The following is a 144,179-nucleotide window of genomic DNA, read 5'->3' as shown; positions in this document are numbered from 1 at the left end:
CCATATGAACCATGGACTATGAGTCCATTTAACCAGACTTTGAAAGTTGCTGTACAAATGTGGATTGTTCTGTGTTGGGAGCATATAAGCTGTCTATCAGTATACGATTACCATTTAACCCCATCTCAAGTAAAACATATCTCCTGTCTGTATCTAATCCTCGGGACAGGACCTCAAGAGGAGTACCAGCACACACCCAAACCAGTGCCCCTCTTGCAAAGGCAAAGAAATTAGTGGTGTAAACTTGGCCTCTCCATCTTTTCCAGAGCTTGACCCCTTCCATCTGTGTAATATGTGATTCGTGGAATAGAGCGACCTGTACCCCTTTCCGTTTGAGGAATGTGGATGCCATGGCTTTTGGCCGGGGTGTGGATCTCATAAACCTTCCAGGATCATATATTAAACGTCCGAATCCTCATGGAGCCAGGGTATGACATCTTATCCCCCTTTCTCATAATGAGTCCCATGTAGTGAGGGTATTGAGGCTGGAGGAAGCATGTGGGGGAGTCCCATCAACACAAGTATAGTATAACAATGTGACCAGTAAGAGCCTAGAAAAGAAAATTAAAATAGACTGTAACCATCAAAGAACAAGAATACTGTGGTCACCCTGGCAAAGGTCTGTAGCCTAAACTGGGTAGCCAAATCATCCTATAAGAGGGGTGTAGCTGGAATGTGGTTGTCCAAGGGCCAGGCTCATGAAAGATGGACTAATGGAAGAAGTGGCTCCCGCGCAGTTCAAGAGAGTGTCCCCACTGCAGCATGGTTAAGATCAATGTATGAGAGCTGACATGCAGTAAGATGGCTATGTGTGGTGGATGCCCCCCAGACTTTACAATGTCATTAGCGGTTTGGGGAATCACGTGGGAGCAAACAAGGCTCTTGCAAGGAGATGACCAAGGAACTTCACAATTCTGAGATGGCTGAGAATGAGTCCAACTACTCTTTGTGTGAGTCTTGAAGTGTCACCACCTTCCCCAAGGCTAAAAGGCTACTGTCCTGGATGTACTCAGGAGAAGGCATTCCAAAAACTGGGAACCGTCTGTGTTGATTGCGCCCAGAGTGGTGACTGCATCTGGCCTGTTTGGATGGCTCTTGTTCAGTAATCGGAGCACTAGGGTTGGGCATTGTTGCCTCTAGCCAGTCCTAGGCCTCTTATGGTTCTGGGAAAAATGACTTGTTGTCTTGGATGACTTTTAGTTTTTCAGAGGAAGAGAAATGCATACTTAAGGACCTATTCCCTCAATTTAATTTTGACCCCCAAGAAAAAAGGCCAGTTGGTGTTGGATTGTCAGGGAATAATCTGGAAAGAAAAGGATGCGCTGGTTAACTGAGGACCGGATGAGACTGGCAAGTTACTTTAGAATTGTGCCTCAGTCCTTGAAGTGAAGGAGTGTGGGGACCCGGTGGGCACTTTCAATGTAGAAGAATGGGGTAAAGTCCTCTACTAGCACCAGGTCTTTAATCCACTGCTCCAAGAAGGTCACCATATTGTGCCCTTTGCTGCCCTGTGGTAGGCTGATAATAGGTACATTGCTGCATCTGGCTCTTCCCACCACATCTTCTGCTCATGTCTCTAAGAATTGTACCCGTTCCTTCTTGTCTCATAATTGCTTTAGGAAGTCTGACACCTCGATCTAGAGGTCAGCCACGAAGTGCACCATGAGAGTGATTTGTTTTGCTTTCTGTGGTCCTGCCAGAGAAGACTGACTTCCACGGTTACCACATCCACTTTCCTTTCAAGGCGAACCCATGATGTTTTAAGTGCTGTCAAGATAGCATCCAGTTTATCTGGGCACTGGGGTAGTTTGTCAGTGACACTGGTTCCTGGTCAGGAGTCTATGAAGAACGCAGCAGCGTTTTGAACAGCTTTGAGCACTCCATGGTGCTGTTTTGGGGTTGTAACGAATCCCCACTTTGGTGTGCTTGCCTCGCTGTTGCTGCTGGGTGGGAAGTGGATGTAACACGAGCAGCCTGGCGAGGTATAGGACCAACTTGCACTGCCAACAGCACTCCCCAGCAGGGTGGAGCAGCTCCAGCAGCCCCTATAGGATTTTGGATGATGTGCCTGCGAGCGCAAGGTTCAGTATGTGGGTGCCGCCTCATCCCCAGTTGTCCCTTTTGGAAGTAAGGGGCGATTGGCGTGCAGGTACCACCTGACTCGGGGGTCTGGCCCTCTGAGGTCCTCAGCAGTTGCACAAGCAAAAGACCTGGTAGAAAAGAAGAAGAGGTCCCTCCTTTTCACAGGGTTCGCTGGCCTTGCCTGGTGCTTTGTCGCTGGATGAGGTAGCCCACACTAACCAGTATGGCCTGGCAGGCCAAAGAAGGCGCCCTCCCCTGTTGCAGATGAGCCTCACTGATAAGGGTGCGCCCCTCGTGCCTCCAGTCCTCTGGTCGCCAACCTCTCTATGTGGCTGCCATGTTGAGCATCCTGGCCATGCCCACCACACCTATCCCAGTTTATGTTACATTGTCCATGGAGAAGAATGCTTTTTTACATTCTCAGGCCTCAACTTATATATCAATAGCCAGGCGTCTGCACTACCATGGCTAACATACAGTGTGTCAGCCACATCCTTTTGTATCTTTCATTGTCAGCTGCCAAGCCTTTCAAAATGTGGCACGCCGAATATACATTCCAGAGCTTCACTGAAAGGCAAAATATGCACTTGTTTCTGAAGCCTGTTCAGGAACTGTCAGAGACCGCATAGACATAGAAAACATCAACAATCCGGCTGTCCAAAGCGAGAACAAAACATACAAATCATGGTAGATTTCACACACCCAGAGGTTCATAAACATCTTCATTTTACCACTGACCCTTCGTAGATGAGCATCGCAAAAAAGAAAAGGACAGTGGCCCGCTAAACGTAATACTATAGTATTACTGTAGCACTCTTTTACATACTATTAAACAGCTTTGTGAATTGACCCAAAAAATCTAAAATAGAAATACTAAGGAACTATTCATACGAGTTAAGAAAAGAATGAAATACAAAGAGATCTCACCACCACATACATCAGTAGAGAGCCTTGTAGAACTATATATAATTAAATAGCAGTACAGGCCCCAGCTGCAAGGACACAAAGGCCTAGATTTATACTTGCTTTGCGCTGAATTTGCAATCTTTTTTTTAATGCAAATTTGGCACAAACCTAACTCCAAATTTATAGTTTGGCGCTAGACCCATATAGCGCCAAAGTTTTGGAGTTAAAGTCATTTTTTACTAGTGGGAAACTACATTGCGTCATTGAGATGCAAGATAGGCGTTCCCAGGCAAAAAATGACGATTTGGCCTTAGCGCCATATTTATCCCCCCATGCTAAAATCAAGGATGGGGGAAGGTGGCCTTAAATAATGGCACTAAGCTTGCTTACACCCATTATTTAACGCCTGGGTCAGGGCAGGCGTTAGGGGACCTGTGAGCCTATTTCCATGGTCAGAGACACACACAGGTGCCCTTCTCCAGCCCCAGGGACACCCCCACCTACACCAGAGGGACGCCAGAGGATGGGGGGGGGGGGGGGGAAGACCCCATCCCAGGTAAGTATTGTTTTTTTTTATTTATAGTGCCATGGGGTGGGGGGGCTAACTTGGGCCTCCCTACATGGCACTGGGCCCAATGGCCATGCCCAGGGGACATATGTTCCTTGGGCATGGCCATTGGGGTGGGGGGGATATGAGTCCTGTCTTTACTAAGATAGTAGTCATGTCCATGGGGGTTTTACGTCAAAAAATTATGCTAGTCTGGTTAAAGGCATTTTTATGCCTCTGCCCATACTAGCATCATTCTTTGATGCATAACCTCCTGTTCCCCCTTCGCCTCCCCCACCCGGCTAGCGTCCTTTTTGATGATGCTAACTAGGTCTTACCGTTGGCTACCATCATTCCATAAATATGACGCCCGGCCGGAGTCTTGGAATGGCGCAAGCCGGCAGTATACTTTTTCAAGCAAAACTGCGTTAGCGCAGTTTTGCGTGGAAAAGTATAAATATGCACCCCAGTAGGTAAAAGTTCACTAGAAAGCAGAACATAAACTCAGTACGTTTCAGTTAAATGGCAAAACATGTTCAACAAGCCTTAAGAGTTTATGTTCACATCGCACAAGTACGTATTTCATTCTCATTGTCAAAGAGATGTAACTTAGAAGATATTGGTCAAAGGTAACTTCAGTCAAGAGTATACAGATTCAGATAATAAGTTTTGGGAACAGAGCAATAAACGCTTACACCCTCGGGGAAGGAAGGATAATGTTTTATCAAAGCTCTGTTAGGATTATAAAAAGGGGAACCTAGAGAATAGGCCTGAGTTTAAGGATGCAGGTGATGTGGTGATTATGTGAAAATATATTATCAACTTTTTATTCTGTGACTTGTTATTGGTTTTTAAGATACTATGTATGAAGTCAGCATTTTTGTGACTATGTAAAGGGCTGCTCGCAAGCAGTCATTTGAGATCAGCTTTTCAGCTTTACCGAAGTAATTGGTCTCCTGGCTGTTGTGATTAAACCTACTTTTGCCTTGCCAGAAAAGTAGTCGCTCTTTTTTCCAGTTTTCCCGCAACATTTGCAATGAATATAAACAGAAAGCACTATGCCCTCCTTGCACTTTTCCTATTAGGTATTGTACATTTTGTGGCTGATTCACAAAGGAATGTAAGAGTAAGTAAAAGACTACTTGTGTAGTACCGCTTTCCGTACTCCTAAATGCTTTTGTAAATTGTCCCCACTGAATTTACCAGTTCCACATGTGTCAATGTTGGCAGCATACAAACGTGACTAACTAGAACATGTAACTAGACCTAGAACATGTAATTAGCCCAAACGCCTATAATAGGATGGGTTGAGAGCCACGCAGAAAAGGACCGATGATATTGTGCAATCGGAGACCTTAATATCATGAGGGATTTTTAGTTGAGGCACCCCTCATCAGGGAGAACAATGAAAAGAGAAGAAATAACAAGATAAAGGATGCACACTCAGGTAAGCCAGAGTTGCAGATTTTGCTGTATTTTATGCAAATGGTGTTGTTGAAGTGTTTTATCATTTAAAACTAAGTGAGAATGAAATGCAATTTTAATTCAAAGGGAAAATGACACATCATTTCTGTACTGTATGATTTTAACTAAGATGTGTTTTCTTCTTCTAGTCTATTCGTTACTTATAGGTTATACTCTCGGAAAAACACTAAACTCAAAAAGACAAATCACAAACAAAGGTTTTAATTATTTTACATAAAATGTAATTATCAAAATTCGTCATTCACATCAGCACTATCATATATGATGTAATCAGTGTTGTCATTATCGATGTCATTTAACATGCCATGAGTGATGAATATGTGAATCATAAGCATTGCATAGCAAGGATCCAAGTTATGGTTTGTTTACTGAAGTAGCACATATCAGAGTTTTTTAGGTTGTTATTTTGCAACCATAACTGGACTTTAATTGTGTTTTTCTTTTTAAACATACAACTGATCATAACTTCACATTATCCATTATTTTTGTGATAATATTACACAAAGAACTGTTTCTTGGACCAACCCCAACCTCTGTTTATGTCTAATCATCACAGCACATAGACTTTGACAGTGCATATTAGGGACTGGCTTCAGGTACTGTACACAACCTATTGTGAACAGCTTACTCCTATAGGAGAGTCCCTTAGCCATGTGGAAGAGTTTGCCTGTAGAGCATGACCAATCGAAAGACCCTGAACCCTACCTGCGCCAGTGATTGCTGAGCCAGATTCTGTTCCCAAACCACTGCTGACCGCCAACCCTCAACCCCCACCGGATGCTCTGGTTTACTTGGAAAGGTGATACCACCTTTGGTAGGGAATGTGGGTTTGGTTTCAGGACAACCTTTCAGTTGTGGATTTGAAGTTATGGCTCTAGGATTGTCAGTGCTTGCTGCTCACTGACACTGCAGAGTGATGGGATGACTATTATGAACACCGTTTTTAGGGTTAGAAACTTCAGTCCTATCTTGTCCATTGGTTCAAATGGTTCTGCCATGAGTTGCATGAGCTCTGTATTCAGGTTCCACATGGGCGCTGGTGCTGCTTTCAGTGGAGCCACTTTCTCAGATCCTCCCAGGAGTCTTTTCATTACTGATAGTGTGAAAAAGCTGTTCCCTGTTGTGCCCCTGGTGTAAGCGACTATGGCGGCCAGGTAGACCTTTAGTGATGCATAGGTTAGGCAGCAGACTAGTAGGTGTGTAAGGTGTCTTTAGTCTTTCTTGGTCTCTGAACCAATGGATGTATCTGGTCCACTTGGCTGTGTAGCACTTTCTGGTTCTCGGTTTTCTTGCCTTCCTCAGGATTTCCATTGTCCTGGGGGCAGCTGGAAATGTCCAAACTCTAGATATTCAGGAGCCACACCGCTAGGTTGAGTGTGGCTGGCTCTGGGTGACACACTTCCCTGTTATACATGGTTAACAGGTCCTGAGTTGCCATGATGGGTATGATTTGTCATTTGGACATCTCTAGTGGATTTGTGTACCATGCCTGTCTGGCCCATTGTGGGATAATTAGTATGAGTGATGATCTTGGTTGTCTGGCCTAGTCCACAACTCTTGGGGTCAGGGGAATTGGTGGAAAGGCATAGGGAAATCTCCCTGACCAATTTATTGACAGGGCATTCCCCACAGACTTGTGGTGTGGAAACCTGAATGTGAAGTTTAGCCATTTTGTGTTTTTATGGGGTTGCAAACAGATCTATGTTTGGCGTTCCCCACTGTCCAGCACATCCAGCTTTATCTCCCATCCATGTGAGGTGTTCTCTTGCTTGCTCAGTCTGTCCGCTTCTGTGTTCTGCTTTCTGGGGAAGTGCTACCGGGATTGTGTTCTATTGGATTGCCCACTCACATATTTCCTGCACTACTTTTGACAGTGGGATCGATTTTGTTCTCCCATCCTTGTTGATGTAGAACATAGTTGTGTTGTCCATCTGAATAAACACAGTCTGTCCCTTCACATGCACTTAAAATGCTTTCAGCACAAGGAAAACTGTATTTAGTTCTGGATAGTATTGATGTTTCACAGCCTCCACAGGGCTCCAGAGACCTCTGATACTCAGATACTCCATGTGCGCTCACCAGTCCTTGAGGGACACATCTATTTTGTATGGTCACTGTGGGAGTTGGTAACTTGAAAGGTCTCCCTACAATCACATTTGTCTGGCTCCACCATTCTGTCTCCTTCCTAATCCAGGATGTGAACCATCAGATCCTCCCAGCTCTCTGTGGTATGAACGGAATGCATGAAGCCATCATGCCCATGAGCCTCATGGCATTCCTCACTGTCAGAGACCGACCCTTCTATAGAGGAGAGTTTGCTTTGCTATTGCTGATGCTCTCCTGGGGACTCGATATGCTTGCGCTGTCCTTGAGTCCAGTGTTGTCCACAGGAACAACTTCACTCTCTCCGGGAGTGGTGACCACTCTTCGTGGTTTATGGTAAACTCAAGATTTTGGAGTGTTCAGATGACTGTTTGCATGTCTCTGTGGCATTTTTGTTTTGAGTTTGCCTTTACCAACCAGTCGTTCATGTATAGGTATACATGTATACCCTGTATTTCCAAGGGGGAAAACAGCCATTTGTGGCAGGCATTTTGTGAACAGCCTTGGTGGGGACTTTAACCCGAAGGGTAGCATTCTGAATTGGGAGTTTACTATGTCCACGAGGGATCTGAGGTATTTCCTGTGCCTGTGGTTTGTCGGTAGATGTCTTTTAGGTCTAATTTTGCCATATGTTCACCACTTCGTAGGTGCAAGATCACTTCTTGTAATGTTGTCATCTTGAAATGTTTCATTCGTATGAACTTGTTTAGGTACTGAGGTCTAGGATCAGTCTCAGTGTTAAGTCTTGTCTTAGTATTAGGAAGTATGCTGAGTAGATGCCAATGCCTGTTTCCCTCTGAGGAACTTTCTTGATGGCTCAGTTTTTAATGGTTTCTTGACTTCTTCTCGCAACTGTGGGAGTTAGTTTCCTTTAATGTTCTTGTCTTTTGGGTGATATGAAGCATTGGCTTGTTAAGTTCTATGCAAAAGCTGTGTTTTATAATGTTTAAGTTCCAACTGTCTGAGGTGTTTGACCTCCACTCCTGAAGGAATACTTCTGTTCTTTCCCTCACTGGTGTTACATGGAGTGCAGGTTGGTGGTCTGAGTCACCTGGTAGTTCCTTCTCTTGCGGGTTTTACCCCTGCCTCTGAGCTTTCTGCAAAAGTGCTGTCTCACCGAGGGCTGCCTCTGCTGGTGAGCTGTTGTTTGAACCTTTGCTGCTGGTTTTGTTGCTGGGTTGTTGAGAAGCCTGCTGTGACTGACAGTCTTCTGTTAGGGGCACCTCCACTCCTGAAGGATCCTCTGAACGGTAAGGCCCCCCCCAGCCTTAGCCGTTTCTTGGTCCTTCTTGATTTGCTGGAGTACTTAGTCCACAGCAGTCGTAAAGAGAACACCACCGTAAACATAACTGAAGACAGTACCTTGGCCTTGAATACGGAAATCCTGAGCCATGCATGTCTCCTCAGTGTGGTGCCCATACACATCTGTCTGTTTACGGTGCCCACTGTGAGTAGCGCAGACTGGGTGGGAATTGGCAATGTTCTTGCCTTTCTAGATGACAGCTTTTCCTCTTTTTTTGGAACTTCCCTGGGAGTATTGAATCAGACCTTCCATTTCTTCCCAATGCTGGTGTCCATAACTATTGAGAACAGCGCTGGAATTTCCAGTGCTCCATTGCTTTGCTGCCTCCGTTTCCATCTTCTTATCCACCAGGTCCATCTTCTTGCTTTCTTTCTCTGGAGGTGGACCAGTTTATGTGGGGGCCTAATCCCTCTTTCTGACTGTGGCCACTATGAGTCTGCCAGTATGTTCCCCTTGATATACTAGGGGACTTGAGTAGAATTGTTATATTTCTTCTCCACTCGAGGAATATTAGCCGTAGCTGTGACTGGTTTCTTAAAGGCTTCCTTGCCCTGGTCTATAATGCTGCTTAACGTGGGCAGGTATAGGTTCGCCTTCTGAGATGGCATCAAGGTTTCAAGGAGGAAGGAGGATTCCTTTCTCTACCTCCTGCTGGACCTCATATGTATCTGCCGCCCTCTTGAAAAGTCCATTGTACATGGACAGGTCATCTGGGGGTTAGGGTCTCGAAAGGTAGCTGTCGACTCCTTCCTTGGTTTATTTGGTGTAGAGATCCTGGCACTCATCATTGAAACGACTTTACTTTTCTTCCTCGGTGGACTCTTCGGCCTCATAATCAGAGAGGTCATCCTGTTCTTCCTCATGTGGTTCCAACGCCTTGATGTCCAGCAAATCCTATTCTCGATTCCTCAGCTCCAAGGGTTTTGTTGGGATACAAAAGGTCTTAAGGTAATGACATTCTTTCTTTTGCTGCAGGCACACCGCTATTCCACCCACAAGTCTGTATCTTTTCCTTTCGACCTCAAGTGAGCGTTCAGTGTTGATCGTTGAGAAGGGATTCCTATTCAAGGCAATCGGATCAATGTCCTTTACCCTTTCCTTTGGCACCTTCTTTGCTCCTACTGGCGTTGAGGCTTGTTTCGAAGGCTTGCCTCAATTTTTATCCTTTGGTTGGGACCCATGTGGCTCTTTCTGCTTCTGTCGATCTTTGGTTGCTGACTTTATTGACTTCAAGGTGGCCTTTGGGATCTTTAAGGCTTTCAAAACCTTCCTCTTTTCGGCATCTCTTGCAGCCTTCCTCACAACTTCTGTTTTTTTTACGTAAACAACGATCCCTTTGATGTCAGACTCTCCTCCCTGTGCTGGCTCAGCTTTAAAAAAAAATTTTTTAACATGTTTTATTGGTTTTCAATAAAGCACAAGGCCCGGCTGGGCTCATTGTTACATCATTCATTTCACTTTTAAGATTAGGTAGCAGTAACAGGAGTATACATTTCGTACCTGGCATACATGATCATATAAATGCATCCACTACCAGTGATGCTCTCCGCCAGCCTTCAGCAACCAACAGCAACAAGAATCCCCCCAATTACCCCCTCCCTCTCCGCTCGATTGCATCTAATGTATGGTATTTAAAGAGTCCTCATATGGATGGGTCTCAGGCTGTGCTGTGTGTTCGGTATTCAGGCCACATTCAATGAGTTCCATTAGTAGTCAGCTAGGATTAGGAGTACAAACTCTCCTCCCGCAGGGGTCACCCCATATTGGCATAAGCCACTGCCAGGCAAAAATATTCACACGGTGAGGCGGCTGCATCTACTGTGGCTGCCTGAAAGTCAGCTACTATGGTCTCCTATGCACTTGTGCTCTCCAGGCACCCAATCTCCTTTTTTGCCCCCCTTAATAATACTGCACCCTCTTTTGCTGCCTATTTTTCCAGTTCTTCACGCCATTGTAATAGTCGCCACCCGCCCCACAATCACTGTTTTCCAATTATGCATTAGTTCACACTTCACCAGTAGGAAAGCCAAATCCTGAAACCTACCGGTCACTCGGTTTTCTGAAGTGTGAGAAAACCAGATCAGCAGACAGTACCACGGCATGCAGGGGATGGTTCCATCTAATACAGAGGTCAACTGCTTCGTGACCCCCTCCCAGTATTGGTGAATTGAGGGCAGTTCCATAACATGTGGAGCAGCCCTGTCCCATTCTCCCCATATCTAGGGCAACCTGCCTCACACACTCAAAAGTACCGTTGTATATGCTCTGGATCAAGTACGCTCTCTGCAGCACTTAAAAATTTATCAGTTTAAAACTAGCTTTTCGTGAGACCTTGGGCATTCTATTGAATATGGTGCCCCAGGCTGCCGCCGATATTGGGGTACTCAAATCTTCCTCCCACTCAGCCTTCAGCTTTTTAGGTGGCTGACGGCAATCTTCCCCTATAGCCTTGTACAGATTAGAAACCATTTTAACAGTACCTGAGGGGAGGGTCATATTATCCACAGCTGCCCATCAACAGCCACTGAACAGTACCATTTCTCCAATGGTGATGTATCGCCATAGTAGTCGCTTTGTACAAGAGAAAGTGACCCCTAGGGATATCACAGTCCAATCTAAAATCTTCAAACGAGAGCAATTCTCCATAGCTATAGATGTCCCCCAGAGTGTAAACCCCGCCTCTACCCAGACTACAAGGTTTCTCCAATCCCTGCCATGAGGAAGGGCTTCCAGCATTGTTACCGGCAGGGCAGGTGAGTAGGGCACGCTAACCCAGGCTCGTTGTAGGCACCTACCGCAGCACCTCGTGATCACTCAGAGTTCCTCAGTGTCAGTCGCAGAAGTGAGCTTGACACCCATTAGTGACCCCCTCCCAGTATTGGTGAATTGAGGGCAGTTCCATAACATGTGGAGCAGCCCTGTCCCATTCTCCCCATATCTAGGGCAACCTGCCTCACACACTCAAAAGTACCGTTGTATATGCTCTGGATCAAGTACGCTCTCTGCAGCACTTAAAAATTAATCAGTTTAAAACTAGCTTTTCGTGAGACCTTGGGCATTCTATTGAATATGGTGCCCCAGGCTGCCGCCGATATTGGGGTACCCAAATCTTCCTCCCACTCAGCCTTCAGCTTTTTAGGTGGCTGACGGCAATCTTCCCCTATAGCCTTGTACAGATTAGAAACCATTTTAACAGTACCTGAGGGGAGGGTCATATTATCCACAGCTGCCCATCAACAGCCACTGAACAGTACCATTTCTCCAATGGTGATGTATCGCCATAGTAGTCGCTTTGTACAAGAGAAAATGACCCCTAGGGATATCACAGTCCAATCTAAAATCTTCAAACGAGAGCAATTCTCCATAGCTATAGATGTCCCCCAGAGTGTAAACCCCGCCTCTACCCAGACTACAAGGTTTCTCCAATCCCTGCCATGAGGAAGGGCTTCCAGCATCGTTACCGGCAGGGCAGGTGAGTAGGGCACGCTAACCCAGGCTCGTTGTAGGCACCTACCGCAGCACCTCGTGATCACTCAGAGTTCCTCAGTGTCAGTCGCAGAAGTGAGCTTGACACCCATTAGTGTTCGTGCTAAGTCAGTCAACCCTGGTACAAACAGGCTCCCTCCCCTCTGATCGCTGTCTCCCTGCCAACCATTCGATAAACCACTGCAACTGGGCCGCCAGATAATATCCCTCAAAATCCGTTCGCACACGTGCTGTTGGGTTTGTATACAGCAACTTTGTCCAGGCCACAAAGCCGCTCCCTAGCTCCATTTGTGCTGTCATTGCATACAGATAGTCCCACTCTAGGCTATCAAACACCTTTTCTATATTCACAGCACTGATCACCGCCCCAGTGCAGTCCATGCTCCCCTGGTCCAAAAAGGAGAGTAAGCCTCTAATGTCAAGGAACGTGCTACACCCAGGAATGAACCCAGCCAGGTCCGGGTGCACCAGCCGTGGCATATGGGAAAGTATTTTACTGAGAATTTTATAATCAACATTTAACATCGACAGGGCCGTTAGGCATTATAGTCCCAGGGAGGTTTGCTAGGTTTCAATAATGGCATTATCAATGCCTCCTGAGTAGTGTCAGGCAGTCAGCCCAATGTTCTGGTTTTGTTGTAAAGTTTCTCAAGTTTGGGTGCCAATTGGTTTGCATATGTCATGTACAATTCCACTGGAAATCCATCTGTCTCTGGGGTTTTCACCCTTGACATGCCTTTTATGGCTGCTTTGATCTCCTGTTGTGTGATATCCGCCCCCAATTCCTCAGACTCCTCGGGTGCAAGCTGCAACAGATCCACTCAGTCTAGATACACCCCTCCTCCTTCTACCTCTGAGGTGCTTGCGCTCCGGTATAACTGAGTATAGTATCTAAGGAAACAATCATTGATCTACTGTTGCCTAAATTCTCAGTCCCCTTCTTCGATTTCTAATTCTAGGATTGGGGTCCCTCTCTTCGCAGGATTGGCCAACAAGGCCAACAAGGTGCCTGATTTATCACCCTCCGCATACACGTGTGCCATGTATCCCTTATAGTAAAAACATATGAGTCTCTCTACTTTAGTGGCTACCTCCTCCTTCTAATCTCGCAAAGGCTGCTGCATGTCCAGGTGCTCAGGCCTCTGTCTCTCAATCTGGTGCAGTTCCTCCTCAGCAACCTGTACTTCCTCCACCAAGGTCTTCCTCACTCCCATCCCTGTCGCTAAACATTGACCCCTAAAAGTAATTTTAAATGCCTCCCATTCTATCTGCATGCTCGACGCCATCCCTTCATTCTCTTTAAAATAATCACTTATACCTTGTTTCAACTCCTCCTTGACCACTTGATCCTCAAGCATTACAGGCTTGAGTCTCCAGGTGGGTACCTGAGGTCAGGACTGGTGCCAGTCGCAGCTCAGTATTATGGGATTTTGGTCCGAGATTGTACGGACCTAGTATTCCACACCGTGCCATGCACATCAGAGGAGCACAGAAATGTATAAAGTTGTACATGCAAGTTATATAAAATAGAAAAATAAGTGTAATAATCCCGGCCTGGGGGATGGGTCGCTCACCGTATGCCCACCAAACCCCATTCCACCTGCAATCCGAGAAGTTCCATGCTAGTCTCCTCAACGGTGCATCTCTCAGTGGATGGTGTGACCTGTCTATCTCTACATCCTCCACACAGTTGAAGTCTCCCCAAATCAGTATAGTATGGGTCAATAAAGTGTCCAACTGCCCTGCAGGTTCGTTATGAATGAGCTCTGATCCATATTTGGAGCATAGAACCTAGCTATTGTCATGTCCCTACCCTCAAGTCTTCTGCTCACTACTACTTGTGTTGTACATTGGAAAGGCAGCCCGCTCTCACCCATATGAGAACTCCCCTAGCAAATGCAGAGTATCTAGAATAGTATGCCAGTCCTCGCCACCTACTTTACAACGCCGGCCCCTCCTGGGCTATCAGATGAATCTCTTGTAGCAATGCTATATGTATGGCCCATCTACTTAAGTATGAGATGTCCTTATACCTTTTAGAAATGGTATGCATGCCCCTGACATTCCGGGACATCAATTTATAGTCCGCTTGCGGAGCCATAATAACCATACGTTGTACGAATGCTCTGCAGGTCTGCACCCAATCCCAGCACGTCCACCCAAACACATCAAACTGTTCAATGTATCTATGCAATCTCTGCAACCTCAAACAAGTAACCTCCCAACATTTCAACATCCATCCCCTCCCCAGGACAAATCAGGCAAAGCCCCCTGTCCAAACATCAACCAAACAATGTGGGTTGAGACACATAACAGCATGGGGAAATCTCAGGCCAGAACCTGCAGACAAGGGCCCCAATCAGGAATATATAATAAATCATCAACAATTTAATGCATCCTTGTTTAGTAACCTCCTCCACCTCTTGAGGATCAGATCATGCCCACTATATCTCTCAGTTGCTGTTAGGGAATAGGCAACCCTTGTTCGATCTCTATATAATGTCATCTGCAGTTCCAGAAGTTACTTGAGGGACTAATATGGTGGAAGTATTTGAGCTGCTGGAGGCCAACTCTGATTCGGAGTCTTCGCGCAGCTATTCTCTATCACTGGGGGGGACCTACTGCCCGAGTCACTCATGACTGCTTTCCTCTTTTCACTGTGCGATTCTGCCTCAGTCGGGAGACCTCCCCCTCGTGGGTAGGTCCTTCTTCTAGTGCTCGATGGGCGTCGCTCCCATCACACTCTCAGGGTCTAGGTTGTGGATGATTGTCGATCCAGTTCCAGACTTCCTGTGGGATAGGGAAAAAGAGTGCCCCCTCAGTCTTCACCACCCTAAGATGTGCTGGGAACAGCATGGTATCGGTCACCCCCATTTTGGTAGAGGCATCTTTGGGCTTCATTGAAGGTAGCGCTTAATTTCTGTACTTCACAGGAAAAGTAAGGGTATACCTGTACTCTGTTGTTGCCCACCACCAGTGCTTCCTTCCGTCGGGTAGTTCCACTGTGTAGTCTCGGTCTTTATAAGACAGTAGCTTTGTCACCTCCGACCATGGTGAAGCCCCTGGCAGGGGCGGCCTATTCGGCACCCTATGAGCTCGTTCAAGAAGAAAAATGGCGACCGGCCTTCCTGAGGAAACTGGGTCCTAATAAATTCCTCTAGATATGTGATTATGCTGTTCCCATCTAATCATTTTGGCAACCCTACTAGTTAGCTATTGTTGCGGCGGGATCTATTCTCCGCATCCTCAGCTCACATCTCTAAGGTCTTCAATTTTGTCTCAATGGTTGTCAAGGGGGTTGTTAGCTCCGTGACCGATGGGTGCAGGCCCGCCACCTCTCTCTCTCTCTCTGTCATGGTGATGTGCTCCGCCAGTCGGCGGTGATCATCTCTCAGCAAACTTATATCCGCCCCTAGCGTACCAATTTTAGTTTCTAATAGCTCTCTCACTGTTACGGCTTGGATCACATCTCACAGCATCGGGCCCTGCTGCACAGTCCCATCTGGTGCCTCGTTGAGCGGGGGGACAATGTCTTTCTTCCTCACAGCTTTCCCCACGATTACTAGATCAGTAGTATGGCACTCCGTGGTTGTACCGTAAGGTCTAGCTCTGCTGTCGCTTAAGACCAGGTGAGTTGAAACCAATCCGTTTTCCCTTTCACATCACCTCCTTGTGACGCAGTTAGTAGTCATTAACTGTGGCAGTCTGAGGCTTTAGTGCCTCCCTCAGCATTCCCTCTTTTGCAGCGACTCGGTTTATTGGCCCCATCCATCACTAGGTACAAGTGGCATCACTAGGCCACCCCAAACAGACCCATCTCAGCTCCCCTGATCATCCATGACCCGGGGGTACAGCTCTATCATTAGACCACTTGTCCACACCGTGGGGAGGAAAGTGTGGGGGAGTCCCCAGCCCCACTGCACTTTCTTTTTTTGTTCTTTTTTTTTTTTTAGAGGCACATCAGCCCAGTCTACCCTTCAAGTGTCGCCCCAATAGTCATTTCTGAATCTCCCCCTCCTAAGAATTCCTGCAGAACAATGCAACTTCAGTTCGTCTGTCTCCACACCAGCGCAATTTTGCTCATTTCACACGTCAATAATCTTTTCCGGGCACCGACTGTTCTCCCAGGCCACCCTGTCAGGGCACAAAATCCTTCATCAGCGGTTTCCCACATGTGGGGGTCATGTCGTCCCTTCTCGGTGCAGGGGTGGCCCGCATTGTCTCGCTATTGTAGCGCTCCCCACAACACTCTGCGCTTCTCTCCTCTCGATTACTCGTCAGCCACTGATTGCGTTAACTGCTACCTCCCCTTTGTAGGGCCTATGCAGCGTCCACTGTATTCTCCACCTTAGCGGCCGCGGACCCCCAGCGCCATCACCGCCGGCCAGCTGGTTCTCTCTCACCTCACAGTTTGTGTCATCTTCCGGGGCCCGCAGGGTGGGGCTCTGTTTCCCACATCCTCGTCCTCCCCCCCCGGAAACCCCTGCCTCTCAGTCGACACCAACTCTATGGAAGGTAGCTCCAGTCCTTCTTAGTCGGACCTGGGCACCATGTCAGCTCCCGTGGCCGCCATCTTGTGCTCCTCCATCTACCCCCTCGCTTTCTGGCTCCTCACCACTCAGGCCGCCTCTGCACCCTTTTCTGGTGCAAAAAGGTGCTTCTTGTTTTCTCAGCGGGTCCTCACTACCTAGTCGAGTCTTTAAACATGGATGCACGCCAGAATATGGGAATATTGGGACCCTTGGCACGCAAGCTCTTCAAGCTTCTGCCGTTGCCATTGGCCTCAGGCTACGCCCCTGCTGGCTCAGCTTCTTCAACTATTTCTTCAACATAGCTGGAGCGATCCATCTCCCTCAGGGATTCTTTTGGTTTCCTGCTGCCAGCCATGACATGATATGTGAGTCTCTGATGTAGTTTGGCCTTTTGCAGTCCTTGCAGACTTTAGCATAGTGATTTGTTGGAAGACACAAATTACAGGACTTGTGTGCATCCCTCTGCATGAACTTGTGGCTGCAGTTTGAACAAACTTTAAAGGGGGTGTTCTCCATATGTCTTATTTGTCCCTCTCCTCCGCATTCTGCGGCTACATGTCCTCCAGCAATGGGAGTCCCGATCCTTGAGGGGTGCTCTCCTCCGGGGCTTTGATGTTCCTCAAGGCCTCCAGTGATTTTCAGTGCTTTTTTGCATCCTTTTTTCTTCTCTTCTTTGCAGATCTTTGAAGGTTTTTCGGAGTTCCTCCGTATGCTTCCTGGTTCAATGGCAGAAGAGATGGCTGCAACTTAAAGAAACTTCTGGGGCATTGTTTGACATCATACAGGGGATGGACTTACCATTAACCTGTTCTGTGCCCAGGACGTAATGGTTACTTCCTGAGGCACAGTGCTGCTGTGCCTAGGACGTAACCATTACGTCCTGGTCACAGAGCCCAGAGGGAGCGCTAGCGCTCCCTCTATGGGGTTCCTCCCCACCCCCCCAAGTCAGGGATGGAAGGGGAAGCCCTTCCCCTTCCCCTTCCACCCCGACCCCACCAAACCCCCCTGTGACGTCAGCGCGTGAGCGCGCGCTGATTAGTCACAGGGTCTCTCCCATTGCGCTGGAAGCTCTGCTTCCAGCGCGATTGAAAGAGAAATGCAAAGCATTTCTCTTTCAATCCCATGGGGGAGGCCCGGAGGGGCTTCAAAGAGAAGGAAATGTATTTCCTTCCCTTTGAAGTCTCTCCCAGGGTTTCAAAAGCCGGATTGCTTGCAATCCGGCTTTTGAAACCCCACTAGACACCAGGGATTTTTGTTGTTGTCTGAAACTGACAAAAGGGAGCGACCCCTTGGGAAAGGGTTGCTCCCAGGGGGGGCATTTTTTTGGGAAGGCCTTTCTGCCCCCCCCCCCCCCGGGGGCAGAAACCTCTAGGCATTTTTTTATTTTATTTTTTCTTTTTGTTATGTTTTCTTTTTTTTTAGGTGGGGAGCGACCCCTTAGGCAAGGGTCGCTCCCCTAGGGGGCAAATTATATTTAGGCCATTTCTGATCTCCTTGGGGGCAGATTGGCCTGTTTTGATGAGGCCAATCTGCCCCCAAGGGAGGCAAAAACCATTAGACACCAGGGAGTTTTTTTTTTTTGCATGAATTTCACGCAAGGGGAGCGACCCCTTGGGCAAGGGTCGCTCCCAGGGGGGGGGGGGGGGGGGGGGCTTTTTTTCTTTTTGTTATGTTTTCTTTTTTTTTTAGGTGGGGAGAGACCCCTTGGGCAAGGGTCGCTCCCTGGGGGGGGGGGGAATTATTTTAGGCCATTTCTGCCCCCCTGGGGGGTAGATCAGCCTATTTTGATTAGGCTGATCTGCCCCCAAGGGGGGCAGAAACCACTAGGCACCAGGGATTTTTTATTTTTTTTTGTTTTACAGATGGGGAGCGACCCCTTGGACAAGGGTTGCTCCCCTGGAGGGGCAAATTGTATTTAGGCCATTTCTGCCCGCTTTGGGGGCAGATCGGCCGATTTTAGGTCAATCTGCCCAAGGGGGGCAGAAACCACTAGGCACCAGGGATCTTTTTTTTGCACCATCACGCAAGGGGAGCGACCTTGTAGGCAAGGGTCGCTCCCTGGGGGGGGGGGGGGGGGAGTGGGGGGCAAATTTATTTTAGGCAGAAACCTCTAGGCACCAGGGCAAATAGTTTTGTGGTTTTTTATTTTGTTTGTTTGTTTTTTTAGAGATGGGGAGCGACCCATTAGGCAAGGGTCGCTCCCCTGGGGGGCAAATTATATTTAGACCATTTCTGCCCCCCTTGGGAGCAGATTGGCCGATTGCAGGTCAATCTGCCCCCGGGGGGGCAGAAACCTCTAGGCGCCAGGGCAAATAGTTTTTTTGTGTTTTTTTTTTTTTTTAGAGATGGGGAGCGACCCATCAGGCAAGGGTCGCTCCACTGTGGGGCAAATTGTATTTAGACCATTTCTGCCCCGCTTGGGGGCAGATTGGCCGATTGTAGGTCAATATGCCCCCAAGGGGGGCAGAAACCACTAGGCACCAGGGATCTTTTTTTTGCGCCATCACGCAAGGGGAGCGACCTTGTAGGCAAGGGTCGCTTCCCGGGGGGGTAAGGAGCAAATTTATTTTAGGCCATTTCTGCCCCCCCTGGGGGCAGATCGGCCTATTGGTATTAGGCCGATCTGCCCCCAGGGGGGGCAGAAACCTCTAGGCGCCAGGGCAAATTGTTTTTTCGTGTTTTTTTTTGTTTGTTTTTTTAGAGATGGGGAGCGACCCATCAGGCAAGGGTCGCTCCCCTGGGGGGCAAATTGTATTTAGACCATTTCTGCCCCGCTTGGGGGCAGAAACCACTGGGCACCAGGGATCTTTTTTTTGCGCTGTCACGCAAGGGGAGCGACCTTGTAGGCAAGGGTCGCTTCCCGGGGGGGTAAGGAGCAAATTTATTTTAGGCCATTTCTGCCCCCCCGGGGGCAGAAACCTCTAGGCGCCAGGTCAAATTGTTTTTTTGTGTTTTTTTTTTTTTTTTAGAGATGGGGAGCGACCCATTAGGCAAGGGTCGCTCCCCTGGAGGGCAAATTGTATTTAGACAATTTCTGCCCCCCTTGGGGGCAAATTGGCCGATTGTAGGTCAATCTGCCCCCAAGGGCGGCAGAAACCACTAGGCACCAGGGATCTTTTTTTTGTGCCGTCATGCAAGGGGAGCGACCCTGTAGGCAAGGGTCACTCCCTGGGGGGGGGGGGAGGGGCAAATTTATTTTATGCCTTTTCTGCCCCCCCTGGGGCCGGCTGAGCTAGAGGCCAAAATCCACAGGTAGGCACTGTTTTCTATGAAAAAATGTGATGTGTCCAAGTTGTGTTTTGGGCCATTTCCTGTCGCGGGCGCCAGGCCTACCCACACAAGTGTGGTACCATTTTTATTGGGGGAACGCTAGGTGGAAGGAAATTTGTGGCTCCTCTCAGATTCCAGAACTTTCTGTCACCGAAATGTGAGGAAAATGTGTTTTCTTAGCCATACTTTGAGATTTGCAAAGGATTCTGGGTAACAGAACCTGGTCAGAGCCCCACAAGTCACCCCATCTTGGATTCCCCTAGTTCTCTAGTTTTCAGAAATGCACAGGTTTGGTAGGTTTCCCTAGGTGCCGGCTGAGCTAGAGGCCAAAATCTAAAGGTAGGCACTTTGCAAAAAAACAGCTCTGTTTTCTGTGATGTGTCCACGTTGTGTTTTGGGGCATATCCTGTTGCGGGCGCTAGGCCTACCCACACAAGTGAGGTACCATTTTTATCGGGAGACTTGGGGGAACGCTGGGTGGAAGGAAATTTGTGGCTCCTCTCAGATTCCAGAACTGTCTGTCACCGAAATGTGAGGAAAATATGTTTTCTTAGCCAAATTTTGAGGTTTACAAAGGATTCTGGGTAACAGAACCTGGTCAGAGCCCCACAAGTCACCCCATCTTGGATTTCCCTAGGTCTCTAGTTTTCAAAAATGTACAGGTTTGGTAGGTTTCCCTAGGTGCCGGCTGAGCTAGAGACCAAAATCTACAGGTAGGCACTTTGCAAAAAAACAGCTCTGTTTTCTGTCAAAAAATGGGATGTGCCCACTTTGTGTCTTGGGACATTTCCTGTTGCGGGCGCTAGGACTACCCACACAAGTGAGGTTTCATTTTTATCCGGAGACTTGGGGGAACGCTGGGTGAAAGGAAATTTGTGGCTCCTCTAAGATTCCAGAACTTTCTGTCACCGAAATGTGAGGAAAATGTATTTTTTTAGCCAAAGTTTGAGGTTTGCAAAGGATTCTGGGTAACAGAACCTGGTCAGAGCCCCACAAGTCACCCCATCTTGGATTCCCCTAGGTCTCAAAAATGCACAGGTTTGGTAGGTTTCCCTAGGTGCCGGCTGAGCTAGAGACCAAAATCTACAGGTAGGCACTTTGCAAAAAAACAGCTCTGTTTTCTGTGATGTGTCCACGTTGTGTTTTGGGGCATATCCTGTCGCGGGCGCTAGGTCTACCCACACAAGTGAGGTATCATTTTTATCAGGAGACTTGGGGGAACATAGAATAGCAAAACAAGTGTTATTGCCCCTTGTCTTTCTCTACATTTTTTCCTTCCAAATGTAAGACAGTGTGCAAAAAAGACGTCTAATTGAGAAATGCCCTGTAATTCACATGCTAGTATGGGCACCCCGGAATTTCAGAGATGTGCAAATAACCACTGCTTCTCAACACCTTATCTTGTGCCCATTTTGGAAATACAAAGGTTTTCTTGATAGCTATTTTTCACTCTTTATATTTCAGCAAATGAATTGCTGTATACCCGGTATAGATTGAAAACCCACTGAGGGTGCAGGTCATTTATTGGCTCTGGGTACCTAGAGTTCTTGATGAACCTACAAGCCCTATATATCCCTGCAACCAGAAGAGTCCAGCAGACGTAACAGTATATTGCTTTCGAAAATATGACATTGCAGGAAAAAGTTACAGAGTAAAACGTAGAGATAAATTGATGTTTTTTTCACCTCAATTTCAATATTTTTCTTTTTCAGTTGTTATTTTCTGTAGGAAACCCTTGTAGGATCTACACAAATGACCCCTTGGTGAATTCAGAATGTTGTCTACTTTTCAGAAATGTTGCAGTGTCTGTGATCCAGCGTTGGTTTCATGCCCATTTCTGTCACTGACTGGAAGGAGGCTGAAAGCACAAAAAATCGTAAAAATGGGGTATGTCCCAGTAAAATGCCAAAATTGTGTTGAAAAATTGGGTTTTCTGATTCAAGTCTGCCTGTTCCTGAAAGCTGGGTTGATGCCCTTTGCAGGGAAAAAAACCACAAGCCTTCTTCTGCAGCCCCTTTTTCCCATTTTTTTGAAAAAAAACTAAATTTTCACTGTATTTTGGCTAATTTCTTGGCCTCCTTCTGGGGAACCCACAAAGTCTGGGTACCTCTAGAATCCCTAGGATGTTGGAAAAAAAGGATGCAAATTTGGCTTGGCTAGCGTATGTGGACAAAAAGTTATGAGGGCCTAAGCGCAAACTGCCCCAAATAGCCAAAAAAAAGGCTCGCCACAGGAGGGGGAAAAGGCCTGGCAGCGAAGGGGTTAAATGAAGGTCAACGATGCCCACACAAATACAAAACAGAAAGAGAAAAACAGGACAAAACACAATTCCGGACCCAACCACTAGATGGTGGAATAGGTGCAGACTAGGTGAATCCAGAAAAGTATTCATGCTGCAAAACTCCTTTTTAGGGTTGAGCCTCTGACAGAATGTGCTAGTATATGCATATTTCTTTAAAGATGCAGTTGTATACACTAAAGGGATTAGAGTCTGCCAGCTGCTCACAATTTGTTGGCTTGTGTGGCACTCTTCTTTACAGCCTCGTAAGTGGTCATTGCAGGCCTAACATTATTTACTGTCCTCTCTGTGGAGCAGAGACCATGCCCTGATTGACTCAATTCAATCACTGCCTGCCTGCTGCTCCCGATGTTATTGAGGTACTATTTTGTTCTTTTTTTTTTAACTTCAAGTGCTCTGGAAACAAAAGGCGTGTGACTGACAAAAACGAGCCCAGAAGGACAAACACAACTGTGAAGATTTATTTTCTATAGTTAGCTTTCTGTTATTTTCCCAATTCTTCTTTTCTCACTTTGCACTCATGTTTTCTTTTGTTTTTGCTCTTGGGCTCTGTTTTCAAAAGACGACTGCCTGGTTTTATTTTGCTTGCTCCGTCGTTGCTCGTTTACGGGTTTTACTCTTTCCGATTCGCTGGAGCTGGCCTGTCAACAACGCCTACACACAGAAAACACTGTGCTACTCACTTAACAAAGATTAAGAGCGTGTGTCTCTCTGTACAGGACATATCATGTTTCCAACATTCTTTCCATCAGGATAAAGGCGGTCATTCTGACTTTGGCGGGCAGCGGAGGCCGCCCGCCAAAGTTCCGCCGTCAGAATACCGCTGCGCGGTCAGAAGACCGCCGTGGTAATTCTGAGTTACCCGCTGGGCTGGCAGGCGACCGCCAGAAGGCCGCCCGCCAGCCCAGCGGTAAAAACCCCCTTCCATGAGGATGCCGGCTCCGAATGGAGCCGGCGGAGTGGAAGGGGTGCGACGGGTGCAGTTGCACCCGTCGCGATTTTCCGTGTCTGCTTGGCAGACACTGAAAATCTTGGTGGGGCCCTGTTAGGGGGCCCCTGCTGTGCCCATGCCATTGGCATGGGCACTTCAGGGGCCCCCAGGGGCCCCACGACACCCGTTACCGCCAGAACCAGGCTGGCGGTAAGGGGGTCGGAATCCCCATGGCGGCACTGCCTGCAGCGCCGCCATGGAGGATTCCCTTGGGCAGCGGGTTTCCCGTTTCTGACCGCGGCTGTACCGCCGCGGTCAGAATGCCCATGGATGCACCGCCAGCCTGTTGGCGGTGCATCCGCGGTCCCCGGCCCTGGCGGTAGTCAACCGCCAGGGTCGGAATGACCCCCAAAGTGTTTTACAAACAAGCTGAAAACTCCTTTTAGGGTTAGTGTGTTGCAGGATTGTAAGCTACTCGATGAATGGCACCCTCATGTTAACATGTTTGAGGCGCAGACAGTAACACGTTCATCAGCCCCTCTCCTAGGGGAGACCTGTGGGAAAATAACATGCGTATGCACTGATTAAAAATAAAAACCGACAAGAGAAAATGCTTATGTTACAAAAAAAAGTACAGTAGGGGTGAAATAAAACTTGAACTCATGGCACGAGAGCGACTCTGTGTTGCAAGTCAGACCTGGCTTTTCAATCATTATCACTGTGCCTTCTGTAGTTTGGTTTCCCATTACACATATTGCCTTAAACTGTCATGTCAACTAATAAATCGGGATTGGCTGAGCATGTCAAACGTTATAGGGCCATTTGGGAGCTTTAAGGATGAATGATTGAATGAATCATGCACAGAAGCCTGCGTTACTCTTCACTTCACTTTTATATGCTTAAATACAATAATTGATCCATTTAAACCTGCTAGGCAATGAAGACAATTTAAGGAACGACGAAAAGCATTAAGAAACTATGCATTCTTATGTTATCATGCGAGGATTATATTACAAAATACGTTTTGCCCTTATATTATGTCAGTATAGTACTCTGAAGCAGCATGCTGGTTCGCTCTATTGAAGTATCAAACACAATAAATGGTACTACACTAAAAACTGCACAAAAAAAACGCATGCCTACTGTAAATCATTGTATATGATTCAAATGTAAAAAGATTGTGTTTCGATTCAAAGAGGAAATACTGCAGAACAAACAAGGAATTAGCATACTTTGCATGTTTACCACTGACACTCAATGAAAAGTAATGTTTGAACATTTTACAGATGTAATGGTTTGGTGTTATTTACTGCTCATATATGTGCAAGGCCAGTTAAAAACTTCAATTCAGAGTTCACAGTATCAATATTATTATGCTGCAATCTTCATAACCCATCATCTGCTGTATTTGTTGCAGATTTTAACAAATACTATTTTTGTCTTTTAAGGATGACAAGTTAGTAAAATTACTATAAACAGTGTGCAAAACTGCGCCATCTAGACACTTTGTGAAAGTTAACTGGTGACCTTCAGGCATTGATTGATGTACTTAACAGTTAGAGGCGACAGTGGTGCAAAGCTAAACGACAAGCCCCTTTAGCTGTACTGGGGTTAAGGCTTTTGTCTCGAGCAAGGAGTAAAAACCTTGACATAAATGCCATAGGCAGCCACATCAGCAAACTTTAGCCATGCTGCACAGCATCCCAGATGTTATACAGGGTGGCTAAAAGCCATTGGCAAAGCCAATAGTTCACAAAGCAGAGACCCATTGGCTTTGCCAATGCTTGTTCTTCTTCTTGCTCATTACTCTAGCACTTCATCTGTACAGGAGAAAACTATGTTGGGTTAAAGCACATAAATATCCTAAGTGATTATAAACCAGGGTGTGCTTTCTGCAGCAGTTAGTAACGTTTTGTGTACGTCACCATTCATGCATTCCCTTTATTTTCTCATCTTGGATGGATAAAGAACTTCCACACTTGATACTCCACCTGGGTTTAATGCAGTTTATGAAGCTGCTGGAACTGTAACATCTTCTTCTTCATCCAACGGCGGAGGTTCTGTACTGCATTTTGCTCCCTTTTCAATTTTGGTGCTCACTCCCTTAAACATCTTCCTTTTAAGACAACGGATACATATATTCCAAAAATGTTCTGCACTGCACTGCTCTGCAGTGTGGATGTGAAAATAGCATCTTACGACGGTGGGTTTCTTGTTTCTAGAGACTGTGGGCTTACTTTTTAGATACTGTGGATTGTTTAACCAATCAAATGGCTCCTTTCATTTCTTTTAGTAGTTTTAGTGGATCTGTGGATCCTCTTTGGCTTCAACAGAAACAAGCATTTGCAACGCAGTGGGTCTCGCATTTGCTCGAGTTAGAGCAATTAGCGTTGTAATCTCCTAAACGGACTTTTCTTGCCAATTGAAATTGAAAAGTAAAACAGTTTCACATAAGCAAGCCGATTCAAAGCACCATAGCCGCCGTGAAGAGACACACAAAAGGAAAAAGAAGCTTGCTTGTAGTCAAACTTATTGACAAAAGTGCAATTAGCCATGTAACGAGGGCGATGGCCAAGGCAGTAACAAAACCTACCCAAGGATGGACAAACGTAAACCATTTATCAATGTTATCAAAGGATTTTTGAAGGGCAAGCCCACTAAGGAGTGGTAGCGATGGGTGAGAGGTGGGTGTGGTTAAAAGCCCAGATACATAACAACACGTCACCTAAAAAATTACTTAGTGCCATGACTCTTCCTTGACACAGAACTGTGAACTTCCTATCCAGGCGTTGCCACTACAAAACAGGAACCACATATCACTTTTTTTTTTAAGTTGAGTTTCATAAGAAAACAAAGTAAGTTTATTGCTTAGGATTATGGGTTTAATATAAGCAACTCAATTGTAATGTTACATTTCAAAATTTTCATTTTGTAAGGATTTTGGAAGCCCCAATTCCTGGATGTGACCTTTTTTGGGGAATCTTTTAAACCATCGGTTCGATTTTATTGGCTTCTGTGCCTGTACAATTCCACATTCAAGTCGTTCTTTACCTTTTTGCGGATAACCTTATATCCCTTGGTAATGCTCTGCATCAAAAGAGGCCAGGATTTTTTTTTCCTCATTGGTCATGCCTTTTGTGGGTATGAAAACATTTTTTACACTTCAGCAATGGCAGGTGGACAGGATCGGCATCAGTGGAGAAGTCCAGAGGACCATGCCTAGAGGAACAAACACCTGGAAGATCCCCCACATGATCACCCTGTAGAGGATTCCTAATGACTAACATAACAGAGTCCATCCTCTGTGTCAGTTCTTCTTAATCCCTCCAGGAAAAATAACGTTTCCTACAAATATGTGACATACATTGTGCCACACAAAAAATATAGCTTTAAGACATCATTATGCTCAGCGTGAACGCCAGTTTAATGCAGCAAAAAAAAGGAGTCTGAAGAGTCATCTAAATCTGTCTCCACCCTACATCACGCCATCTCTCCTGCTGAGAAATGTCCTTCAACATGAGCAGAATGAGAGTAATCCATGCTTTGCTAGTATATGGTTGCACGTGTGGTCTGTGGAACCTCCATTGAAGGACAGTGATGAGCATGTAAAAATCAATTCCTTCTACACCAGCAGACATGCAAGAAGTAACTTTTTTTTTAAATCTAAGAACCTCTTTCACTGTTGCACTTGTTTTCTTTCACAAAAATTAAAATTGTAAAAAGTTATAAAATGCTTCTTTTCCAAACCACGTTTTATTTTTATTTTTTTACTATACGCTTGTTTCATATGTGAGTGAGCCTGAATGAGTCCGTGCAAGTGATGTACGTGGTGTCCACAGAGCCCGGTCTCAAGCCAAGCTGTGCAGACAACCAAGGTGGGTTGACCATCTGTGCTGTGCACAACCTTTGTCTGTGAACACCGGAAGATGCGTAATTAGGCCCCGCCTCGGACCAGCTTCATGAAGACAACTACCACTGCACACAACCACAGGCTGTGCACAGCATGGGTTGGGCGCAGTCTGGATGTTCCCAGACTGCTGCTGTGCAGAGTGCGGGTGGGCTGGAGGACCTGCCTCTAGGACAGACCCTGCATCTCATCCTATGGGGGTGGCCTACGCTCACTCGGTGCAGCCTATAGCCTTGCACAGCAGAATTAGGTTGCAGGAACTGGCTGTGCGCTGCTGCACATATCCTCCAGCCATGCACAGTGGGGGTGGCCAGTAGGGCCTGGCCTTTGGTGAAGTCTACATTTTATGCAAAGATTTTGCTAAATACGCTACTGTCTTGGGTTTCCAAAAGCTATTCCTATTTCTCAAATGGGACTTTTGTTTTTTGACCCACTTGTGGGGTATTGACTACATTATGCTGTTAGCTAATGGGAACCATCAATATACTAAAATTTGAAATAATCCCTTTGTATGCCCCTTATATGGATCATCGCCCTGCTTTTGACAATGTGGAACATGGGGGGGAAAAAGGTAAGAAGTGAAGCACACAGGCAATGCAATTATTATAATATATATTGTTACAAGTTAAGTTTGGGTCTCAACTTTGTTTCTAGATATGTACAGACCTATGAAGGTTTGAGACAAGACAGTGTACCAGCCCTGCCACTTTACCTTCTATGTATGGCTGACTTTAGAAAGTATATTGAAATAAAAATAACAGCCACCTTTTGGGCCATTTTCAATCATATTCCTTCAGCATACAGATAACACCATTTTAAATGGCCTCACTTAGTTTGTTTGGCAGAATGTATGAAATGCTCTTGATAAATGTAGCCATGGGTACTAATTAGGGGTTAACCACATTAATTTAAATTGGTTGTGTTTGGTGGTAAATAGTGCAAGAAAAAAAGCTGGCACATAAAAATCCTTTTCTCTACCATAACGCAGGATTGTGCGCAGGCAGAACACAAATCAATGTCCTGGAACGTGAATGGTTTGAATAATAAAATTAAACATGGAAGAAACCTACAAGAACTTGAAAAATTATCCCAAAATGTACTTCTCCTGCAGTAGATACAGAAGTTACGCACCAAGGTTGGCTTCCTGGGCCAGTATGGCTACAACAGTGTTTACCACTTTCGTTTTACCAGAGAATCCAAAGGGGGCTGCAATCCTGCTGCACACCTCCTTTCCACTTTTGGTGGTAGCAGTGAATAACAACATTTTGTGGCAATCTATCATGACCTAGGGGACTGTGGCGGGCAGCCATGGTGAGTGATTAATACTTATGTGCCGCCTCCACACTGATAGAAGGTACCCTACAGGCATTAGCTTGCCTACTAATGGCAGCTCCCGCAGTAATGACAAATGTTGTGGGTGACTTCAATACAATAATGGATCAGCAAAGAGACACCGATGCACTTCTAGGCTATGCTTCCTAAGTGGATAACTAACTTGGGGTGGATAATCTACATGGTAATCAATGTCAGTGGGTTGGGAACACAGAAGACGTGGATTTCACGTTCTACTCTAACTCACGTTTCTCATACACTAGATTGTCCTCATTTTCGTTTCAGCAGAACTGACTGGCATAATTGGGCCTCACATTCTACCTAGATGCCTTTCAGATCAATCCCCAGTAGAAATGTTCCTTAGCTGCCCTCAAAGAAAGGCCGACAATCAATGGCGACTAAGTGGTTATTGGATGATAATTTCTCAGACTTTCTAAGGGATGGGCCTGACTTACTTCTAGAGTTCAATGGGAAGTCAGTATCCTCGGTGACCTCTTTGTTGAAAGGGCTCAAAGCAGTAGTTTGTGGGAAGGCAGTTTCCTACTTAGGAGGAAGGAAAACAGTGAAAATGCCTCCGTAAAGAGTCTGATCTATTCCTTTGAAACAATATTTGTCATTTCTGGATGAGGAAATGCTTTGTCAGTTGGAGATTGCTAAAACCTTCCTTATAAAATGACTGACTTACTAAAGATCGCACGTGTAGTGTCGCAATATAGGATCTATGATGCTGGATATAAAACAAGTAATTGAATCTACTAGCTAGTTAAAAGATAACCAGAATAATAGCTACAATTCACTTCGCAATGACAGGGCAAGTACCAGACTAGCGACATAGCAAACACATTTACTAATTACTGCAAGAAACTAAACACAAGGGTAGATAGTCAACTGTATACTGTTTCAGCTCCCTGAAAGTAAGATAACGTAAAATGGCTCTAAATCTTCCAGTTATAGAGGATGAGATGCTAGAGGCATTCATACAAATGCCATCCTGTCAAGAGCTGGGCCTGATGGGTTACTCCTGGAACTTGTCAAATAATGCTTCCCACTCACTGCCACAGTTACTGGCCATGTTTGAGGTAGCTTTACAGTCTGTTGGCCTTGCCATGACCATTTGAAGTGCCACTATTTCAATCACCCCATGTTAGACAAACTCCCTATTGAAAGTGCCTTGTGTAAGCCTAACTAATGAGTACTGAAGTACAATTCCTGGCCAAGGTACTCACAAATAGGTTAGTCTAGGTGAAAAGGAGTTAGATCAATTGGGATCCGTTCAACATTTCTTAAAGGAAAAAAAGGCATAGAAAGGAAAAGAGGACTTACAGTTGCATATGAAGGTGGAAGTCTAGACAACGGTGACAACTTTATTTGTATTAATTTATTATTTTAGTGAGCATCTGTATAGCTAAAGTAAACAAATTGCATATATATATATATATATATATATATATATATATATTATTATTATTATTTTTTTTTTTAAAAGATGCAATCAATTTTATCACCACCTACATTCTTAGAGGGTCCTGGAAATCCGATTATGCAATGGAAGGATTGGCGTGAAGCATCTGAAACATATTTAGAGGCAGTGGATGGGTGTGCTTTCACTGCTAGAAGGAAGTTGGCCATCTTGAAACATAATTTGGGAGTTGAAGGTAGAAAGGTTTTGAAAATGTTACCAGGTATTAGTAATACAGAACAAGTGAACATTGATAATTCTGATATGGAAAAGGAATTGTTTGATGAATACGATAAGGCGATAGGAGCACTGGAAGAACATTTTGGTAGGAAAGTAAGTGTAGTGGCAGAGAGACACAAATTATTTTCTCGTACACAAGGTGTGGATGAATCCATTGATCAATATGTGGCTGTGTTACGTAATTTAGCCATCACATGTAAATTTAAAGGTTTACAAGATGAGATTATTCGAGATCAGTTAATTAATAGACCGAGTAATGTAAAAATTCAAGAAAAGTTACTAGGGATGAAAGAACCAACATTAGAAAAAGGCATTGTTCTGGCTAAAAGAGTGGAAAATACATTTAAGTATGTAAATGAATTAAAAAATCGTGACAGTGTTTGCAAAATGAAAGAGATGGGTTCTAAAAATAAATTTAAGGAAGAAGAAAAAAGAAACTTATCAATGAATGAGAATTATAAGAAAGTGTGTTATCGTTGTGGGAGCGTAAAACATTTAGCATCAGCCAGTAATTGTCCTGCAATGAAAGTGAAGTGTTACAAGTGTAAAAGAATAGGTCATTTTGCTAGAATTTGTAGGAGTGAAGGGAGTATTACCAAAGTGAATTGCGTAACTGACCAGGGATGTATCAATAAAAATTGTGTGGAAGGAAAGTCAGACTCGGAAGATGAAGTAGAAGTGTTGATGGTGCAGGACGTGGAGAATGTAATAAAAGTGGAATCATATGATACAGAATTTTGCCCTCCAAAATGTTTTGTAAATATATGTGGAAAAGAAATATGTATGTGGGCGGATTATTGTTCTCCTTATACACTAGTCAGTAAGGATGTATGGTATGAGTTGGGGGGCATGGAACTACAAGAGGCACACATTCAACCTGCAGGTTATGGTGCAGGTAAAATACCGATTATTGGGTGTTTTGAAACCAATATGTAATTTAAGGACAGAAGTGCTAGATGTACGATTTTTGTCGTAGATAAAGGGAAGTTATTGTTGGGATAGAGAGATCAACGTGCTTTAGGTACTACATTAGATCCAAATAGGGAAGATCAAGTATTGGTGACAGATTCTGATGATATAATTATGTGGGTACAGAAATGTCCTACATTGTTTAGTACAAAGTTAGGTTGTTTAAAGAAATTTGTTCATAAAATTATATTGAAAGAAAATACTACTCCAGTAGTTCACAAAGTAAGAAGTGTACCTTTGGTATTGAGGGGTCCCCTGAGGAGGAATTAGAAAAATTGTGTAAACTTAATATAATTGAACCAATTGAGGCGTCGGATTGGTTAAGTTCAATTGTTTTATTGAGGAAACCAAATGGAAAAATAAGAATGTGTGTGGACTTGAGGGACTTAAACAAGTGTATATGGATTGATCACCATCCTTTACCTAATATGGCAGAATTGTTGTCAGGTTTGTCTGAAGGAAGATATTTTTCAACAATTGATCTATCAAATGCTTACCATTAAATTATGTTACATGAAGATTCTCGTCATTTGACATCATTTGTTACACCGGTAGGAGCATTTTGTTTTAAAAGAATGCTGTTTGGGTTGGCATCTGCCTCCGCTATTTTCCAGCGAATGATGCAAAAGTTGTTGGGAAGTGTCAAACAAGTAAGATTTTTTCAGGATGATGTGTTAATTTGGGGTGTTGACAAACAAGACCATGACAGAATTTTATATGAAGTGTTGTGCATATTGGATGAAGCTGGTGTGACTGGTGAATTGAATAAATGCAAATTTGCTGTTCGAGAAGTGGAATATTTAGGTAATACATTGTCAGAACAAGGTATAAAACCCAAGCGTAAATTAATGGAAGCTACTGAAATGGTTCCAAATCCATTGGATAAGGATCAGCTACGATCATTTTTAGGTCTGGCTGAATTTTATTTGAAGTTTGTGGATCATTTTGGGGATAAAGTCAGACCTTTGAGAGAATTAATGAAAAAAGGTTGTAAGTTTGCATGGTCAACAGAATGTGAAAAAACTTTTATTGATATAAAGGATTGTATTATAAATGCAGTAGCCTTAGCACCATATAAACCAGGTGATAAATCCATTATAGCAACTGATGCAAGTATGTATGGGTTAGGTGCTGTTATTATGCAGAGGAATAGACATGGACATGAAAGGATAATTGCATTTGCGTCGAGGACGTTAAGAGGCGCAGAATTAAATTATTCTACTATCGAGAAGGAAACTATGGCGTGTTGGTGGGGTATTCAACACTTTAGAAATTTTGTATGGGGTGTCGATTTTGAACTTTGGACTGACCATAAGCCATTAATTGATGCATTTACAACGAAAGGTGCAGGAAAAGCTACTCCACGCATTGCAAAATGGCTATTTAGATTACAGGAATATACATTCACAACGAAATATATTCCTGGAATAAAAAATATCAATGCTGACTTTTTATCACGGTGTCCATTAGAAAAAGTATGTCATGAGGAGGAGGATGACATTTTAGTGGCAGATATAGAAAGTGAAAGTTTCAAAGCAATTTCTGAACAAGAATGGAGACTTGCAATAGAGAAAGATGAAGTTTGTCAGAAGATAATAAACATGTTGCCAAAGCGTTGGAAATGGGAATGGAACAAATTGGATGAAATCTCCAATTATAAATTTGTATGGGCAGAACTATCATACATTAATGGAATTTTAAGACATGGTGATCGATTATTAGTGCCAAAAGCTTTGCGATGTAAGGTATTAACTGCACTTCATTAGGTACATGGTGGGATGTCTGCTATGAAACCTAAAATTCAATTGGATATTTGGTGGCCAGGTTTAGATCTCGATGTGGAAAGATTTGTAAGAGAATGTATTGCATGTGCGTGTAGTGACAAGTCTCACAGTCCAGTTAGTGCGCCAGTAACAGCTATAGATTATCCTGAATGTGCTTGGCAGAGATTAGGAATAGATGTGTGTGGACCTTTTGATATATTAGGAATTGAAAAAAGGTATGCTGTGGTGCTGATGGATTATTATTCTAAGTGGCCAGAAATTACTTTTGTTAGAGAGGTAAAAACGAAAGTAATTATAGAGTTTTGTAAAGAAGTATTCAGGAGAGAAGGATATCCAGAAATTCTAGTTTCGGATAATGGTCTGCAATTTGTAGCAAAATAATTTGAGGAATTCTTAAAACAGAGTGGAATTACACATAGGAAGACTGCTGTATATCATCCTTGTGAAAATGGTCTTGTTGAGAGGTTTAGTAGAGTTGTGGGGGAAAACATACAATTAGCTGTGAAAGTAAATTGGATTGGAAGGAGGAAATTAAGAAAATGGTGTGGAATTATCGTATCACTCCACATTCCTTAACCAGGGAAACTCAGTTTGTTTTGTTTAGAGGTAGGAAAGCTTGTACTATAGCTGTTCCAGCTTGGATGAATAAAGATAAAGTAGTAAGAGTGGATAAAGAAAACATGAGGAAGTCTGTTGAAATAAAACAACAAAAGTGTTGTTCAAAGGAAGAAGTTCATACAAAAAATAAGAATTTACTTTTGAGTATAGGTGATGTAGTAAAAGTAAGAAGATTCCAGGAATATAAGAAAGGTGAATCAAAATGGTCTGATCCTAAGAAGGTTCAGAAAGTAATGAAATATTCAGTGATCTTGGATGATGGAAAGAGATGGAATTTAAGGAACATTGTGAAATGTAGCGATATTGAAACAAATACGTTTGAAAAGGACAATCGTGAATTAATGATAAAACAAACAAATTTAAACAAAAATGTTAAGAAGTATGAAAAAAAGTCATGAAGGTGTAAATTTACAGAGGAGCAATCGTCAAAGAAGAATTCCAGTGAGATTTAGAGAATGAATTTGAATATGGTGATAATATGTTATGTACATAGTTTATGTACTATGTTCGATATTGTTATGTTTTATTTTGTTGATAAGGGAGATATTTTGTATATTTCATATTGTCAAGGTATGTTGTTATATGAAAGTTACCATGGCAATTAGAATGGGGGGAATGGAATGGAGAGGAGCGAAGGGACAGTTGCTGTGAACTGATCTGAGCCGGCTATATTTACATCGTACTAAATAAAAGAACAACGTTTGGACAAGAATTCATTATTTATTGAAGAAAAAGAAGTTGTTATATGGATGATATTGTGCTCTATATTCAGAAGCCCTAACTTTCTATCGCATGATTGATGCACATACATTCTTGGTATCGCAAAGCCACCGGCCTCAAAGTTAATTGGAAAAGTCTACGTTCGTCCTGCTTCTGGAAGGGGTGCAATCAGGACTCCCATGCGTTTCAGCACTCAAACTTACTTTAAGCACTTAGCCATTCAGGTTGGGACAAGCCAATATAAACAACTTTATTACGGAGGCACCCAGTGGCTCCTGATCAAGAGATGGCTTTTTGCAGCACGTATGGAACCAACTAAGAGTTTGTAAACATGTACCCATGAATAACATGGCCTGGTGACCCAGAAGTATGTGGGAAAAATAACACAATCATTAAAATACCATTGGAATGTTGGTAACAGACACTGAAATCAATCAGTGGGGAAGGGGCGTTGAAAATTGAAAGGTCACCATGATGTGGTACTTGGATGGCCCTGCTGGAGGGTTTGATCACGCAATAAGATTTTAAAGTTTGCAGATGTCACAATTCATTTGTTATTTACAACTGGGGCATGCACTAGAGGGGTAAAAGATAGACTGAATCCCATCCCTGAATTGAATCTGCTGGAGCTTAAAACGGCATTAGAAGCAGTAATTTGTATATCAATCAATACAAATCGTAAAGCAGCTTTACCTGGCATATTGCTCAAATGGGATTGTCATAGAGGTTCCAGAATGGTGCTGGCCATTATTTTTACTGTGGCAAAAAGAGACATTACCCACCACTGGCAGACTACCACAGCTTATTCTCAGACTAAATAGCACAGAGCAAGAGACTATTGCACCCCTGCAGTGGAAACAAATTATAAGGTAAAGATCTGCTTTCAAAATCATAAACAAATTGGAGATCATGGTGGTATCACCTTCATAACGTGTGACCTGTTTCATGAATATAACTAGTTTAATGGACTGGATAAAGAACACCAATATATTCGGAATTACTATAATACTGTGCAGATGCAAAACACAGATGTACAGAATATGTAACAAACACAGTGTGCGTGCTGGTAGTAGAATATTTTGTTGTTTAATAGATATTAGGGAATTTCAATTGACAAAATCAGCTACTGTATATGTCATTTAGCATACTGAAAGTTAGGGAACATAGCCTAATTTTTCCCTTGTGAAGAACGTTTAGGAAGTTAGAAAGTGCAACTCTCTCACAACTAATCTTAGGTTGACGCAAAACTTCTTCCGGCATTGACCAATGCCCATGTGTGTTTGGGTGCAGTGGCCACATGGGTTAATAAGGTCCGAATTGAGTTATTCATGTCCTTCTTTGTGGTCCTGATTTTTTTTTTTTTTTAAAAATAAGCCCACATTTGCGTATCAATGGCTTACTGGAATATTAACTTGTTAAGAAAGCAAACATTGGGAAACGGCTTCACATAGCGAGAAATACTTAACACAACTTAATTAAGAACATTATTCGGTCATATTTTTTTTCCCCCATCATGGTGTTTGTAATAGAAATTGGTGGGTGAATTTTTGGTGGTCGTTGTCCGAACTGGGTTGAACATCTTTTGGGATGTGCAGATCACAAATGTGGTCTATAAGCTTAGTGTTAGAAACAACTCCAAGACCTTTCTTATTGGCAAGATTTTTCATATTTTTAAAGTCTTTGAATGCTGATTATGTTTATCTTTCTTATTCAGCCTTTTGGCCTTCAGAAATAGGTTTTACCTTAATATGTTCTGTTGCTTTAAAATTGATAAAATTGAGGTTCTTGAAAGTGGACTCTATTAAATTCAGACCATCTCATGTCTAAGTCTGTCATCCCCGAATTTCAATTCCAGTTAGCTGTCTTCCAAACTTTCTACCTCTTTCCTTCTTAAGGTCCCTCTAGCACTCTCTTGCTTTTTATTACTTTTTATTTTTCTTAGCTCCCTACCGTTTAATCAAAAGTTTAAGTGCAGCTATCCAAAAAGCGTTGTTGTCCTTTCTCATGAAAATCTTTGTGGAGATCATGCCATTGGACGTGCACCTTTACCACTCCTTCCAGCTTTTCTCTTCCTTTCCTCCCTGTCAGCACCATACTCTTAGTGCTTTAAGGTTTCCTTGTTATGGCTTAAAAGAGCTGTACAGAGAAGCAAATCAACATCTTAGAGCACAAATTTCTTGTACTTTAAACTGCTTCAGGTTTCTTTGTGTGTATGGATATGGTTGTGTGTGTATGTATATACACACACACACACATATATATATATATATTTATTTTTATTTTATTTATTATTATGTGTATCCTGAGAGTTAGGTTACTCTATTCTCTCGCAGTGTACTTTGCGGATTTGTATGGTGTAATTTAATCAATTAGATCTAGGAATCATGTTTGCCAGTACCCAAGATAAGGAATGTATATTACAGAAGCAGATTATAATTTACATGCCTTAGTATGGACTGTTTATATATTCAAAGATGGCTACCACAAAAAGGGAATGGGAAAAGTCCTTTGTTTATGTCTAACGTTGTTTTGTGTTTAAAATGGGGAGGCAACATGGTGGAATTTATGTGATCAAGCCTGCGGGTCGGACGCAACGTGTCATGTTTGTGTAGCAGTAAACTATGAGCACCACCTTCTTGAGTGAGCATAGTATTACTTTAATTGAACAGTAAACGTTTCAAGACAGCGTGCTCCACTGGCAAGGAAGCTACACCCCCATGGGTACCGGTTCCAGTAGGAGCTCCCGTGTTGGTGATAGATAGATATATTTATATTCTGAACAAAATGGTCTAATATGCGGAGCGCTCTTGACGCCGGTGCAAGCGTAGGGTGAGACCATAACCCTTGCAACTTATTTCAAACAAAAACGCTGCACTCCCAGAGACTTTATTTCGCAGATTACATTCATTCACAGAACAGCTTTTCACCAGACACCACAACACGTCTCAACTCTTCGTCTTTTTCAAGTGGTTTCAGGCTGTGAGCACACGTTATTCTCATTAACATGCCTTATGTTAACACAGGGGCATTCTGGGATTGATACTTCAATACGCCTTCCTTCAGAGTCCCTATAATGCTGTAGCTTAATTAATATTATCTCCAAAAGCCCAACTCCTGCTGGTTTCGCTATCATTGTAACTTTTATGGGTAATTCAATTAGCTTGATTATTTTTGCTCAGTGCAATAAGTTCGTACTTCTTCTGATAAAGTTCACACTCTCAAAGTTCCCATCCAGCAGGCCATGTATTTATAAATTTCATACAGCAAGCTTTACTCGACTATCACAGTTCAGATTTTAACTTCCCAGTCCTCATTAAATCGGTTTGTTTAACAATGAAAGATTTACTGTGTTGGCCCTTTTCTTGCTGAATAAATATCCAGTTTAGGGCTGCATCGGTGATGTGACCATGCACTTTCAGAACATCTACTCACCAACATTCCTGATAATGTTAATTAACAGGGGTCTTGCGGCCAAACCCCTATAACCAACCAACCCTGCGCCACAGCCTTGCCTTTGGCCATGTGCGGCAGAGAAGGCAACAGGGCTTGATGCAGCCTGGCCCAGCAGCGAAACCTCCCCCCTCCCCTCCCCCCCCCCCCCCCCCAACCACCCAACCCAGTGACATGCACAGCCTTTGGCCAGCGCCCAACCCCGCCCCCCTATAGCCACACCAACCCTGTCCCACGCATGGGCTTTGGCCGTGTGCAGCAGGGTTGCCTACAGGGCCTGGCCTGGGGGCCAGGCACTGCGGTCAACCCCCTTTAATCTCAAAACCCCATGCCATACACGGCCAAAGAGGTTTGGAGCTTAAAGGGGGCACATTAAATATATTTAGGGGGGTATCACGGGCGGCAGGTACCACCACCTTCCCAAGGCTACCTCAAAACAATTGTTGTGAGCAGGGGCCATGTGGACCCCCCTTTGGGCCCCAGGGACCACCACCTCCCCAGGGCTACATTTTAAAACAATATGTAGGGTGGGGCTGCATAAACCCCCACCACCCCCGGGGAACCCCACCTTCCAAGGGCTATTTTTTAAATTATTTATTGGGTGGGGGCGCAAGGACCTAACCGGGTCCTGCGGATCACCACCTCCCTGGGCTATTTTAAAATTATTTTTAGAGGGGCCCGCAAGGACACCCAGGACCACCACCTCCCAGAGTCCAAATACTTATTTCCCACTTAATTTGCTTTAGCCCCTGGGAGATGGTGGTCCCTGGGACAGGGGAGGGGGTGGGGTTGGGGGGGGGTGAGGGAGGGGTGGAGGTTCTGTGACGCCCAAACCATGCCTAGGTTTGTTGCCCTGGGGAGGTGTTGGTGCCCATGGTCAAGTGGGGTGGTGGGGTGGGGTGTCCGCACTGCCCTTACCAGTCTATTTTAACATTATAGCCCAGGGTAGTGGTGGTTCCTGGGAAAGTCAGCGCAGCCCCCACACAATATTATTATAAGCCCTGGGGAGGTGGTGGCCTTGGGGCAGTATTATGCCCTTGGAGGGTGGCTCCATGGACCTCTCCATTTTTACATTTTTTACCTATGTCCTCATGCCCATAGTGCCTGGCCAACCTGAGGGCTACATTTAAAATAAGTGTTGGAGCCCACATTTTTTATTTTTTTATTCACTGCAATATTTGCAAATTTCACAGTGAATTAAAAACATGATTCTTTTGCCCTGGCAGGGCCTCCGGGGGGAACCCTGGACCAAGGCTATAGGGTTAGGGTAACTGTATCCTGCTCTCTTTTTTTTTTTTATGAAGCAGAGCCCAAAAATGGAGGCTAACATTACCTGGTTAAAGTGTTGACAGCCAATCAGATCTCAGCACAGGACTGGGAGTATTCGTGACCCTAGCTATACAAATTTGATTTTCCTTTAATATCTCTTAAACTACTGAGCGGATTCGCGCCAAATAACAAAAAGGGTGATCAGCGGACCAAAAGCTACTGTTCTGCCAAAGTTGGTGTGATTCCATCAGGTAATTGTGGCTGTAGTCATGTCTAAAGAGTCTATGGGAATTAACATGGGAGAATCGCTGTTGTTTTGTTGTTTTTTTTTAAATCCCCCCCCCCCCCCACACTTTTTTTCCTCACCTTGCTTGACAGTTCGTCCTGAAACTTTCCATGCACAACAAGACCCAACTTGACACTTTTTTGGAAAATCTAATTTGCCACGTGTTGGCCAGTGCACAGCAGCAGAATTTAAAACATTAAGAGCCACTCTGAAAATTTGGACAGAAATAGGCATATCCTATCATCCTCTGCCAAACTGTCCTTCCTGATAGTTTCTATCACACAAAACTTCCCCACTGCCTTTTTTGGAAAACTGGTTGGAAGACAGTTTTCCCTTCTTTGTGGACAATTTGTAGATTGTTGAGTCAGATAAAAGTTTAGTCCTTTGGTGTTTGGATATCTTGTGCTGGAATACAGTGATTTTCATTGTTATCTTTGTTGACCTAATGGATCTTCTTTTGAAGGATTGGTTGCTTAAACATCTGGAAGGGAATGAGTCTGTGGAAGGCTTCTCAGAGCTAATTGTACATTTTCTTCCACTTCCTGGGTCAGGAGGTGAGATTTGGTTCCTGTGTGTGTAGGTGACCTTCTTGGTCACTGCTGCAGTAGCACATGATCACATGGAGAGGAAGACAATGAAGGAGATGATGTGCTCACTCCAAATGATGGTGGTTTTCGGTTATTGTGAACCACCCAGGTGCTGCCAGCTATACCTGTAGTATCAACTACTGATTTCAAGCCTTTAGATAAACAGTGATATTAGCTGACCCAAAGTTAGAGTAGTATAAATGTTACCACAATTCAGTAAGCAGAGGTTGTTGTGGCTTAGAGTTATGTCCAAGATGGTATCCAGGAAGTAGTATCCAAATTCTCTTGTTCAGCAGGGGTCAGAAAATCGGCAGGAATAAGTAATAAAACATTGTTGAGGGTAAGTAGATGACTGGGAGTGATTTTCATTCAGCTGCGAGAAAGACTCGAAAGCTTGAGGCTCCAGAAGTAGCTGAAGATGAGTACTATTTGAATCTGTGACCAGGGCGGGGGAGGCTAGGTGAGGGGGTGAGAGGAGGCAGGGGGAACTTACTCGTGTTGGAAGGAGGGGTAAGCAGACTATTAACCAGATTTTGATAATGAACAGTTGAGTTCAAATCTGAGATTAGAGCATCCATCTTTAGACATTTACTATTCCTTGATCATGGATAATGAAAAACATCAGTTGAGAGTGTGGGGTGGAATGATTTGGGTGGGGATGGTGTTTAAGGAGTGAAGGGTGATGAGAAGGGGGAGCAAGAAATGGAGGGTGTCACTTACCCAGTGTACATCTGTTCGTGGCATTAGTCGCTGCAGATTCACATGCTGTGCACATCCCGCCATCTGGTGTTGGGCTCGGAGTGTTACAAGTTGTTTTTCTTCGAAGAAGTCTTTTCGAGTCACGAGATCGAGGGACTCCTCCCATTTCGACTCCATTGCGCATGGGCGTCGACTCCATCTTAGATTGTTTTCCCCGCAGAGGGTGAGGTAGGAGTTGTGTACGCTAGTAATAGTGCCCATGCAATGGAGTGAATGCGTATGTACATAATGAAGTTTTATGTAATATAATTACAAAGGTTTAAGATCTACTTCTAAACGGCTACAGGCTCCCGGGGAGGCGGGTGGGCGCATGTGAATCTGCAGGGACTAATGCCACGAACAGATGTACACTGGGTAAGTGACACCCTCCGTTCGATGGCATGTGTAGCTGCAGATACACATGTTGTGCATAGACTAATAAGCAGTTATCTCCCCAAAAAGCGGTGGTTCAGCCTGTAGGAGTTGAAGTAGTTTGAAATAATGTTCTTAGTACAACTCGACGTGCTGTTGCCTGTTGTGCAGTTAACACATCTACACAGTAGTGCTTGGTAAATGTATGAGGCGTAGACCATGTTGCTGCCTTACATATTTCGTTCATTGGAATATTTCCTAGAAAGGCCATGGTAGCACCTTTCTTTCTGGTTGAGTGTGCCTTTGGTGTAATAGGCAGTTTTCTTTTAGTCTTAAGATAGCAGGTCTGAATGCACTTAACTATCCATCTAGCAATGCCTTGTTTTGAAATAGGATTTCCTGTATGAGGTTTTTGAAAGGGGACAAATCGTTGTTTTGTCTTTCGAATTAGTTTTGTTCTGTCAATGTAGTACATTATTGCTCTTTTGATGTCTAATGTATGTAGTGCTCTTTCAGCTACCGAATCTGGCTGTGGGAAGAACACTGGTAATTCTACCGTTTGATTCAAGTGGAACGGTGAGATTACTTTTGGTAAAAATTTAGGATTGGTCCGTAGAACAACTTTATTTTTGTGTATTTGAATAAATGGTTCTTGAATGGTAAATGCTTGAATCTCACTCACTCTTCTTAGAGATGTGATGGCAATTAAAAATGCAACTTTCCACGTTAAGTATTGCATTTCACAAGAGTGCATGGGCTCAAAAGGTGGACCCATGAGTCGTGTTAAGACAATGTTGAGGTTCCATGAAGGAACTGGTGGTGTTCTTGGTGGTATAATTCTCTTTAGGCCTTCCATAAATGCTTTTATGACTGGTATCCTAAATAATGAAGTTGAGTGCGTAATTTGCAGGTAAGCTGAAATTGCCGTAAGATGTATTTTAATGGAAGAGAAAGCTAGTTTAGATTTATGCAAATGTAGTAAGTATCCTACTATCTCTTTTGCAGATGCGTGTAAAGGTTGAATTTGATTATTATGGCAGTAATAAACAAATCTTTTCCACTTATTTGCATAACAGTGTCTAGTGGTAGGTTTTCTAGCCTGTTTTATGACCTCCATACATTCCTGTGTGAGGTCTAAGTGCCCGATTTCTAGGATTTCAGGAGCCAAATTGCTAGATTCAGCGATGCTGGATTTGGATGTCTGATCTGTTGTTTGTGTTGTGTTAACAGATCTGGTCTGTTTGGCAGTTTGATATGAGGTACTACTGAAAGGTCTAGTAGTGTTGTGTACCACGGTTGCCTTGCCCATGTTGGTGCTATTAGTATGAGTTTGAGGTTGTTTTGACTCAACTTGTTTACTAGATATGGAAGAAGTGGGAGAGGGGGAAAAGCGTATGCAAATATCCCTGACCAGTTCATCCATAGTGCATTGCCCTGAGACTGATGTTGTGGGTACCTGGATGCGAAGTTTTGGCATTTTGAGTTTTCTTTTGTTGCAAATAGATCTATTTGTGGCGTTCCCCACATTTTGAAGTAAGTGTTCAGTATTTGGGGGTGAATTTCCCATTTGTGGATCTGTTGGTGATCCCGAGAGAGATTGTCTGCTAACTGATTCTGAATCCCTGGAATAAATTGTGCAATTAGGCGAATGTGGTTGTGAATCGCCCAATGCCATATTTTTTGTGTTAGGAGACACAACTGTGTCGAGTGTGTTCCTCCTTATTTGTTTAGGTAATACATTGTTGTCATGTTGTCTGTTTTGACAAGAGTGTATTTGTGGGTTAATATGGGTTGAAATGCTTTCAGAGCTAGAAACACCGCTAACAGTTCTAAGTGGTTTATATGAAACTGTTTTTGATGAATGTTCCATTGTCCTTGGATGCTGTGCTGATTGAGGTGTGCTCCCCACCCTGTCATGGATGCATCTGTCGTTATTACGCATTGTGGCACTGGGTCTTGAAAAGGCCGCCCTTGGTTTAAATTTATACTGTTCCACCATTGAAGCGAGATGTATGTTTGGCGGTCTATCAACACCAGATCTAGAAGTTGACCCTGTGCTTGTGGCCACTGTGATGCTAGGCACTGTTGTAAGGGCCGCATGTGCAACCTTGCGTTTGGGACAATGGCTATGCATGAGGACATCATGCCTAGGAGTTTCATTACTAATTTGACCTGTATCATCTGGTTTGGATACATGGCTTGTAATACATTTTGGAATGTTTGGACTCTTTGTGGACTTGGAGTGGCAATCCCTTTTACTGTGTTGATTGTTGCTCCTAGGTATTGCTGTGTTTGACACGGCAGAAGGTGTGACTTTGAGTAATTGATTGAGAAACCTAGTTTGTGTAGGGTTTCTATGACGTAATTTGTGTGTTGTGAACACTGTTTTTGCGTGTTGGTTTTGATTAACCAATCGTCTAGGTACGGGAACACATGTATTTGCTGCCTTCTGATATGTGCAGCTACTACTGCTAGACATTTTGTAAAAACTCATGGTGCAGTTGTTATTCCGAATGGCAACACTTTGAATTGGTAATGTATCCCTTGGAATACAAACCTTAGGTACTTTCTGTGTGAAGGATGTATTGGTATATGGAAATATGCATCCTTTAGATCCAGTGTTTTCATGTAGTCTTGTTGTTTGAGCAGTGGGATTACTTCTTGTAATGTAACCATGTGAAAGTGGTCCGATTTGATGTATGTATTTAATATTCTGAGATCTAGTATAGGTCTTAGAGTTTTGTCTTTTTTGGGCATTAGAAAGTACAGTGAGTAAACTCCTGTGTTTAGTTCTTGTTTTGGTACTAATTCTATTGCGTCTTTTTGGAGCAATGCTTGAACTTCTAATCCTAGAAGCTTTATATGTTGTTTCGACATACTGTGTGTTTTCGGTGGGACTGTTGGAGGGAATTCTCGAAATTGTATGCAATAACCATACTGGATAATTGCTAGTACCCAAGTATCTGTTGTTATCTCCTCCCAATGTTTGTAAAATTGGCTTAATCTTCCCCCCACAGGTGTTATGTGATGGGGATGGGTGACTTGTGAGTCACTGCTTATTTTGAGGACTTTTGGGGCTTTGGAATTTTCTTCTACCTCTTTGGAATTGTCCCCCTCTATATTGCCCCCGAAAACTTCCCTGCTGATATTGGCTTTGGTAAGTGGGCCTTGTTTGTGATGTTGTGGTTTCTGTAGGTTGTCCTCGAAACCCTCCCCTAAAAGGTGTTTTGCGAAAGGTGCCTCTGTTCTGCGGGGAGTAGAGTGCGCCCATGGCTTTAGCCGTATCAGTGTCCTTCTTGAGTTTCTCAATAGCAGTGTCGACCTCCGGCCCAAACAACTGCTGTTCATTAAATGGCATATTTAGCACAGCTTGTTGAATTTCTGGCTTGAAACCTGACGTGCGGAGCCATGCGTGCCTTCTTATTGTTATTGCAGTATTTACTGTCCTTGGAGCTGTATCTGCTGCATCCATTGAAGACCGTATCTGATTATTAGAGATACTTTGTCCTTCTTCCACCACTTGTTGTGCTCTTTTTTGGAACTCCTTGGGTAAGTGTTCTATCAAATGTTGCATCTCATCCCAGTGCGCTCTGTCATATCTTGCCAAAAGCGCTTGTGAATTGGCAATGCGCCATTGGTTTGCTGCTTGTGCTGCAACCCTTTTGCCTGCAGCATCAAATTTGCGACTCTCTTTGTCTGGAGGTGGTGCGTCTCCCGAGGTATGAGAGTTTTCTCTCTTACGAGCTGCCCCGACAACTACTGAGTCTGGAGTTAACTGCGTTGTAATATAAACAGGATCTGTTGGCGGTGGCTTGTATTTTTTCTCCACTCATGGAGTTATGGCTCGGCCTTTAACAGGATCTTGAAAGATTTGTTTTGAATGTTTTAGCATTCCTGGGAGCATAGGTAGTCTTTGGTACTGGCTATGAGTGGAGGTTAGCGTGTTAATCAAGAAGTCATCCTCAATTGGTACTGAATGCAAGGTGACGTTATGGAAAGCAGCTGCCCTTGCGATCACCTGTGTGTAAGATGTACTGTCCTCAGGAGGGGACGGCCTGGTAGGGTACGAGTCTGGGCTGTTGTCCGATACTGGAGCATCGTAAAGGTCCCATGCATCGGGATCATCTTGACTCATGGCAGTATGAGTCGGGGAGTGCATCAGTGGAGGAGTTGCTACTGGTGATGTGTGCACTGACGGTGGTGGAGAAGGTGGTGGAGTTGTTTTCTTTGCCACCTTTGCGTGTGGCTCCTTGTCCTTTTCGTGAAAGGCAAGTTTTCTTTTTATCTTAATTGGAGGAAGAGTGGTTATCTTCCCTGTGTCTTGATGAATGTGGAGCCTCCTTTGAGTATAGTCTGGCTCTACAGCTTGAAGTTCCTCTCCAAATCTATGTTTTTTCATTTGGGAGGCCAATCCTTGTTCCTCTGTATAGGAACCTGTTTTCGGCTCCGAGGCTGGATGTTTCGGAACCAAAACTTTTTCGGAGGTCTTTTTAGGCTCCGAAGAAACCTTTGTAATTTTCGGCGTGGTGGTGTCTCGATGCCAAATTTGTTCGGTGCCGCTGTGACGGTGCCGAAATTTCTCGGAGCCGATGTCTCGGGTCCGAGATTGCTGTGTGGCGGTATCTCGACCGGAGTCGGATGACTTCGACACCAGCGTGCCCTTTTTCGGTGCCTTGGCTCGGTCCCCTGGGCTTTTGTTGACTTCTCGTGAGTCTTATGTTTCGACGTCTTACTCACGGTTTTCGGCGTTTCTTCGGCCTCGAGCTCTTCCGAGTCCGACTCTTGGATAGAGAAAGCTTCCTCTTCTTCCTCGAAACGCTCTTGTTCTGTCGGCGTCGACGCCATCTGCAGTCTTCTGGCTCTTCGGTCTCTTAACGTCTTTCTGGACCGAAACGCTCGACAGGCCTCACAAGTATCTTCGTTGTGCTCTGGGGACAAGCACAAGTTACAGACCAGATGCTGATCCGTATACGGATACTTGTTATGGCATTTTGGACAGAAGCGGAATGGGGTCCGTTCCATCAGCCTTGAATTCACACGTGGCCGGGCCGACCAGGCCCCGACGGGGGATCGAAAAAACCCCGAAGGGGCACCGGAACTCTTCTAAATTCGGTGTCGATCTGTTGTAACTAACCCGATACTGAACGCAAACAATACCGACATCTTTTCCGAGATTCTAACTAACTTTCCGACCCGAAACACGGAGCGAAAAGGAACACGTCTGAACCCGATGGCGGAAAAAAAACAATCTAAGATGGAGTCGACGCCCATGCGCAATGGAGTCGAAATGGGAGGAGTCCCTCGATCTCGTGACTCGAAAAGACTTCTTCGAAGAAAAACAACTTGTAACACTCCGAGCCCAACACCAGATGGCGGGATGTGCACAGCATCGAACATATAGATACAAGAATTGAAACATGGAGAAATGGTAGATATACTGGGGGGAGGGGGAATGACAATCTTCCTTCTCCTGGAAATGGAAAAGGGGAATTCACAGGTTTAGAAGGTCCGGTGAGGCAGCTGAAGGAGAAGCAAGAGGTAGCAAAGCGTGGAATGCATCAGGTATGCAATTCTCAAAGCAGTGGGGGGAGAGGGAGAGAGAGAGAGAGAGATTTGAGTCCAGAGGCTGGTGAAGGGTTGGGATGGGTAGAGATGGAGCAGCACAGCCACCCGTGTTTGTTATGTTCAGTAAATAAGCATAGGGTATGTGTTGGGAAGGGAGTTGATGCAAGCGGAAATGCCTAAAAAGAGGCATGCACACTACATGTGAAAATAGTGGTGGTTAGTTAAGAGGGGGAGAAAGGGAAGTTGGTTTGGCTCCCCTGCCCCAGCAAATAGTGCTAGGGTGCAAGGAGAAGCTTGCTTAAGTGGTAGCCCAGATGTGCGAAAAGTAGTACAAGGAGAGAGCTGTTAACGGTGGAAGAGGTTTCTGGAGCTATTATGTGTGAAGAGAAAATAGAGTAGCTGGGAAGGAGGAGATGATATGGCAGCATGGGACACTGGAGTAATGTGAACAGTAAATTTATGGGAGAAGGAGCGGGAAGTGCAGTTGCAAGGTATCGTGGGTGTAGAAAGAAGTGGAAGTTTATGGGTGAAGGTAGAGTGGGGAGAAAGTAACGAAGACAGGCTGATTAACTGGATCTGGGAGAAAAGTCCCTGAAGCGGTTGGGGGCATAGAAGAAGCAGTACACTCTCAAAAGTAAAAGGTGGAAAGGTTTTACCAACGATGTAGTGACTCCGGATGTAAGGCTGTCAGAATAAAGATAGCACATTGGTATAGAGGTGTGTAACCTGAAAGCTCACAGATCTGTATTTTTGTGGGTCTGCTTATACCCTCATTCTTTGCATACTGATAAAATAAGTAGCAATGTGTTGGGCAAAAAAGCCTTTTTTTGAGTTATTTCGATGATTCAGTTTGTAAAATGTGTGTTCTATCAGCAATATTATAACATAGGCCTCATTTATTAAACTGCTAATAGAGTAAAGTGAAAAGTAGGTGTGTTAAGATGTAACAACACTTTGGGTGCCATCTAGAAAAATAAATAGGAAAATCGAGGAAAAAAAAAAAGCACACAGCAAGTAAATAAAAACTTAAAATCAGGCGAGACATCCTCGTCAGCGAACACATACAGCTTTAAGAATGGCACACTAGATTTTTTTTTTTAAATCTCCCTGGAAAACCGTCCTTGGCCTTGATTTGCTGCATGCTGCAGGAAGACAAAGAGGCTCACTCAGTCTTAATTGATGCAAGTAGGATATAGCAAATTCCTTCCGGAAGACACAGCATTACAATTGTGGTTCAATGGGACATTTTTATAATGGAGGCATTTTACAATTTTACAGCCATGTCATGCTTTAAGTGAAACCAAGAAATGAACAAAACATCTATTTAAAAAGTCTTAACCAAGGATTGATTTATTAAATATACAGACGCCTGGAGAAAGAGCAGTTCAATAATCCCAGCGTAAAATGCAAGACACTAGTTCTGTAAATTGTGTTCTCAATGATCTTTGTGTTTGTTTTTGCCTAAATGGTTTTGAAGTTCTGTGTTACAATGCACAAAATCATGAGGCCAGCCCTAGAAGGAGGAGGGTGGTGTCAGAGGATGAGCACTGGAAGTGGGCACAGCTTGCCTGCAGATTACCTCTCTGACAGACCCAGCCTCAGAGAGGCACTATACAAGCTCTGTAGTAAACAACTATAGCTCCAGGCCAGACGATTGTGTGTGTGCCGGGGAGAGGTTGCTGTGCACAGTCAGTGCATAACAACCTCAATGCAGGGAAAGGTGAGCTTTGGCAGAACAATTCACCCAGTGGGCCCTGCAGATCAACTCAGAATTGCCTAAATGAGCACTGGCTGGCAATCTTTCACCTTGGCACTGTCTTTTAAAACATATTAGAATAAATAAGATTAATTAAATCTTTAGGCAGGCCAGTTTTCAACCCTCGGGCAAGAGGATAAAAAGAAAAAAGAAACACAGAGTGATCACACTGCTCTACACATACAAGGACCGATTTTCTGCCATCCACAAGAGTACTAGATTCTCAACAAATGATAACAAAAAAAAGCTACCTGGATAGCCTGTAGGGTAATCATTTCTAGACAGTGACTGCCATCCTCCCACCCTTGCATCTAGGGTGCATTTGTGGGTTTTGGAGCAATGGCTTCAACTGGAGCTCAGTCCTAGACAAATCAGAAAAGGCCATGTGCAGAGCTTGGTAATAGTAGGTTTGGTAAACAAACTAGGAAAGGAACCTTGTGGAGCACTGAAGAAGCTAATTAGACGGAGATAGGTCTCAAATCTTCATTATCGCAGACACGGCAAGAAGGACTGATCAAACTTGTGGAGAGACCCATCAAGACATTAATCTAGCCAACCAGAAGATATGGTGAGTAATTTTTACAAAATTATGTTCTTCCCTGTATGACAACCCACCACCTCAGAAAAAAAAAACAATTCTTCTTACCACACAGCTTTTCTACATTACTGTCTAGTGTATTAACATACTACGTGCCTTCAGGGCAGTTATTGGGTTTATGGTTTATTCATTTCTAAAATTGTCCATGTTGAATGGGCCATATGTAACCTGACGTTACAAAGGAGGGCACAAAATAATCTTCAGAAGTCTCAATACACATGGGCTAGTGCTACTGATCCCTTTGATGATAGGACACGGCAGGGTTTTCTCATGTTTAGATGAATCATTATTAGGAAATAGCACAATGGGTGAACTGTGAATCTAGCAGTACAGGTGTGTATCCGCACCATGATTTAACTGGCAAGCAAAGATTTGAGTCACAGTATCAGCAGCACAAAGGGAAATCTGAGATCTCACTCCAAAATGTTATGCTTTATTTTTGCACGCCAACCTGGATGGATTTAATGTTGCAATGGCTCAATCCCATCTTCTGCAGGGCGCATGACTTTTGGCATTGATGCTAGATTCATTTGTAAATAATATGTGGTAAGGTAACTGAACCCTAAGCAGTTGTAGGCACCTCCACAGATCGTTGTCACTCTCCCCAGTCTCCAACCAGTCTCCCTTCTCCAGGCTATGCCAGTCTTCATTTTTCCTTGTGTTCGATGAGTCCCTTGGCGATCAGGTCTGGAATTTCAACTGCCAACCAGGGGCCCAACTAGAAAAGAGCAGGAACGTTTGACAAGTTGATTCATGCATACAACTATCATATGAACTTACTTTACTTTCCAAAAGGACAGCCGAAGTGTCTTTACATTGCCAGCAACCAGGGGTAATGGGAGCCAAGGTACAACAAACGGGCAGTTTCACACTTTTGGAACATGGACAAGTAAGTACCATTTGCATTCAACCTACTTCAGGGCACTACTAAAAATGCACAACCCATGCCTCCTAAATGTTGCCCTCTTGCTTCTACCCATGCAGCGAGTTGCAGAATGCAACATTAGTAACTGAAATATATGTTGAAGCATCGAAGATCACTTCCGCTACCTCCTAAAGGTCCGCCTTGAATACATTTAAGTCTTGCAGGCAGAAGATATTTAGGACAACAGATTAGAAGGTGGTACTTGCTAAACCTTAAGGAAAACAGTGGATTCAAGGAATATGTTCCTACACAGTGCAAAAGGTACCTACAAAAGAATCTCCCATACCGAGAAATCAACTCATTAAGCCCAAAGGATTTTTAATGTGGGTCCTGGTAAGCAATAGCTAAATCCACTCACGGAGGATAACAGCATGATTCTGAAGCCCAACCATCAAACATCTTCTAGATTCTGGGAACCATCACTGCATTGGTTTAAACTCTAGAACTCTCACAGAACACAACAAAAAAAGTACTCACCCCTAAAGCCATGAGATGCGCAAGGCCAAATTTCGGAACATTCCTTGCCCACAAGGGTTTGAAGTGATCAGTCAGACAGATCTTTCCACCTCTGTGAACAATAAAACCCAGGGACAAAAATAATAAAAATGAGCTTTTCGTGCAACTCAGACAAGGGAGAAGCCAGATAGCAAGAGATGAATCAGCCATGACAGATGCAAGAGTCTGACAGAGGATGGAGTGTTCGTAGTTCATGGCCTGCTACCACAGAAGAGCAAAAACATGCTGCCTGTCCTACTGGTCTCATATCTAATTCTCTGCTCCTTAAAGGTTAAATACTTACACATAGCCTGCATGAGGAACATCGGAGAGGCAGCAACTACAGGTTTTGGCAATAGCCGGATGTCCGGACTAGCAGCATGGAGGACTTGACTATCAGTTCATACAGCCCACTGGACTACCAAATAACGTTACCTACATTGTCGTTTGCTCTAAATAAACTATGGCCGCTATTGATGAAAATTAAAGGGCATACATTGTGTCAGAGAAGAAAAAAAAATCTTAGGGATGACATACTGTAGCATTAAAAAAAAACACGCTAGACAATGTAATTTAACCAAATTACGAGTGTCCTTGCATTCTGTTGCTTTTAGCTTGGCAATCACTAAATAACAGAAGGGACCCCTAAATAAATCTTAATGACTGTTTAAAAATGATACATTCTTTAGTTATTGTGCAGACAGAAAAGTATTTTGCCTGCATTATGGAATAGATACTACCTTACTGCGACAGTTATGGTTATCGATCCATAGTATGCCATAATATGGCAATAAGCCACCCCATTACACAAGAGCAGAAGATGATGTCAACTAATTAAGAGCCTTACCAGCAGCAGAGCACTCTTGCAGGCTTGCGTACGATTGGCAGAGGTCATTCGTACAGAGGCAAACCCCATGAAACTGACCTCCACTCTCCTTCCAATAGCGGAATACCTTTTAGAATCATACTACTGTCGAAGGAAGGCATGACACCAACTAGTAAGTGATCGTTTTTTTTGTTTTTTTTTTTGTTTAAGTCTTATCTGGCTAGTGCTATGGAAGTTCTATGAGGGTTAAAGGTGGAGGGCTTACATGATAACATTTGGGAACTTAAAGAAGAAGGAGAGTATACAGAACAGTGGTCTCTACAGTGGATATGCATGGGGGAATGCCCATATGCTTCTGCACTGAGCACAATCCATTTATTCAGAGGCGCAAAGCTTCAACACCTGTGTGAACTGCATCTCCATTAAAACAAAGCTAACAGAGTACCTGATCATATTTATCTGAAGAAAATAGGTCCCACGCAACAAATCTTTGTAATGGCATGGGGAACACATGACCCGAGTCACTGATGATTTATCAGTCATACAGTGTGCAGTGATTGGTTCTACCAAAGCATTCCTTCGGGATAGTTGCTCATCTCATCTACCAGCACCATCCACGAAAAAGTCAGATGACTTACTGGCCTGGTGAAAAGTGCTGAAACATTCCAGAAGTCTGTGGGTCAGCCAATCACAAAGCTGGTAGTCCACGTGGCACGCTTCAGTCTCTCCTTTTTATCTTACCTTGCCAAAGAAGTGTGAAGTTAATAAATCCCATGAGCACAATCACTTCAACCAAACCAATAAGTGATGTGTGCTTAGGTTACCATGCAAAAATTTATTTTAGTCAAAATTATTGCAATGGTTTGTCAGGGGATTATTTTAAAAGTTCTGCTAGGTGGAGAGCTAGAGGAAAAAAATTACTGCTTTGGTCATTGTAAATCTAGTATTTGTACTTTTGGATCGAGAACGTAAGTTTGACATTTTATTCAGAATGTTTTGTCAGTTTCCAGGTTTTTACTCTGTGCTAGGTGGTTATTCAAACATTAACATGCACATTATTATTATATGTATTGTGCTTGCCGATCATGTGGCCTAGGATATAACACAAGCTGCTGCTCCACCACGAATCTCCAGACGGCTTTAGTGCCCCCCAATTATCCTGCAAAATGTCATTTGAAAGTGGAACTTGACAGCTCTCCATGGTATACAACTTGATATTTGGCACTGCTGGGAAGGAGACGCCCATAATAACTTTCAGAGAGGTGGAAGCGCAGCATACTAATGCATCCACTCCAGGACTCTATGTTGGCCTCATGTCACAGGTTCAAATCTTGGCAAGTTCACCTGCATTTCATCCTTCGGAAATTGATAAATGAGGACATTTAAGTTGGTCAACAATAAACACTTATTATTCAGCGCCATGATGCCACAGGGGGTGAACCTGAATTTTACAAATACACTTTGTTATACCCTAAATCCCAAACGAACTGTTTGAGAATTAACTGTTAGGCCACCTACCCACCAAATGGGAACACAAGCAATCTTGTAACTTGAGTCCCAATTTCACAGAAAGCAATTTCCAACTACTCATGAAACCTTCTGTGGTACAATGCAAAGCTTTGTTTTCAAAACGTATTGAAATTAGGCTACTTTAGGTTTTGTAGAATAAAAACGTGCAAGGAAAAAAAATAACTACCCACTGACATGTGTAGAGCTCCTACTTTCAGGCGTGTGCTCCAGGCTACGTTACTGCCCACAGTTTGCCACAGATGTACCTAAACTCGTAGACTGTATTGTTATCATGCCTCGTGAAGCTTCTCTCCCTCTCCATTATGAGGAACCTTTGAAATTCTATCATTTTCACTCGGTGTGGATCTTTAGTGGTAATTAGTTTGAAGAGATTGTAAGATGTTGTTGTTAGTCACTGCAAGTAATGTTGAAACCAGGTGTGCATTATAGATAGACAGGCAGGACTCCGGTTAACAAGAAAACTGGAACCTACACTGTTGCCCAGACTTCAAAAGCCTTGTGGGAAAAGACACATGGTAGAATAACCTATAAAAAAAAATGTTCATAACATAAAATAGACTTGTAACACGTCAATGGTTAGTTTTGGTTGCCCAAGGCTGCAAAACGTCAAGGCCGTCAGCACCAGCATTCCATCCACCAATAAGTGTTTGGTGAGGATACACAGAGGTATTCCATGAAACAAACTCTCCAATAAAACAGGTTTGGATTAGCTGTGATATGCTTGCACCTGTGTCCTCTTTAACCTAAATGAACATACAGTGTTCACCAATCACCATAGTCCGTTTTTTCGGTTCAGCATAAGGGTATGGCCTCTGTATACTTTCAGTATACTTCTGTGGGCTTAAAGTAATTTGATGTGTTCGTTTCAGTCTCATTTAAAAATCCATGCTTGCTGGTGGGCAGTCATGCCTCTGTCCCTCCTTTTCAGGTTGAGTGTAGCAGCTCGCAAGCGTTGCTTTCTGACGTGTTGTAATCTTTTCTGTGGTCTTTAACCAGGCCCAGCTCGCGCCCATCACTTACATTTGTTCCGTGGGCTTGCCTTACGAAAATCTCTGGATGTTGCTGGTGAATGCTTTACGTTTGTTACGCCCTGGGGCAGTTTTATCACCGCCTTGGGGACCAACCCTACTACATGAATATATACACGATTGCCAATATGTTTTACTGTGTGTAGCTACTTTTTTCTTGTGTCTCTCTCCTTCGCACTTATGGTGGCCATGGCACTTTGAATCGGCTCACACTGCCGTCCCCAAGAGAAAGAGTATTAGAAGGTTTGGGGCACATAGGGGGGATCAAACTGGATTCGGGCACGGAATGCATTTTACTAAAAACTCCATTGGAGTGCACATTACAGAACCTCAGTGGCTCCACTTATCCTTTCATCTTTCTGAGGTCGATAACTTGTATGGCATACAATTGAGTTTAAACATTTGTTTAAGTTTATAGCACCAAGAGGCTACTCTGAACATGCTCTTCAGCCAGTCTGGTATGTTAACTGTGATGTGTGCACCAGAATTTGGGCACTAGCGAAAGGATGTACCAGATGAGGGGAACACTCATCCATCAGACTGCGCTGCACATCGCCAGCCATGATCTGGTCCTAGGGGCTGAGCCTAGAGACACCCATGCATTCGGCTGTGACAGGGTGTCACCGTAGCGGGTTGCAGACATTCTTGGTCCTACTGCCTGGCACTTCCGGCAAGCAGAAGGGGCCTCAAGAGAGGGGCAGTAAGCGTAGTTCTCTCTCCCGTAGGGCTGTTTCTCTTCTACAAGCTTCTCTCATCAAACAGTGCCCTCTCCCGCCTTCAGTACTGGGACCCCTTCGTGCAGCGCATTCTCTCTCACAGTGTTTCCCGTCTCATGCACTGCTGGGATATTCGCAACACTCATGTGTCTTTCCTGAAGATTTCTTTCCCCATATAGTGCTGAGTTCTCTCTTCTGCAGTATCGCCTCTCACCTGCAGCGCGCTGTCACGTGCAGTACTGGGGTTGCCAAGTCCCCCATGGAGTGCTATTTCTCTTTCAGTGTAGTTCTGTTTTGCAGGGCTATGGCCTCCCTCTCTCTTTTGCACTGCTGTTTATTCCTCCTCCAGCACTCTTACTCTCTTCTGCAAATTTAGGTGTTAACTGTTAACCATGTGCCCTACCACAAAACCTGTATATGCAATAAATAAATGCTATCTCAGGCTTGCGTACAATTTTAATGTGACACTACGCCATACCTCCATTACTGAACATAAACTATTTTCATATTCAGACCATTTTGTGGTCCAGATTTTACTATACACATACTCTATAATATAATACTCTAACTCAAACAAATGTGAGACATATTGCATTGCAAATGCTTGTTCTCTTTTGGAGCAAGCACGAACTACTGTACAATTACGCTTTGTCATGCTTATCTGTTCTTTGGGGGACTTTTTTTTTTCTTGGTTTCCTGATCAGGCTCGGCTAAGCTTCCCTTTTCATTTCCACAGCATTCTTGCACTCCGCTAACATAACTGTGTTGTTCCTGCTTACATCTGACATGCTTTACGTAATCTAGCATTCTCTAGGAGTGTTTGCTTATTTCAGCCAGCATATTATTCTGGTCTCCCCTCCCTCATAACTTAAAGGGGCAACGTAATTATTATTATTATTTTTTTAACAAAACGGGCGCTGTGCTTCAATTTACAGCACAAGCATAAAATAAATTGGAGATGTGTTCAATTCACGATTGCAGGGTGTAGTACCTTATGTGGTCAAAAGAGGTCCCAAGGGACACCTAGGGACAGGATATGGTACTACACCCTTTCCCTGCTTCGTGCACATTAGACCGGTATATGTGCCAGGTTTTTTCAGCCATTTGCTTTTATGACTGTTTGCCTTTGCGGAGGATTACAAATGCTACAATCCTGGAGGCTCCCGTCATGCCCCATGGCTAGGCCAGATCTGGAGCCTGTAGAGAGTGTTCCAAGATGGCGGGCGGTGTGGCTCGCTGTACCCGGCAGCTAAGTTTTTAAGCAAGGGCTCAAGCACAATTAAGCCAAGCCGAGCTGCACCTTGCAATATTGATTCAAGCGAACCAGTGAATCAGCGAGTACACCGCGAGTGGCGACCAAGCAGTGTCAAGAAAAATATTGGCGAAGCAAGGACTGGTGCCCAACCAAGCCGAGCTGTACATTGTGATCTCAACCCCAGTGAACCACTGAGCGCATGGCGAGCAGTGACTGAGCAGTGTTGAGAATTACTGGCAGAGCCCCCGAATGCAGGTCATGAGCGGACTTAAGCCAAGCGCATTTAAGCTGGCTATGTGGTAAGGCGTAAGGAGTGCGGCTCACTCCATAATCAAATAGATACCAGAGCAAGCCCATTTCTTTTTCGCGCTTGATACCCATACAGTACCAATTGTTGGCCAGTATGGTTCTTCTGAGGGAGTGCCCAGAGACCTATGAACAGTGGCTGACAGGCTATAGTGGCTGTACTAACAGGCTGTATCGGGCCACACGATAGACAATAGCCCCCTCTCTTAAAAGGGGTGCGAAGGGGGCCTACTTAGGGGGACAAGAACTATGTATAAGACACCCCCTGAGACATGTGAGCATTATCTGATTTACAGCAAGATCAGTGGTGACTGGTGAGAGGTAGAGAGATGAAGAGGCTCTCACTGGACATCCTGGTGCGCGCTCGCACAGGTAAAACTTCTAGGCCCTTCAAAACCAGGGAAAATAACAGCACAAAGAGCATGAAGAGCCCTAAAATAAGCACTCGGCACAAGAGCATAGACATCCCAGACTGTTTAATAAATTCAGACTCTTCCCTACACTCTTGGAAGGATATAGCCCCAACCACAGATAACACCCATTCTAGCAAGATGTCAACACTGACAGGTGATTAAGATAACAGACAGGCCCTCACCGTTGAGGCTGAGCAGCCGTCAGGTTGGATTTTCCTTGAAGCAAATGTGACATACGAAAAACCTTGAACAAAGTTCTCTATCAGACGGCCCTGCCATAGATGGCAATCTGTTAGGCGCAGAGGCGATATTGAAGACCGTCCCCACTTATCTGATATGTTGTGCGAGAGGCTCCAGCCTGAAGGATGCACAGGTGCAACAGGCTAAAACTAACTCTTCAGAGGGTAAAAGTCCCCTCCGCCCTCTCTGCATACGATTGCAGGACACAAGTCACTGCACTCAGACTCAGACCTGCTCTCTAAACCTGATAAGACATCCTCGGTAGAGGCTCTGCTACAGGAAATTCTGGGTGAGATCTAGGAAATTAAGTTGTCCCAGGAGGAAGCCAGCAGGACGACAAACAAACAACTCAGTCTACTTAATACTAATCTACAGGTGCTGAATAGCAGAGTAACCCAAGTGGGGCAAAGGATCTCGGACTTAGAATATTTTAAATCCAAGATAGATCCTGGTGTTTCTAAACTCCAGTTGGAGCTTGTTGACTTACAGCTGAAACTGAATGATTTAGTAAACAGAGCAACCAGACTAAACTGCTCTTCATCGGGATCCCCTAAGGGCACGAGAATGGGACTACAGTCATGGCTTTAGTGGGCAAACTTATCAACAAGTATGTCCACCTTGAGACGGTGTCCGAACACACAGATTTTACCATAATGAGAGTATAATGAGAGCACACCGAATTCCGTTGAATCAAAATCCTAGCTTTTTGCATCAGCAAACTATCATTGTGAACTTTGGCGACTACAGAAGTAAGGGACAGATATTATCCAGACCCATCAAAAATGGAGTGTATCTAACAACTGATAATTTGATTGACAACTTTAAATCTGATGGGGCACCCCCAGGAGTCATACCACAGTCAAAACTGAAAGTGTTATATGAGGGCCTTGCACATATCCTACAAATTGTGGAACAGGCGAAAGCCTTATTGAATCAAATTCGACAGAAATAAGTGATTATGTCTGTTGTAATATTTTTAAACTGTCAGACTCCCTCCATCCATCCATGGGCTCTTTGGGATCTAGCCGCAGGTGCCTCAACAATGCGCCATAATGTGGGAAGGGAAGATAGGGTAGGTGGAGAGGAAGGGAGGGGGGTGATTAGGAGCAGGTGGTTGGGCACAAGGGTAGAGGGGGCACATGGGATGGGGTTCAGGTAAGAGGGGGGTCCTCCAAGGGACCCTAGGTGGGTAAGATTCCTGAGTTCAGCAATGGACGAAGGGCTAGAGGCGGACGCGGGTCAGGATGCCGGGACACAGGGGGTGCAGCAGACAATTAAAAAAAACTGATAATCAGGGCACGACAGTCAAGACAAAAGTAGCTGCGATATCTCCAGTTATAAAGGGGCAATCGCTCACAAACAGGTTAGCAGCAGTTCAGAGTTGTCACGTAATGCCAACGGTATCAACAACTCAAACAAGCGTAGGTCTATCTTGGCTTGGCTTGGCTTAACTTAGGCCGAACCTGTTTTTCTGCAGGAGACATCTCAAGATTTCGGCCAAACCACCTGCCTTATCTGAATATGTAACACAGGCTTTTTGTTTGCTTCCACTAGTGCTGCTGTCAGGGTGGTTGCTATTTTGTTCACAACGAAGTTCACTGGGGAAGTACTATGGGTGGTCCACTATCACAAAGCTCAATGGATCTTAGTCTCAGTTAGAATTGATAACATAACTAGCCATTTGGTCAGTCTTTATTGGTCTATCCAAGGCGAAACAATCTGTTTTCAAGAATTTTATGAGCTCTTACTCCCTCTCTATGGACGTATCATTATAGGTGGGGATTTTACCCTTCTCCAAAACACCATTCTAGACTGTTCTCGACAGAACAAAACACAGATTAAACCTAAGTCGGCCAGAGAATTGGAGTAGGTTAAGTGGGATTTTGCACTTCTAGATCCATGGAGAACTGAGCATTGCACATTACGGGAATATACATGTTATTCAAAGCGTCATCATTCTGCATTCCAAACGTATTTTTTTATTTCTTACGCTTGGGGGAGATCAGGATTCTGGTCACTCCGCCCCCTTCGTTGACCCCAAGATATGCAATAAAGAGAAAGGGGAGATGTGCAGGACTTTAGACAGATCCTCTCTGACCCAGGAGGGGTCGGTTTCAAATATGCGGCAGATGTTAACAGAGTTTTTTCAAAACAATCAGGGCTCTGCCTCCAATTTGGGAGGGGGGGGCATGTAAGGCTTGGATATGGGGCAGATGTATCGCATATGTCGCATGGCAAAACAGAAAGCAACATCAGGAGATGGATACATTTCAACAGGAGCTAGACCTGGCCATGCGGGTAGATGAAAGGTTAAAAACCCCTCAATCCTACGCCGGTTTGGGAATGCGAATCAAGCACTTGACAAGTTTTTTGTAGTGCAGGAGATCACCAACCAAAAAATATGCTTCCAGAGTGTCTATGAAGAAAGTAAATATGTAAGGAATCTTCTGGCCTGGTCAATAAAAAGACAGCTAAACCAGGGCATTATACGTGCTATATGGGATTCAAGAAAAAAAGGCTTTCACAAGTGATAATGAGCAAATTGGGTGCGTTTTTTGGCACACTATTCCGACTTATATTCTCAGAGGGATGCTCTCGCCTAGCCAATGCTTTTTTTAATTCGATTACATTTCCATCCATAACTGAAGACCAACAGAAAACCTCATTACCCTATTACACGAGCTGAAATAGTTAACACCATTAAAAGCCTTCCCAGTGCTAAGGCATGTGGCGACGTTGGTTTACCAGCAGAATTCTTTAAGACTTTCGCTGTTCATCTGTTAGTGATCTTCAATGAATTCCTGAATAGGAGTGAAATTCAGTCAGAGTTTTTACCAAGGCCAGCCATCTTCCTCAAAAAAAGATAAGCCCTCCTGAGCCTCCTTGATCATATCGGCCAATCAGGCTGCTAAATTCAGACTATAAGTTATTTACAGTTGTTCGCAGACGATATTTTATATTTAGTAGGGACCCGTGACAATATTCATAGAGCCTTAGCTAAAATCCAAGCCTTCTCTGACATGGGGGTGGGGGGAAATTCAATCTAAAACTGAAAGTTTATTATTTCACAGCCCATTGCATATTCTGCCCCCAGAAACACAAGCCACATATTCAAATACTCAAACGAGAAGATAACTCTGCATGTTCACGATGCAGGATTTCTCTGAACTGTTCAAACTGAATTACTCGGCTACTCTGAGGAAGGCAGTGACTATTATAGCCAATTGTCAGCGCTTACCACTATTAATTATAGGACGGATCTCGGTCATTAAAATGACCATCCTACCCCTATTCACATTCATGTTTTCAAACGTAATGATTACAGCTAAACAAGCTTTTTTTGCGGAAATAGATCAGATGATTCGTAAATTCCTCTGGCAAGGCAGGAAACACCGTACAAAGCTGACTACTCTTCAGTTATCAGTAGAGGATGGTGGGTGTGCACTTCCACACGTGTAAATATTATCAAGCCAGCTGCCTATACTGGTTAAATAGGATGGCCGCACAAAATGATGAATCAAACTGTTTTTATCTATAGCTTATGCTTCTAGAGTTAGGACTTCAAATGCCTGTATTCATCAAAATACCCAAGCTACCCAAGAAATCGAAATATAAACTCACCCAATGTTTTGGTCATAAAATGTGCACAAATACAAGCAAGCTACAATTTTCCACTAACCCACCCCCAAATTTCCCTGAAAGACATCAGAATAGTTACATTGAATTTATTATTAAATAATATTAGGAAATGGGCTTGTCTGGGTCATCACAAGTTGGCAAATGTCCTCCTTGCCGGACAAAATGAAACATGGCAACAGATATGTTCAGGCAGGTTGGGGTCTCTACAGAGCTCCAGTTCTCATACCTACAGATTTCACAACACCTTCTTAGACATAAGGCACACACAACCTTTGACTATTTCTCGGTAAATTGAAGGGAAGTTAGTTATGGTGGGCTGGATTAGATTCAACTGTATGTCACATAAAGCTCTTCATGGAGCCAATTTCAAGCACATGGCCTTCGTCTCAAAATGGGATTTATACTATACTCCACAAAGTATACAGCAGATGTATCCAGTGGCATCAGCCAAATACCCAAGATGTAACCACTCTTGTGGGGATTGGGCCCATATGAGCTTTCTTTGCCCCAAACTATTCAGCTTTTGGGAGAAAATAAATGGCTTTCTAAGTAATAAAATTCGGGTCAAGATTAAACTAGATATATGCGTATTATGTAATTATGAATCGCGTTTCCTCCAGCAAACTACCAACTCTATTTATGTGAGCGACCGTTTTTTTTTTTTGGTTCACTTGTAGCTAAAGCACTAATTTTACAAAAGTGGAAGTCCTTAAATGCTCCTGCATACGAGTCGTGGATTACTTTGATGCACCAGGCTGAGACACTAGAAGAGGGGTACTCCCAAAGGATGGGCTCCAAGTGCAAAGCGGAAGGCATTTGGAAGCATATGGGAGAGGGTGAATTATTAGATGATGTTACGCAAATGAACTAGCCATATTTTGGGGATAGAATGAATGAAGAATGTAGAATGTATTTTTGTATTGATTTTTTTACTCTATCTGGAGAGAATGAATACGAGATGTATGCTGGATCATGATTTTGTTAACCTGATTATCGAATAAAAAGGAAAATTAGAAAGAAAAAAAAAAAAAAGATTGAAAATGCTGGCTCATATTTTACTTGTATTGTTTCTTTTGTTTAAATACGCAATTCACACATTTGGAAACAGTTTTATTATTGGTTTAAAAATGTTTTGTTTTTGCTGGATTTCAATTAAGGGCTTATATTGATGGAATTCCCAGCTAGTCGGTTCTCACTTTGCTACAATTCCAACTCAGTAATAATCTTTGCATGTTTTTCTCTGATTTGCTTTATTAAATAAACTATGTATTGGCCCTGTGCGCTACCTTACAATAGAGTCAAAACTTCCAATAGATTTCCGAACTCTCTCCAGAGAGAAAAATTAATCACAGACTTATGTTGACATTTTAATGGTTGCCTGAAAATAGCTAGTGGCAAGAAAATGGCAACAGCAGGTGCTTTTAAAATTATAATACACTTGCAAAAACTGCGCACCCACAGTGGCACCGGTCGCACTGCCGTTCTTTGCAGCAGGCATATTAAACCTCTGCGCTACCTTACGATAGAGTCAAAACTTGCACTGGGCAGATTTCTGATCTCTCGCTACAAAGAACATTAATCACAGAGTTGACATTTTTATTGTTGCATGAAAATACCTGGTGGCAAGAAACACCAACAGCAGGTGCTTTTAAAATTATAACACACTCGCAAAAACTGCACCCCCACCTGAAGGCAACACCCATTGTGGTGGCACCTGTTACACCGCCCTAGAGCCGGCACGGTTTACAGCCTATTCACTGATGGACATATAGCAGTCTCTCGCACAGCTTCATTTCATACATTTTTACCTGGAGTTTTCAGCTCACCAGGCTATCTGTTTTTCCAAAACTCATGTTGCTGTGCTTGTGTTGTATGTGTGTTTTAGTCTGAATTGCCTTTTAACACGGTCTACTGTTTTTTTTTTAGGATTTAACAGTTTCAGGAATAGGGCATTTTACAAAGTAAAGAACTTGGTTGTTAAATTCCAATGGACAATAAACACGCTTTTTTTCCTGTTTTGGCGTCACTGTAACATAGTACTTTGTGGCCAAAAGAGGTCCCAAGGGACACCTTGTGGTACTGCACCCTTTACCTGCTTCGTGCACATTGGAAGGGTAAACGTTCAAGGTTTTTTACGGCCAGCATATTATAAATGTAAAAACGTCAATGTAACCATGTTGTGCCTGCTTACATTTCACATGCTTTACCTAATTTTGCATTCTCTACAAGTGTTGGCTTTTCCCAGGATGTTGTTACTTAATACCCAGTGGTGATAACCCTGCTCACTACTAGCCTGGGAGGAATTTGAACTGCCAACCCAGCTGTGTAAGACCGAAACCAACGAAGCTCTCCAAAAAGTCTAACAGTAATTTATTTAGAGGCAGTACCTGTACATTTTTGCAGTTTTCCCGTCCAGTTCTGGTACTGCAATTTCTGGAGCCGTGGAAGGATACGTAACTGGAATCTGTTCACAAAATTTGAAAAAGAAACAATTTACAACCGGGACCTCAGGGCTGTTCCTAATGTAAACCTGACTTGGCATTCTACACAAATTACACAGACAATAGTCTACGCGCAAGCCAAGTGTGCTAAATTCAAAATGGGTTCTAGGGAAAGTCTGTTTTAAAGAATGTAGTCACTCTATACACATCATCAGTGAATTTACCTCACAATCGTCAAGTCTGGGAGGAAAAAATTGACGTTTTGGATAGTCAACACTCGTTAAAAGCGGTAGTGATACCAAGAATGGTAGGCCAGCCACCACCTGTTCTACAGAACGATAAACACAGGACACACAAACATACATATGTCAGTCATATCTGACAGGAGGGTAAAGTAGGAGAGAAGAGCGGGTGAACAAGAGGTTGCCAGATATCTCTCACAAGAGGCATTAAACTACCTCCTCATGGAACGGACAGTAAACTTGTGACACAACCTCCCATAGAACTGGAGACACACAAATGAAGAGGACTCAGAAAGCCATCTAACAGAAGGACAAGCAGATAATAAAGGAGTAAAGATGGAAACCTGTAGGATCTAGAACTCATGCTCCCACCCTCATGCAACACATAGGATGCAGGGTATCATGAAGGGTACGTCACATGACCAGAAAAAAGACTTACATCAAACTCCACTTCAAATTCATACTTTAGAAGTTCATGAATGTACCAGCACTTCCCGAACCACCTAAAACAGAACAGAAAAAGCAGTACAGTTAGCAAGAAGAGCCACCAAAGGAAAGAAACAGGCAAGCCGACCACTACAATTAGTTATGAATGAAAGCACCATAACTGCAACAGAGTACAAAATTATGGGCTAAATTCTTGGAAACACGGTAAGACATTCGAAGTGAACCTACTGCACAAAGAATTTCGGGCAGTTATTTCAAGAACACTCCACAATCTGTGGTTTCACTCTCGCAAGCACAGGACATAAAGAAGTCTATTTCTCAAGGTTTAATGCATTTTTGCTACTTTGTGTACTGTCAAAAAGCCAAATAAGTAACTAATATTGTTCGGATTACTATTTTACATATGAGGTTGATTGACAGGTTGAGTACTAGCTGAACAGAGGCACAGGTATACTGTTTTTTGGTTGAACCAGTGTAGCTTTTCATTCTTCATAGGCCAATAAAAAGCATAAAATGAAGTGGACTGATCACTCTAATGCCAGAAAGCTATTTAGTTTCAGGTAGGTGCCACATACAGTAAACAGTAACCTTCATTCTTGGATCTGATGTGATTGAGAATACACGTTTGCAGAAAGTAACATTCATGGCAAAATACAAATTTGCAAGAAACTAATTTTGTCACGTAAAAGAACACGCAGATCAAGGAAACTAATTATTTTTTAAAAATAAATAAATCAGAATTCTCCAGTTATATTTTGGCGAAGAACACAAGGGGCTGACATATGGACTGGGGGCTCGAATTGAACAAGATGATTGCCTGTTAAGCGCTTTGGATGAACAACTATGTTTTTGAACCACGGAGTCTGCCTGGGCGGTGAATCACAGTGAGGTGGCTGGCAGCCCGCATGACAGGCCGCTAGTGTGCTCACGTGACTCCTCCCACCCTCCTCTGGGCTCCACCTTGGTCGGTGTTGGCATCCAAGGCAGGGACGGCACACGTTAAGTTGGGTGTTTGAGCGCCGAAATGAAGGGCTGAATGGCGGTGGGGACAAGGGCTCTCCCAGGGGCGTAGGAGACACAAAATTTCTGGGGGGGACAGGGACAACCTTGAGGTGGGCCTCCTGCACAAAGCTTGCACCCAGAAGGGTTGCCATGGGGGGGGAGGCGGTCGCTTCCAGTCGAGTCCTGTGAGACCGGCAATTCCCTGTCTGCTGGGCCCTTGGCTGCCTATTAGGCAGCGACAAGCTCTGTGCTGCAGTTCGCCTGTGTAAAGTCCTAAGAGGCCTGTACTGCCTGCTGGGCGCAGTGCTTCCTGCCGATTCCTGTGCTGCCTGCCATGCACTGTGCTGCCTGTTGGGAGCTTTCTTTCTAGTCAGGCTGTGTCAGTCTCTGCCCCCCCCGCCTGCCTGTGAAGGCCAGTAAGGCCTATGATTGCTGCTAGGTCCTTGTCTGACTGTCAAGTGGCAGTCTCTGTGCTGCCCCCTTCCTGTGAACTGCTGTGCTGTCTGACAGGGCCGGCCTTAGTGCTGGTGGCGCCCTGTGCAACATTGTTTGTTGGCACCCCCCCAGTGACCACCTCTGCCACGGATTCCCTCACTACTATCCATCACCACTCTCTCTCAGATGCATTTCATTAGTTTTATACCACCACTCATACTGGGAAATATCCCTTACAACGCAATCAATGCAATGCAATGCATTGACCATTCTGCCATTACCACAAATATGGGGCTAGCATGGATGCCTTTACCACACGTCTTTACCACGCATATGCGTGGTTACAGCATAGAGAGCGGTCTAGCTGTCCGGGTGGAACAGGAAGAAGCAGAGGAGAGAGAGGTAAGTAGGGCTGTGGCCGAGTTTAGGGTGGGAGGTCGGGTTCATTTTTAGGACAGGGTAGGGTCGGGGTAGTTTTTAGGACATGGGGTAGGTTTTAGGGTTCTGGGGGGCAGGGGCATCAAGGTAGTTTTTAGTGCAGTTCAGGGTAGGTTTTAGGGTTCAGAGTGGGGGCGGGTAGTTTTTAGGGCAGGGTTACTTTTAGGGCTCAGGGCGGGGGGGGGTTAGGGCTCAGGGCAGGGGCAGTTTTAACTGATTGGGCAGGGTGGAGTATGGTATCAGGTGTAAGGGGGCAGGGCGGGGAGAATTTACCACTCATGTTTCTTTACCAAACATTCTTTTACAGCGAAATTCGTTGTAAAGGCATGAGTAGTAAAGACACGGTCGTTGTTGAGACCGCGATGTTAAGGCATGCATGATATACGCATGTGTTGTTCCATCATTCAGCCCTCACACCAGTCTAGGGTGTCAAAGCACTTTACATCACACAGATATTACGCAGAGACAATCATCATATATGTGTAAATCAGTGTATATGAAATGTTACATAAGACAGAGGACGACATGGTGTAGGTGTCATAGGTCATCCATACTGGTAGCAGGTATAGTTTAAGAGTGGTTTATCTGGAGAAGCGCAAACTCAGAATTTAAAACATAACACCATGGTTGGGGGCTTTCTTTAATAATAAGAATTGATTTGCGCTCAAATTAACTTGTTTTGCAACATTAAGTTAATGAAAAAGTGGGGGGAAATCATAACGCTCTAATCTATACCTTGATGTTTGCATGCAGCTCTTTGATAAGTTCATTGCTCTCTGTTTTATATTCAGTTTTAATTTATAAATTGCAGGGGACAAAAAAGGAGCTCTCTGATGTAGGAAGCTGGCCTGGTATGTGGTGAGTACCTATGGTATTATCACCTTATACCAGGTCCAGGTATCCCCTTATTAGTGAGGTGTAGGCAGTGTCTAGAAGCCAGGGCTCTCTAGAGGTAGCTGCGGATGAGCAGCCAAGACTTACCTAGGAGACATGCAAAGCTCATGCAATACCACTGTAGTCACACAGCACTTACACACATGAAAGAAACACGTGTTATGAAAATAAAGGTTCCTTATTACAGTAACACAAACACGAAAACACTAGATAGGCAATACTCCCAATAGGATGTAAGTAGCACACTATCATATGTACAGCAGCAATCAGAAGTTGGCATAAAAAGCAATAGAAAATAGTGAAAAGCAATAGGCAATACTGAAGGCGTAGGGGGGACCAGACCATATACTAAAAAAGTGGAATGCGAAAGCTGGTTCCCCACGCAAGGAAGTGGAATCTGTAGAGGGAAGCTGCAGGAACTAGGAAACCCCAAAGGTAAGTACCAGAGTGCCCTCCAGTGACCAGGAGAAAAGAGGTAAGTTACTGGTTTTTCCCCAACCCACCAAAAGGACTTCAGAGAAGGATATTGCAAAACGCAGGCAAGACTGCAAGAAGCTAGAGGTGGATCCTGGAAGAGGAAGACTTGGAAAAGAAGGGGACCAAGTCCAGTTTACGATAAGTGTCCGGTCGTGGCAGGAGCCACTACCCACCCATCTGTGGATGCAGGAGTTGCTCGGCCGGGAGATGAAGACGGTCAGCAGTGCAGCACTGGAGCAGATGAAGCGTTCCTAGGTGATGCAGTCGACGTCCCATGCGGGATGAAAAATTGCAGTCAGTCTGTGGTGTGGAAAACCAAATAGCAAGCCTTGGCAAAGGCAAATGTCGCAGTAGGACAAAAGTGGAGCTGCCGTGGACCAGCAAGGTCCAGGGGGACTTAACCCATGGAGGGGAGTCCCAGGTGACCCTCAGCAAGGCAGAGAGTCTGGAGAAGGAGAGGCAGCCCCCACAGAAGACCTACAGGCAAGGAGCCCAGGAGCTGCAGAGAGGCCCACGCAGCACACCTGAAGAGAGGTCCCATGTCGCAGGCGAAGCACGTTGAGGGCTGTGCTTCACAGAGAAGAGTGCTGGGGACTGGGGCTACATGGAGCCTGAAGATCCCTTGGAGGAGAGAACAACAGGCCTTGGTAGCTGCAAGAGACGCGGTGCATGGGGGTACTGTCCTGCATGGGAAGGCAAGGACCTACCTACTCCAAAGTTGGACAGCTGGTAGAGAGGACCAAGGAGACCACTCCAGACTATCACCCCCTGATGCAGGATCCACGCAGCTCAGGAGCAGAGGAGATCCACGCAGCCGGTCGTTGTTGCAGTTGGTGCCTGCAGATGCAGGTAAGTGACTCCTTCACTCCAAGGAATTTTCCTTCTTTCTTCTCATGCAGACTGAAGACTTGCTGCCCTCAGAGGAAGCACAGCCGGGCTAATGTTGCAGTTGCTGGAAGGAGCCGGAGAAGCAATGCTGCAGGGTGAAGTCGCTGCTGGAGCTGCAGATTGTAGGTTCCTGTGAAGTCCAGTTGCGGTTCCAGTGGCCAGAAGTCAAAGTAAACGTTGCAGAGGAGTCCTGCTGGAATCTTGCACATTGAATCGGAGGACCCACCCAAGAGGCAAACCCTAAATAGCCCAGAAAGGGGGATTGGTCACATAGCAGGGTGACCACCTAGGAGGGGGCTGTGACATCACCTGCCTGACCTGGCCACTCAGATGCTCACAGAGGCCTCTGCCCACCTTGGATTCAAGATGGCAGAATCAAGTGGCCACCTGGAGGAGCTCCAGGCACCACCCCTGGGGTGGTGATGGACAGGGGAGTGGTTACACCCATTTCCATTGTCCAGTTTCGCACCAGAGTAGGGGCTGAGGTCCCTGAACTGGTACAGACTGGTTTATGCAAGGAGGCCCTTCAGAGCATACCATTAGCTTGGCGAGGGTACCCCTCCCAACCCTTGTAACACCTATTTCCAAATGGAGAGGGTGTTGCCTCCCTCTTCCAAAGGAAATCCTTTGTTCTGCCTTCCTGAGCATTAGCTGCTCAAGCAGCAGAAGGAGGGCAGAAATCTGTCTGAGGGGTGGCAGCAGCATGGGCTGCCCGGAAAACCCTAGAAAGCTGATAGGAGCAATGCTGGGGATCCTCTAAGGAGCCCCCAAAGTGCATGGAATCATACAAACAATACTGACAATAGGATTGGGGTATGATTCTGACATGTTTGTTACCAAACATGCCCAGGTTCTGAGTTGCCATTATGTAGCTGGACAGAGGGAGTGACCTATGTCTAGTACACTCGTAAAATGGCGTCTCCGCACTCACGAGGTCCAGGAAAATGTAGCTGGAGTTCGTGGGGGCACCTCTGCTCCTCCAGAGGTGCCCTCACACACAGGTACTTGCACCCTGCCCTCTGGCTAGGAGGGCCTGCCATAGAGGTGACTTAGAGTGACCTGGTGCAGTGACCTGAAGTGAAAGGGTGCATGCACCTTTTCACGCAGGCTGCAATTGCAGGCCTCCAGACATGGTTTACATGGGCTCCTATGGGTGGCATAATACATGCTGCAGCCCATGGGGAACCCCTGATCCCCCAATGCCCTGGGTACCATATACTAGGGACTTATAAGGGGCACCAGTACGCTAAATGTGGGGTGTGTGTGGTCCAAACAACCAAATTTAATGGGAGAGAGCACTGGGGTCCTGGTTAGCAGGATCCCAGTGAACACAGTCAAAAGTGGGGTAACCATGCCAAAAAGAGGGTACTTTCCTGCATCTGACAAAAGCAGTAACCCACTGACCTATTCACATTATATAGACTTTGTGATCTGCATGTAGAGGTTCTTTGTAGCAGGCATAGTAACCCTGTACGTTATGATGAGTCAAAACTCCGACTAGACAAAACTTCAATCTCTCTTCAGGAAGACCATTAATCACCGGAATTATCTTGAGATTTTTATTGTTGCCTGAAAACTGTTGATGGCAAGGAACACCCAACAGGTGCTTTTAAAGTCAGAATATACTTCCAATCACAGCACCCCCATCCTAAGTCAGCACCCGGTGCAGCGGCACCGGTTGCATCGCCCTAGAGCCGGCCCTGCTGCCTTACCTAGCCCTGTCCATCTCTCAGGCCATCTGGTTCTTCCTGGGACCCGTGCTGTGTGCTAGTCTCTCTGCCGTCTATCCAGCAGTGCCAGGCTCTGTACCACCACAGCCTGTGAAGTCCTGCAAAGCCTGTGAGCTGCCCCAGTGCTGGCTTCCATCCACAGGCCATTGGCAGGAAATGAGATTTACAGACAACCCTTGGCCTTTAGAGCGGGCTTTCACAAATACCAGGAAGGCTGAGGGAGAGACAGGGGACCGAAATGTTGGGGAGGCAGGATGTCAACTTAGGGGACAATAATTAGCTCTGGGGCAGGCAAGCTGGAGACAGAGGAGAGAAAACAGTGAGAGAGAGGTGACAGAAACGGGTGCCCTAACAAACATTGCTGCACAGGGTGCCACCAGCGCGCTAAAGCCTGCCCGGCTTATATCTCGCAGTAACTCAACAACACTGTTTTTAGAAAGGGAGATACTCTGCAACACAGCACTGGATTTAAAAAGAAAGGGAGTTGCTTGGCAATACTTTATTTAATTACCCAAACCTCTTTACCTTCTCAAATCTTGCTGCTGTCTTCAGGGTTCGATTTTCAAGGGAAAGGTAGGGCTCAGGAGGGACGGGATGCAGACAGCAATCAACAAAGGGCCTCTCTTCTCCCTTTGTTCTCAGAAGTGCAGACTGCAGGCAGCTGTGGCGGCAAGGTGAGAAGGAATCCCTTGTGTGCTGCAGCACAACAAAAGGGCAGAGGGCAAGTGTCCTGGAGGCAGGTCACAGGTCAAGTGCAGGGCCAGTATAGGTAGCGCTTTCACGCAGCGCTAATGGCCCTGTGAATTACAGAACAGAAGGGAAAATTCTTCTGTCCCCTCGTCCCCCCCACCCTTGTCCCCCGTGTCCCCCCCACTCCAAAATCTGGGGGGGACATATCCCCCGCGTCCCCCACACTTCCTACGCCCATGGGCTCTCCCACAGCCCAGGAGCATCGGAGGAATTGAGTGTCCCCTGAAGAGTTTGTGAAAAAGGGAAGAAGCCACATATCTTAAAGTAAAGGAGGGCTGTCCCTCGCCTGACCCCCTAAGGTGAGTGAGCCCCTGGCGTGAGGAGTCGAGGCAGGTGCTCCTTATAGGAGGTGGGTGAATGGGGGGCTGCGCTTTTCTTTTTGGCACCAGGACTACATTAGAAGCAACGATATCTCTAAGGGGCCTCTTGAGATGAGCCATTCAACCTCAACGTTGGCAGCAGCATGGGCAAGCACAGCAGCGGGTGTCGTGCAGGAGGTGCATTCCGCTTAGAAACTCAAACGCCGCGTAGTGCAGGACTGGCTCGTAGCAATGGCCAGGAAATGCATTGTTGCAGCAGAAACCGAAGAGATAACCACAGTATCTGGCGAGGAGAGCCCACAAACTCAAATAAATGAAGCAGGGAGGGCCAATGGCGGCGAGCACTGTGATGAGTGTAACCCAGATAAAGCAGAGACGGCAAGCGGGCCTGGATGAGAATGTTCCAGCTACTGAGATTAGTGATAAGACTGTAGAATCTGCATCTAGTGTTAGTCGGTGACTGACCGCTCAAATAAGGATGAGGGGATAAGCTGCTACAATACAACGCCAAAAATCAAGAATCCAATATTGGTGGGGGTGATTAGGTGAGACAGTTGCATGCTTGTTGACAGAAAATACCCAGTCATGTGCGGGGAGAATTTCAATCATAACTCTGAAGTTCAAAGGGGCGAAAACCAAGAAATTCCCTCAACTGCCCTTGGCCAGGTAGTATTTAACCGCCAAAGCCAGGACTGGGCATCACTACACCAGCCAGAAACCTGCAAGACACTATTAGAGACTATTTTGGTGGAGATTCGGCACTTAAAGCAGCAGCAAGCTTGCGAAATAGAAATACTCAACCAAAGGTTGTCTCTGATTGAGCAAAACCTCTCACAAGTGCCCAAGAAATTGGTGGAAGCTGAGCAGAGAATTTCAGATCTAGAGGCTAAATTAACTGCAATGGATAAAGAAGCAGTAACAAGCAAAAAAGAAGCTACCTTTGGAGAACAAACTGGACGAAATTGAGAATTAGTCAAGAAGAGCCACTTTAAGATTTACAGGCATATCGGAGGATAGTGAGATGCAGGGCAATCCCGACAGTGTAATCCAGCTACTGGACTAATTGATTAAGGAACATCGTTTACCCTATGCACCTCCAGATTTACCAATTCTGAGGGTCCAGAAGATTCTGGGATATCGTCCTACAGATATGAAGTAACCCCAGATTATAGTGAATTTTTCAGATTATAGGTTGAAAGAAAATATACTGTTGGTGGCCATCCAGAAAAAAAAAAAACATTTCCCTTATCAGGCAATAATCAGATGCAAGTTTTTTCTGGTCTATCAGTTGCAGCACCCCAAAAGCGGAAGTCTTCCAATGGGATGACCCGGGAGTTCCAAGCAAAAGGAGGGCAAGCCTCTTTGATACAGCAAATAAAGCTTGAAATTCTTTTTGAAGGCCAATTTCATGTCCTCACGACAGTGGAAGAGGCACAGACTTTACTGCCAAAATTGTCTAAGAACTGATTAAGAGTGCTTGGACCTTAGGCAGCAAGGTGTTTACAATGTGGCAGTATAAGATCCCAGTATTAGCATGGTAGAAGGCATGTTGGGAGTTTTTATTGGTAGGGGGCTTTTTCCTTTTAACCCCATTCCTTTTTTTCTCTCTCTCAAGGGAAGTCTTGAGGGATGGTTGTGGGGGTTTCACAAGAGGTAAAGGGTGTGACAAGATGGCATCTGGTGAGGAAGGGATGACTTTGGGGGGTGGGTCAAACCCTCAACCAAGGGCAGGGAGGGTGTGCCGGGGGTAATGGGTTGAGGGAGTGGGGTATTGTGGGGGTGGGGTATGGTAGCAGTAATAATGATCAAGAAGTGGGAGAAGGTATCGAGGGGGCTATTTTAGGTTTATTTTTCTGTGTATCTGGTACATGCAGCAACCAAACAGTTGGACTTAGGTGGTTGGAAGCTCGGGCACGAATGACGCAAAGGCAGTGTACATCCAGGGTAGAGGCTTGGATCTTGTAATTGGGTGAAGGGCCATTGGTCATTCAAGTAATGGGTCAACAGATAAAAATGATTACTTTAATGTGAATGGGCTGCTGAATAAGCAGAAGGCAGGAGCACTATTGAAATGGTTCTCTTCATTTAATCCGGAGGTGATTTATTTATAGAAGTCACACTTTAAAAGTAATATGCCCTGGATGCCTATCCCCCCGAATGATTCCATGTCTTTCTATGCTTTGGCAGAGGTGGCAAATTTAGGGGTGGCTATACTTGTTTCGAGGTCAATTCCCTGCAAGCTGTAGTCAGTAGTTAGGGATCATAAGAGTAGGTAAATCATGGTTTACAGTAAGTGTAGCAGGGGAGACCCTTAGTTTTTGCAATTATTATGGTCCTATAGTAGATGATACGGAGGATCTCTGCAACACATTTATGATTTGGACTTACAGGTACGGGGCACTCTGGTACTAGGTGGCAATTTTAATTTCATTCAGATTTTGAATCTTGATACTCTAATAAAGACAGGAAACAAGCTAAGCCTAGAACTGCCAAGCTGATGACCATAATTAAGCAGGATCTTGCATTGAAGACACCTGGCGGGCAGCCCATCCCGGATTTTCCCAATATACTCATTACTCTTCAAGATTTCGGACAGCCTCCCCGTTAGATTTTTTTTTGCCCTGCCATTGTTGAGAAAGGGCATTACTGAGATAAGAGCGAATCCCTTCTCAGATCATTCAATTGTTTTTCTAACTTTGATCTTGGATACTAAACCAAGGGTACGGCCACAGTGGCAAATTGAAAGGGTTTTGTGTTGTGGTGGTATTGGTATGTTGATATTGAGACACTATGGAAGGAGGAGTTGCCCTCGGGGACTCAAGACTGCAGTCAGGAGTCAAAAGACACCCTTAGAGTAACAAAGTATAGTTGTGTATGTGGAAACCCAATGGGAGCCAAAGACCAGACTGATTCAGTTAGGATTAAATGCTCTAGGATAGCAGAGAGGTGTGTCTAGTAGGGAGAACCCGTGAGCCGGACAATGCTCAATGCAACAAGTACCAGCTTTCAAAAGAGCCAATCATAAAGAAGACCCTGAAGGAATGGGGCAGCAGTTTGCCTTTTTATAAATGGCACTTGATTATTTTTGACCTATTTCTCCTTTAAAGACAACCCTTTACAGCACTAGCTCACCTCAGTCTTTAATATCTCCAGGCAAGGTGCAGAAGAGTACCTGCAAGAATGGCCACTGTGAGGTGTTACCCTTTCCTCCGGCAATCAAGAAGGAAACTGGAAAGACCTTCACAGTGTCCAGTACTTGACAAGACTCCTCTGGTGATGTGGGAACTAGAAGATTTGAATTTATAGCGATCAACATGGTTTTGACACTTTTGGTTCTCAGCCATTTTCTTGCTGGTGAGGAGGCTGGATTTTCCTTTGTTAGACTAGGAGGGCATGGCTCCTGAATATCGAACCTCTAGTTACCAAACACTGAAGAATCCAATTTGGAGTCAGAAATCACTTCCCAAGCTCGTCCTTGAGATTAATTCCTTCCTTTGTATGAAGCAAAGTACCTTTTTTGAAGAGAAAATTTGAAACATTAAGAAGAATATCTTAGATTCAAGGGACAGTGAGTGCAGGGATGAAGCCTACACTATATGTATGCCCCCAGTCCAGTGCAAGTTATCTCAGTTCATATCCCCAAATGACTCTGAACTAGTAGATTTATTCGCCAAGTGCAAATCAGGCTCCCCTATGGATCTTCCCCCCACCCCTCAGATTGTGAGGCAATTATGGGTAAACTTAAGCCCAGTCTATTAGGAGCTTTTCACTATTTCACTCAGCTCTGGGACAGTTCCCACTTCGTGGAAAAGGGCAAATATTCTCGCCCTCCTCAAGAAGTCTAATGCAGATCCTGAAAACCTTGCTAATTTTAGACCAATCGCTCTGCATCAGAGGGTGTCTAAAATAATTGAGAAGATTGCTAATAGTCAACTGTCAGCCTACTTGAACACCTTTAACCTCCTCCACCCGTCACAGTCGGGCTTTAGGACCCTCCACAGCACAGAGATAGCGTTTATGGAAATAACAGACTGTTAAATTTGTGCTGGACGTCGGTTCAAGTGCAGCTTTAATCTTATTAGATCTCTCTGTGGTGTTCAACACTATCTCTCACGAGATGCTGTTGCTGCGCTTGACTACCATCAGGGTGGAGGGGACTGTGCTTGCCTGGTTAAACTCATACTTGGAGAACAGAGGACAGGCAGTGTGGCTGAAACCTTTCCATTCTAAGACTAAAATCCTTAAGTGGGGAGTGCCTCAGGGCACGGCCGTGAACCCCATGCTTTTTAATATTTATACGACACCACTGGTTTACCATTGATTCTTTTGGTATCCAAGTAGTGTCATACGCAGATGATATCCAGTTTCTGTTGACCTAAGACAAACGCGCGTCAGAATCAAGGTTGACATTTACTGCATGCATATTGGTCTTTATGAGGTGGCTTAAGGCCAATCTGCTCCAATGCAACCCGGAGGAAACTGAGGTATTATTGCTTGGTGCCAACCCCATGCCCAGCTGGTCAGGAGTTTGGCCGGCAAGTTGCACGTCTCCACCTCCTCCTACAGAGGTTACTAAGAATCTAGTTCATGGACACCCACCTTTCCTTCAAAGCCCAGATTTCAGCGGTGGTCAAGACCTCCTGCTAGATTTTGAGGATGTTGAAAACATTCCTAAACCTCCTTCCTTTGGGTGCTCAGTAAACAGTTCAGGCGCGCATCCTTTCCAGACTGGAGTAATAAAATATTCTGTACCTAGGGGCTCCAGACTATCTAATTCAGCAATTACAATTGGTAGAGAATCTGGCAATTCGCCTCTTGTTTAAGCTTCCCAAGCATGCTTTTACCTCTCAATACTGGAACCAGCTGCACTGGCTTCCAGTAAAAAAAAAAAAAAAAAAAAAGGAGGATTAGGTTCAAAGCATTGATAGTGACTCATGCCACTTACTACAAGACCAGAACTAAATATTTGTCCAATAGGATGGTGGAATACCATCCTCAACGAACCCTACTTTCTTAGTCAGCAAGGTTGTTAACAATTCCCTGCACCAAGAGAAAGAAATAGGGCAGTTCTGCCTGCTCGGTTCTTGCTGCCAACTGCTGGAATGAGCTTCCTCACCCTCTTAGATGCATCTCTGAGAAGAAAGTGTTTTGCAAGCTCTTGAAAACTCATCAGTTTAGTCCATAGATTAAGCATTAGGGTGGAGGAGCCCCCATACCGGTTGTCTGGCTCAGCGCTAGGACACTCTCAGAAGCTGTTGTCCTTTGCAAAACCCCTCATTCATTCATTCCAAGAGAAATCCTAGAACAAGAATGACTGATACACTAAATTATATGACCCAATTAACTGTGGAGTAAGTTTATCAAAAGCTTTAGTTCATTAGAGTAGTATCCACACTTACTATTAGGGTTGCTACACCTTTAATTGGGCAGTTGTATTACTTCAGAGCAGAGAACTTGTATTTTAAGGAACACTTGCAAGACAAGCTTTGCCAAACCTGCAGCTCATACAAATAGGTTTGGGAACTTTTCTTTTTTATCCAAAACCACTATTAATATTGCCGCCTTCTTATGTAGTGCCCAGGCTCCGTAGAAAGAACTGAATTTGGGCCAGTCAGGCTTTATTGATAAAATATTCAAAACCAAACGAGATCCTTGTGACTAATATTGCTTAGAAGCCAAAGCCATTGCTAGAAGAATAAATGGCATCAAGTTCTCAGCTAATCAGAGCAGATTCCCTCATGAATAATATTTTTGAAACATTACTTGCTTATGTTGCAACCACCTGCTGTTAACTACCTTAAGCATTCCATGGTAATATGAATTTTGTCAACTAGTATTTTAATTGCAGACCTCACTACTCCTTAGCCAAGAGGATTATCAATGTTGTGGGTGCAAAGTGGGAATTAGAGTTCTTCCTGGAACTGTTCCACCGTTTCCTCCGTTTAGCACCAACTAATTTGATATTATGGGCTGAATGAAATAATCTTCATGGCTAAAGATGCTACTACAAGGTGAATAATATACCATGGTACTTGTTTTTGAATGTTTCACAGTTTTCCAAATCCGGATGGGATGAATATTGATTCTACATGACCTACAGGGCATGGATTGCTTTCTCTGGACTTGGGTCTATGCAGATTTATTTATATTCAGGGCACGATAGACCAAAGTTACAAAAGAAAATAAATTACAAAATGAAAACCACAAAAATCCAAAGTGCCTCTAAAACCAAACTCGAAGTTTTCATTTTATTAGGGCTGGCAGGGAGAAAACAGACAGGATACCTTCTCACTCTTTATTACCCAATTTCCTCCTTATCCATTCTACTTAAGTGAGGACATTTCATATTCTGAAGGTGCTGAGCAATGTGACTTCCCTGGACCATTTCATTTAACATTCATTTTTACACTTTCCCTTTTGCCCTACGAACTATATGCAAGTAAAATACTTGTTTTCAGATTACATTAGTTTTAACTTTATGAATGTTGCATATTTGACAGCTGAGCCACCCAATTCTTTCTGTTTTTGCTATAGCCTACCTGGTTCCTTCTTTGTTGGATTCCAGCCTGAACCAATCGTTGTCCGAATTCTTGTTATTCTCAACATACTGGATAATAAAAGAAGAACAATTAAAGGAGAAACATCACAAGCAAGCAGATCGGTGTCTACTAAAAGTATCTGAATGATCATCTTAAATGAGACAAGCTAGCTGGGACATAGGGTCAGAAATCCCAGAGCCAGGGTGCTAGCTCTATCAATAGAAGACTCTGCATGCTGTAGCAATATAGTTTCTGAAATGTGAGTTGCCAATGGGCCTGCTCAAATGATGTTCTAACATTTATCTTTATATTGAATAAAGAGTTCTTCCTATCAATCTGTTGATGTTTAGAGGTGACTCTACAAAACATTTAATCTAAATGAGAGTAGATAACTGGAGCTCCATCTGGTAGAAACATAGTCACCTCAACGAAATATTCAACCAAATAACACCACCCCAACGACTGCAACTGTTACCTAAAATTCCATGCCTCCAGATATGCCAATATCATAGCATTATTCTGTTACATAAATAGCAAACAAGACGTAGGCTATCTATGCATCAGGTTATCAATTGCCGTTTTTTTTCCTTCAGAGTCACAGCAGCAAACCTACTCAAAATCTACCCTTACATAAAGCCAGAAACCCAAAAAGTGAAACAATTAGATTACAATATCATCCAACCACCCTTTGACAAGATGTAAGGCGAGCCCAACTGACAAAATAGTCAAATGCAATTAAACAGATATACGGCTATGTATGGCTTAAAGAAATCCCATGCCCCCACCACATCTACAACCTGGGAACATTACCAATCAACACTACCCTGACCCACATCATCAACACCTCTATCACGTCTGCCGCTTTCCCAGGTGAATGGAAACTTGCAGAAATCAATACCCTTATCAAGAAGCCTGCAGCCGACCCAAATCAACTGAGCGACTTCGGACCCATCTCCCAGCTTCCCTATCCAGCCATCAACAAGCAACTCACATACCACCTTGAACTTCACCATCTGTTAGACACTACTCAATCAGGTTTTAGAGAGAACCACAGCACCAAAATAGCACTCATTGTGGACCACATAGGACATTCAAATCATCCTGGACCAAGGAGAAACAGCGACCCTCATCCTGCAAGACCTATCTGCGGCCTTCAACACTGTCTCCCATAACACCCTCATCAGAAGACTCCACAAGATTGGCATACAAGGATCCACTTTCAAATGGATCTGTTACTTCCTCACAGGAAAAGACGCCAAAGGACCAGGCTGCCACCACATCAGAGACCAAGAAATTGATATGCTGAGTGCCACAGAGATTGTCCCTCAGCCCCACCCTTTTCAACATATGACACCACTCGCCAACATCATCCAATCAGAAGACATCACAGACATTTCCTACGCTGATAATACCCACCTCATTCTCTATCTGACGGACAAAACCACCACCACCAGAGCCAACTTCATCATCTGCATGATCATAGTAGCTAAATGTATGTGACTCAACTGCCTGCAGCTCAAGTCTGATAAGATGGAAGTACTGATCTTTGGCAACAAGATCTCCCCACGGTTCTCCACCTGGTGGCCGTCAGAGCTAGGACGAACACTCACACCACAGAACACACAAGAAAACAAGCTCAAGATGATGGCTCAAGTCAACACAGTGTGCATCTCCTGCTTCCACATCCTACACATGCTGCAAAAACAATCTTCAAAATGGTTGCCTCAGACCACCAGATGGACCGTCACACAAGCACTCATCACTGGCAGGCTGGACTACAGCAACACTTTCTATGCCGGAATCTACAAACAACTCCGACACAGACTCCAGACCATCCAGAATACTCCTGCAAGACTCATACTCGACCTCCCCACGGCACCCATATCACACCGCACCTCAGGAAGATTCATGGCTCCCCATTCACAAGCACAGCCAATTGAAACTTCTCACGCACTCATACAAAGCTCTACACATCACAAGACCAGGATACCTGAACAGCACACACTTTCACCAACCCACCAGACACCTACGCTCTGCCCCACTCTCACACATTCCCCGGATCCATATAATCCAAACTGGAGGTCATTCATTCTCTTATATTGCACCCAAAACATGGAATGACATCCCTCTACTCATCAGAGCCTCCACTTTACTTGAGTTTCACAAGAAGCTGGAGACTTGGCGTCTCGTATAAGCACCTTGGGGACCACAAAACTACACAGATGCCCAAGCGCCTGGATACCCTCTAGGGTGATTATTGCGCTTTACAAATCAATATAAACATAATAAAGTAAATCACACTAGGTAAGTGTTCAAATGCCATCCATCCCCCCCCAGTGCCTAAAATGAATGGCTCTTGTTTAGCCACCCACACCTTATTCAACCTTCACAGAACCGGTGACACCTAGAGACAGCAGGAAAACCAGCTGACAGAAATGATAGAGCCTTGTGTACTTCTGGTATTCACAATCAACCACTGCCTTGGCCCTATACAACCAGGCTATCTTCTACACCCCTGGCTCTTCAGTCACAAACTCAACAGCTCTACATCTTTAAACATTCCTGCACGTCAACGTTCAGATCATTTTTAATCCCATCACCAGGCCACCACCTTACTGCCTCAACTCATCTGCTGTAACCTCCATGAGCACCTTCAAAACAGCCATGAAACAATAGCCCTCAAACAAACTCCCTCGCTCTCAAAGAGTCCTCCTGACTACATCCGGTTAATTCTGGGGGCTTTTATGGTCAGCACAACTACTTTGACCTTGTAACATCAATATCCTGTCTCAAAAGCATTGCATTTGAGATAACCGCCACCTCTAAGTTCCTATATACTCATTGATGCAACCTCTGTAATAGGTTGCCAATCAGACTCAAATATATAAAATATAAGCTTTTATGCAATAAAAATGCCTAACTTGACTGAAGTAAAAGAGCACTTCTACTGTGAAAACACAGTCTGTAGTCTGCTCTGTTACCCATTAGCTTCCTCTCATTTTATGTTAGAGAGAGCAGAACAAGCCTCCAAACTTAGCAATACTTAAAAAAAAAAAAAAAAGGATTAAAGTTAAGCCCGAGATTTTCTTTACAGTTTAAAAACATGTGCTAGAGATCTTTAAAAAAAAACACTGACAACAACCTGTTAGTTTTACAGGTATTATGAAGACCAACTAGGAGTGTTTTCCAATATCCTAAAAATGAACGTGACTGGGTACATGAGGACGTATGCTTCGTACTCTGTTTCAGCATCAAATAAATATTTGATTTCAGGAGGCGATTTCGAAGCTGAACTCAGGATTTAACAACGACTTTGTTATATTGTAAATACAATATAATGGATGTATCTTAACATTCCGTTTGTAAGGTCTGGATATAGACTGCTCTAGCTAAGGATAATCTCATGTAATTGATTCTTCTAAACAGTACAACAAAACGAAATAGAGAGAGATAGAGTGATGTTTGAACAGCATCCTTCACCCATTGTCTTCCATCGGTTTTTAATGGTTTGCCACTGGTTGAATGGGCTGTCCAAAAAGTCCATGGCATTAGATTGCTGGTTACATTGGCATATTTCTCCACCCATTAGGACTGGTGATCAAGACTAGGGTGTTCCTTTTGTTAGACTGCAAATGTGATAATAAAAGAAAAGAAAAATTAGAGTAGGCCCATTACCTCGTTAATTGGTTGTCTCTGTGTCCCATAACGAAAAACAGACTTTTTTAAAGAACCCTCACCCACACAGTCTTTGTGGTGGGCTTCATCATCGAGTCCTCGCCAGGAAAGCAAGTGCATGCGGGGGGGGGGGGGGGGGGGGGGGGGGGGGGGGGGGGCTCAGCCTGTGTAATGGAAGGGGATTTTTGGATCTTGTCCTCAAACAGGGAATCTTTGCAGTTAAAACTGCATAACGGAATATCCGGTTCCAAAATTGATTTGGGGGGTCGTTTGCCAAGAGATAGACTACATTGGCATCTACCATTTGTTTCTGTCATAGGGGTGTGGACATTTAAAAAACATCTACTTACCCAAGGGACAAAATCTTTCAGACATCTGCGTGTCCTGTAAAGATATCTACTTGCTCCACCTACTTCTTAAATAACTTAGGTCAGCACAGAAATCAGTGCAACATACTGCACTGTTCTATATTTCACATCCCAGGGAAAATATGCAGTGGATGATGACGATAAAGCAGCCTTGTATGTAAATGTGCTGCTTTGGTTACTTGTAAAGCAAGGGTGCTGCCGTGCCATTGTGCATTGCACCCACTCACCAGCCAATCTACAATACCTTTACATATGTCCGGAAATAGTGCCTAGATGCAGAGCGCATACCCCTTGTAATTGTTATCGCAGTGCAGATGTCTTGCAGTGTAACTGGTGCAGGTTGTGGACTATGAACCATGTGGCATGGAATTGTATTCTCCATCCTAGGGCCATCTCTGATGCCAACTGATTCTGCCTTGTTGCAAAAATGTTCACATCGGATGTTTTGGGCAAGTCTGCAGATATCATGAATTCCACTTTTTGATAGAGCAGCTGATCTGTTAACAGGGTAGCCAAATAAGATGCTGGACATGCTTTGGTTCATTAGGGCAGTAGCCACAGTCACTATTAATCTTGCACCTTTAATGGGGCAGGTACATTACTTCTGCACAGAGCACTCGTGCTTTAAATTGGACAATTCCAGAAACTCCAAGTATGACCACCATACTTTTAAAGGGATAACAATCAGAACTGTCTGCAGTCTCCGAAAAAAAGGCCAATGTTTGCATGGGAATCAAATCGATCCTTTTACACTCCCAGGCAGGTAAGATACAAAGGATAAAGTACCCCATGCCATATATTATAAGGATTCGGCAAGTCGCAGAGGAGTTCCATAACCATACAGAGCAACGCCTCCGAAGGCAAAGTTCCTTTATACAGTTTTAGAACTTATCCTTATCATGAGCACCGGGGGAACTGTGTCCCATATAATACATGGTCACATCATCACCTTTCCCTCAAATAACTTAAAACCTTGGTGCACAGCTCTTTCATATGAAAGAGCAAGCACAGTGAAGAATACGAATAAAAGCACAAGTGCAAAATTAAACAGATAAAAAATCTGTTAGATATTTGTTGCGATGCAAGTCAGTTTAAAACAAAAAGCTGCAGTAGCTCAGCATCTGTATGCAGAAAGATTCTACCTTTTCTTTATCTATCTAGGAGTGTAAAAATAAAATGAACATTTTCTCTCTGCTTGTTACCGTAAGCAAGAAAAATAAAGCAGAAGAAAGAAAAGCAAGTTCCAGATTTCATTGCGTTAAATAGCTGCTTCAATTATGCTCGGAGACCGGGCTTGCCTTTAACCTCAGCTGCTGGCTCTGGCAGCAGGAATTGGGACGTCAGAACTCAACGTTACTTATAATAGAGTTCGGAAGACTTTTCTTTACAATCCGCGACTGGGTGCATCACAGGTCACCGATTCTATGGGTATATTATGGTGTACACAAAGCAGCATCTGCACATTCTTCTTTCACAGAAGGGACATGTACAGCAGTACAAGTTTCTCTCGTAAAAAAACAGGTATAGTAATGGCACCGGCCTTGCAGGCTTCACTGGCATGGAAAGATAAAGGACAGGAATAGATGTACAACCTTAACTCACTCAGAATAAAAGGTATGTACACAGATAGCAGCTGCGAAATCATCAGTCACATCCGAGGAGCAAACTTTAATCACAGAGAACGGGTATAGCTAGGACAGCAACAGCCAGTAAAGGGAAGGAGAGACTGGGATTTTATGACAAGACCGGCGGCTCCTATTATGCGTTTCTTTTCTTGCTTAATTTAAACAGCAGCAAAGAAAACAAAGAACTACAAATCCCAAAAGGCGAAAGAAAGAAAGAGCCAATCTGAAGCAAAACATAGTTCAAACATGCCAACCAATCAGGCCATATGAATAGCATTATTACGTCACTTGACTGCAAACAGCCCTCTTTTCTTGCTGCTCGAAGCCAAGTTAAGTACCTTTTATTTCATTCGGTTATATTTATATTGACTGTATGTATATGTGTGTATATATATATATTTGTTGTATTTACCGTTTGTTTCTAACACTATTGCACATGTAGCAATTTTTTCTCCCTAGTCGGCAGGTTGCCGCACACGCCAGAAACGGTTTGTCCCTCGCGCTGACACCGTAGTTTCGTCGACTCCTTTCTCCAAAGCTTCCCTGCTTTTCAGTCAGTTTTCTAGCTCACTCAGTTCAGCATACTATTAGCGAGGTGTTTGGCCGGCTTTTCTGGCTCGTTTCTCCTCAGCTTTCGGTCCCACCCATAGGCGGAGTTTCACCCTCTTCCTTACCCTTCCCTTTTTAACCCTGTATTTGATGATTTTTCACAAACCTTGGTGGTGGCACTTATATATTTTGCATGACCATGGAGACTGCCAGCTCTGCTTTGCAACAGGTGGACCCTGATGAGGTCACTACAATTAAACAAGACATTAATGTCTTTATCCAAAATTCTGTACAACAGGCAGTCAATAATTCTATTCAGAAATTATAAAAAAATTTAGAATCCTGCAGTTTTAAAAAGGATTGCCAAGACGATTTCAGCCCAGTCTGCGGGGGAAAGCAGACAGCGCCTTTCACCAAATTTCCAATAACATTTTTTTTTACATAAATTGGTGCTCAAGGTGAGTGAGGTTCCCTCACATATGGCAGCGGACGCGGTTCCTTACAGGGCTCCTTCAAAGGAGAACAAAAATCAGGATAATTAAAAATCGTCTTTAAAAAGTAAATCTAAATCTAAATCTAAACATCTTATGGCTCCTATAGTCATTACTTCCATTCCTGATACGGATGACGACATGCATGATATGGATTCAGATACCTATCTGACAAGGATGACATAACTTCTTCACCGACGTCAAAGAAACCCAGATTATCTTCATTGGAGGCTTCCAACCCCAAGCCGCTCATGGATTGTGAAGGGTTACCAATGTTATCCATCTCTCATCCTCCATCCCAACTCCACTGAATGGGTTCCTGCGTCTCAGCCAAACTGAAATGCCCTTTAGACAAGCAGACTAGTTAAAATCTGAATGCCCACGCCCTCCCCTTTCTCAGAAAGCCACCATCACTCCTACTATCGATCAACTCCTTATCACATTTTTTACGAAATTTGGTAAAGATCCTCGGAAAGGAGTGGACAAGGCATGGTTCTCTTGTCAGGATAAGCTTTTGAATGCCATTGGTCCCCTTACACGCATATTTGATATGGCAGAGGTGGCTAGGGTAGATGGCTCTTTCATTGACCCTGAAGAACTTTCGTTATGGGTTCAGAGGACAGTCTGCCTCCTTGGAAATGCTAATTCCGCTCTGACACACAAAAGAAGAAAAGGCTACTGCTCAAACTTGATCCAAAATTAATTAATTTAGCGACGATACACCCTCATGTAAAAACAGAGGGTTTACGTTTTGGTGAAACATTTATAAAGGAACTGGGTAAATATGTGACCAACTTTACCTCTTTGGACAAGGCTCAACAGTCAGTAAAGAAAATGTTTACGCAATGTGTTTTTGCCAGGGCTGGCAGAGGCAGGAACCGCTTAGCCAGCCGCAGTTACCACAACCAAGGTTCCCGAGGCTCCTACAATTCGTCCTACCAAGATTATAGGCCGCAATTTTACCCGCAAAGAGGCAGAGGTTTCCGCTCCAGAGGCTACAGAAATTCCAGACCTTCCAATCAATCAGGTAAGCCTACCTTTTGGTCATATTCCTGTAGGGGGCTGTCTTTGTCATTTTCTACCAAAATGGCTGTCAATCACCTCCGACCCCTGGGTTCTAAACACTGTACAAGGTTACATGATCAAACTTTTTTCAACTCCTGTCCAATTATTTTTTCTCCATGTTTTTCGACAGAAATGTCCAACCTTATTTCTTCAGAAATACATTCTCTCCTTCAAAAACAAGCCATTCCGTTTACCCAGCCCGATCCATCATGTTTTTCCAGCTCCATCTTCTTGGTTCAAAAGAACAACAAGAAGATGCAACCAGTAATCAACCTCAAGTTTTTCAATCATTTTGTGGTTTATCGACATTTCAAAATGGAAATAATTCTTCATCTCGGAGATTCCCTCCTCTAACACGATTGGATGGTTTGGTTGGATTTACAGGACGCATACCTTGTTGTTCCAATTCATCCAGTGTACAGGAGGTTTCTCTAATTTCAGTGGCTAGACCAACACTTTACATCTCTACCTTTCGGTCTCTCATCAGCTCCACGGCGTTTCACCAAGCTCATGAAACCGGGGGTAGCATTGCTCTGAGCTCAGGGTGTAAGACTTATTATTTATCTAGACGATATACTCATAATGAGCCAATCACCTCAGTCTCTCATGTCTCATTTGACTAACATGTTCTCTTCTATCGGACCTAGGTTTTATCAGCAACAAAGAAAAATCCTTTCTGCTTCCCACTCAACTTATAGAATTCTTAGGTTTCCAAACAAATTCAGTGTCTGCCATTCTTCTTCTCCCTTCGGCAAAGATAATATCTATAAAATCAGAGATTCTTCAGATCCTATGCAGCTCCTCGATTTCTCGAAGATCGCTTGCCCGAATAGTCGGTCTCCTGTCTTCTTTTCAGGCGATATTTCCAGTCCTCTGTACTATCGTGCTCTACAGAGGTTAAAGATTCAACATCTAAGAAAAGGCCTTTCTTATGCAGACATTATCCCACTCGATCTCGAACAGAACTTCAGTGGCGGACAGACCATTTAGATGCTTGGAAAAGAAGAACTATCTTTGCATCAGCCCCAGATCTTGTGTTAGAATCGTATGCATGCCGCACAGGCTGGGGGGCCCGATGTGGTCAAATATCGACTGGGGGTACATGGTCTTTAGAGGAGTCCAGATTGCCTATCAATTGTTTAGAGAAGCTTGCCGACTCCTATGCAATAAGAAGCCTCGCAAAGAACAAGGTCCTTCTCAGGATGGACAATATCTTGGCGGCCCGTTCCATAAATCATCTCGGAGGTACAAAATCCAAACCTTGAGCAGAACTTGCAAAGGGCTTTTGGGAATTTTGCCTCTTAAAACAAATTTTGGTTCATGCAGAATATCTACCAGGAGCTCTCAACTCCATAGCAGACTGGCATTCATGCCATCTTCAAGATTAAAGCGACTGGAAACTTCATCCCTCAATTGGTTCAGAACAAATGGTGCCCCTTGATAATCGACTTGTTTGCATCTCACCTCAATTCTCAACTTCCTCAATTCTACAGCTGGTGACCAGATCCGTTGGCCTTGGCATTAGATTCCTTTTTGCAGGATTGGTCAAAGTCCCTGAATTATGCTTTTCCCTCTTTCCTCATGATCAGCAGGGTGTTAGCACAAGCAAGACGACAGCAGGCTACCTTAGTACTGATAACTCCATTTTGGCAATCCCAGATTTGGTTCCCAACCCTCTTGGAACTTTCAGTAGATTTTCCTTTCCTTCTTCCTTCTTTTTCGGACCGTCTGTTGGATCCTTTACACCGTCCTCTCAACCTCATTTTAGACAATCTTCTGTCTCTTTCGGCGTGGAAAATTTCAGGAATTCCCAACCATTCCCTTTCATTTAGTCAGAAGCTTCAGAATATATTAAACAATCCTGGGCCCCAGGGACCAGAAAAGCTTACAAATCAGCTTGGTCTTAATGGCACGGCTGGTGTCTGGGAAAACACATCGATTCCCTTTCAGTAGATGTGACCTTCATCGTTAATTTCCTAGCTGCAGAAGCTAGCAAAGGCAAGGCCTTTCGTACTATCAATTTGTGTAGATCAGCTATTTCATCCAACCATGTTTACGTGAACGGAAAACCAGTGGGAGAACATCCTCTTGTTTGCCGACTTTTGAAGGGATTAAAGTTTTCTAATTCTCCGTTATCCAAATATAGAAAATGATGGGATGTCAATGTTGTTTTAAATTTCCTCTTGTCGTGGCCTGATAATACTTTGCTTACATTGAAAACGTTATCCGCCAAACTAACAATGTTGTTATGCCTTATTTCCATTAAGCGTTTTTCCGATATTAAAGCCTTAGACATTTCATCTCAACAGTTTACTCCATCCGGAGTGTTGTTCATAGTGATATGTCGAACAAAAACGAATTTGAATTCAGTTTTTTTTATCCATATTTTCCAGATCATCCTAAGTTACGTGTTGGACAATGTTTAAAAGTTTACGAACAAAAGACTGCAGATTTAAGAACGTCCTCGGTTTCCCAACTTCTTATCTCTTTTAGAAAACCCTACAATCCCGTATCTGCAGCCACGCTGGCCCGTTGGGTTAAATGGATTATGTCCTTGGCGGGTATTGATACCTTCATGTTTGGAGCGCACTCCTCCAGAGGAGCTATGGCATTCAAAGCCTTTTCGGCAGGTTCCCGCTTAGAGGACATTCTTAGATCTGCAGATTAGTCTAATGATAATATATTTAGAGTATTTTATTGCAAACCTGTTGACAATGTTTCTATGAATGTGATTAATTCACTTTGAACAAGCATAATAGGAGCCTCCGGTCTCGTCATAAAATGTAGATTTTCCTAGTATTAATGACGGAAAGTCTTCATTTTATTAAAGACACGGAGGCGAGTATTATCCCACCACTTTGGTTTAACTACTGTCTATTTCTCACACCCTTCAGTGTCATCATCCTCTGCTCAACCTTCCACGTAAATCAGCACCTATCGGTTTGGATCATGGAATATCTTCTTCACATTCGTCTTCAGCAACAGTTGGAATAGCGGCTGATTCTTGTGTTCCGATTCATCTTCAGTTTAATGGATTTATGAACTTTTGTTCGGATTTATTGTCCTTTATTATGGCTGTTCTTGTCTTATTCTCTATTTTTCCTTTGTTTCGTTCTGGTTGACTTTCTGCGCAAGAAAATAGGGCTGTTCGCAGTCAAGTGACGTAATAATGCTATACATATACTCTGATTGGTTGGCATGTTTGAACTATGTTTTGCTTCCCATTGGCACTTTTTTCTTCGCCTTTTGGGATTTGTAGTTCTTGGTTTTCTTTGCTGCTGTTTAAATAAATCAAGAAAAGAAATGCATAATACTCGCCTCTGTGTCTTTAATAAAATTAAGACTTTCCATCATTAAACCTAGGAAAATCTACATTATTGACAGGGAGGGCTAGAGAGACTCTACACCCCCTGTACATTCCTTCTCTCACTTACACCAAGCACGAGCACCACGGCTCAGTAGCAGATCGCTCTAAGAACTCTGCAGGCCTCGAGTAGTCCGAGTTCTCTGCCCCGAAGAAGTTGGTAGAAATCTGATAGTAGCTGGGCAGCTAAGCATCCAGGAAGCGCACCCACTTAGTTTTCGTTTTCACTTTGCCATTGGAGGCTCATATATACTCCCTGCTGCATCTTCATCTGTAGTGTTTCAATGAACGACAGGGAGAAGTCTGGGAGTGACTGGCGGGTGGGTAGCTTGCTATACAACAAATGCATTGCTGTTTGGGAACCTGTCGAGTCTTAAGAGCTGCCAGGCGTGGTGTAAGAGACATCAGTTTGCCTCAGTAGTGCATATTGATGTCTTTCGAGTTCTGTTACAGGTGTGGGTGCATCGTACATTCACCAACACAGCTACCTTACAACTTTCATTTTAGCAGAGCTGCCATACATCATTTCATTGCCTTCTGCTGCAGGCTTCTGTGCCTTTAGAAAGCTATGTCTTGAAACAAGGAGCCCATTTCAAGAAAACTGTAACTTGAGATATTTACAACAGACATTGAGAGTGTGTGTGAACAATGGCAGAGTGTAGGTGAGCCTAGTACACCTACGCCGGCAGGTGCATGAACTCTACGCTATATTTCTAGCTTCTGTGCACTATTTCTTCCGTTCGTGTAGGTGCTCTGCATTGTTCTATTGTCACAGAAATGCAAAAGAACCTCAAAATAAGTGATATAGGTTCCTTGTGCTTTGACCTCATCTTGAGTAATGCCTCTGCAGGGCAGAGGTAGGAGGAGGGGTACATAGCCCAACATTTCTGCAGCAAGTGCATTCACTGGCTGAGCTACCTTACCGGTGTGCCGTTTCCTCACACACCACAGACTCGCTCTTTACATCCCAACGCTAGCCCAGCCTTGCAGCTGGAACAACTTGATGTTTTGAGGACCCGGGAGTCACAGCACACTTACAACTTGCATTGCTGCTTGCAGGTTAGAGGTAGTTGAAGCACAGTGGAAATCCATGGTAAACTCAATGTAGTGGTGTGCCATCTACAGCATTTTGGTGTTAAATGGTGCGGAGGGACTAGAACCTACCCGCAGCACTAAGCAAATACTGCCATTGTGTCTGTACTGGCATTGCACATTTCACCCCATCTATGACGCACTACAGTAGGGGTCTCCAGCCTTTTCTGTAATAAGATCTAGTTATTTTCAGTGAAATTCCTCCATAGCAACTAATATTTTTAGAGAAGTAATAGTAACCACATAGGACACAAATACATTAGTGGCCACCAAATACACTAAACCAGCAGTGACAGACTCAGTGCATCAAGTATGGTTGCCAGCGGGCGTGACCACAGCGGCAACCAAGATGCCTGCACGGCTGTGAAGTTCCGGCCAAGGGTGCCCGACAAAGTAGATACTGGGCGACACTTCCCCCAGCCACACAGGCTTCAAACTTTGAGGTGCCGGCAAGGGAGGACCATGGGACCTGAACCCACGCCCCAGCGGGCCCCGATGACGAGCGGGGGCCAAGATTCGGCCAGAGACTGCAATACGGCCTAAGGTGTGCTTGCGGCCTAGTGGGGCCTGCCACTGACGAGGGCCGCTTGGGTTGCTGCCGCTGGGCCGCCCACTTCCACCTGAGACAGCTGAGCGCTGGGTGGGGCCCACCGCAGCTGGGGGTCCCGCAGCCCAGATCAGACTGCAGGCGAATCCATGAATGGGACAACTAAAATAATGGCAGAGCTGCGTGCAGGCTTCCACTCAATTGATGTCAGACTGGACGCACTGGGGCTAGCAGATTAGACAGTATGGGAGAGAAAATGAGCAATCACGTCACCTGCCTGGATGCAGCAGAGCAATGCATTTCTGGCCTGGAAGCTGGCAATACATCACTCACTAAACAGGAGGATAAAATGGAGCCCCTCCTTAAAACAATGTGTTGTATCCAGGATAAATGAGCTGAAACAGGTAGGCATATAATCCACGTTTATTTCCAAGGTAAACAAGAACCACCTCCAGTATTCGTCCCCGGCACCACTCCAACCGCCTTCCTTTCACTCGCCGCACCTCCCGCATTCCACACCTCGAGTCCCCATCCAACCCTCTACATTCCTCCCGACTCGCGAGCCCTCTACATTCCACCCGACTCGCGAGCCAACACAACATACCATCTCTTTTCCCTTTTTTTTTTTTGACTTAAAACAAAACTATACAATAACTACAAAAAATGATAAAACTAGGAAAAAACAAACACAAACACAAACCTAATAATAACAATACCATCAAAAAAAATATATATATATACTATAGATCAGCTCTTAATTTCCATGGCACAAACTTTTGACGGGAAGATCTGCGTGGAAAATCATCCTCATACTGTAAAGCTGACTTCTGAGTATTCACATTACGTAAGTTTTGAACATGTAAGGAAGAACTCCTATTTGCACACCTGTCAATATCATTACAAGGATTCAATACAGGCTCATCAGGTGACTTCACCACTCTGGAAAGATTCCACCAACGACCATCTTCAACCATAATTGCACTTCCACAAACTTTCTTTACCCTGACAGGCTTCCCAAAACAATCATCACCTTTTCTTACAGACACACATTTTTTTTATACGCACCAAATCTCCAGGGAATACCTTGCACAACTTAGTGGCTTTGATCAAATCATATCTCCTCTTCATACGTTCTTGACCTGACTTCACCTTTTCCCATTCCAATCCCTTTTTACCACCACATAATCCCTTTGTATTCAACGAACTCTTCAACCAAGAGGGAAAGAGAACGGTGGTTGGTTTACGCCCTTTTAATGCTTCAAAAGGTGACACATTAGTTAATGAATGAGGTGTGGAACGATAAACCCACAACATGGTGCTTACCGCTTCAAAAACGTCGTAATTATTGTGTCTAGCCCACTTTATACAGTCACCAACCACCCGATTCATCCTTTCAACTAAATCATTTGTTTGTGGGTGAAATAATGAACTCTTCAAGTGCTTAATACCAGATTGCTTAAAAAACGTCTCCATTTCCGCATTAACAAATTGCACACCATTGTCAGAAATAATAATTTCCGGAAAACCTTCCCGCAAAAAGACTTCCTTTAGAAAATTCACAGCATTAAGCGCTGAAGGAACTGGATAAAAACGAACCTCGGGCCATCTACTATGATAATCCATAAGAACAAACGCATATCGTAAGTTGTGAGGAAGAAAATTAAATGGGCCAATCATGTCAATCCCCAGCTTAGACCACGGTCTAGGAGGAATTTCAATAGGATGTAACGGTGGAGTAGATACTTTTAACCCCTTTTCCGCCGAATTACAAACAAGACACCCCTTGACAAGCAAATCGACCTCTTTGTCCATAGATGGCCACCAATAACTCTCTCTTAACCTCCTTTTAGTCATAGTCACTCCAAAATGTCCTTCATGCGCTATTTTAATCAAACCTGAACGTAAATCGTGTGGGGGAATGCACCTTTCACCCCTCAACAATATCTGATCTTCTATAGAGATCTCATTTGCAACTTTACAAAATGGTTGTACCGGTAAAGGAACATTCTTTTCACTTGGCCACCCATTAACTACAAACTCTTTAACTTGGTTTAAAATAGGATCCTTTGCAAAAGCCACCTCCCAATCATCTTTAGTTTAGGCTCTGGACATCGGTAGATCCACAGAAGCAATAAAACAATCCTCTCTATCGTCCTCAGCATCAACACTCTCCAACTCTCCCAGAGGTAACCTAGAAAGAAAATCTGCTCTCACATTGAGCTTCCCCGGTAAAAACTTAACTTCCATATTGTACTGCAACAACTTAGTGGTGAGACGTGCAATGCGTGGGGTAGTGTAATTGGTTTTTCCCCCACCGAGAATGTATAATAAAGGTTTATGATCTGTCACAATAACAAACCTCCTGCCCCAAATGTAGCTCCTAAACTTCTCACTTGCCCAGACACAAGCCAACAATTCCTTTTCTATTACTGAATAATTGACTTCAGCCTCCCTCAACACTCTAGACGCATAGCTGATCGTGACTTCACCATGTTCCGTGTCCTGGACCAGAACTGCCCCTAAACCATATTTGCTGGCATCAACCATAATTTTACACGTTAATGCCGGATCATAGGAGTGTAAAGCTTTAGTATCTGTCATTTCAGCTTTTATCAATTCAATGTGTCCTGACAGTCCTTGTCCCATTTAAATTCAACACTTTTCCTCAACATATTTGACAAACACTTCATCTTGGAGGCATAATTTGGAATAAATCTGGAATAAAATTCACATAATCCTACAAATGATCGTAACTCATCTTTATTCTTAGGGGGAAGACATCGCCGAACCGCATCCACTAACCCTGGTCTTGGTTTAACCCCCTCCGACGAAACAACATGTCCTAAAAATTCAATCTCTTTCCTCCAAAATTCGCATTTCTCCTCCTTAACCACCACCCCATTATCCTCAAAAATCTGTAATACCATCTTGAGGACTGTATTGTGAGCCAGTAACTGTTTGGCAAAAATCAAAACATCATCCTGAAAGACCACTACACCCTCGACATCTTTCAGCAAAAATGACATGATGCGTTGGAAGACTGAAGCAGCTGAAGCAAGGCCGAAAGGCATTCTACGAAATTGAAAAGTACCAAACGGGGTGTTAAACGCTGTTAAATGCTTAGAGTTTTCGTCAAGAACCACCTGGTGATAAGCTGAAGCTAAGTCAATTTTTGAAAACCAGACTGCGCCACTAAGTTTTTTAGTAGATCACAAATTCTAGGTAAAGGAAAAGAGTCTACCCAAATCTCTTTGTTGAGACTTCTTAAGTCAATACATAAACGGATCTCACCATTGCGTTTGCGAGCAACGACAATGGGAGACAACCATAAACTAGATTCAACCGGTTCAATCACACCTGAAGATTGTAACTTTTCCAATTCTGAATTAAGGTCCTCTCTCAAACTAAATGGAATTGCTCTTAACTTGTGCTTTATCGGGATAGCATTATCTTTAACTTTGATACAATGCCTAAAACCTTTGATACATCCTAAAGTTTTCCCAAAAACCCTAGGGAACATTAAATGAAGAGTAGACAAGTTCATGTCATCACAGTCTCTAACCACCATTACCTGCTCAGTGGTACCTGGTCTCAATACCATCCCAAATAGACCTTGGTGGAACCAGCCTAAAATATTAAGACCTTTGACAGCAACATACACCTTACCACGGATCTTGCGCCCCTTGAATTCCAACACATCCTCAATGAATCCTTCCAATTCAATCCTCCTTCCTTCATAGGAAACAGGAGCACTATCAGGTGGAAACAATTTTCTATGACCCCACATACTCTTGAACAGGTCTAAAGTTATCATAGTAATGCGTGCCCCAGAATCCACAAGCAAATGAAGTTTTTTACCCCCCACACAAATATCTACATACGGGTCCACACACTTCTCACATTCATTCACCGGCAGTTGCTCATCTGTGACAACCACAATCATGTCACGGAATTCAATTTCCAAACACTGATTGGACTCTTCACAAATATCTGACACACTGCTGATATTAACCTTCTTGTCACTCTTGACACTCTGACACACTCTAGCAAAGTGGCCCGTACGGCCACATTTGTGACAAATTACATTTTTAGCAGGACACCCTTTCGAGTCTTTCAAATGTGGAACATTCAGACATCTAAAACAAATATTAGTGCGTTTGAAAAACTGATTATTGTTAGTCTTGAATTCTTTGCGTGATGAGACAACACTGACACAAACTTTTTCATCTTCCTTGCGTTGATACGAAAGTTCTTTAAGAGAAATTTGAGCAAGTTCAATGCTTTTAGCTTGCTTGATAACCTCCTCAAGTGAAGGATCACCCATCGTAAGTAGTCTTTGTTGAATATGTCTATCATAGCAATTCCCAATAAGTTGATCCCTGACTAGTTGGTCACGAAAAGCACCAAATTGGCAATGTGCACACAATTTACAAAGCGCACTAACAAAATCGTCTATCGATTCATTTTGTAGCTGGATCCTTTTGAAAAATTTGTGGCGCAAAACAACAAGACTGGGTTGTTTGTCAAATCTCACAATCAGCTTCTTCACTGTTTCCTGATATTCATCCAACTCTTCATTATCAGTCATTTCGATTTCAGGAAGATGTTTCAAGGTCTCTCGGCCTTCAAATCCCAGGGAATATAATAACAAAAACTTTTTCCTTTCAGGTCTATAACGTGATGCCCCAATGGCTCCCAAATAAGTCTCAAAAGCATCAAACCATTGAGACCAAGCCACTGGTGGTTCCCCAGGTGTTTCAAGAAAAGGAGGAGGAGCCGAGACAGATTGCATATTTATGAACTATAATTAGACAATCTAGTGGTAGAAATTAAATAGTAATATAAACCACGTACATAGAAACATCTGACGTAATTCTGAAGAGTGTACTTATGCTGTAGATCTGACAAAAAAAACAAGTAACCAACCTCCTCTTTGGCAAAGCTCAACCAAAAAGGTCATTTTATTTTGTTTTAGAGAAAATATCCCCTTGTTTTGACAAAAACGAGTTCCTGTCTCCTCGTGTGTTTGGTAGGAGTAAGTAACCTCTTTGGCAATGTTCAAACCAATGGTCCGTTTTCTAAGGGAAGTTCGCCTTATATTCCCTTTACTTTTATTTTTTTTTTAAATTGACGAAGCGTCCTGAAATGCTAAGTTACGCAAGGACGCGTTGTAGGAGAGCGCGCGTGAACATGCGAAGCAAGAAAGCGCTCGCGGCCGGGGACCGAAGATAAATCAATATTAAATATCACACACACAGAATGGCAAAGGCGTCTGAGTGCGCGTGTGATTCAACATTTAAATACCAGAAACTCTCCGTGACTCTTTCCAGCGAAGACAAAGATCTCACTCACACCGTAGATCCGTTGGCAGTGCAGCATCCGTTTCTCAAAATATGAACCGAGCGTAGGTTCGGAGATGGTTCCACAAAGATCCTCGTCGCCAAAATTATGCTGTATCCAGGATAAATGAGCTGAAACAGGTAGGCATATAATCCACGTTTATTTCCAAGATAAACAAGAACCACCTCCAGTATTCGTCCCCGGCACCACTCCAACCGCCTTCCTTTCACTCGCCACACCTCCCGCATTCCACACCTCGAGTCCCCATCCAACCCTCTACATTCCTCCCGACTCGCGAGCCCTCTACATTCCACCCGACTTGCGAGCCAACACAACATACCGGCTCTCAAGAATGAAAATTTGGAAGCCAGATTGCACCGCTATAACATCCGAATAACTGGCATTGCGGAAACCAACATGGAACGCCCGGACCAATTCGTGGAGCAGCTACTGATAGACCTGTTCGACCGCCAGAGTTTCACAGATACATTAATAGTCGAGAAGGCACACCGATCCTTGGGCCCTTGGCCCCCGCCAGGTGCCACCCCTCAGCACCTCATTGCCTGGCTGCTTAACTTCTGGGATAGAGATACGGCGCTTAGACTGGGGTGTGATCGTGGCCCAGTAAACTATCAGGGTACATCTGTTTCAATTTATCCTAATTTCACGTTAAATGGAACAGGAGGCCCGTCGCAAATTTCACAATGTCAAAACACTACTTCATAAAAGGGGGTTTCGATATGACACGGTATACCCCGCAAGGCTAAGCATAGACATTGGAGGGAAAGCCCGTATCTTTGACAATGCGCCCGAGGCGCTGACCTTTTTCAAGTCACATACTACTGATCCCGCCTCCTCTCCTGCTCATGCTTTAGATCGTGCTGTGGATGCCTCCCAAGACTCATCCGGGGCAGACCTCTGTGTGGCATATCAACCACATAGATGGAGACGGGGGCTGGCCACTACACGATGGGAAACTGGTGCCATGCCGTATCGTACTAGCCTGCTACATGACTGTATTGCGGTGCCTATATGCCTACATGTGCCCAATATCAATGAATACACTGTTACACTTTACTCCTACTTCTGGGCACCGATGGCTCGGGCATTGCCCCACCCTCTGGTTTATACCACGGTTTAAGTGTTCTAAGATGCATGTTTTATTGAGTTTTCCACAGGGACTCACTGAGCTGATTAGGCTGTGTGTGTGGAGGGTTTGTTGGGATGATTGTTGTTCTGTTGTACGTTTACAACAAATGTTCTCACCCGTCCTCAACTAGCTGAGCAACAACATGTTAGGGATTTGCACATTTGACTACCACACCTGGTATCCTACTTTTGGGACATGACTGATATAGCTCAATTCACGTTTATCAACCTTTCATGCCTCATTTGGAATGTAAGGGGGTTGAATAACCCACAAAAGGGAAAACAGGTACCAGTATATTTAAATAGGCACCGGGCGGGCCAAGATTGCCTTTGTCCAGGAGATGCATCTTTTTCCGAGGGACTCAAAGGCGTTTGCCAAGTCCCTGGGGCAACACAGATACTTCTCTTGCTACAGCTCCTATTCCAGAGGGGTATGCGTGCTCATATACAAAATGCTTCCCTTTACACTCCTCATTAGTTTCATAGGCGAAGAAGGTAGATACGTCATACTCCATGGTTGTCTCCTCGAGTAGGAGGTCTTCCTGGTGAATGTTTATGCGCCCAATACAGACTCCCCAGATTTTTTTTCAAATTCTCTCCTCCATTATGGCCAGGTTTGATGTTGCTGCATTGCCACTGGGGGGTGGAGGGGGGGGGGGGGGCTTCAATATGATACAAGACCCATTGTTTGATTCTACAGGCATACACCCCACTAGCAAGCTGCTGGCTATCAGAGTGATTCTGAGCATTGGGGATACCTTTCATGTCCGGAATGTATGCAGCACTTACATCCGACTACCCCGCGTTATCTTTCCACTCTGCCCCATATGCAGCGGAGTCTCATATTGACTACTGGACGTTCTCTGACTGTGCCCTTCCCTGGTTGCACACGATCTCTTATATGCCCTGTACACTTTCAGATCATGCACCAGTTCAGATAGTCCTTTGTGTCCCGCTTTAATGTAACTTGGAGAAGTGATAGATGTTCCTCAGCTCCAACCTGCTTGACACTGTGTTTCATACAGAGCTCCGGGAAGCAATTCTAGAATTTTAGGTTAAATACCGGCTCGGTGGCCCACCAGGCCACTCTCTGGGAGTCCTTTAAAGCATATATTCATCTCCAAACATGCTGGTGTACTCGGAGACATCCTCCGTAGTATCAAGCGGGTAGAGGAGCGCCTTGCAGAACTAGATAGTCCAGAGGTGACACAGGATGGGGAGCTATTACTTGGTGAACGTTCAAAACTTCTAGAGGAGTTTCGCTCACTGACGGAGCGGGAGGTTGCTTATTTGAGGAGGTATGCGAGGGCTCGTCACTATGGAGGAGGGGGGGAATGGCATGGCCAACCTCATTCGCCCGACACCACAACCCACATACATAACGGAGCTTCACACTCCTGAAGGCCCTGGGGTCACAGATACTAACAGCATTCTTATGACGCTGTTGCAGTATTACGGTAGGCTCTACTCCATCATTCTCTCTGGGGATGGCGTGGATAGGGCGGCATATCTACAGGAGTTAGCAATGGTGTTGGTGGATGATGCGCAGCGCCAATTTCTCAGAGAGCCAATTTCGGCTGAAGAGATCGGGCAGGCCATAGATGCGTTGGATGGGAGCAAGGTCGTATGCTGAGATGTATGCTGAGGCTCTTGACCATGGAGTGCTTCCACCTACCGTACAAGAGGCGGTACTCACACTTCTGTTAAAGCCACATAAAGACCCTAAGCAGTGCACATCCTATAGGCCCCTCTCCCTCTTAAACTTCGATAATAAGATTCTAGCTAAAGTCATATCAACATGGCTGGCTTTGCTTATTGACAAGATTATTTCCCCAGTGCAAACCCGTTTTGTCCCCCACAAATCCACAACCTTCAATCTTTGCACAGTCTTCGCATCCATAAACTGCATATCTCCCACTGTGCTGGCGGCCGTTGCACTCCTGGATGCCGAGAAGGCTTTCAACTCGTTTGAGTGGCCATTTCTCCGGGTGATGCTGGAGAAAATGGGTCTCTAATGGATTTATAATAGTCATCATGCTCCTCTATTCATGCCGACTGGCCATTTTAGAGTAAATGGGGTGTTTACAGGTGCATTCCCGGTCGCCCAGGGAACCAGGCCATGGTGCCCCGTGTCGCCCCTGCTTTTTATTATAGCTATGGACCCTTTAGTCCAATTCCTCCAAGTCAAGCATATGCAGCAGGGGCTTTGGTTCAAAGATGGCCCACTACTACTTACCATGTATGCAAACAACATCTTACTATTCGTTCGGCACACACAGTCCAACCTCTGTCCCCTCATTTCCGAAGTTGTGCGCTTTGGAGAGTTTTCGGGGCTGCATATTAACTGAACGAAGTCTGAGCTATTTCCGCTCACCCCTGCCACCACAATGGAATCAAGCAACTTTCCGCACAGGTGGTGTGAGGACCCAGCCAGGTATTTGGATATTGTTATCCACAGGGACAGGGAGCAGGTGATCTGTCCGAACTATGGTCGGCCATGAAGAACTTAACGGCACCAGTTGAGAGGTGGATAAGGCTACCACTGTCTCTGGCCAGGCGGGTGGCCCTTATCAAATGATTGTACTCCCTCAGTTTCTCTACCTTTTTCAAAACATTCCCATACCACTAACCAATGTCTTCTTCGCTCAGCGTCGGGGGCCAGCTGACCAGCTGGGTTGGGGCCAGGCGGCAGCCCCGTGTTAGGTGGACGACTCTTGTCCTGCCATATGACAGGGGGCGGGGTTTGGAGTGCCTGATTTCCAAATCTACTATCTTGCTGCACAGGCCCAATTTGCTGCGCACTGGTTCAATGTGGATGCCAGGGGGACCCTCAATCTACCAGAGAGGGACAATGCCAATCCCATTCCTTTATCCTCTCTCCTTCCACAGGGCATCAAGATAGACCCTAATGACACATGACCACTTTCCACTACATGCTGGGCTTGGCAGAAGCTTAACTGATTGCCCTTTATGTTGCCCTGCACTTCCACTGCCCAACAACACTTGGATTCCACCTACCCAGGAACTGGTGGTACAGCACACCCTCCTAAAATTGAATATTACAACAGTTGGTGACTTTTTCCCCAATGGGCATGCCCTGACGCACACTGTTGACACAGATTCGACACAGCCACACCAATGGACCTATTTATCCTTCGATGTTTACATGCTGTGTTCAGAGCATGTATTCCCTCTTTTCCTCTGGCCCCCGCCAATTTCACCCCACTGATAACTTTGAAATCCACTCCATTGCCAGATTGTATAAAAGTTGCATGGCCCTCAGGCGCACCTACGATCTGCAAACAAGGGCTCACTGGGAGGCCGACTTGGGCTGCTCAATCCCCAATAAGGTCTGGGAATACTGTTGTACTCAAACAAAACTCATATCCCCAAACCGCTGCCATAAACAGCTCCACTTTAAGTTTCTACACCGGTGTATGTCACTCCGGCAATGCTGGCAAAGCTTGACTCCACCAGATCATCAAGTTGTCCCAAATGTGGTGGGCCAGATGCAGACTTTGCACACAACTTGGCATTACCCCATTGTCCAAAAATACTGGGACAATATATACACACACCTCTCACTAATGACAGACGTGGACTTAAACCTCGCTCCCCTGATGACACTGCTGGGATATGTGTCTGACGTGCCCTTGGTGACACGTAGATATAGAACAATTGCACTATTACTGGCCAAATGAGAACTGGCTGTCTGCTGGGGAAGCAGGAGATGACCTACAGTAAAGGCTTGGATTAACAGTTTGATTTACTGTGACACCACAAGCAAAGTACATGCCACTCTGCAACCCTCCCCCCCAATCGAGCCCTAAAGATATATGGAAACCCCTGCAAGTGTACCTCTTAAAGAACTCATTTGATTCACAGGCTGTGTCACCTACCGCCTAGACCCCTTCACCACAACATGCTGATGTGCCTACACCCAACTGTTACATATACAATTTATGTGCCTTCCCCATCTTCATATAGGCAAAGGTGTGGACTTTTTAAAGTAATATTACTGAAGAACATTGCTGTAATACTAACGTGCTCATGGTGTAATAATGTTTAAGGATATTAAAAATGCGAGTGTTGAATATCATTGTTGGATAATGCTTGATTTTCTACCATTTTTAGTATTTTTGGTACAAAAGAAATATCAATAGCAGCTAAAAAAAAACAGAAAAAAAAAAAAAAAAAAAAAAAGAAAATGGTTGGCATCAGTAATATAAAAACATGCTTTGTGTTGAAAATGGCCATTCCTGCAGGGTCACCCCCAAACTTTTTGCTTTCCTCCTCCTCGTTTTCAGACCTTGTTTTTGTTGGCTTTAGGACTCTGTTTTCAGACCTTGTTTTTGTTGGCTTTAGGATCAAGTGCTAAAATGTGAGTGCTCGCCCCTTAAAATGTGGTAATATTGGCTTATCCACAATTAACATATTTAATTTACTCATACGTCCCTAGCAAAGTCCACTATATGTGCCCAGGGCCTCCAGCACGGATTGTGCCACCCACACAAGTAGCCCTTAAACAAGTCTCAGGCCTGCCATTGCAGAGCCTGTGTGTAGTTTCACTGCCACTTCGATGTGGCATTTAAAACCTCTTGTCAAGCCTTAAACTCCCCTTTTATTACATATAAGTCACCAATAAGGTAGGACCAAGGAAGGCCACAGGGCAGGGTGCTGTGTAAGTAAAAGGCAGGACATATACTTTCAAGTTTTACATGCTCTGGTAGTAAAACCTCCCAAAGTCGTTTTCCACTATTGTGAGGCGAACTCCAGGTCATAGGCAGCATTGTGATTTCCTTATTATACTTTTAAGTTGTAATTCCTGATCAGAAAGGAGTTGCTGCATCATGTTTCTTATCATTGGAATGGTAATGATAAGTCCTCTTTACTGGTGAAGTCGGATTTATTATTACTATTTAAGAAATGCCACTTTTAAAAAGTGGGCATTTCTCTGCTCTCACTACTCTGTGTGTCAGACAGTCTATCTCCAATACACGCCTGGCCTGGCCGAGAGCTACATTTGTGCTTTCCCTCCAGACACCCACAACACAGGACACTCAACTGCATACTGATGGGTCTTCCTGGGCAGGGAGGACGGGAAGGTCTTACACTTACACTGCAAAGGGTAGTAGCCTGAGTCCCACACAAAGGGCTGATTACCCCCAACTGATAGTCTGGATCCAGGGCAGGGATGAAAGTGGGACCTGTGCACTTCAGAGAGATCCTTTAAAGTCATCTCCCATGTCAAAGGCACCTTTGGGTATAAGTGCTGGGGCTTTGACCCTACCAAATCAGATCACTACTGGACTTGGGAAGAACTCTCCTGGAGTAAAGACTGCTCTGCTGTGCTGTAAAGATTGCCACTATGCCTGGACTGGCTGTTCCAAGGAAGTGCTCTGCATTGCTGAGCTGCACTACTGCCTGCTGATCTATTTCCTGCTGAGGACAATCCCGGGACCCATCCTACTTAACTGCAGTGTCTCCAAGGGTTTGCGCTGGCTTGCCCCCTTTTCTTCTTCAGTTTAAAGGACATCAAAGACTGCATGCAAGTCTCCTGGTGTGGCTGGACTCTGCTATATACGAGTCCTACCCTTGCCCGAGGTGCCCCTCTCTAGTAATGAGCCTCAGAAGTGGGTTCTGCAGCTGATTCCTGCAAAAACCAATGCATCGCCTTGAGTGTGTGTAAATTTTGCTGCATCGCTCCTTCGACACCGATGCTGCTCGATGACCGCGGATTCCCATTCTACTTTGCTCGACGATGACGCATCGCATTCACTTCAACGAAGCAAGACTGTTTCAGCAAACCCTGTGTGGATTCTGTGGCAGGTCTATCTTCCATCGCGGTCGGTCTGAATTTTGGATTTGCTCCAATCTCTCGCGAGTTGATGTAACCTTTTGACCTCTAGTGACATCTAAGCACTATTTCACATTTAATCTTTAAAAACTCATATCTCGACTTCTACTGATTGGATTTTTGTCATTTTGGTCTTCTTTTTACTCAGATAACTATTCACTGTTTTTAGGGTCGAGCTTGCATTGCATGCGCTCGCGCATGCGTATCGTAGCGAGACGCTTTAGTATTTAGAAAAGGGCTCGGAGCCCTGTCAACTTCACGTCAGTGTTTTTTATTGGTTCGTGGGCTTGCTTAATAAAATCTACTTGCTTTCATTAGTCGAAGGTTCGCATAGGTCATGCCTTTTCCGGTGGTTAGCCCTCCTCGAGCGCAGTGACCAAGTACAGAAAACATGCAAGGCTCGTTGTTTTCCATCGGGCTCGTGGACTTCTTTTTCTCTAATTTACGAGCGCGATCTCGCTTGGCAGAAGTCCAGCGCTTTACATAGTTAATTTCACTTTTTCGGGTTATGTACATAAATGCACTTTTTCCCGATAGGTGAAAAGTCGGGTTAGGAGTTTACAACGCGATCAGCTCTAACATGAGCAAACGCGAGACCCGTTGCATTGTAAATGCTTGTTCTAAACTGGTGTGTAGTCCTTTGTGGTGTTTTCATTGTGTTACTGAGTGTGTGTTGCACACATAATTTGCACACTACCTTATAAGTATAGCCTGACTGTTCTGTGCTAAGCTACCAGAGGCTGAGCACAGGTTAATTTGGGGAGTATAACTAACTTACCCTGAGTAGGATTGTGGTCCCTACTTGGACAGGAGGCATACCTCTGCCAACTAGGAACCCAATTTGGTACACTTTGCCACTGTGAAATGCCTCTACATGGGTAAAACTTAATAGCTATAGCTGCAATAGACCTTACACCAAATTAATATTATTAATACGTCTCCCCAAAAGCATTTGATTTTTTGCAAATGGTGACTTTCAATATATTTTGGAAATGCAACCATTTTTCTCCAGACATCAACTTAGGATTTCTGAAAATACAAATTTTTTGTCTCAAATACATGTTTTTCAATATTGGTATACATATATTAGTTCAACTAAACAAAGCTTCAAAATTAGTTCACTGGGCAGGACATAGGAGAGCTACTTAAAGAGCGCTGGATAGCTACCAGTAGCTCACAAGCTACTCATTGGAGAAGTGTGGACTACAGACTAGGTGTGTAGAACGCCAGCGCACAGCTACAGCACAACTGCTGCAAGTGTAACCCTTGTGTGTCTGACTTTTCTGATTGACAGGGAACAGTACATAGCTTGGGAAATCCATCCAGCCTCATGGCTGCAGATTGTGTTCCAGAGGGGCAGCGCAGTGCTGTAGAGGGAGCCAGGGGGACAAAACAGCTCTTGGCAGAGGGGCAACAAGCGAGGAAAAAACACAGAGGTAAGTACACGCTACAATTAGGAATACACCAGAACACAAAAGAAAGCGCAGAGTGCAAAATGACAGGCATAATAGGCCCTCTCCTCCCCGGCGCCAACTCTGGCCTCTTACCACAGAATGTGAAAGCGCACTGTAGACTGCCCATCACGTGCAGATTCTTTATGGCTTTTACAGCCCTAGCGTTTTATGCTCTAGGGAAATGCATGCACATGCTGCATTTTTCTGTACAGCGCCCCCAGCTGAGTTCACCTATAGTGAATGATATTTTACTCTAAATGGGCATAAGATTCTCAGAGTCAATTTCAGGATAGAGTGCAGAAAGGGTCTTCTGGCTTATCACAAGGCAGCATGCTTCCAATTTTCATAGGATACGTTTTATCCATCCTCACTGACTGTTACCATGGCTCAATAAGTGCTTATCTTAATTAAAGACTTCTCGTCCACCGGACAAAGAAGACTCTAAAATCTCTTGCCCGAGAAGGAAATAGACATGTCTCTGGCATTGGGAGAAATCCCACATCCCTACTATCAGCTCTCCTGCAGCTATAAAGGCCTACATGTTTAAGACTCCTACTAATTTGCCTATATGGATCACCTGGTTTTCTTCTGGACCAAAAACTAATCCCTGCATTGTGTAATAAGATATACAAGACACTGTTTATTTGGCTACCAATCATTCTGTGGCATGCATGCATTCATTCAATTAATATAAATCACGCTGAGATTTCCAGGTCTGTATATACGGACATGAAACATCTGTCAAATCAGATTCCTTATTATCAATGCTTGCATCAAATATCACCATCCCAGTGTTCACTTTGTATAATGCTGCACAGCTTCTTTTAGGAGCAAAAAACATGTCAAACACGAACACATCACTTGGTGCACATTCATCTCCATAAACATGCTTCCATCCATTGCCTAGAGAATACTATCAAGTCTTTGATGTGCCGACATATGCTAAACAATGAATTAAGTTTAAGGTTTTCAACCTACTTCATCTTGACAAAGTAAAGGCCCACAGGGGTTCTAGAGATAGGTGGATCTTGTTGTCAAACACTGCTGATTCAAAAACTCCAACGCTTAATATAACTCTTCGTCAGAGGTAGCAAATTGCCCAGGTCTGTTATCCGTAACGGAGGGAGTCCAGGTACATAAAACTACCCACAACCATTCTACCAACTACCAACCCATTACTATGGTTTTTTCCTCACCTCCAAACTGGTCCACTTTTTTTTTTTAAGGAGAGGTCAGTAACAATGAGAGAAAAAGAATCACAGATCCAGAGAGATCATACCGCGCAATGGGCACACATCAGGAGCATAACAAAGGAAGCAACTCTGTGGACAAGTTCCAAAACAACCTAGTGGTGAACCAGACTCCAAAGAACATTAAAGAAAGGTGAGAATCCTGAATAATTTTTTTTGTGTTTGTACACATCCTCATATTTGACACATTCGAGTTGCACTGCTGAGTTTTTCAGGAGAATCAAACTTAAGGGCAGTGGTAGCAGTCGGATCACCGCCAGTGTGGCGGTCCGACAGCCACATTACAACCATGGTCGTTGCCAGTTTTCCTCCACAGGAGGGGATGGCGGTGCGGACGGTCCAGATTCGCCAGGGCAGTGCTGCCCTGGTGATTAAGAGTCCCTTCTCCGCTGGCGATTACAAGGCAGGGTGCAGGGGACCCATGCACTTGGCCCCCACTGGCCAGCCCCGTCTGGATGTTCACCACAACACTTTGTGTTTGAGTGTGCAAGGTTAGCTCTAAGAAATTTTTTGAATTTGAAGGTACCCTGAATCTACAGATACATGGGACCAGTAGGGGTAGCACATATGCCCAAAGCATAGCCTGTCTGTGTGTACCCTACTCCAAGCAGAAATTCCTTATGTCACTGAACAATCCATATCAAAACATAACATTATGGAAAAGATACATCAATGATGTTTTAATCATAGTTTACCTCCTCGCCCACTATGAGAGAGTTGGACTTGTCATGCCTTAGGGTGGTCTTCCCAAAATATTTAGCTCTACTCCCCCATTTTTGCTAATCTCGTTTTAGTTGGCATTAGGTCTACCAGTACTAAAGTGTGTGTGCTCTTTCCTTTAAACATGGTAAAATTATCTTACACCCAATTGGCACATTTAATTTACTTGTAAGTCCCTAGTAAAGCTGTACTACATGTACCCAAGGCCTGTAATTTAAATGCTACTATGGGCCTATAGCACTGATTGTGCCACCCATTTAAGAAAACCTTTAATTATGTCCCAGAAATGCCATTGTAGCCTATGTGGGGAGTTTTTAACTGAGATTTTAACCTGGCAAAAATAAGGGCCTCATTATGAACACGGCGGTCCAGACCGCCATGCCGGCAGCGGCAGAAATTACCGGCATGGCAGTCTGTACCGCCATATAATAAACAAGGGAAGACAGCCGCAGGCGGCCCTCCGCCACCGCCAGGCTTCCACCGACAAGCAGCCGGACAATGGCGGATTTCTCTATCCGACAGGGCAGCGCTGCAGCAGCGCCACCCTCCGGATAGAGAACCCTTGTTCCGCCAGCCTTTCCCTGGTGGTTTCCCACGCCAGGGAAAGGCTGGCAGAAGGGGTGCCCTGGGGCCCCTACTGCCCATGCACTTGGCATGGGCAGTGCTGGGGCCCCTGTGCACAGCCCCGTCGCGCAGGTCACTGCCCGATTTACAGGCAGTGATATGTGCAATGGGTGCTGCTGCACCGGCCGCACTGCGGCATTGACGACGGCTCCATGTGGAGCCGTTGGCAATGTCCAGGCCCAGCATTCCGCTGGGCCAGCTGGCGAAAACACTGTTTCTGACGGGGTCTTCTAGGGGCTGGCGGTCTATGTTTAGACCGCCATCATGAACACAGCGGGAAATCCCGCAGTGTTCATAATGAGGCCCTAAATTTTTGCTAGACCCAAGTAGCCCATAGGACAAGGTGCAGCGTATTTAAAAGGTTGGACATGTACTTTCAGCTTTTACATGTCCTGGTAGTGAAAAACTCCTACATTTCTTTTCACTACTTCAAGGCCTGCCCCTCCCATAGGATAACATTGAATTATCTTACTACATTTAAGAAGTAATAACTTTCAATTGTGAGAAGGTAGGAATGTTGAGTTTGGTGTCTAAAGAATTATAATTTAAAGACCTCTTTAATGGTAAAGTTGGCTTTTAAGTCATAATTCAGAAAATTCTACTTTTAGAAAGTTGACTTTTTCCTTGTCCCAACCACGTGGTGTCTGCAGGCTGTACCCTGGATCATATGAGTATAATTGGCAATTGGCCTTTGTGGACTGCACCCAGACAGTGAGACATAGGGCAATAGCTGTTGGCAGGATGGGCAATCTCCGATTTGATGAGGGGGAAGAACTGACACCCAACACACTTGCCTATCACAAAGGTTCTGCCTGAGCAAACTCACAAAGGATTTGACACTTGCCTTTTGTGACCCCAGACAAGCTGGGACTAGGGCAGGGTGGCAGGAAATTCCAAAAACCTCTGGGTGTGGAGATCTCCAGAACCTTCTCCTAATTCAAAGCTGGAACCAGGTATAAAAATTGGACCCTCCGACTCAGCTCTTCAGTATACCTCTGGAAGACTATGAAGGACTGCTGTGATGCTCCTCAAGAAGGACTGCTACTCTGTTGCCTGAATGAAAGGACTGTACCTGCACCTTGAACCCAGGACCACCAGAGGAACTCCAATGGCGAGTTGGCTGACCTCCTGATCAGCACCTCAGGTAAGGAAAAGGCTCCAACCATCTTTAACCCAGTACCTGGACTCCAATTGCTGTGAGTCTTGCTGCCCACCCCCTCCCACAGTCCTAGTCCCTTGGAAGTGGGCCTGAAAGTGCTCTGCCAGCCCAGCTATGGTACTGTAAGTAGAATCAATGCACTGCAACACATCTTGCAGCAGCTTCAGAACTGCTGCAAAGCAGCGCATCCCTGTTGCAGGATTTCGCATTGCAGCCTCATCGGAACTGCAGCTGCACAACTCATCCTTGACAAAGGCCTTTGCACTGCAACCCCCTCATCAACGGCATCTTCGAGGACAACATAGGACTTTGCATTACAGCCCCACAGCTTCTCTGAAACCGCTGGTAGACAACGCATCTGCAACAGTGATGCAGATGCGGGACGCATCTCTGACATGGGATCTTGCAATGCTCTGCAACCAGGATTTAAGGTACTTTGCTCAGCTGGCCTAACTTGGTTCCTGTATCCAGCCTGCGCTCCCTTGCAGTCAGCCTAAACTTGTGACTTTGTCCTGGTCCAGTGTGATCAGATCACCATGGTTGGCGCTTTGTGCTTCTAGGCACTATTTTCACTTAGATCTTTAAAATTGCCTATCTCTGCTTCTACTAATTGGATTTCTGTTGTTCCGATCTCAAAACATTTAATACATTTTATTATATTTTTCTAATTTGGTGTGTTATTTGTCTTTTGTTATGTTTTCACTTTATTACTGTTTGAAATGCTACATAAATACTTAAGCCTGACTGTTTCGTGCCAGGAGCTAGAAAGTACTACACACAAGGCAAATGCAGTGTAGATCATTTGACCCAACCCATGAAGACACTGGACCTAGGCGTATGTAAGGAATGGTTACTATCCAAAGATACCAACTGCAACTCTGCATTTGTTGTGTATATGATCACATGTCCTTGCAATTTAAGATATGTTCGTATGGCATGCAGGGCAGTGAAGACATGATTTTGCAAACATATATGAAATCTGAGATGCAAGAAAAACACCACCAAAAAGTGAATGTGGCTCTGTAACAAAAACTAATCAGAACCTTGTTAGAAAAAGAGCAAAGATGGTTCTATCGACTAGGCACTCACAAGACAGGCCTTAACGACGAGATTCTATTGGTTTGCCTTAAAAGCTAGTTTAGTACCCAGAATACAAGGTAACTATGAAACGTTCTATAGATAACAATTTACCCAAATATCGACTACACTCACTGATGTAAGATATAACAAATTGTGGACCAGCCATCGAATACCTTCTCTTTACACTTGTTTATTATCGGCCAATGTCACAAAGCATTTTGGAGCTACTAAATAAGCAGTCAAACCATTTTTTGATTGAAGTCCCCTTCCACCTACACACATTCTAAAGTTACCTGGCCTTAGTCTAAATAAGAACTACATTTTCTTTAGTACTTAAGAATAACCGCAACTGGTATGTATCATTTGCGTAAATCAGGTGCCATTTACTCCCCAAAATGGTGCTTCTTCTAGCAAGCAAACACAATCAATAGTAAAAATAAAAGTCTAAGAATGTGGCCCTTTTACACTTAATAAATAAATATCCATCACATTTTAGTCCCACATACAACCAGGACTTGTCTATCAAAGTGTGGAAACAACAAGAACATTCGAATACTGGACAAAGACGAGCAACAGTACTCACAGCAGAGCTAGGAGAGCGTGTACTTAATGAGGGTGACTGGCTACATATTGAAGTCAAACACACCGCTCATAATGTTCCACGGATGACATAACTGCATGCCCGATGTAAAATGTCATAACACGAATGACCCCACAAAACATGGCACAGAAGAAACCAACAACATAGTGAGTAAGGATGAGCAGCATTGCACTCTAACATGCAGGGATTAGCTATACAAATGATTCAGATACCCACCTGGAAACCCCGGCTTGGTTTGTATGAATTGCATGAATGCGAGCTACAGAATAATTCATAACTAAACGGATAGTGTCTCATATATCATATTACACAATTCAGAGATCTTTCTTTTGGTCTATAAGAAAGCCGGGTAACTTGTAGAAGCAAAAAAGTACTTGGCTGAAACATGTAGACCTTTGATAGATGCAGAAGAGCTAACAGAGTCAACTGTCCAGGTTCAGTTGCAACTGGTTAGGTGGGCACTTCAGGAGCAGGCCTCTTGTAGCTTGATGTGCTCCTGTAGCCACACAGGATGTCAGCCAAATAACCCTTGGAGTCCACTTCTTTGTACTGGGTACAATGGAGAAGGCCCAGGCCTTCAGGTCTCCTCACAGTTTTCACACAGCAGCAGGGCATCGGTTCTTCAAGAGGTCTACAAAGTGTTCTGAGCAGCTGGTGGTAAGGTCCTTTTTCGTACAGTTCAGTAGTGAGTGAGTGGCAGGTAACTTCTGGACATTACCTAACTAGTGGGGAAATTTTTCTAAGGGCAACCCTACGCACATTTACAGCACATCCTTTGTGTTTTACTGCAAACTGGCGAAGAATGCACTATTCTAGGGGGAATCTAAAATGACACAGGCATTTTGCCCTTAAAGGTAGCTGGGGTGCCAGGCAGAGGATTGTATAGGGGAAGGAGCAGTCCCTTTCTAAGCTCCCCAAAACTGGTTCTCGGACTAGCTCATTCTCCTACTGGACTGATGCCCAACTGGCTTGTTTGGGCCACAAAAAAAAAAAAAAAAAAGAGAATTCCTCGTGTATGTCTCCTTTAACTAAATTATGAATGGGCAGTATTCACATCTGTCCTTTTCAAGTTATTGAACTTCCTTGATCCTCCCCTGCTGCCTTTGCTAAGATGATGGGGAATCATATGACCCACATCCAGTCCATTCTGTTACCAGGCCTAAGCCACTTTCTTCTCTCTGGGAGCAGTTTTCACATCTTAATAAGGTCAAGCACTGACAGGAAACTTCAGTCCGGCTAAAGCAAAATGGCCTCCAGGAGCTTCATGCATGTAAATGTTAACTTTTCAAAAGGTACTTTTGCTATATATTTATTAAAAAATCTAACTTTACTATTAAATGTCTTTAATAAATATTAACATTAGAGGATGAATCATGTTTTGAGTTCATCCCAATCCAGAGTTAGCAGAGTTCATATTTTAATCTGTACTCTAGGGTTCTTATTCAACAGACAGTGTTCCACAGTGAAATTCGTTTTTGAGGGCTTGACACTGCAGGGACATGGAACATTACATTTCTATGTCCCACTTTTAAATACCATGCACTCTACAGAGCTAAAGGATGAGATAGTATTTAAAAGGAAGGTTTTTTAACTTGTGAAAAAGTTTATTTAACAGGTCGAGTTGCAGGATTAAACTGCAGCTGCCAGGCTACATTGGTAAGCCTTGAGTCATGTTTTCCTTGCCACACTAACGGATAGCACAAGTGCTATAGTCTGCGTGTTACATTTAATTTTCCTTGCTACAGGGGGGAAATTTAAAAACTTTTTTATTTTTGCATTTTCAAGTGAAAACAAGTAAAGATGACACATCGTACAGTTTCGCCAGGAATAATAATTCTTACTCGTATATAACGGGAAGAAGTCGTCACATCCATCCATATATAGTGGGAAAACCGTACATGAGACAGCTCCTACCTGGTCATTCACACAATGATCACATTTCAACACATTGATCGCGCCCCCAACAGATGGAGGAATGGAGGCAGCCAGGCCCTGAACGGGATGTTATTGAGTCTGGAGCGATTCTCCAGATCGTGTCTCTTATCCTATAATGCCAGTTGCCCTCTCTCCAATTTTTCAATGCGAGCCATCCTATCAACATTGTCAAGGATATGATCTGCTATAGTTGTCTATACAGAAGTCAGTCGGGCATCCGTCTGATGCAAGGATTAATCAAGATCGGAGATGGCTCTAGTAAAATCTTGGTAAAGGGAAGTCCTTACAGAATTCAGCAAGCAAAAGCTGGATGTCCTTAGTCACGGGAGCGTGAAAGTCTGAACCCTCACTTGGTGCCCTGGGCTGGCACGGAGTTACTCCCTGCTGGGCAGGGTGGTTCAAACTTGTTACTTGGTTGGCATCATCCAATAAAACTCAGTTCTCCCGTTGTTGTTTAGTACCCAATTCCCCTGCGCCTCCGGGGCTGCCACTCCTGAAAGAGCGAGTGAGGGGGGGGGCAAAATCAGTCCAGTATGGCTGGCGCACCTTCCAACCAGCCCTTCGAAGACTGTTCTTCAAGCGGCGCGCACAGCCTGGGCCCAACCCAGATGCACAGAGGCGGTTGGGCACCAAGAAAACCCTCATTCATCGCAGCCTTCAGAGTCGCAGGCTAAGGGGCCGCCACCAAAACTCACCTGCAACGACAGCATCACAGCCCGCACTCCACTTCGGCACTAAAATGGCTGCCACTCTACCTCCCTTGCCAGGCGTTCAGGGTTCTCGGCTGCATATCACTTGTCCCCAGGAAAGTGTAAGGAACACACTCACCACTCTGCATCCATGGGGCAGCTCCCCGAGGGTGTATTTTCACTGCCAATAACATTCCATTACAGGGAGTTCAGGGGCCCGGCGCTTGGAGCTCAGGAGAGATGCGTGTTGTCGGGTCATCTCCCTGGCAACGCCCCCCATGGTGCAATTTCTACACCATATGCTCTATAGCCTTACAGGAGAGTTAATATGTCAATCAGGGATTAGTCTATTTTTACAGGTTTCAAAGGCCACATCACTTACACTGCCCACTGGATGGCAGGCCCCAGTGAGCAGGGTTTAAAAACGAACACAAAATGGGGATGACCATGTTAAAAAAAAAAAATTAACAAATATATTTTCTCAATTCTTCTATGTAGCATTTTGCTGTGTTTACCTTTTAAGTTCCCTACTTAAAATACTCTTCTTTGAGGGTACAGCTTAATTCTGGTGATGCGGTATATACACCAAACGGGCTCTACTCCCAGTTCCCATTTTGTAGCCGAAGATGATGCTTCGTTATGGGATTTTCTTTCTACGACAGCTGATATCAACACACACAAAGTAGCCCACTATTTCCGCAGATTTCCACTAATAACAAGCATTTGCAATAGGTCTCACAATTGCAAGAGTTTGAGCTATTAGCATTGCAAATGAGAATGACCTTTACCTCCTATGTGTTTTGGTTTGGAGCGTAGTGGAAGTATGTGGTATGGAGTGGAATTATGTGGGCTGTATTGACATTGTTAGTTGTGGAATAGTGTGGGGTATAATTGTATGGTGTGGAGTGTATTTGTATAGTGGAATTATGTGGCATGGCAACTAGATAGGGATGAGAGCTGCACAGAAGACACAGAAAGGAAGATAGAGAGGAATCGTTAGTTTTTATTTTACAAACAGGGTAACATGAAATCCATGTGTCTGAGCACAGAATCTGAGAGTCTGAAGGGTCTGTTTCCGCTGGGATTTCAACCCCACATTCTAATCATAAAAATAAACCAGAAACTCCAGTCCCATGCGTGACTTGACTTCGGCACTGTGGGCTTGTGTCTTGACTCCACCCTTTGCCCCATTCAGATCCCCCTCCCTTCACCCCATTCCGACCCCCCCCCCACCCCTCCTACACACACACACATCTCCACTCAACAGAGGCATCCTTTGAGGTAGGAGAAAGCCACAGTAGGCGGGTATTCCCCTCCAAAACAGCCTTTTGGAATTAGAAGGCTAATAAGCATTGTCAATGCCAATAGGTATGGCTTTAAATGAATGCTGTATGGTAAAGTGAAGCATTAAAAGTAAATAGCATGGGGATGGATATGTATTTGTATGGGAGCAAATAACTGTAGAACAATATTGGTGTATGTTAAAAGGTCAAGTAACAGTTGCACGGTCAAACTGCACCTACAAATCCATGTAGCTTAATGAAAGCACTCCTCCCAACTGTGCAGCTGACATAGAAAAACAACATAAATTATCTAGTCATGTAAGACATTTTAATAGCATTTCAAAGTCAGGTGTGTGCCCCAGAAAGTTCAAGCTTAGGCAGCTGGATAATTAAAAAAAAAACGTTAAATCATACCACCTGTCATGGTAGCTTGCTGTGTATCCACAAAGTGCTTTGGCGCCTTGCTGGTGGTACAGAACGCTATATAAATCTATTAAAATAACCTGTTTTCTATGCATAGCACACACCCTTTACAAGGAGATTTACAGCTGCAACACTTTGGGTCTAAAATTGTGAAATACTGGGTCTGCGGCCGGCTGTATACTATATTCTCTGTTAGTCCAGAATTTTTCCCGATTTCTTGCCAGACATGGGTGTGCATACAAATCAGGCTTTGTTTCTTTCCACTTGTTGTGAGGACGAAGTGTGCCACCAGCAAGCATATATTCCCACCCCTCCCATTCAAAGCCATTTATCATCCGTTTCCTTCATGTCCAGAGTTTGTGCAGCTCTGATATGGTTACCTAGCCGAAGGCAAGGCTTTAAACAAGACCCAAAGCAGCACACAATAATACATCATGATGGATGAATCGTCTCATTTGCCAGCATATTGTTGGCCTCGTTCACAGGGTCCGATAGTCTTTAGTCACAGGGAAAGAGTGCGGGAAGTCAGAAACATAATCCCCCGCATCAGCCCAAAGAAAAGCTTTCTTACTGAGATTTTTATTGCCTTCTCAGATGCTTTCTAACTGAAGCAAAGCCAATCGTGCTGTCTATTTTCAGGTTGGCAAATTTGATTCATGAATACTTTTGGGCAGTGTCAACCAATCTGATCGCTGAAACGGGTACAGTATTTTGAGCAGATGCATCCAGAGTTTACTTTTTGTTGCCTTTTTATATTAGATGTAGTTTACAAAAAGTTTTGATCCACACCCCCTACACTTCCCAAATTAAAGTAACCAGATAATTTCATGTCGTCAAGGACACCATTCTCCCGTCTTAGAATTTTATTTAACAAACCATGGATTCTGGGAGTGGTAGTTTTGGCATCCTCAAATGAACTAATTGGGATAATGTCATAGATCACAAAGATTTATGCTTAATATGTACAACGAAGGAGCACGGTAAAGGGCAGTGTTTGTGTGTGACAATGAGCCTTATGGTGAAATATCGTTTATTAAAAATGAACAATGAAAAAAAACTTGCATTCAGAAATTCATGTAAAAGCCTTGTCGCTTCCCAGCAGCACCAGAAGCAGAATCAAGTGAAAGGCCCTGCAATGTGATGTCACGAGGCAGAGGGTACATGCAGAGGAAAGGCCTCCACGGCAGCAGAGAAAAGCACTGGCATAGCCAATAGGTCTCGCATTTTGGATGTGAATGCAGCATTTTTGCGTTTTTATTGTGTTACTGTTTAGCATCTCGCATTGCCACCCAAAGTGAATAAACACCCTTGGATATGTGCAGGGGCGTAGGAGACAATACATTTCTGGGGAGGACAGGGACAGCCATGGGGACTTTCAATCAACCCTATACAAATCGCTCGTTGTTTACGAACTGCAGGCTCCGATAAATATACACAATCATATATAATAGAAGTGAAATAGGGAGAAAGGAAGGCATGTTTACATGTTGATTAACCTTGCATCTTCATGCACCAAGTGTAGGAGGCTGGACTGGCTTGTAGTGAGTACCTAGGGGTACTTGCACCTTGCACCAGGCCCAGTTATCCCTTATTAGTGTATGGGTGTCTAGCAGCATAGGCTGATAGATAATGGTAGCTTAGCAGAGCAGCTTAGGCTGAACTAGGAGACGAGTGAAGCTCCTACAGTACCACTTATTGTCATATGCACAATATCATAAGAAAACACAATACACAGTTATACTAAAAATAAAGGTACTTTATTTTTATGACAATATGCCAAAGTATCTCAGAGTGTACCCTCAGTGAGAGGATAGGAAATATACACAAGATATATATACACAATACCAAAAATATGCAGTATAGTCTTAGAAAACAGTGCAAACAATGTATAGTTACAATAGGATGCAATGGGAACACATAGGGATAGGGGCAACACAAACCATATACTCCAAAAGTGGAATGCGAACCACAAATGGACCCCAAACCTATGTGACCTTGTAGAGGGTCACTGGGACTATTAGAAAATAGTAAGGGTTAGAAAAATAGCCCACCCCAAGACCCTGAAAAGTGAGTGCAAAGTGCACTAAAGTTCCCCAAAGGACAAAGAAGTCGTGATAGGGGAATAATGCAGGAAAGACACAAACCAACAATGCAACAACGATGGATTTCCAATCTAGGGTACCTGTGGAACAAGGGGACCAAGTCCAAAAGTCACAAGCAAGTCGGAGATGGGCAGATGCCCAGGAAATGCCAGCTGTGGGTGCAAAGAAGCTTCTACTGGACAGAAGAAGCTGAGGTTTCTGCAGGAACGAAAAGGGCTAGAGACTTCCCCTTTGGTGGACGGATCCCTCTCGCCGTGGAGAGTCGTGCAGAAGTATTTTCCCGCCGAAAGACCGCCAACAAGCCTTGCTAGCTGCAAATCATGCGGTAAGCGTTTTTGGATGCTGCTGTGGCCCAGGAAGGACCAGGATGTCGCAAATTGCGTCAGGAGAGAGAGGGGACGTCGAGCAAGACAAGGAGCCCTCTCAGCAGCAGGTAGCACCCGGAGAAGTGCCAGAAACAGGCACTACGAGGATGCGTGAAACGGTGCTCACCCGAAGTCGCACAGAGAAGTCCCACGTCGCCGAAGAACAACTTAGGAGGTCGTGCAATGCAGGTTAGAGTGCCGTGGACCCAGGCTGGACTGTGCACAAAGGATTTCCGCCGGAAGTGCACGGAGGCCGGAGTAGCTGCAAAAGTCGCGGTTCCCAGCAATGCAGTCTGGCGTTGGGAGGCAAGGACTTACCTCCACCAAACTTGGACTGAAGAGTCACTGGACTGTGGGAGTCACTTGGACAGAGTTGCTGGATTCGAGGGACCTCGCTCGTCGTGCTGAGAGGAGACCCAAGGGACCGGTAATGCAGCTTTTTGGTGCCTGCGGTTGCAGGGGGAAGATTCCGTCGACCCACGGGAGATTTCTTCGGAGCTTCTAGTGCAGAGAGGAGGCAGACTACCCCCACAGCATGCACTACCAGGAAAACAGTCGAGAAGGCGGCAGGATCAGCGTTACAGAGTTGCAGTAGTCGTCTTTGCTACTATGTTGCAGGTTTGCAGGCTTCCAGCGCGGTCAGCAGTCGATTCCTTGGCAGAAGGTGAAGAGAGAGATGCAGAGGAACTCGGATGAGCTCTTGCATTCGTTATCTAAAGTTTCCCCAGAGACAGAGACCCCTAAATAGCCAGAAAAGAGGGTTTGGCTACCTAGGAGAGAGGATAGGCTAGCAACACCTGAAGGAGCCTATCAGAAGGAGTCTCTGACGTCACCTGGTGGCACTGGCCACTCAGAGCAGTCCAGTGTGCCAGCAGCACCTCTGTTTCCAAGATGGCAGAGGTCTGGAGCACACTGGAGGAGCTCTGGGCACCTCCCAGGGGAGGTACAGGTCAGGGGAGTGGTCACTCCCCTTTCCTTTGTCCAGTTTCACGCCAGAGCAGGGCTAAGGGGTCCCCTGAACCGGTGTAGACTGCCTTATGCAGAATTGGGCACATCTGTGCCCAAGAACGCATTTCCAGAGGCTGGGGGAGGCTACTCCTCCCCTGCCTTCACACCATTTTCCAAAGGGAGAGGGTGTAACACCCTCTCTCAGAGGAAGTTCTTTGTTCTGCCATCCTGGGTCAGGCCTGGCTGGACACCAGGAGGGCATATGCCTGTCCGAGGGGTTGGCAGCAGCAGCAGCTGCAGTGAAACCCCAGGAAAGGCAGTTTGGCAGTACCAGGGTCTGTGCTACAGACCACTGGGATCATGGGATTGTGCCAACTATGCCAGGATGGCATAGAGGGGGCAATTCCATGATCGTAGACATGTTACATGGCCATATTCGGAGTTACCATTGTGAAGCTACATATAGGTAGTGACCTATATGTAGTGCACGCGTGTAATGGTGTCCCCGCACTCACAAAGTCCGGGGAATTGGCCCTGAACAATGTGGGGGCACCTTGGCTAGTGCCAGGGTGCCATCACACTAAGTAACTTTGCACCTAACCTTTACCAGGTAAAGGTTAGACATATAGGTGACTTATAAGTTACTTAAGTGCAGTGTAAAATGGCTGTGAAATAACGTGGACGTTATTTCACTCAGGCTGCAGTGGCAGGCCTGTGTAAGAATTGTCAGAGCTCCCTATGGGTGGCAAAAGAAATGCTGCAGCCCATAGGGATCTCCTGGAACCCCAATACCCTGGGTACCTCAGTGCCATATACTAGGGAATTATAAGGGTGTTCCAGTAAGCCAATGTAAATTGGTAAAATTGGTCACTAGCCTGTTAGTGACAATTTGAAAGAAATGAGAGGCATAACCACTGAGGTTCTGATTAGCAGAGCCTCAGTGAGACAGTTAGTCACTACACAGGTAACACATTCAGGCACACTTATGAGCACTGGGGCCCTGTGTGACAGGGTCCCAGTGACACATACAACTAAAACAACATATATACAGTGAAATATGGGGGTAACATGCCAGGCAAGATGGTACTTTCCTACACCAAGCAAATCAAGGTAGGAGGGTAAAAAGGAAGAACATACCCTTTGCGCCCCACACCCATCATGCCCTTCGCCTCATGCCAATTGGAACCGCACTGGAGAGATCAAAAGTGATTAGGTACAATAGTTGTAAACTGTGCTCAGAAACCATAGTTCTAATAACACTTCTACTCCTGTGTGTGATCTTGGGAAGCTCAGCTCCACATCAGTCATAACTAGAAACATTTCAACTGAAGAAACTCTTGGAGTTACAGTCTATATAAACATGGATTCTCTAATCTCTGTATGAACTGCAGTCACTAATTTCTTTAGAAACGGCTGTTTGTGATGCACCAAGTCACAGCGTGTAAAGAAAAGACATTCACTGATTATAAAGAAAAGACATCAGAAAATGACTATGATAGGGTTATTACAGTCGAGTTCTGACATTACAATGCCTTCTGCCAGAGCTAGCAGCCAAGGTAAAAGGCAGATCAGGTCAAGGAGCATAATTAATAAAGCTATTTAAAGCAAAAAATTGAATGTTGCTTTTCTTTCTTCTGCTCTACTTTAATAGCTTGGAATGACAGAACCTATGCACTAAGGTTTTAAGTGGTTTGTGGGAAAGTTGGTGGTGTGACCATGTATTATATGGGGTAAAATGCCCCCTGTGTACACAAGGATACTGCAAGTCACCTTAAAGTTCATACCTTATAAACAAGCAGTGGCAAAGCTAATAGGTCTCGCCTATGTAAGTTCTATTGCCTTTGCCAATGTGTTTTAGCCATGCTGTACACTAGTGAGACTACTATTCAGCATGGCTCAAAGTTAATGGCATAAAGGAGAATGAGGTGTCATCGACTGGTGTGACATAGTATCATGGAGTAAATAGAGTGTCCTAGAATGGAGCAGTAAATTTAACTTTGAAGGAACAGGGGTCCCTGGAAAAAAATGCACCACCACTCCCATAAACAATGATAATAAAGTAGTATGCAAATGGAATGTTTTATGCATTTATTCAATCAAAATATAAAAGATCAAATGTAGTGGGAAAACATCATCAACCGGGGAAATCGATAAAGACTGGTATTCGGGCATTACACAAGATATCTGGATGACCCAATGTCGCCAATTACAAGACAAATTTAAAAAGTTACCTATATAGTACAGTGGTTTGGAGGAGGCTGGCCTGGTTTGTAGTGGGTACCTATGGTACTTACACCTTATACCACATCCAGTTATCCCTTATTAGTGAAATGTAGGCAGTGCCTAGATGCCAGGCTCTCTAGGGGTGGCTGTAGCCAAGGCTTATCTAGGAGACATGCAAAGCTCATGCAATAACACTGTAGTCACACAGTACTCACACACATGAAAGAAAATACTCAGTGTTACAAAAATAAAGGTACTTTATTATAGTGACACAAATGCCAAAAATACTGTAGAGACTATACTCCCTTAGGAGGTAAGTAATACACCAATTATATACACTAGTATGCAGCAATAGCAATAAAAACAGAAAACAGTGCAATTAGTGAAAATCACAATGGTTAGGAATGGGCCTAGGGGAAACACAAACTATGTACTAAGAAAGTGGAATGCGAATGTCGGTTTCCCACCTAGGCAAGTGTGGTGTGTAGAGGGGCGCTGGGAATATTAGAAAATACCAAAGGTAAGTAATAGATCCCACCTCAGAGCCCAGGAAAGCAGGAGTAAATCACAGTAACTTTCCCAGAACACGAGAAAGAAGATAATGCAAGAACCAGAAGATACTTCAAGACACAAAGGGTGGATTCCTGGACCTAAAGACCTGTGGAAGAATGGGACTAAGTCCAAGAAGCACAGAAGAGTCCAGGGGGGACAGGAGCCCCCGCTAACCCGAATCAAGGTGCAAAGGAAGAACCACTGGTGAAGAACAACAGTCAGTACTGCACCCAAGAAGATGGATGCGGGTTGGTGCAGATGATATCCCACACCGGATGGATGATTGCAGTCTGGTTTGCATCGCTGGATTCCACCAACAAGCCTTGGCACAGGCAAAGCTCATGGTTAGTGGAAAATGGCACTGCCCGGAACCAGGAGGGACCTGGTGGACTCTAACCAGGAGGAGTAGTCAGAGGGGGCTCTCAGCAACTCAGAGAGCCCACAGAATACCAGCCAGCACACACAGGAGTCCCCCAGCATGGGGACAAAGGAGTTGCAAAAGGAGGCCCACGCAGCACAAAAACAAAGGATCCCACGCCGCCAGAGAACCACTCAGGAAGCTGTGCATCTCAGGAAGGAGTGCTGGAGGCCGGAGCTACATTGTGCACAAAGAATTTCATAGAAGGATGCCACACACCTTGGCAACTGAAAAACACGTGGTGCACGGGGTACTGTCTTGCGTGAGAAGGCAAGCTCTTACCTCCACCAAACTTGGACAGTAGGACGTCAGGACCATCGGGACCACTTTAGTCTACCACCCGTGATGCAGGATCCATGCAACTCGTCAGGAGAGGGGACCCATGCAGATGGTCATCATTGCAGAGAGGTGCCTGCTGAAGCAGGGGAGTGACTCCTTCACTCCAAAGGAGATTTGTTCATTCTTCTGGTGCAGACTGAAGACAGGCTGTCCTCTGAGGATGCACGACTGGGAAACAGCTGCAGTTGCTGGCAGGAGCTGAAGTTACAATGTTGCAGAAGTTGTCTATGCTTCGTTGTTGCAGTTTGTGGAGTTCCTGGAGGGTCCAGATGCAGTTTCTTCAATGAGAAGGTGAAGTAAAGGATACAGAGGATTCCTGCTGGAGTCTTGCAATCTGAATTTGAAGATCCTCCCAAAGGAGAGACCCTAAATAGCCCTGAAAGGGGGATTGGTCAGCTAAGCAGGTAAGCACCTATCAGGGGATGGGCCCTGACACCACCTGCTGGCACTGGCCACTCAGATGCTCCCAGAGTTCGCTGCCAACTTAGAATCCAAGATGGCAAAACCCAGGGACCCTCTGGAGGAGCTCTGAGCACCACACCTGGGGTGGTGATGGACAGGGGAGTGGTCACTCCCCTTTCCTTTGTCCAGTTTCGTGCCAGAGCAGGGACTGGGGTACCTGAACTGGTGTAGACTGGATTATGTAAGGAGGGCACCAAATGTGCCCTTCAAAGCATTTCCAGTGGCCTGGGGAAGGAAGCTACCCCTTCCAAACCTATTTCCAAAGGGAGAGGGTGTAACACCCCTCCCCCAAACGAAATTCTTTGTTCTACCTTCCTGGGCTCGAGCTTCTCAAGCAACAGGAGGGCAGAAACCTGTCTGAGAGGTGGCAGCAGCTGGGGCTGCCTGAAAAACCTCAGATGGCTGGAATGGCAAAACTAGGGGTCCTCTAAGGAGCCCCCAGAGTGCATGAAATCATATAACCAATGCTTGCAAAAGCCTTGGGGTATGATTCCAACATGTTTGATACCAAACATACCTATGTTCGGAGTTACCATTATGTAGCTGGGAATAGGGAGTGACCTATTTCCAGTACACGTGTAAAATAGCATCCCTGCACTCCTGAAGTCTGGGAAAATGTTCCTGGAGGTCGTGGGGGCACCTCTGCTAGTGCAGGGGTGCCCTCACACACAGGTACTCTGCACCCTGCCCTCAGGGCTGGAGGGCCTGCTATAGGGGTGACTTATAAGTGACCTGGTGCAGTGTAACTGGCAGTGAAAGGGTGCATGCACCTTTTCACGCAGGCTGCAATGGCAGTCCTGCAGAAGCCTTTGCATGGGCACCCTATGGGTGGCAAAAGAAATGCTGCAGCTCATAGGGATCTCCTGGAACCCCAATGCTCTGGGTACTCAAGTACCATATAATAGGGACTTATAAGGGGGCACCAGTATGCCAATCTTGGGTGAAATACTGAGTTACCAGTATGCAACAACCATAATTTAAGGGAGATAGCATAACTGTTGGGGTCCTGATTAGCAGGATACCAATAGACACACTCAAACACACTGGCAAACAGGCCAAATGTGGGGGTAACCAAGCTAGAAAGAGGCCACTTTCCTACAAGGTAAGCATCCACAATAATGATTTACAAGCTTTTATACATCCACTTTTACATGAATGACTCAAATAGTGAATCAAGAAGTCATTAGCTCATAGTACCTATGCCAACTTATGTACAATATCACAAATTCAAGCCAAGGTACTTTGGCCGATGATATTTCGATCCCCTAGACAAGTAACAGGATCATCCTAAGCCTTTGTTAAGCTTGAGTCAAAAGGGTTACAGAGTGCTTGTAACCAAAACGGCCAAGATAAATCTGAGTCACATCTCATATGAGTGACAAGGCAATCAATGGAGATCTGAATCTCTAATCAAGCGCCAATGCCATAAAGTAGTAGTAGAGTCAAGTAGTGTCACAGTGTAATAGAGTGTCATAGAGTGGAGTGGCAGAGTGTCATGGAGTGGAAAGGCATAAATATGAGTGAACTGGAGTAGAGTGAAGTAAAGTAACGTGAACTTGCATAGAGAAAGTTGGGTAGAGAGCTGTTGAGCATAGTACATTGTTGTATAGTGGAGTGGCATAGAGGGTTGTGCAGTGGCGTTGAGTAGAGTATCGTAGATTGAAGTGGCATAGAGTGGTGTGGAGTGGCATAGAGTGGAGTAAAGTGGAATGGAGTGGCGTATAGGGAGTTGTGTAGGGAGTTAGAGTGGAGAAAGTGTTAGATTTTAATGGAATAGAGTGTCAGAGTCTAGTATCATGGAGTGTAATGTCAGAGTGAAGTGTCAGAGTGGAGTTGGGTGGTCTAGAGTGAAGTGGCATAGAGTACAGTGGTGCAAAGTAGATTGGTGTAGAGTGTGGTGGTATAGAGTGCGTTGGTTTTGAGTAAGGTGGTGTAGAGTGCATTGACGAAGACTGCACTGGTTTAGCGTACAGTGCAGTAGCGTAGAGTGGTGAAGAGTAGAGGGGAGCAGAGTGGAGTGGCACAGCATAGATTGCAGTGGTTCAGAGTGATGCGGTGCATGGTAGAGTGGAGTGGTACAAGGTAGAATAGACTGGTGTAGAGTGCAGTGATGCAGAGTAGAGTGGCATAGAGTGTAGTGGCATATAGTACATTGGTGTAGAGTGCAGTAGAGTGGCATATAGTTGAGCGGTGCAAAGTAGAGTGCCGTGGTGCAGAGCAGAGAGGAGTATAGTTCAGTGGCAGAGTGCCGTGTTGCAGAGCAGAGTGTCATAAAGGGCAGTGGTGTAGAGTAGAGTGGCATAGAATGCATTGGTGTAGAGTGCAGTGATGTAGAGTAATGCAGAGTAGAGAAGAGTGGCTTAGAGTACAGTGGTACAGAGAAGAATAGAGTTGCATAGAGTGCCGTGGCATAGAGTAGATTGCTGCAGAGTACAGTATAGTGGTGAAGAGTAGATTGTTGCAGAGTGGAGCATAGTGATGTAGAGTGCAGTAGCATAGAGCAGTGCAGAGCAGATTGGAGTGGCGCAGGGTACATTGGAGTGGTACAGGGTAGATTAGACTGGCATAGCAAAGAGTGGAATTGCGTAGATTGCAGTGGCATAGAGGAGATGATTTCAAAGTAGAGTAAAGTGCCTACAGTGGAGTGGTGTAGAGTAGAGTAGATTAGAGTGCCGTGGTGCAGAAAAGAGTGCATTGGGACAGAGTACAGTGGCATTGAATGCAGAGTAGAGTGGCGTGGAGTTCAGTGGCAGAGTGTAATGTTGCAGATTAGGTTGTCGCAGAGTACAGTGGTGTATTGTAGAGTGGCATAGAGTGCAGTCGCCTAGAGTGCTGTGGCGCAGAGTACAGTGGCATTGAAAGCCGTGGAATAGAGTGCTGTGGTGCAGAGTAGATTGGCATAGAGTGCAGTGGCATAGAGTGCATTGGTTTTGAGTAAAGTGGTGAAGAGTGCACTGGCAGAGTGCAGGGGTGTAGTGTACAATTAGAGTAGAACAGCATAGATTGCAGTGGCGTTGTGTAGAGTGCTGCAGAGTAGAGTGATGTAGAGTGGAGTGGTACAGCATAGATTGCAGGGGCGTAGAGTAGCACAGAGTGGAGAAAAGTGGTGTAGGGTGCAGTGGCACAGGGTAGATTGTTTCAGAGTAGAGTGAAGAAAAGATAAAGAAAAGTTAATATACTTCAATGTGCTTAAGTATGTAACGATAACAACAACATAAAGAATAACGCTAGGTACAACAGCCCAAAATGTAATATGGCTTCTCCCTGTTAGCCACGCTATAATCAAGCCCTTCATTACCTAGATAAAAAAGCTTTAAGCATAAATCTTAGAAAAATATACCCTTCTAATACCTAAATTGTTGTGGGAAAGGGTAAAATCTGGGTCCAATTTCGACTTCACTGTTTCACCAACTGGTGTGATCTTAGGCAAATACAAATACTGTGTTTCACAGTCTCCTTTCTAGCCTGCAGGCACCAGGCTGAGTGGGACTCTGTTTCCTCTTTAGATCTTCCTCATTGTTCTGCAGCTCCTCTTAAAGGCCTCCTGCAGTGCTCCTCTTCAAGGCGGCAGCAGGTGATGCAGACAGTAATCATCCAAAACTCTTCTCCTCTTCGTGCCCTTTGTTCTTATGAGCACCCTTAATGCCCACAGCTGTGAACAGGCCAAACAAAAAAGGTGGGCCTCCTGACTCACCTTCATTCTGTTACCATCAGATTGGAGGATGGTCCCTACAGGGCTATTAAAAGTAGCGCTTTTGTGCGCTAATGGCCCTCTGAATAATAGATGTAAAAGGGGAAATTATTTTGTCCCTTTGTCCCCCCCCCACCTTCGTCCCCCGTCCTCCAAAATCTGGGGGGGGGATACGTCCCCCGCGTCCCCCACACTTCCTACGCCCATGGATATGTGTGTGTGACGCCGTAGTTACAGACATGGAAGATTAAACACCCTTGGATAAGTGTGTGATGCCATAGTCATGCCCATGGAAAATAAAACACCCTTGGATATGTGTGTGTAACGCCATAGTTACACGCATGGAAAATATATCCAACTCCCTCCAAGCGCTTGGAAAACAAGAGAGCGAGAGAGATCGCTCACTCATTAGGTTGAGTCTCCCAGGCCTTGGGAAGTTCTTCCATCTGTGCTGCACTGATGGCGGGTGTTTGTTGGGGTGGGGGGAGAGAGAGAAGGGCGTAAGGATGAAGAGCTCAAATTAGTTTTTCGGGTGAGTGAGAAGGAGCTCGTGGCTAAGGATGAGTTCTGTGCAGACTCTCTCCGAGGAAGTTTTTCCATCTGTGCCCCATTGGGGGTTAGGGGGTGGAGGGGGTGTTTGTCTCAGGGTTGGGGTCGTGACCATGTGTCTGCAGTGGGGCTCTTCTGTAAATGTTTCACGTAGCAGCGGTTGTGAGGGGGTTTAATGAGCTCAATCATGCAGCAGCCCCCCGCTTTCATTTTCTTTATTTAAGAAGTTGTTTTTAAAAAGCTGTAATGGGTAAAAACATCTCAAGCCCCCTCCTCCGTCGCTTTCATCTCGGGAATTTCTGTGTTATCATTAAAAGAATGGAGAGAGAGAGAGAAGGAGGCTTGAACTGCAAAACGAGAGGCAATACCAGACCAGAGAAAGATCAAAGACGGAGTCAAAGCAGCCCACTCTGATACATTGTGACCAATCACATTAATTGTAGGCCTATTGCAAGCAAACCCTAAAGGAGAGGATGTGGCTTAACAGTCTGAGCTGCTGACCTTGGAGCTAGGTAACCAGGTTCGAGTCTCTGCATTGGTTCAACATCCTGTAATTCTGGGCAAGTCACTTCTCCTTGTGACAACCAAATATGAATGAGTCCTTCTCCAATGTAAGCAGTGCTCATGTAAAGCGCTCCAATACCTTTGGTCGACAGTCACTGCAAAGAAACAGTAACATGCCCAAACAACATACTGCCACTGAGCGTGAAGCAAAAGAAAAAGTAGTGCGCAACAGTAAGGTATATGGCTGATCGTGCAATAATCCATGTAACAGGGTCAGTCTCCAAAGCGATAACAAAACAGCCTCAAGGCGGGACAAAGGCAAACCATTCACCTAACAAACCAAAGGAATTTCGAGAGCCAACCAATGAAAGTGATTGGTTTGGTGAAAGCCCACAGAAATAGATTACAGCATGTCGAGAGACAGTGCATGCATGCTGCCTAGGCTCGACCTAAAAAGCAAGACATATTTGACTTTGCTAATGCTTGTTTTGTGGCCGTAAGGCTCATAATAGGAACATTGTAATACAGCAGTGGTTGTTAAACGGTGGGGCAGATGATGAAGGAATGTGCATATGTAGAGAGTTTGAGGCACTAACAAAAACTGAGGCTGCCTCAGCTACTTCACAATTGCCTCTGATGAGCAACAGTTTTTAGGTCGAGTATAGGCATTCGACCTGGTGTATACTTAAGTATACTTGCACTGTGGGTTAAAGCAATTTAATTTGCTGGTTGCAGTGTCCTTTAAAAATTCTTACTCACTAGTGGTCAGTTCTGCCTTTTTCTCCCTCCTTGTTCTGTTTCAGAGCAGTGACCTACTAATGTATTATTCCACTTTGGTTTCTTTATCGGTTGCTGTGACAGACTATTTTAAAAAAAAAATATTTGGTGGTCCCCTTTCACTGTGCATGTGTGCGTGTTTTAGGATGGCAGCTGCCTATTTTTTTTTGCAGCAGCAGCAGCATTCAGTTCCTCCCATGTTGCTGACATTTGTTTTGGCTTTATTCCAGCACTGTCCTCCTACCTGGCTCCTAAAAGGAGCTTTTTACTAAACAAACACCATATGCCCTAGCATTGCATAACAGAGTTTCTCTCTCGCCAGGGCCCCTTCCCTGCCAGTGCATGACATTGCTCACAGGGCATTGCTTATCTCCTTTATTGAGGCCATACATTTTCTCAGGCTGCTCAACTAAATTCATTAGAGCTTTGTTGAAATGTGAGACAATAAATGCTTTTTTTTTTTAATTTGCTTCTGTATCGAGACTACTTCCCTGTTTTTAGGTTTTCAATATATTAATGGGTTTTCTTTGTTTCATGTCTTTACTTTGGTTTTAGTGTTTTCATCTACAGGTTTATTGTTTTGAGTTTCCCCTTGTGTTTTCTTCGGATTTGTTTTGTTTTCATGCATTTGTGAGTGGTTCTGTTTGCAGGCTGTTTTAATGAGTTGTGTGTCTTCCGCTGTGGGTTTGCCATTAGTTTTGGGAGTACTTCCACTTAAGGGAGTTTCTATAAAACTTTCTTTCGATTTGAGAGCGATTCATCCGTTTTGCTTTTCTTTTCTCAAAGGCTCCTGTAACGAGCCCTTATCTAGCACATGCTTGGGAGCCGAGGGTACCACATATTTGCAGGCTGTGGTAAGACTCCCTCAGAAGTGTCAATGTGTAGATGCAGACATGTCACAGCTTTCTCCGTTCACCATGACACGACCCTCCCTCTCTCTCTCTCCACGCCCCTAGGCACATCCCTTAGCGCCCTCTGCAACAGCCGCCCCCTCTCTTAATGCTCTGTCTTATCTCTTGGTTCTCCTATAGCTCCTTCTAATTGCTAGTTCCTACTCACACACCTCGCCTCTCCCCTCCCGACTCGCCTCTTCCTCTACTTCTCCTCTTGGACCCTGCCTCCTCATCTGTCTGCTTCTCCCCTCTCGCCATTTTTCTCTTCTTCCTCGCTCATCTCTTGCTCTCATCTTTTTTTCCACCACTCCCTGCTGCTCTTACTGCTTCTCCTCCTGACAATCATCTCTCCCCGCCATCCTGTGATTCCTCCACTTCTCCCCTTTTCTAGCTGTTTCTCCCACTCGTCTTTCTCATTCTCCTCTCATTTACCCACTTCACAGACCCATTTACTGATCTTGTTGCATGTTTCCTCTCTTCTCCAGCTCTTAACTGCCTCGTTACCTACATTCTCCTCTTATAATCTTTTCTCCCACTCAAGATATTTTCCTTTCTCCCGCTCCTCCTCCTCTCAAGCCCCCTCTTCCTCTCTTCATTTCTCCTTCCTCCTATTGTCCCTTCATTCCTCTCCCACTCGTTCCTTTTACATTCCCATGCTCTCCCTTTCTCCCCTTCTCTCTGCTCCCATCCTCTCCCCATTGTTCTCTCTATGCCCACCGGTTCTCCATTTATCCTATTTTTCTCTGTCCTCCTCTATTTCCCTCTCCCCCCCTTCTCCCTAGCCCTTCTCCCTTATTTCCTCTTCTTCTTTTTCTCCCATGCCCTCCCCCTCTTCTCTCACTTCTCTTTCTCCTTCTCTCTCCCCTTTCTTTCTCTCCTCCATTTATCCTATTTCTTTCCCTCTCCAAGCTCTGTACGTCCACTCCTGGTCCCGCAGAAATTAAACAGCAATCTGCAAGGAGACAGATCTTAGTTTCGGCCCGGGCTGTCAACAGAACTTTGAAGCGGCCGCCGAGTGGTTTGTGGCCGCCCACATATTATGGGGTTAGTGTGACTCCCCGGCACTTGGCTGTGAGTCGTTGAAATCCTGTTCGCGGAAATACAAATCTACGCGAGATTACTTCTTTCCAAGCTTTGCACCCAACAGAAATAACTGACCCGCGATCTATGCGTAAAATTACTTTTAGTGGAATACGCTGTATCCAGTCACTCTAATTGGCGTTTGGACACAGAGTTCTCCCCTCCTCAACTGCTCAAAAATCACCACAAAGTGCCGCTGTTTCAATGTTGGAGAAACTGTATTCTGAGACATGCCCACATTAATATTTTAATGCTCCACAAGTAGAAGTTTTCTGAAATGAAACCCCAAAAACGAACGTGTTTGAGTTTTAACAAAAAAAAGGCCCATCATTATGCTCCGTAGCATCCTTTTTTCGTGAGTTTGGGGGCGGTGGGGGCTTTAAGCAAGAAGGTGTTTTTGCCAACCTTTTCTCAGGACGTGAATTTTTTAGGACGACATATTACCTACTAAAACCAATATTCCATTTGAAACACATAGCATATCTATCTTGCGAAATAAATTTCACCAGTAAAATAATGCCAATCTTGGCAATTTTATAATCATGTTTTATTTATAATATGCTCTTGTGCACACAGGCTACGAACAAAGGACAAGCGGTAAAAAACGAAAGCAGTTGTGAAAAGCTTCATTCAACCACGCGAGACAGCTGAAATAATTTAACAGTTGACACAAAAATGAAATTCCAAGGAAGCCTTGAAAACTACCACCCGAGGTTTAGATTCATTCTTGTATTCTTTCTTGTCTTCTATTGTTTTATTTTTTCTTTCTTCGGTTTTTTTCTTTTACTTCACTATCCCATGATTCCTTTTCTTCATTTGTATATTTTTCTTTATTCTATTCTTGTCTTCTCATTAGTTGTCTCTTTTCATTCCTTATTTTTCTTTTTCGTTCAGTAGCATTTTAGACTTTTTCATCCTTAATTTCATTTTTCTTCCCCTTCCTTGTTTCCTTCTATTTTCAATTTCTTTAAATGATTATGCCTCTTCTTTCCTTCCAGTCTTCCCTTTCCTTCTTTGCAACTTTTGAGCTTTCTCACTGTCTCCGTCTTTCTCACAGTAAGCCCAACACTGAACCCGATCTCTGCTAGTCATTTTCTAGTGGTACGGTATAGACACCGCCATCACTTTAAACGTCCTCCTCGCTGAGGCACTCATTATTAAGAAGCTGGGCTCACTTCGGGTCAGTTAATGACAGAAAGAGAACGTGAAAGTACATCACTATTGGAATGTATTGAAAATCTTAAATCTGGGCAAAGACTGCCGCACATTCATGAAACACAGGACAAAAGGTATAACAACATTCTGTATATAGCACATCACCAAATGCTTATTAGAATACTTTTTGGAAAGAAAAGTTTATCATCACTGTATTGCATAACAGAGATGCCTTTAATACAAAATAAAGAACATACAATCAACTTGCAATTTATGGTCGGGTGTGAGAACCATATTGACCCTCTTAAGGCGCATGGTTTAGTCTCAGACCCTGCAATGGCATAAACTGAAAATGGCAACTTAAGAGGAAGGGGTGCTGAAGCACCTCAAAGTGGACTTTTTTGTATTTTTACTTTTCATTTTAAGTACAATGCTTAAAGTGGGCTTCGAAAAATAATTAAATAAATACAGCCAGCACAATGTATATAGAAGACAGCTTTGACTCCATCATGCCTTCTAAACGGTGAACATGAGAGCCGCTCAAGAGAGTGCATAACCCACTGCAGTGCAGACTCACTTGGGACCACAGCACAGTAAAATGGCAATGGTGCAAAACAAAGGCACTACTTTTTGCATCGTTCTACTGCTTTGGTAAGGGAGGTTGTGGGAAAATGCATTTGCACGACGGCAACGAACCGATATCATAATGTTGGTGGAACTGGGTTTGAGGTAAACCATCTTATTTGATTATATTGTTCATACCTTCTTTTCTTTTTTTTATTTCCCCACCATCTGTGTTTCAGTTCTACCTTTTATTATTTGACACTTTTTTTTCTCCATATTTTGCTTTCCTTTTTGCTCCTTCCTTTTTCAATTTTTCTCAATAATAACTCGTTGCTTCTATGGCGCCTTATATACCTAAAAGCACTTTAAGTAAAACGTTTTAATATCACCCAGCTCATTGGTACTCATGTTAGCATCCTCACAAGGACGAAAGACTAAGTGAACACACCAGGATTCCAACTCATTGCCTTCAGGTGGCATATATTTCTGCAGTAGATTAATTAGTCTACTACCTGTCTTTCCAGCTTTTATTATATCTCTCTAATCTGTTTATTTCTTTCATTCCCTTTATCTTTCTTACTTTCACTCTTTTCATATTCGTATCATCTTTTTTCGTTCACTCTTTGTTTCATTCTTTCTTGTAATTTCGTTTTCACTTTCTTTTACTTTGTGGTCTGCTCTTTTTCCCTTTATTCCAAAAACTAGTTTTTTCCCCTTTCTTTAGCTCTTTCTTCCACCTTTCCTACCGCACACTCAGGAAGGGCTCACAGGCCTTCTTCAGAGTAATCAGGCTTGGCAGGTGTGTGCACATTCTTCGGTAATGACTCAGCAACTTTAAAAAAATTACTTTACAAGTCAGATTGTGAAGATTTGTAAATCAGGATGCACACAGCAGCAGTAAAAGGAGCGACTAGAGTACAGCAACACTTTTGTTTTTTGAAGAGACAATGAGGAAAGGGTTTTGCGAATTGCAGTCCGACCTTGTTAGTTAAGGGACATAAGGATTTGAGGGGGCTGGACACATTTGGGAACCTTCTACAATACTTCACATGTACTCAACTGGTGCAGAGAACAACAGATTCATGTTTCCTTGGTGCTCATTCCTCTTGACTAGAAATCAGTATAGCACACTACATTTCCAATGATCCTCTGACCCACATACCCATGTTCTATTGGTGCTCATAAACTTCACATGTCCGGTTGGCTCTGTGGGCCACCAGGCATGATCTATTAGTGTTCAGAACCACAGCAACATGTTCATCTGGCACTCTGAATCACACAGGCATGTTGTGCTGCTGATCATCATAACTGCATGTTACCTGCATCCGTACTCGGAACCTCACACCTATGTTTTATTGCCGCAAACCATGCACTCCTGGTCCACTGGCTCTCAGTACTCTACACCAAAGGCCCAAGTGTCTTCAGAATCTCGCACCCTGCTTCCATCGTTGTGCCATGGAGTAGACCTTCCAAAGATTACCTTCTGCTTTTGGCCTGGCCTCTTTCGCTGGATGCCTCAGTGCACAGTCTCTAGTGAGCGTACACGAAATATCACCAGAACAATTACATTTTGCACCTAAATATGGTGGGGTGGTGGCTTTACCATATTCTGAACTCTAATTGGAGACAAACTGCATTTTACAAGAAGTAAATAACGTGCTGGTAGAGGTTATGCAATTAAATAAATGTTGCATATGTAAGAAATAGGAAACATTTTCAACCCAATTTGTTAAATAAATACGATTTGAAATATGTTTGCAATAAAAGGGTAGTATATAAAGAACTATGAAACAACAGTGGATAACCCAAGTCTAAGGCCCTGGTATTCACCCACCAGGTCAGTTATCCATCTGACACGTGCTGGTTTATGTGGCAACCTCACTGGTAACACGTGCTGGCATGTCATTGGTTTATGTGGCAACTTCATTGGTTTAAATTGTATTAAATGTTTCATTCTACAAATTTTATGTTTATTCATGAAGGAACAGAAATGTACTACACAGACTAAAACATTTTCGTTGTACTAGTGATTTCTGTGTATGTTCTGAGTCCCCACCACATCTTGTTATTTATATAAAGAACTGTGTCTTTATTATCAATCCCTTACCTACTAGTAGGTTTTGTGGCATCGGCACTGATTGTGAGCTTTGTCATTAACCATTTATTAAACTAATTATGACTAATGCATTTTTCGGAGCAAGAACTTGTTTGACTGGGGCACGGAAGAGCTGGGTTCTGACGAAGCTTCTCTAAGATGCGGTTATATTCTCGTGAATGCCAAATACAGTATAATTAAAGACTCCTATCTGTTTCTGAGATGGCAAACGCCATGCAGAATGGTAAGAGGACCTACAAAGAATGATTGGACATTCTTTCTGGAAAAGTGTACGATCAATTTCTATAAGGCATAAATAGGAAAATAATATGATTATAAGGAATAAATAGGATTTTTTTAAATTAAAAAACGGGTTCATCACTCCTACTGCAGCTGTGCAAATCTCAACAGTAGTTTGGCTGAACATCGCTAATATCTGCGGGACACTGGAATTCTTACCCACATAGGGAATGTCTAACTCTAGAGCCAGAGGTAAGAAGCATTTTTGCAGTCACAAACTGCCCGGTTTGCATAAACAGGCCATTTGCAATCACAAAAATAAATTTTCCAGTGTACAAACCTCAAATTACGATGCAGTAACAAGTTAATGAAATGCAGTTTGAGTTTGCAACCAAATACCGGTTTTGTATTTGGAAGGGGTGTGATTACAGCTTCTTTCCAAATAAAGAATCAAAGTGGTATTAGTGTTTTGCAACGGAATACTGGTCGCAAAACATTCAACTTTTACCATCCTATCAAAAGAGGTGGTAAGCCATTCGCAAATGGGAAGGGGTCCCTAGGGGACCCCTTTTCCTTTCTAAATGTTGACCAAAACATCTTTTTTTTTTTTTTTTTTTTAAGTAGGCAATGGTCCCAAGGACCACTGCCTATTCTTGAAAAGCAAAACTTACACTTTTCATTTTTTTAAATGCATCCTGTTTTCCTTTAAGGAAAAAGGGTTGTGCTAAAAGGTGCTTTATTAAAAAGCAATCAGAGACATGGTGACCAGTCGAATTGCGACCAACCAGGAATCAGTCATTTGTGTACTTAGATCCATTTTCAAGTTAACACACAGGTGGCAAAAATACTGGTCGCAATTTGTGACCAATATTTTTGTGACCACTTCATATTACACCTGGCCCCTAGTTTGATATTTGGCATGAGAAACACCTGAGATATAAACACCTGAATTATAGCAACTGGATAACCTACTGCCTAACAGGTATGCAGGACTGTAGCCTTCTTTGATGTTGAGCCATCGTTTTTAGGTTGAGCGTGCAAGCGCTCCGACATGTTGTAATCTCTGTGGGCTTTTAACCATGCCCACTGCACGCTCATAACCGTCATTCATTCATGGGCTTGCCTTTCAAAAATCCTTTGTTATCATTGGTAAATGCTTTACGTTTGTCCTTCTTTGGGGCAGTTTTGTTACTGGGTTGGCCAGCGACACTGTTACATGGATAGTTACACTTTTGTCGATATGTTTGATTGCGCGCAAACTTCTTTTTCCTTTTGTGTCTCTCCTTCGCGCTCATGGAGGCCGTGGCCATTTGAGTCGGCTTACTTATGTCAACTGTTTTAATTTTCATTTTCAAATCATGTCGCAAGAAAAGTCAAGTTAGGAATTTACAACTTTAACTCAAGCAAACGCGAGACCCATTGCATTGTAAATGCCTGTTTAATTGTGTGTTTTGGAAAGGAAACTATGTCACAATAAAGCATAGTCATAATTTTGTCACAATTCTTGTCCCATAAGCCTTCTCCTCCCTTAATGGCCCCTGAATATGCTTTCCCCAATTAGAGTGTTTTGTATTTCAAATATTGTATTTAGAGCCAGAAAAGAAAAAAAAGTAACCCAGTGCATAATTGTGGACCACGCCCCAAATTATCTTTGAAATTATTCCTTTGTTTGTAGTACTTCAAATTCTCTCTCTCTATATATATATATATATATATATATATAAAATTTGTGTGTTTTTACATTTCTTGGCAGAAACAGAAACGTACTGCAATGTTTTAACTTACTCACAACTTTTAACACTTTACATACACATTGTGAGAGAAGGTTTGTAAAGTAAATACCAGTAAAGTACTAAATAATAAACATGTTTTATTTAAGTTATTATTACTATTCTAGTTGCGCAAAACTCATTTTGAAAGCAAGGGTCAACAAAGTTTCTATCAAACTTCTGAACGCCAGAATGTTACTGCTAAGGTCTGTAACTACCGGCAATGGCCCACTATGAAGGGAAACAAAGATGTCTAGGTCAAAACGGCGTGATCATGTAAGTGATCGAATGCGGACAAACCACTATGGTATCACAAAGGTATAGGGTAGATGTTGAGAAACGAACACTGAGTAACTGATGTGTCACACTGACTAATGATAACATTTTACATTTGAAGGATCCCAAATTACCAGAGTCAAAGTGGTTTGCTGATCTTCTATGCGGTTGTATTTCATTTTTTAAGAGCTGAATCACACTGTTAAGGCGCCAGCAGGGCTGCCGAATGACTGCCTGGAGTAAGCCAATTTCCTTTCATGCCGAGCTTAAGGCCTTTACTAGGAACTGTTCTTTGTCTAGAAACCGTCAACATATTAAAGGAGTTTTTGACAACTAATAAATTTACTTTTTATGGCAATAAATAGTACCGCTGCACCTAATGTTCAGCCAATAAAATATGTTGTGTATATGGATTGTCTCATATGGTCATATTTACCACATGTCAAACTCATACTCATCAGAGAAACACTCCTTTGACTATCCCCGATTGAAAATTACAAGGTATTTATTCATGAACCGTTCAAAGATCACCCCTTTCTTTGCCCACTTCACAATCACTTTCAGGTTACTTCTGCTTTCAAGAGGCTACTCCTTTCTAACAGTTGTTGTTTTTCTATAAAACATTATTGGGTTTTGCACAAAAACTAAACATGGCAATCTTAATAAGACTTCTCTTGTTTGCCCTTCGACTTAGTTCAATACAAACACCAATGTATTTTAACTTAAGATTCGTGTTTTCTCCCTCCACTAACCCTTCCTATGCTGTAAATAATAATTAGTGCTGCTCAAGGGACGCCATGTCTATTTAAATGGCAGCCCCCAGGTTTCATAAACCATTTATAATTGGCCTAGTACTATTCGTGCTCCTTATCTTTGAATCAATAGTGGGAGTAGCACAGTATTCCCATCTTGCTGAGACCTTTCTTTTGGCTAGTATAAGGCCTACTCGAAATGCCTTTGTTTTTGACGTTGCTTAATAATGTTATTTGTTTTCACTTTATAGACTCCTTGTAGCTCCTTTTGGTTGTATAGCCTAAACGACTTTAGGTTTAAGAAGGCTGCCTTTTGTCTATGGGGTCCGATGGCCCACGAAATTATTTGTTCTGTCAGGTAAATGATACAGCTTTGGAGATCAGAAGTTTCATACACTTCTGATGCTCATCATGGGCGGCACTGGCTTCCAGTGGTGCTGTTGATTTGGATCATGTTTATATTACACATGTGGTCCGCTCTTCTGAACAAATTATGATTGCTAGAAACCACTTTAGGGCTCAATCATGCTTTTTCTTATCTTACGGTCTCGTGATCCAAGTGGCCAGCCATTCTAGAAACTAGACATGAGCAGGCTTGGTAAAGTTCTGTCATCAGAAATTCTGGGTCTTCAGTATAAATTTCAGATGCAAACTTCCACTACTTTTAAGACAAATTGGTAGAAAAACACTGAATTATTCCTGTGAAATCCTGAACCCTGCTAGAATATTTATTCCAAGACATCCATTGTAATGACCTAGATCAGTGTTCGATGACTGACCTGTAAAGTAAGAAACAATAAATTAGAACTGGCAAAGAAGGAAGAGACAAGGCCAGTGGGAGAATAGTCAACCTTGATCATAATTGTAGTGTGATCATACAGAGCCAAATTCCAGGGTTCAAGGAATGTATATTAAAGAATGCATTAAGAAGTAGCGTCTGCAAGTAAAAGGTGTAGTCAGGGAAATATCACAATACATTGAACCTAACTTGCTGAGGTAAGTGAAAACTGTACCTATCGATACCCAGCAAGTACTCTGAACTTAAACAACTTGCAATGAGGTTCCTCAGACATTCAAATGTTAATGCCATTTGTGTGGTGCTATGAAATGTAATTAGACGCCTTGAATTTTTTGAGATTGTCACAGGAAGATATCTTCTATTTATGACTGCAAACTGGGGTCCTAGGCGCTAAGCTGATGAAAGAGGAAACCATTGTATATACAGATTATGCAGAATGTGGATTTCTTATTATAATTTGGACCATTCATCTTGTACTAGTAAAACTCAGTTTGTGTGCAGCTAGTGACAATATATTGTCAAGTTCACTGTTAAATTAATGCCCATGCAGGGGCTTTTGTGTAAATAATGATCACATTCTGAAATTTGTCGTGGTTATTTACTGGACTACAGCAACTGACAAGAACAATTTTGTAGAAGGAACAAATATCTAAAGAGAAGAATTCAAGGCCAAAAGACAATCCAGATAACATGGATATAAAACATTTGAATCTGAGCTAGGGAAATGTAATCTGGTGCTTCTGTGAAAAGCTCCAAAGCCTTTGGCAGAGTTTGTGGTATTGGTATCTGTTAGAAATTGGGTTGTTGGTTGACTGCGGTAGGAGCCCTGGTCAAGCAGCAACCACAATCCTAGCCAGGGTAAGGTATAGGCAAACCCTAAATTAACCTTTGCTCACCCACTGATGGCTTAACACCAGACTTAACTTGGAGGCAATGTGCAAAGTATTTGTGCAATACTTCAAAACAGTAAAACAGTGAAAACTAGAGACAAAAAAAATCCACACCAAGTTAGAAAACTAGAGTAGATTTTACAAAAAAAAAGACCAAAACAACAAAAATCCAATTCATAGAACAAGAGATACTGAATTTTGCATATTTAAGTAAAAATAGTACCAAGAGGCACAAAGCGCTATTTGGGCTATCTAGTTGGGCTGGACCAGGACAAAGTCACAAGTTCAAGCCTACTGCGATGGAGTGCGGGCCGCTACAGGTGTCCCCAGTTGGGCCCAATGAACAAAGTACGTTAAATCTTCATTACAGAGCATTTTGTGGATCTGCGTCGAAGATGTATCGCGCAGCAAAGGCTGCAATGCAAGGTCCTTTTGCGGCAACGTCAAGGATCCTGTTGACGGGTCTTGCGATGGAAAGACCGGTGTGCAGGGAGCACTGCGCAGTTGAGGTGATGCATCTGTTTCCATGTGCGGTGAGGCTGAAATGCGGAGTTTCTGCGGTGTCATCGAGGTTGCATAAATGGGAGATGTAAGGCACTTGTGCTAGGAAAAGCATTGCGCAGCGGCGGTTCCAAAGGCAAAGCAGCAAATCCAAGATGTGGGGGCGATGGGAGTCTTTTGCGATGAGTCCAAACCACACAGCAACGGCAATGCCTCTGTTCTGCTTGAGAACGCACCGCTCTGCAGAGAAGATGGGTCGGTTCTGCTCAGGGATGCGTTGCTCAGCAGAGAAGATGTGTTGGTTCTGCTGATGGACACCTTAGCTCCACTTCCAAGGGTCCTGGACTGGGGTGGCACCACTTGCCAGGACTCACAGATGGCAGAGTCCAGGTGCAGAAGCAGGGTAGTTGGAAATCTTTTACGTCCTTGGGACTTCAGATCAGGAGGCAAGCTAACTAGCCCTTGGGGTCACTGAGTTCAAGTGATGCAGGTCCAGACCTTCTTACCCAGACAGAGGGCAAAAGGGCAGCACAACACAGCAAACCAGCGATCCACCAGAAAGCACTACAGCAGAGTGACAGTTCTTTAGCAGCACAGTAGTCCTTCCTGGCAGAGTATCCACAGGTCCAGAAATGTACTTAGGTGGTGTCTGAGGTCTAGTACTTAGCCCAGTGAGGCCTTTGAAGTGGGGGAGACTATTCAGGTGTGAGGTTGGGTCAAGCTTCTCTCTCCCATCCTACTAGGATGGCCTATCAATTCACACCTAAGCTCCCCTTGTGTGAGGCTGTCTTTGGAGACTACACAAACCACAGCTGTCACCAACTTCAGATATGTGGATCAGAGACAGGCAGCAGGCACAAAATGTCTAACATAAGAAAATGCCAACTTTGTAAACGTGGCATTTTCAGAATTGCAGTTAAAAATCCGACTTCACTACAAGTTTGTTTTTTTATATCATGATTTTGAGACACCAAACTTGAAAGAATTATCTCTTCCCGTTTGAAAATTACGCTTATAAATTATAATAAGGCAACTCCAACATTATCCTATGGGAGAACTAGGCCTTGCAGCAGTGAAAAACGAATTTAAGAGTTTTTAACAGTACATGTTCTGCTTTTCAAATGCATTGTACCCTGCCCTCTGAGCTGTCCAATGTCTTCCCTAAAGGTGACATATGCATTAAAAAGTAATGTTTGGGTCTGGCAAACGGGTTATTTCCAGGACAAAATGGCAATTCAAAACCGCACACACAGGTTCTGCAATGGCAGGCATAAGACAGGGTTGAAAGGGCTACTTAAGAGGCTGACACAGTCAGTGCAGCAGGCCCTGCAATAGCATTTATTTTACAGGCTCTGGGCATATGTAGTGCACTTTATTATAACTTGTAACTATAAGTAAATTAAACATGCCAATTGTGGATAAGCCAATCCTACCATACTTAGAACAGACAGCACAAGCACTTTGAGACTGATTAGCAGTGGTAAACTGCACAGAGTCCTAAGGGCAACAAAAACAAATTCAGCAAAAATAGGAGGAGGAAGGCAAAATGTTTGAGGATGACACTGCAGAAAGAGCCAGGTCCAACAGTATCTATCTATCAGATTGTAGTCATAGGATAGACACAGCAATGCCCCATGATTGCCCTACGCTTCTCAAAAGTGGCTGGGATATGCCCAGACTAAGGAATTTAGTGGTGGAGGCCATGCCAAGGGAGCATCTCCCGGTCTGGTCAGGAGTAATGTGATAGATGAATGCAGGGAAGGTACCATGTCTATTTAGGGGACTCTGGGACTTTCTCAAGCATAAATTTGGCTAGTGTGATTGGGCCTGACAGTGAAGGCCGTATTTATCTGCGGGCACCTGGTAAGGGGCCTTCTTTCTCCAGGGATTAAATAGAGGAAACCTGTCTGCCGACTTCTGAGAATGTGAGGAGTAAAGATTGGGTGCACCAGGAAACATCTGTCGCAGAGGAGACTTACAAAAGGCCCTGTTTGGTATAGGGACAGGACAGACATGCTGCCGAAGAGGAACAGGCAACAGTCAGGACCAAGGACAGGTACTTGCAGGCTACTGCAATGACCTTGAATGTTGTATTGGAAGGAAGCCCTCCGTGGAAGAGCCTTGTTACATCACAGGCCATAGGCCCTCATGATCAGATAAAATGATGACAAAGACTGTCAGTTTGGTTAGTTTACAGGCCTTGAACATGTGCCCCCGGGCCCTTTTATTAGCAGGGTCACTGACTGGTGATGCCTGTTTTGATGGGTATTAGGACTGCCCCCAGGAAGGAGGCTGCTACATGACCTGGCCAGCAGGACACTACAAGCCTGTGCCACAGAATAAGTTAGTGGGTAGGTGACTCGGTCAACTGTAAAACGAAGGGTGAAGACGCTCACCCAGGTTACTGATATCCATTCCTGGGCTGAAAAGGAAAGCTTGCCTGGAAGGAAAAGGGAAACATTACACCAGAAGTGAATGGTCACCTGAAGGGCTGGAAGCTGACGATTGCCCGGAAGTCATAAGGTATGGTTATGCCAGCAGTGAAGGGTCGCCAGGCAGGGCTGTAAGCAGGTGCTTGCCCGAAAGAACACAGAAAGGGTTACATCTAAGGTGAAGGGTCACCTGGGAGAAATGAAGACATGCGCTTGCCTTGGGAGATAATAAGAAGACGGGACGGGAGACTAAAAGTCTCGAACGTGGAGAAATTTTGAAGGGACGAGGTAAAATAATACTAAGCACTAAATACAGGGCACAGTGCTCACGAGTATGGTATGGAGGGTACAGGTTCACTGAAAAAAAGGAAGGAAATTGCTGGTAAAACATATTTTGTAAAGTTGGAAATAACATACTAAAAAGCAGCGTTAATTCTTCCAAAAAAGTAAAACGGTGTGGTCCGAGATTGTGTGATCCGGGAAGGCGACATCGTGTGGGATGCAGCTGCTAAAATCTACTCCCTTACTCTTAAAAGTAAGATTAATCTAAAACTGGCATGTGACAATTTATGGTTTGAACTCAAACGGATTACGGGACACGTCAGCACTCTCTTCGGAGCTTGACTTTTCCACACTTTTCTGCCTTGTCCATTTTCTGAAATGACAACAATAGCAACTGCTCATCCCGCAATTCTTTCACAGGCAGCACTCTCCATTCAACATCTCTCTCAAAAAAAGGGAAAGAAAGACGTAGGAGAAGCAGTTTCTGCCCACTGCGGGTCCAGATTTGCGCAGAAAAGTAAGGAACACTGAGGTACCTTTCCTTCGCAAGCAGTGTAGCTTAAAGTACTATGAGGCACCCCTCATCAACTGTTTCTCACTCCTCTTCACTGCGGGAGAGTAGGGTTCAGCTTGTCAATATGTTTTTTAATCGCCCTCAGGCATATTCACTTCCAACAGCCATATTACAGTGATATGAATCGAGCAATAAAAAGAACAAATAGACTACTCAAGAACGGGAGCTCAGCAATTGCAGATTCTACTGTCAGCGCAGTATTAATAAGGTGTCACAGTTTCCTTAAGAACACTGGGATGACTATTCCCAATGTTATGTACAAAATACCCCATTCCAACATGGCCGCCATGCTGACCAGTCTCTGCCAGGGTGCACCGTCAAAGACTAGAAACCCTCTCATGTCGATAGGGAGGTACTGCTACCTTTTCTATTACACTGTTTCCTCACCTTGATGAGAGCCTGGTATTCTTCTTTCAGCCGCTGAACCCAAAGTTCTTTATCCCGCGGCCCCGCGTTTGTTTTCAACAGGGGTATCTCAGAAACAGCTCGCTTAGTTGCATCATCTGCCATCTTTAAAGAGGGAAAGACATGTACCGGAAATTACCTTCTTCATGTGTAATGTGAAAGGATGTGTCGCCATCTTTACTAATGGCAGCAGAAAACGTATCTTGGGTGATGTGGTTCTGGTTATAAACGTCAGCCAGGAGGTTTTTTTTTATAAGTAGGCAAGGTCCCCATCTTCAATCACATAGAAGTACCACTAAGTCCCCTTTTAACCCGAGCGAGCGGGAGAGAGCAACGTTCGCATTTCCCCTTACATCTAATCATTTAAGCTTTATATAACATATCCCTTTAATTAAAAAATGTTCATGTTAAGCATTTTAAAGCACACTTCCCTTTAATATTGGCAAAAAGATAGATTTTACAGCGTTTATAGAAAGACCTCGAGTTTTCATTTAAATATGTCGATATTTGACTAACTAAACCGAGATTACCCAATGAGTCCGTTTCAAATGGCACTCTTGCTCGTTCTGACAGTTGTAGTCCTGTTTTACTTTAGTTGATCCATGGAATTAAGACAGCTGAGAAAAGATTTGTAAACGAAAAAGTCTTGGGCTTCTTGACTTATACGTTTTTTTGTACATGGATTCTATGTCAGGACTGTCGTGTCGACAGGCATGAAAACCTTTGGGGCAATGTCGCGTCCACGCTTTCTTGCTAGCGCTGCAAATAATGCATTTAACACTGCGTATTAGTGTTTCCGGTGATGGCGCAGCAGTCGTGGTCACCCTTACTTCGTGTCTTACTATTCTGACGCCTCCTGATTGCCACGCCTTATTTATTACATTTTCACACGTGACCCACGGGCAACAACATAATCACACACAAGGAGGGGTTGCGTCTGCAGCACCCTTCGTGGCATGAATAACATGGTAGTGTTCCCATCAACGTTTCGTCACGGGTGAGACACTACATCCGTCCCAAAATCACAAAAACAAAAACAAACAGTTTTAGACCAGCGGCCAAATTCAGTGTCGTCAATATTATAACACCACTCAGCTACACCAAATAATCTCGCAGTCTAGTCGAAGGTGCTGGGTTGCTCCTTAAGATGTATCGCGACTCAGCAGACTGTCTAGCAGGTGACATCAGCTCTCTCCGGGGCTGATGGCAAGGTCACTGTCCGGCTCAGAGTCCCCATTGGGCAGAGGTACAATGTCCTCCGACACTTCATCAGACTCCACTGGACAGGGATCCTTTGTTGTGGTTTCATCAGGCACCATCAAAGGAGGTTGAAACTTTTTAAACCGTGAGATGTTGCGAGCAATCTGTTCAGATCCCCTTTTCGCCACCACAAGGGATCCTTGGCGCCTAGTAACAGTCCAGAGATGATCCTCAAACAGTAGTCGGAATTTACTGCCAGGGAATCTGTCCCATACGAGGACTGTGTCTCCAACTTGCACGTTTGAATGACGGGATCGCCAGTGACGACTTGCCATTTTATTAGATCGCTTCCTCCTGGAATATTCCATGTTTCCATCCACCGGTGCGGGCGTCCAGGACTCGTGGTGGGGAATGACATCTGTAACAACGCGGCCCTTGGAGAGGTGACTCGGTGCTACTCCCGTTGCGGAATGTGGGATCTGATGGTAGTCACAGAGAAAGGAATACACTGCTAGCTCTGGTGTTTCGCTTTGGGCCGATGCAATGCGGACCACTTTGTTCAGGGTCCTCATAAATCTTTCGACCTCCCTATTGGCTTGGAGACATCGTGGTGTGATTTTTCTGTATTTTATGCCAAGAGAGTATAGGTATGCTGCAAACTCCCTCCCTAGGAATGGGGGACCATTGTCCGTCTTTATCTCTTTGACCATTCCATGGGTGGCAAATATCTTCTCCAGCTTCGGTATCACTTCGGACGCTGTCAGCACACTGACCAGTTCCACTTCTGGGTAATGGGAGTAGTCATCAATCAGTAACATCATATGCGTGCCATCAGGTAGGCTCCCAAAGTCGAGGCTGGCTAATATCCAGTGTTTGTGAGGTAATTTCTAGGTCTCTTTGGGAACAGGCACACTAGGTTCCCCCGTTGCTTGACACCAATGGCAGGAACGTACCAACTCTTCTAATCTGTCATCCATTCTCGGGAACCACACTTTGGTTCTCAGTTGGCTCTTGGTTTTCACCATTTCCTGGTGGCCAACATGAGCTAATTGGACCGCTCTGCTAGCGGGGCTGGGTGGAATCACTTGCTGATGCCCTCGGAGAAGACACCCATCGTTGCTAAGTGTCAATTCTTGTCGAACACGGTACAGCCCTTCCATGGTCCTTTGCGCTTCTGGGGTAAGAGAATGCCACTGTTTCTGTCCGGTGTGCCAGGTATTAGTCTTCATGGCTTGCAAGGCTCTCTGGAGGTTATCATCTGCTTGAGTGGCTTGCCGTATAGCTTCCACTGAGATGGGCAGGGGTCAGGACCTCTCCACCACACACCTCACATACTCTTCTGTCTCTAGAGCTTCGCCTTCTTCAGTGGGGGTGGCAGGCCTAGGGTGTCTTGAGAGGTAATGTGCCGGGTTATTTTTTCCAGGGCAATACTTGACCTTGCAATTGTATTCTTGCAACTGTAGCATCCATTTTTCAATGTACGGTGGCGGCTTGGAGGCTGTGCCATGAAACAACTGAATGAGCGGTTTGTGATCAGTGGTGACAATGAATGGGTGTCTGTATACATACAAATGAAAATGTTTGCACCCCCAATGAATAGCGATCGCTTCTCGCTCAATCTGGGAGTACCTTCTCTCAGTCTCCGTCAAGGATCGGCTCGCATATGCTACTGGGGCCCATTCTTCTGCTTGAACTTTCTGTAGGAGCACTGCACCCAGCCCCGTCGGGCTGGCATCCACGGCCACAGTGGTCTCTCGTTGGGGTTTGAAGTATCGCAATGTGGTGTCTGCAGATAATGCTTCTTTTGTCGCCTTGAATGCGGTCTCCTGGGCCGGACCCCATGACCAAACCACGGCGGCTTTGGTCAGGTCTCTCCAGGGTTGTGTTAACGACGTGAGATCCTTGATGAAACGGCCACAGTAGTTCACCATGCCTAAGAAGCATCGGTAGCCACACTTGCTGCCTGGCCACCTAACATGCAAAAATACAGGCAGCAGCTCTTAATCAATGGGACTAGAGTAGAAGCCCTGAGGGATACAGGTGCCAGTGTAACCATGGTGACAGATAAACTGGTTTCCCCAGGACAGTACCTAGCTGGACAGACATATCCAGTCACTAATGCTGACAATCAAACTAAAGTCCATCCCATGGCAATGGTAACTTTAGAATGGGGAGGGGTCACTGTCCTGAAACAGGTGGTAGTCTCCTCTGCAATTCCAGTAGAATGTCTGCTAGGGAATGATCTGGAGCTTGGGAGCTTGGGCTCTACCTCAGCATGGGCTGAGGTAGAGCTCAAGACCCATGGAGCCATGCTGGGTATTCCTGAACTGGTGTGTGTTCAGACAAGGGCACAAAGCAGGGCTCAGGGTGAAAAAGAAGTGTTGGAGTCTGGAAAAATGGCCCAACCTTCCAAGAGAAAAGAAAAGAAGACT

General features: G+C 44.3%; 1 protein-coding gene across 2 annotated transcripts; it reads right to left on the bottom strand.

The window, feature by feature from the left end:
- Positions 1–47,563: 47,563 nt before the first annotated feature.
- UFC1 (ubiquitin-fold modifier conjugating enzyme 1) lies at positions 47,564–140,682 on the bottom strand. 2 transcript variants are annotated; one of them, XM_069217821.1, is made up of 7 exons: positions 140,530–140,651; positions 94,699–94,817; positions 76,571–76,638; positions 63,090–63,153; positions 62,355–62,431; positions 49,997–50,087; positions 47,564–49,312 (listed from the first exon to the last, which is right to left on the bottom strand). In XM_069217821.1, the coding sequence occupies exons 2-7, from the start codon at positions 94,723–94,725 to the stop codon at positions 49,241–49,243; spliced, it is 399 nt and encodes a 132-aa protein (XP_069073922.1). In that variant the 5' UTR covers positions 94,726–94,817; positions 140,530–140,651; the 3' UTR covers positions 47,564–49,240. The 2 variants fall into 2 exon arrangements, with proteins under 2 accessions (XP_069073922.1, XP_069073921.1); XM_069217820.1 differs by lacking the exon at positions 94,699–94,817 and having other exon boundaries at positions 140,530–140,682.
- Positions 140,683–144,179: the final 3,497 nt, after the last annotated feature.

Source organism: Pleurodeles waltl, chromosome 12, assembly GCF_031143425.1.
Source record: "Pleurodeles waltl isolate 20211129_DDA chromosome 12, aPleWal1.hap1.20221129, whole genome shotgun sequence".
Classification (NCBI taxonomy): Eukaryota; Metazoa; Chordata; class Amphibia; order Caudata; family Salamandridae; genus Pleurodeles; species Pleurodeles waltl.
Note: the sequence above shows the minus strand (reverse complement) of the source record. Positions and strands in the feature narration are given on the sequence as shown.

What these genes read in the sequence shown, in the direction of transcription:
- UFC1 (XM_069217820.1), bottom strand. Translation starts at nt 140,652, where the DNA reads ATGGCAGATGATGCAACTAAGCGAGCTGTTTCTGAGATACCCCTGTTG. An exon ending in AAAACTGCAAAAATGTACAG is followed by an intron (nt 50,088 to 62,354) that starts GTACTGCCTCTA and finishes TATTGTTCACAG; the next exon opens with AGGTGGAAAGATCTGTCTGA. An exon ending in CGCATCTCATGGCTTTAGGG is followed by an intron (nt 49,313 to 49,996) that starts GTGAGTACTTTT and finishes GCTCTTTTCTAG; the next exon opens with TTGGGCCCCTGGTTGGCAGT.